The 120,765-nt window shown below is 43.2% G+C and overlaps 1 protein-coding gene and 1 long non-coding RNA gene across 11 annotated transcripts; one reads left to right on the top strand and one right to left on the bottom strand.

Annotated features, from left to right (window-relative positions):
* The first annotated feature begins 42,605 nt into the window (after window positions 1–42,605).
* Il33 (interleukin 33) lies at window positions 42,606–77,025 on the top strand. 10 transcript variants are annotated; one of them, XM_039084466.1, is made up of 10 exons: window positions 42,660–42,751; window positions 51,979–52,163; window positions 65,885–65,992; window positions 68,551–68,676; window positions 69,303–69,413; window positions 70,874–70,963; window positions 71,105–71,227; window positions 71,744–71,791; window positions 73,196–73,293; window positions 75,245–77,025. In XM_039084466.1, exons 3-10 carry the CDS (start codon window positions 65,896–65,898, stop codon window positions 75,434–75,436), a joined length of 885 nt encoding a protein of 294 aa, XP_038940394.1. In that variant the 5' UTR covers window positions 42,660–42,751; window positions 51,979–52,163; window positions 65,885–65,895; the 3' UTR covers window positions 75,437–77,025. The 10 variants fall into 10 exon arrangements, with proteins under 10 accessions (XP_038940384.1, XP_038940394.1, XP_063124701.1 ...); XM_039084456.2 differs by lacking the exon at window positions 51,979–52,163 and having other exon boundaries at window positions 42,606–42,751; XM_063268631.1 differs by lacking the exon at window positions 70,874–70,963 and having other exon boundaries at window positions 42,661–42,751.
* LOC134485220 (uncharacterized) lies at window positions 76,685–81,625 on the bottom strand. Its single transcript, XR_010063231.1, has 2 exons — window positions 77,383–81,625; window positions 76,685–77,268 (listed from the first exon to the last, which is right to left on the bottom strand). It is a non-coding gene; the product is annotated as an uncharacterized LOC134485220 (long non-coding RNA).
* Window positions 81,626–120,765: the final 39,140 nt, after the last annotated feature.

The raw sequence follows: 120,765 nt of genomic DNA on the forward strand, positions 1-120,765 counted from the left end.
CCTCAGTCCTCCTTAGAAGGGGAAACAAAATACTCACAAGAGATTAGGGTGGGAGAGACTTGGAAGGAAGATAGGAGAAGAGGATAAAAGGGGGCAGGATTAGGTGGGGAGGAGATGAGTGAGATGGACAGAGGGTCTGGAAATTGGACAGAGGTGTGTAGCAATAGGGAACTGGGGGTAGCCACCGGTAAGACCAGATGCCAGAAAAGCAAGAGGCCCCAGGAACCAATGGGGATGACATTAGCTGAAACACCCAACACAGGGGAGAGAGAACCTGTAGAGACCATATCCAGGGGTTAGGCATGGCCCCCGGTTGAGGCATTGTGTTATCCATTCTTCACAAAATTTAACCCAGATTTGCTCCTGTCTAAGGGAAATACAAAGACAAAGAGTAGAGCAGAGATGGAAGGAAAGCCACCCAGAGACAGCCCCACTTGGGCATGCATCCCACATGCAACCACCAAACCCAGACACTTGCTGATACCCAGAAGTGAATGCTTGCAGCCAAACATTGGACTGAGCATGGGGACCCCAATGGAGGAGTTAGGAGAAGGACTGAAGGGGTTGAAGGGGTTTGCAACCCCATAGAAAGAACAACAATGTCAACCAACCAGACACCCCAAGAGCTCCCAGGGACTAAACCACCAACCAAAGAATATGCATGGAGTGACCAATGGCTCTGGCCATATATATAGCAGAGGATGGGCCTTGTCAGGCATCAATGGGAAAAGAGGCCCTTGGTCCTGTGAAGGCGGGAGGCAGGAGGGAGTGGGTGGGGTGTACCCTCGTGGAGGCAGCGGGAGGAAGGTGGAATAGGGGGTTTTCAGAGGGGAAACCAGGAAAGTGGATAGCATTTGAAGTGTAAATAAACAAAATAATCAATTAAAAAAAAAGCTGTGCTAAAATAGGGGGAAGCAAGATAATCTCTGGAGAAGTGAAGAGCAAACAGGGATGACATGAGGCATCCGCCCAAGGTCTTCAGAGACGCCAGGCTCCAAGACCACACATCCTTTAAAGGGGAGATCTGGTTGCTCTGAGGTTGCTAGGATACAGACATCCCACAGAGACCAACCACTCTGTGCTCTAGTGCCTTGATCTCTGTCATTCCACGGCCCAGAAAACTACCTACCCAATCGGTCCTCCAGCAAGGTTTGTGAACTTTGCCAATGATGCTCACATCCTGTGGTTGTGGTTTCGCTCCCAGGGAGAAGAGAAAGATGAAGAAACTCTAGAAAGCACTGCTGTAGAGCTGACAGCTTCCTCTGCCACTGGTACACTCACCCCCCCACCCTCCCCTTAGTGCCTTTAGCCAGGGAGGGGGCTGTAAAGCCATGGTCTTATCCACCAAGGGTAGAGATGCAAAATTCCAATCTGACTTTAGGAAACAGTTATCCAAGAGACCTCAACCCTGAAGGCACAAGTGTGGATGCAGAAGGACTAACGGATAAAGATCCTAGGAGTGTCTAGGGCACACGGGACAGACCTATTCTAACATAGCAAAGATCAGGGCTGTAATAAACAAGGCAAGGGGAAGACGAGCTCTGTGAGCCACGCTGTGGCTGTTTGGCAAGGCTGCCTGTCCTGGCTCAGGATTTAGGTTCTGTTTTCTCAGATACACAGGCCCTTCTGTGCACTGATCTGTGTGCCGTTTCCAGCTCTTGTTACAATGCTCAATCAAACAGGCCCTGACAGGCAAGCCGAGACACTGGACCATTTTCTGTGGCTGTAACAGAATACCTAGCACTGGACAATTTACAAAGAAAATATGTTTATTTTGGCTTATGGTTTTGGATGTTGGGAAGTTCAAGGTTAGACAGGCGTGTAAGGCTAAGTCCTCATGTATCTTTATAACAAGGGGAGATGGAGGGCTGGGGGAGGGGGAAGTGGAAGGACAAGGAGAAGAGACAAAACATGAGGGGTAGCCTCTTCCTTTGTAAAACCTACCTTCTCATTAACTAAGTCAGTCCAAGAGTGAGAACTGATCCATTATTTTTGTGTACCCGGCCTCCATGACCTCCCATTAGAATCCATTGTTTAATATTGCACACTGAAGAGTAAAGCTTCAACATGAGTTTTGACGTAGACAAAACATGTTTGAACTATGACATGCCCTGACAGAATAAAGAGAATTAACAAAAAGCAGGCTGGGTCAGGTTAAAGGAAGCAGGAGGGTCAAACACAGGGAAGACAGTGGGCCCACAGAACACAGTTGTAAAAAGGAGCTGTCTAATAGTAACTGGGGATTGGTAGAAGCCAATGGCCAACCAGACGAGCCTAGCAACAGGGGGATGTTATGGTTTGAGTATAATGTGCCCCACACAGGCTTATGTTCTTGAACTTCAACTGATAGTGTTCTTATGGAATCTCTAGGAGGTGGAGCCAACCTAAAGGAAGTAGGTCACAGGGGGTTGTTTCTTGGGGATATGTCATCCCTGGCTCCTTCCCATCATGCTCCTTTTCTCCCTGATCCGGCCTCCATGTGATTTGCAATTCCCTTGCTCTTCCAGTAGCACAGGCAGAGATGTTCCCATCACCATGCCCTCTCTTCCATAGTGGGCCTTCTGACACCTTGAGCCGCCATCAACCTTTTCTCCCTGCAGTTGCTTCTGTTGGGTCTTTTGTCACAGTTATGAGAAAAGCAGCTGTTACAGAGCCCAGGAAATGAAACCCTGGCCTTCCCCTCACTGGGTGTTTCCCAAGATCTGTGTTGCTCTTCAGCTGGAGTCCATGATGAGAGAAAAGATAGGTAGAGCAGACCTTCAGTGGCTGTGTTCACTGACTCAGGCTACAGAGCTACGGCTATGCTCTTGTGTACTGGGAGATGGAAAGAGGCATTTGTTGCAATGATCTGAAGTTGCTGGTTAAGTTTAGGTCGATGAGGCTCACTACCTCCATCCCATGAACCATAGCTCAAGAACAAGGGTTCTTGCTGAGGGCATTCTCTAAAACTAGCCTCTCCAGCCACAGGGCAGTCCTGAGGAGGGAGGAGAATATAGCTAGAGGCATGCACCGAGGGAACTCTACCCAAAGGCCAGGAGTCTCTTCGTATCTCCCCATCTGTCTGAGGGTCAGAGATGTCGTCCGAGCCAGTTTGACAAGTATGGTCCCAACTGACATCTTTCCTAGAGAAAATACCTAAAGCTGGCTCAGCCTTCTTGTACCTTCTGTGCCCAATGCCTGCTCATGAGGGTGGAAAAGGAGCCAGATGGAGCTCTAATAGGAACTGAGTTGGCACATGCCCAACCATAGGCAGCCAACAGAAAATAACTAACTCACCGGCATCTTTAGAGGTTCCTAGTCTCATAATGTTATGTCAGGGCTTTTCCATTTATTTTTAAATTATCTTATTGTTTTATTATATATATACATATCTATCTATATCTATATCTATATCTATATCTATATCTATATCTATATATCTCCTTCTCTTTTTACCCTTCAGGTCCTTTGTGTATATTATATTGTATACATATTCCAGTTTAGTGTTTGCATTTCTGAGGGTGTGAACAAGTGGGACTCTTTCTTGTGCCTTCTCCTGAGCTCAATTCCTTTTGGTCCAATTCTGATGTGTTAATTTTTTATTTTCTCAGCATTTTTTACTTTAATCATCCCTGAGAAGCCTGCTTGTTTTCTAAGAAAGTGGATTCAGGTGGGAGGGGTGGTGAAGAGGAATTGGGAGGAGGAGGAGGAGGGAGAGGGGAAACCATAACCAGGATATATTTTGTGGGGAAAAAAAAATCCATTTTCAATAAAAGGGAAAATTGTGCTTTTTCTCTGGACATCCATTGTCTCATTTTGCTCAAGAGTCAAATGAGATTATGAGTAAATTAAGTACACTTTTTAAACAAAAATTATATGTACTAATGTAAACACACAATAAACCAGCACTGGGACCTGTTTAAAATTTCATCAGTTTTTTCCCATTTTTTTTTATTGGATGTTTTCTTTGTCTACACTTCAAATGTTATTCCCCTTCCCAGTTTCCTCTCTGGAACCCCTACCCCATCTCCCACCCTCCGCCTCCATGAGGCTGCTGCCCCACAAACCCACCCACTCCCTTCTGCCTCCCTGCCCCGACATTCCCCTACGATGGGACATGGAGCTGTCACAAGACCAAGAACCTCTTCTCCCATTGTAACAAGGCCATCCTCTGTTACATATGCAGCTGGAGCCCTGGGTCATTCCATGTGTACTCTTGGTTGGCCCAGGGAGTGGTAAGATTAGAAGATGTGGCTCTGTTGGAGTAGGTGTGTCACTGTGGGTGTGGGCTTTAAGACCCTCATCCTAGTTGCCTGGAAACCAGTATTCTGCTAGCAGTCATCAGATGAAAATGTAGAACTCTCAGGTCTACCTGCACCATGCCTACCTAGACACTGCCATGTTCCTGCCTTGATGATGATGGACTGAACCTCTGGACCTGTAAGTCAGCCCCAATTAACTGTTGTCCCTTATAAGAGTTGCATTGGTCATGGTGTCTGTTCACAGAGTAAAACCCTACGACAGTGATCCAACAGCTGCTTCAACACACAACCTTTTACCTGAAGGAAATTTTTTCTAGCCTTCCCTATCTTCAGATTTTGACATGTCATTATTACTATCTAACTCCGGGGGTTCCCAGTGACTTCTCTATTTGCTCATACTCCATGGAAGCATCTAAAAGTACATCACTCCCCCCTGATGTCACCGAAGTGTTGGGAAATAACCTTCAGGGGCAAGCCGGCATTGTGAAACAGAAACACTCACTCTTTGCTTCTTTTTCGATTTCTTTGGATGAGTTTAGGCTACCACAAAACCTGGACATTGAGTCACTTTGATCTATCAAGTCCCTGGACTCCAGCAGCAACAGCTGGGGCATCAACTCTTCAATTGTAACTTCTACTGGTACCCAACATGGCCTTCAATCCCACTAGTCCTTACTAGTAAATATGCCCAGTCTAGGTCACACACAGATGGGGAAGAAGACAGAAAACTCACAGAGAGCAGGAACTAACAAAGTAGATGCTACTCCAGGACAGAGCGACCTGGAGCTGAGATATGAGGAGCCTGAGAAGAATGTGAGGCCCACATATATAAAACCCCTTTATAGGGGTTGGGGATTTAGCTCAGTGGTAGAGCGCTTGCCTAGCGAGCGCAAGGCCCTGGGTTCGGTCCCCAGCTCCGAAAAAGAGAAAAAAAAAACCCTTTATACCACAAGAGACAGGAGTGCTAGGTTACTGTGACCAGCAAGAAAGACTGGGATAGTGAGAGGACAGGACGTGGCTCACTTAGGAGGGCAGGCTAACTGATGAACACACTAGCCCAGCAGGAATTAGTCCTTGAGCGTTGATTTTGTTGGTCCTGGAAGCCTGATTGGCTTTCACTATACTGCCCTATAACTTCATTCATCATATATATATATATATATATATATATATATATATATATATATATATATGACACTCATTGTAAGCCAAGTACTGTCCTACAAACCTAACATAGCGGCAGGTGACATAGACAAAATTGCCAGTTGGCAGGAAGCTGAAAATCTAGTGGGGGAAAAAGAGAGTCAGAAAGAAGAAACATAACAAACAAACAATGAAATGACATCAGAATGCATCCATAGGGGAGATTCGAGACAGAGGGAGAACTGGGGAAACAGAGGCATGAAGTAGTAGGCTGCCATTTTACAAAAGAAGGCCTCAGAGTTGATGGTTAGCAGGACATGAAGAGTTAGTTGTGGGTGTATCTGGTCGAAGACTATCCCAGGTTGAGGAGGCAGCTGGGCGGAGACCACAAGGCCAGAGGGTGTGTAGTCCGCTTGAGAAGCAGGAAGGAGTTTGTTGTGAGCAACAGGGACATTAGAGTGTTGAAGACAGTACAAAGAAGTAACTGGATCGTGGTAGCTAGAGGTTGAAGGGTCAGTGACAAAACCAGGCTTTTCCTGATTAAACAATGTGGGGCCAGGGTAGGCACTTAAGAAGCTATTTGGCATTACCCCAGGAGGAGCATGCAGGGGCTGGACTGGAATCAAGGCCGGAGTAGTAATGCCGGTAAGAGGTGATTTACTTGGACCATGGGAAGTGATGGAGTTCTGAACTTATTAGGAAGCTGATTTGGGAAAGCTACTTAATACCTTCAAACACTGTTTATATATCTGCAGGACAGAGACACTATACAGCGCAAACAAAACCAAACGGATCAAAGAACTAAAGACAGTAGTTAGCACTACGCCATTCTTAGGAGGAAGCGAGGGAAATGAATGTCCGTGGCACTGCCTTTGGCAACGCTTTCTTAAACATCAACCCAAAAACATCTAACAGAGGCAAAATGTGGACTTCATCAACATTAAACCTTTGTAAAATAAAAGATACCATCAAGATTAGGAAAAAAAAAAGGCAACAACCCGCAGAAAGGTAGAAAGTGGGGAAGTGTACATGACAGTAAAGATATGGCGGAATTAGAATCTTGGTGTATTGCCAGCAGGATTGTGGAGCGGTATACTTGCTGTGGAAAACAGCATAGCAGCTCCCCAAAGCGTTCACCATAGAAATAGCACGTAATGGGGTCGAGAGATCTCAGAGGGACATGAGCTCTGAGCGTGCACGAGACCCAGCACCACCTCACCCACCACCAACGAACAAAATGGTAAGCTAAAAAGGGGCAAAAATCCCTTACTTGGAAAAAAGAAACACCACGTGACGCAGCAGTTTTTCTCCTAGGTATATATGCAAAATAGAAATGAATACTGAAACAGAAAATCATATGCCCTCATCCACAGGCTATCCATTCATAATAACCACACGACAGAAACCACCCCAATGTTCAACAGATGAGCTGAGAGATAAAATAAGGCATGGGCTTATACACACATGCAACGCGTTTTATTCAGCTTTAGAAATGAATACGGTATCGATGCACACTGCAGTATGGAATAGCCTAGAAAGCATGGCAAGCGGAACAATCCAGACACAAACAACCAACACCATTTGGTTGCGCTTACATAGGGACTCTGTGGAGGTTTGCAAAAAGAAATACAAAAGAAATGTAGCAATTCCACTGTGACATGATATTTTGTTTCGTTTGTTGGTTTCGTTTTTTTTTTTTGTTTTGTTTTGTTTTGCCAGTTTTTAGTTTTTACATCTGGGAGGTCAGGGTTTTCCCTTCACTGAGACCTCTGGGACACTTGTTATTTCCAAGCTAGGTCCCTGTTAGACTGTCCGGAAAGGACATGTCCTAATAGAGGTCTCTGGACACTTTGCTTCTTGCTTTGTTTTTCCGGAATCCACAAGAAAGCTCCAATTTTCCTCCTTTATCTAATGGTGTGTTTGTGAATTGGGAAGTGTCCTTTGGGGAGGTAAGGGCCTGTGGCACAGTGGAAATTTGAGAGGAAATGGAGACCTCCCAAGACAAAGGACTCATTCAAACTCCTCACATGTGTGAGTAAGGGGACTCTGGACTGAGCTGGGGGCAGGGAGGCTGCAGAGGTGGGTCTTATGAGAATCTAACTTAGTACTCTTTTTTACAAATTTTTTCTTTTAAATATTTATTTATTATACATAAGTCCACTGTCACTGTCTTCAGACACACCAGAAGAGGGCATCAGATCCCATTACAGATGGTTGTGAGCCACCATGTGGGTGCCGGGATTTGAACTCAGGACCTCGGGAAGAGCAGTCAGTGCTCTTACCCGCTGAGCCATCTCTGCAGCCCCCTTAGTACTCAACAACAGGAACAGTGCTCCACAGTGCTTTTGTGGAGGTGGAGAGAGGCCCACACTTTATCAACAGATTTAAAATATGAGTTTTCCTCAAGAACCTCTTCCCAGATTCCGTTAAGTGAATCCCGTAACACAGCCAGTAGCTTCTTATGCTTCACTAGCACCATGGGGAGGGGACATAACAGGAGAGGTTGTGAATGACATGGACAGACATGATACATCTGGATGACAATATCATCATGAAGACCATTAATTTTACACAGTGAACATACGCTAATTTTTTTTTTAAAGTACCTCCTAAAACTGGCCAACAGCATCAAGAGAGGCAACAGCTGCAGCAGACTTGTTCATAAGTGTCCTCTGAAATTCTAAGTGTCCACCTCTGTAAGATGTCAGGAGATCGTATATTTTGCAGCTTAGCAAGTGGAGAGCGAGAGTCAGGGAAAGTCTTCAAAATACAAACAGTCCCCACTGGATAGCTTAATGGCTGGGGAGTGGAAGTGTCTCTTAATATAACATGCCAACAAATAAGCGAGGGAGAAATAATAGCACTGGAATGTCAACATCTTACAATGCTGAATGAATTAAGGATATAATACCAAGTCTCCAGGGCTCCGAACAACAAACACAGTGGGTCCTTCCAGGTGAGTGATGCGGAATCTGGAAAGCGGTCTTTGCTTGAACAGTCAACATGGATTCTGACTACCCTCGGGATCCAATTACTAATGCGTAGGGCAGAGGTCTATACCTGGCTCAAAAGGCCGTTAAGAAAACCAAGTGATTTCTCTACAGCAGTGGTTCTCAGCCGTCCTAATGCTGGCACCCTTTAGGACTGTTCCTCATTTTGTTATGGCCCCCAATCATAAAAGTATCTCCTTGTTTACTTTATAGCTGTAACTTTGCTACTGGTATGAATTGTAATGTGAGCATCTGCTTTGCAGGACATCTGACGTGCCAATGGGACAGTGCCTTTTGTGAGAGGGAACACAAGCAGAACCTCTGGGCAGGCTGGCCGAGTTCTACTTGAGCAGACAGAGGTTGCACGGGGGTTTCGATCAGAGGTAAAGTGGGCTCTGAGCATGGGCCCAGTCCTGGGTTTGATTTCTAACACTAAAAACACAAGATGTGTTTCATAATTAAGTGACACATTTGTTTATCTGCCACAGCCTTCTTCAGACTTTGTATTCATGTCATTTTAATGATTAAAACTGTATAAAATGATTAGTCCGAAGAGGGTTATGGCAAATTTCAGTTTGTAATCATATATATACACCCTGGGGAAGCGGGGTCAAGACTCAGGTCTAGGAAAAAAGAATGAAGGGGAGGTGCATGGGGTGGATGAGGCATTGTGTTCCAAGAGTTAGGCCAAGAGGCAAAGGGCAGTCCTAGCCTTATGCTGGGAAACAGAGCTCAGTCTCCAGGGACCAGAGATCGGAGGGATTTCGGGAAACTGTTGAACTAAAGAAAAATCAATACAGATTGCAGTCTGGCCATCCAAAGATGTGAAGGGGCTTTCGATTTAATCAGTGGTACATTCCTGCTGTGGGAACAACCTGGCTGTCCTTCAAAAAGTTAAGCATCACATCACCACATTTTCTAGCTACTTAATTCCTAAAAAATTAATAAGAGGTACTCTAAAAGATACGTGAGTATCCATTGCATACGCCCTGGGTGGGGATGACCTCAGTGCCCAGAGAGGATGAAGAGATAGTCACATGGTGGCCTGGATGTTTCCTGGACTTCTTTAGTGAGGAAAAGACGGAGACCACATGTGTACTCTGACACGGATGAGCCTTGAAAACAGCACTCTAGTGAAGGAAAAAAAACAGAATTGAAGGATTACATGCTGTATGAGTCCACTTACATGAGTTACCTAGAATAGGTAAATACACAGAGGGAGAGAAACCCCACTTCCAGGGGCCCAGAAGATGTATGTGAGGGACATGCCTAGCGGCTTAGTGGGTTGTAGGATCCTTTTAGGATGATATTTTTTTTTTTATTACATTTCGAGTGTTATTCCCTTTCCCGGTTTCCAGGCAAACATCCCCCTCCCCCCTAGGATGATATTTTAAGACTTTACAGAGGTGGTAATTGTACAATAAAAGAAATATACTTAATATTACTGAGCAACTGAAACCAGTAAAAAGTGAATTTTTTATGTCTTCTGTAATTATTGAATAGTTTATGAATTTTGGTTAAAGACTTAAAAATTCATCGTACTCTTTCACTTGTCTAAAGCCCACTAGGGACCTGCTTTATGACCTCTGCACTTAAAAGACCAACACTTAAAAGACCAACCGTCTAACCTACAAGACGCTCAGTCGAGTCTGGGGAATGCACATGGACAGTGTTCATAAACCCCGAAGTGTGAAGTAAAAGAAAGTTAAATTTGTTTCTTTTTTTCAAAGTCACTTTCAGTCTTATTTGAAGGTTTTACTTCAGCTGAGTGAAAGAAACACAATTTTAGCAAATTTAAGAGTCTCTTCTTCTTTTTTTTTTTTTTTCCAGGATTGTATCTGAATTTCTGGTACATCCACATCGCCAAAGCGGGAGAGATACATGCATTTACATGACAACGGTCAGCACCAGATACCTGCAGAGACATCCAGAAGCCCAGCTAGTCACTGGAGCAAAACCACTACAGCTCAGATACTAGCAATGTGACAGCTTATTCCTTCATGGGCTTCCCATGTCCCAGGCATTGGCTAATTGCTTTGCATATGCTAATTTAATTTATATATCACACCTTAAAAGCTGTTCTTTCTCCCAACTTTTCAGAGGGAAGAAGCCAGAAGACATGGAATTTACCAGACATGTGTAAGGTCACATAGGCTAGTGAAGACAGCAGTAACTGGCCTCCCAGAGTTGGCTCCTGGATTTACATGTTTTGCAAGTATTGTCACATTCACTTTGGAGGCCCAGCAAGCCTTGTTTCCCCTTGCACAGAGGCTGAAGAGTCTTCCAGAAGCTTCTATCTCTGGCTTCTGTTCTAGGTGTTCTCTTTGCCAGCCAGGAATTCTTCCCAGAAGTCAGGCACAAGATCACCTGCCTTTCACCTCTCTCTGTTTGCTTTTCTTCATCCTTCCTACAAAATCCTTTGTAGTCTCTTGAGGAGGGAGGGGTCCTTCTTTTTGTTAATTTTGCTATTTCCTATCAACATTTCCTCTTGTTTTCAATCATTGGATTCTTTTTCTTTTTTGAAACCAAAGCAAGAAACAGATTCCTTAGTGTATGTATGGCGCTGGGGTGGGGTGAGGAGAAGTGAGAAGACGGAATATGTCAGAGGAGATAAAGAAGGCACATGATAATGTTACAACCTGCCTCAGAATCGCTTCCAGTTACAGCTAGATTAGGCATTCTTAGGGTTTGGATCTGAAACAACTCCAAGGGTTTACGTGTTGAAGGAATTACGTCCCTGAATGCTTTGGGTCTGAGAGGTGACTGTGGCATAGGGCTCCAGTCCTCTCAGAGGACTGATCTGTTCATGCACTCATAACTGAGTAGACAGCCGAGCAGTGATGGAAACTGAACCGGGTAGAACCTTATTGGAGCAAGGAGCCACACTGAGGCCATGCCCTAGGTGTGTCCTGTCCCTCTGGCTCTCTCCTCTCTCTCTTATGGCTGCCCTCAGATGAGCAGCTCTGTTTTCTACCACAGCGTCTACCATGATGCTCTGCTTTACCACAGACCCATAATTAATGGAACGTGCACTGAAAACTCTCAACCTGTGGGCCCAAATCCATCTTTCCTCCTTCAAGTTGTTTTCCTGGGTGTTTTGTCAAAGGGATGGGAAGGTGACTGACAAAGCCACCATGCCGGCCGTATTTCGATTAGCTCCCTAAGGTATCTTGTGAGTGCTCCCAACTAACCACCATCAGTGCTTTGTTCTTTTGTCCGGGGTCTTTTACTCTCTGGTATGTTGACTGTCACCTTGTCATTAACGTTAATGCCACTTTAATCATTCTTCCTCTCTGTCACAGCACTGTGGTAGGAAAATTGTGTTTATTAAATCTAGGGGAGTCTTGGAAGCATGAAGACTTTAATTCCATCCCCCAAGTCCATGTAAAAAGACAGGCATGGCACATCAGTCACTCTAGTGATGGAGAGGGAGAGACAGGCTCTGCTGTCAGGATAGGATAGACAATCTGAGAGCTCCAGGGTAAGCGGAATCTGTTCCTTTAAGTCTGTTCTCTAAAGCCTAATGCTTGCCTACATAACAGAAGTATCTTTGTCTGCCTCCAAGTCTAGGCTTCCAATTCTATTCTGTTCATTCTTGTTCCCTTGCATTCAGTAGATCATGTGGGATCTCAACTGCTGGAGGATGTGACAATGGAACAGAGTCATTCCTCCCTGCCAAGGTTATCCATATCAGCCAATAGCCAGTCTGCCACTACAGAAGAGTGGCACCTGTGACAAGTACTGCCAGACTCCGTAGAAAGTGTTGAAGTCACTTAAGAGCATGAAGACTGTCTTCTGGGACTTTCTATATAGCTCTTGTGTGGCTCTTTTGGTAGTTCTTGAGTGTCACTATAAAAGGGGAAAGCCTGACCCATGCTTTCTGCTCCTGGCTCAAGATATATAGCCACTCTCTTGTCTTCACATCATGGAATCAACCATCATGAAACATAGCTAAAACGTGAGATGATGTAGGGCTGTGACCTTATATCTCCAAAACCATGAGCTAAGGAAACGTGTTATTCATAAGTAGCTATGTCTGGTATTTCACTGAAGTAACAAAACATGACTAATGCAGTGAATTGCTTCCTTTGTGGACGGCCAGGTTATGACAAGGATGGCAAGCTTTCTCTGTCTTGCACATTGTCTCACATGGCAATGATATGAAACAACAGGAAGGACGTCACCAGAGGCCAAACAAATGCCGGTGTCAAGACCTTGGACATCCTCATCTGCAGAACTGTGAGATGAACAAACCATTGTTGCAATCTGCCTCTAAGAGGGCAAAAAGCATATGTAATAAAATGAAAATCCAAAATTGTCCAATCTTGAATTATTCTCTCTCTCTCTCTCTCTCTCTCTCTCTCTCTCTCTCTCTCTCTCTCTCTCTCTCTTTTCCCCCTTTCCTCCCTCCCTGCCTCCTTTCCTTCCTTTCTGTCTTTCTCTTTTTTGGAGAGAGGGTCTCACTACGTAGCTCATGCTGGCCTTGAACTCATGGAGATCTGACCTCACCTGCTTCCTGTGACACTATATCTGGCTTTATAAGAATAGAAAACACAGGGGCTGGGGATTTAGCTCAGTGGTAGAGCGCTTGCCTAGGAAGCGCAAGGCCCTGGGTTCGGTCCCCAGCTCCGAAAAAAAGAACCAAAAAAAAAAAAATAGAAAACACAAACATATCCTCCTAGTGTCACTGGGTATATCAACCACATTCTAAAGCAGATTCCATTTGGCTCCAGTCACTTGTCAACCTAAAACAGACTCGATGTTCGTGTGTCTGTATATGTACTTTTCACTTTGTCTTGATATTTTTTTCTTACTGTTTTAAAATTTAGATCATTTTGGTTTTCATTCTGTTTGGGGTTTTTTTTTTGTTAATTTATTTATTTTTTTTAGAGAAAGAGAGAACACACATGAATACTTGAGTATGAAGATGGGTAGGTTGAGAGTTGGGGAGGATCTGGGAAGATTTGGGGGAGAGGAAAGAAAGTAATCTAAATATGTTGTGTGAAAAAAGATAAATCAAATCCTTAATAATATATTATCTGTCCAAATATTCTTAGTATTTTGCAAAGTCCTATGTACTTTATCTGCATAAATTCCATCTAAACTGGTACCCTGGTCACATCCCTGAGGGACTTCATTGACTGCTAAAGACACTTCCCTTAGAAGACAAATGTGAGATCCAGTGCGGGGGCCATTTTTGTGAGAGCAGTGTGCAGCGGAGCCCTTGGAACTCTTCTGAACATTGCAAAGCTCTTCCGGCCCCTTAAAGCCTCGGGACCAGCTCGCCTCTGCTCTTTCCTCTTTTTTGTAACAAAATGGTACCAGTGAGTTGGCACAGAGGCAGCACTGTGGGTGCCGGAAGCACCCTAAACTTAGCTTGAATAAAGAGAAGACAGCAGCACAGCGGTTAATGTGCCTGGTGCTCTGGTTTTCACCAACGAGTCAGGCATTCTTCAAGGGCCAGTGAGGTGACTCAGTGGCTAAAGTCACCCACTTAGCAAACCCTGAGACCCTGTATGGGAGTGGGGAGCTGACTCCCAAGTTGTCCTCTCACAGATGTCATGGCATGTGTGTGCACACCCTGAAGGGGATTGTTGTGACAAAGAAGGTATCCAGTACACACTAGACAAATTAGTGAATGAATTGGGAGGAACCATTGGGAAATATAAATCAATATTTATAGAATATACATAAAGGGTATGTAGAAGACAGAGTATGGGACTGGATTGCAGAGAACTCTGAGACGTTCAGGGGAAAGGAGCAGACACTAAGGCAATTTAAGATTGTTACTACTTTATCAGGAACTGTTAGATGCTAGGGAATCTGGAGTAATAAGGTAGGGGCTGGGCTACTCTGAGGTCAGAGGTGAATATATGTCTTATAGCTTATAACATATCTTATATGTCTATATATAATTAAATATTATATGCATATATAAAATATATACTATATTTTATAATATAAATTTATTTTACATAATGTACAATATTCTATGCATGTATATGTTATATATAAAATATATTGTATGTCATAAAATATGCACATAACATATATCATACAAATATGCATATAATATATAATATACATATACATATATGTATATTACACATAAAACATAACATAGACTATGTATAATTATAATTATATTATATAAAAATAAATATATATATAATATATAACATCTAATATAAATTATATATATAATTTGGATTATTTTATTGTACTCTTACTGAACCCAAGTCCAGCCGTTCACTGCTGAGAATCCAATATCCAAAATATTTATTATATATTATACATTACATATTACATATTATATTTCATGTTACATATTACACATTACATATTACTTATTATATCACGTCATATCATATATAATATATATTATATCCTACATTTAATAATATTTTATATTGTATATTAATTTAATAATACATATTTCCATTACATATAATTTTATAATATGAAATATATACTATATAAGATATAGTATATCATATTATATACTACTTATAAAATATATTATGTCATATAATATATTACATATGAAATATATTATGTCATATAATGTATTACATATAAAATTAGGTATATATCCTGTATATATATATATAGCTGCTTTGAAAAGGCCCAGGAATTAATTTCTCTGATAGTCCTTTTCTTTTTATGCTTTACATTGCTTTTAAAAGTCATGTGTGATTTAATGATGGCATTCGCCTATGTATTTGCTGTATTCTGGCTGTGTCTCTCAGGAGAGATCTACATCCGGTTTCTGTCGGCCTGCACTTCTTTGCTTCATCCATCTTATCTAGTTTGGTGGCTGTATATGTATGGGCCACATGTGGGGCAGGCTCTGAACTGAGAACGGGACCCCCATTGAAGGAATCAGAGAAAGGACTGAAAGAACTTGAAGGGGCTTGAGACCCCATATGAACAACAATGCCAACCAACCAGAGCTTCCAGGACTAAGCCACTACCCAAAGACTATACATGGACTGACCCAGGGCTCCAACCTCATAGGTAGCAATGAATAGCCTAATGAGGGCACCAGTGGAAGGGGAAGCCCTTGGTCCTTCCAAGACTGAACCCCCAGTGAACGTGAATGTTGGGGGGAGGGCGGTAATGGGGGGAGGATAGGGAAGGGAACACCCATATAGAAGGGGAGGGGGAGGAGTTAGGGGGATGTTGGCCTGGAAACTGGGAAAGGGAATAACAATCGAAATGTAAATAAGAAATACCCAAGTTAATAAAGATGAAAAAAAAAGTTGTGTGTGAGGGGTATGTGGACGTCAGATGACAACTTTTGCAGGGTTCGTTCTCTCCTTCCACCTTGTGGGTCCAAGATACTGAACTCAGGTCCTTGCTGGCGAATTCCTTTGCCTGCTGAACTATATTCCTTTCATTTAGACGGGGGTCTCATACATATCGGGTTGGTCCTGAACTTGCTACACAGCTAAGGGTGACCTTGAACATCTACCCCTACTTCCTAAGTTCTGGTTTTACAGGTGTATGCCAGCCTTCCAGTTCATCCAGTGCTGCGGATTGAACCAGGGCTTTGTCCACACTGGAAGAGGACTCTGCCAACTGAGTGCAGCACCAGACCCTGATTCCCTTCCCTTGACAACTCTCGGTAGAGGTGGAGTCCTCCACATACTGTGGGATCCTGAGCCCTGAAGCGGATGAGGCCACTGTAGGTGCTTTTGGCCATGTTGAAGGAAGACATCTTCAGTTCTTTAGGATTCTCTACAGAGTTCAGAAAGGCTCTCATTCAGACATGCACACACATACACACGCTGCTAATTAGCTTGGGATAACACATAAAGATGGTTTTATTGAAGTCAGGTGTAGCAGATTTGCATGACATCCTCCCTTTCACCGATCGAGTAGAAGGAGTGTTATCCTAATGAAGGTTCACACTGATCCAGAGGGAACCTTTGCCAGTTTCCATTCCTAATCTTGCGTTGTTTTCATTTTGTTCATTTTGTTCTAGGCCACTGACAACGTTATCTTTGGTCCGAACCTGTTCCTCCAAAAGCGATAGTTGTTGACCACAGCTTACTGAACTCTTAATGAACCCAAGTCCAGTCACTCATTGCTGAAAGCTGATACCCAAAGACTGAGAGGTAAGAAGAAAATCAAGGGGTTGGGGATTTAGCTCAGTGGTAGAACACTTGCCTAGCAAGCACAAGGCCCTGGGTTCGGCCCCCAGCTCTGAAAAAAAAAAAAAAAGAAGAAAATCAAGTTTTGAAATTTTTATTTTATTTTTAATTATCTTTCTGTGTCTGTGTGTAGATGTGTGCATGCAAGTGCTGGTGCCCGTGGAGGTTAGAGGGGTCAGATTCCCCTGGGTCTTAAACCACAGGTGGTTTTGAATTACCTGATGTGGATGCTGCGAATCAAACATGCATCCTCCGGAAGAGCAAATAATATTTTTAATGGCTGAGCCATCTCTCAAGCCCAGAGATTGAGCTTTATTCAACAGCCGGCAGTAATAGCAGAAACTGATCTTAGGGAACCTAAGAATAGAAAGATGAGGCTTATAGGGAGGAGGTTTATATCCGAGATTACAGCCTGAGGCACATGAATGCAGGCTTGAAGCCATCTGCCACATGGGATATTTTATTTACTTTCCTGGAACATCTTTTAAGTATTTATTTTTTTGATTGTGTGTTTATGCATGGGCGTGTGCGCATGCACATGTGTGCGTACGTGAGTGTGTGTAGCTATGAGTAGAGGTGCTGGAGGAGTCCAGAAGAGGACCTCAGATCCTCTGGGGCTGGAGTTCAGTCAGCTGTGAACTGCCCAGCATGGACGCTGAGACACAAACTCTAGTTGTCTGCAAAAGCAGCAAGCACTCTTCAGTGCTGCCTGCCTATCTCTCTAACCTTGCCTAGAATTATCTTTGTGCTAATAATTAGTTTTCATCTCCTGTTCTAGTATCTGCAACTTTTTTTAAAGCAAATACATGATTTCCCTGGAAGCCAAATATCATTGTACATTTAATTAAATGATATGATTAGTGAGGCCTTGGCCCCGTTCTAGTGTCTGAATGTGCAATATGAGGTACGCTCTATAAATCTGAAGTCACAGCTCAGTGTGTGGTATGGCTTACGTCTCTTTTGGAGACAAGGATCCAACCCTGCCATTTAGGATATAGATCAAGGCTGGACAGTGCGTAATATACTTTTTTCCGGGGAAATGTTTTTCTAACCCCCTTTTGGCAGCTTCAGATGGAAATATCATCCCTAAACCTAAAGGAGAATGAATGATGCATTGCTCAGCTCTGTCACCCCACGTTAGTAACACTTAAAATCAATGAAAAATGAAGGAAGCTTGAGGGTTCCCTCAGCAGCAGTATAAACAGTGATAATCAATGAGTAAGTGTGGATGGGCAACAGTAATAGACTGCAGACCTCTGGTTAACTGCAACAGCCATCAAAAAAATAATGTTTCGTCTGCAATTGTTCCTTCTCTGGCTAAAAGTATCACCACATGCCTCCATAGAGGTGAGGACAGTGGCTTTTCTGTTGGGCAGAAACTGTATGTATGTATGTATGTATGTATGTATGTATGTATGTATGTATGTATGTATTCTGAGGATCAGCTGTCTTGCCTTAGGTGTGGCACTTACATGCACACAACCACACTCATACGTGTAATTAGAAACAATGAAAACTAAATCTTTAAAAAAAAATCTCTGCAAACTCAAGGGAGGTATTAATGCTCTTTGATCGTAGCAGTGGCCATGTGAGTTTGAGATGCCACGACTCATGACTCACATAATAAGCCACGAGGGGAAGCCTACAAGTGTTGAACTTTAAGAAACCGGCTTGGATGATTCAGAATGATCAGTAAGATTGAGTGAGTAATTACTACGCGTCACTGAAACCCTTTATCAGATCACTTGATTCCTGGAACAATCTTGTGGGGTAGGTCGATACTGTCTGTCCACAGCCCAGATGGTTCGACCAAGGCACAGTAACTCAACTCACAAAGAACAGCCCTGCATCTCGAATTAGATCTGAATTTTGAATTCTTGGAGTCGTACTGCATTCATTTTTTAACTCCCCAGTGTTGGTAGGAATTGGCAAACTTCAATGGGGAAGCTACAGCAGAGAGCTGAGGGTTCGAACTGCCCCATGCCTAAAGATGACTCTGTCTCCTAATGTCCCTTGGTCCTTTCCATCTGACTGCTCTGTCACTGTAGGCGTTTGTGTTCGGTGCTGCCCCTCCTTCCCTAGACTTGGATGAACAGATGTTTCTGTCTATTTCACTTGGTCCCATGATCTCGCCTGTGGTGGGACAGTGCCTCATGGCAACCAGAAGGCAGAAAGCTAATGCCTGCCTGGAGTGACTTCCTTCTGTGCTCCTAGGTCACTGTATGAGGCCACCCAAAATCATGCTGGGCCTTTCCTCCTCAGACTATCCTCTCTGGATATGCCCTCAAGAACCCATCAAAGTGTGTGTTTTACTAATCATCCAGGCGTGTGTCAATCTAATAAAACTGACAGTCAAGAGCCGTGACATCAAAATACAGGTGAATGGACTGAAAGTTTAGTCTTGTGTTACTACACAAATTAATTTAATTAACGAAGCAGATTACAAAAAACAACTTACTAGGGAAATGTTTTACTTCAGTTTCAGCTCAAAGTTAGGTAGCTCTATTGGTTTGGGACTGAGGTGAGGAAGCATCATGTGATTGAGGGGGTAACCAGGAAACCAGGACAACCAGAAAGATAGAGAGACAGGAAGGAACCAGGGAAGCCATACAGTTCAGAGGGACACTCCGGGCTCCAGCTTACTCTAACCAGCCCCTAATTCCTAAGTTTTCAGCATTTCCCAAAGTAACACAAACTGGCTGGGGACTTAGGAGCCCAAACAGTGTTTCTGGTACTTTCCATGAAAAAGCTCAATTCAAAGACTCTTGAATTCTCAATCCAAAAGAACTGGAAACTCGATAAGAGGGTGGAAGTGGTTGGAGAAGAGGTGTGGAGTCACAGCTCAGAACATGAAGTTCTGCAGTGCTGTTTCACACCGGGAAACTGTAGACAAAAATTATGTTCTCTCTACCCTGAAGAGATAGAAGGAAGAATTTTTAGAAGGTTTTTTGTTGTTGTTCTTTTATTTTTTGGCTGTAAAGAAGTAAAAGGGCTGCAGAGATGGCCAGTGTTGCTCATTCTTAGGGAGGCCATGCTTCACTTACTCCTCCTTTCTGGAAACATCTCCACAGACACACCTAGACGTGTGCTTTACTAATCTCCTAGGCAGATGCCGAGTCACTCATGTTGAGAGGCAAGAAGACCTGGCACAAAGATCAACTACAACTTAAGAAAAGAATAGAAAACTCTTAGCACACGCACCATGGATTAGAGTCATGTGCCGGCTCTTGAGATCCAGCCTTCTCTGTGAGACAGTGGTTGAAGGAATGAATTCCAGTCACCGTGCTGGTCCCATGACACTTCAGACCTGAAGCGCTGACAGTGCCATTTACACTCTGTTAGAACCAGGACTCAGCACCAAGAAAGACCTGGAGGAACAGGGATTGCGGTGGAGTTTCACTACAGAATTACTGCATCCTAGGAAAAACTTTTGGGCAAACTCGATTATTGATTGAGAAAGGTTTTGCTCACATTTGCTACTTCAAGAGCAAGGTATAGGTAAGAAGTCGAGCAACCAAGGAGGTAGCTAAGGCCCTGTCTTTAATAATGTACGTATTTATATATTTTTTCTTTTTTCTTTTTTTCGGAGCTGGGGACCGAACCCAGGGCCTTGCACTCGCTAGGCAAGCACTGTACCGCTGAGCTAAATCCCCAACCCCGTATTTATATTTTTTATGTATTCATTTTTGCTAGTAAGATCTTTGAAGCAAACATTTCTGAATAAGTTTATTTCAAAATGTAGAATTTAAAAGTAAAGCAAATAAAAATATCAAAGGTACCTTTTAGGTGCACACCATGCAAGATATAACTATACGTGTGTGCATGACCATGGACGCACACAGAATTTCATATTACTTAATTCATGTCTTAGCCAGGCCTACATATCTGAATCTGCAATCACAGAACTTGAAAAGTTACCACACAAGGATCATGAATTCAAGATCAGTGTGGGCTACAAAGTGAATTTGAGTTTGAGATTAGCCTAAGCTACATAGAGAGACTGTGTATCAATTTAAAAAAAGATCAACTTCCTTTGTCATTTAACTTACATTTACACTAACTAAATTTTGAAGGATCCCTTCTGTTATGGGTGTTATGGGTATATTATAATTATTTTATCCAATTCTCTATTAATGAGATTTCAGATGTTTTTCAACTTTTTATCCATCATCAGTAATATTCTATGTATATATTGTATAAATATTTTACATCCTTATATAATTTCTTCCTTTGGATGCTTTTATTCAGGTGGAGTTGCCAGGTCAACAATGCCAAACATAGAGAACAAAAATTTGTATGTACCTTCAAAATAGTTTTAAAGGAATTTATCTTTATGTTCTGTGTATAAGTGTTCTGCCTGGATGCATGTGTGTGCTTGGTGCCTGCAGAAGCCAGAGAAGGCATGGGACCAATTGGAACTAGAGTTACAAATGGTTGTGAGCCACCTTGTGGGTGCTAGGAATTGAATCTGGGTCCTCTGAAAGGGCAGCCAATGCTTTTAGCTGCTGAACTATCTCTCCAGCCCCAATCTTGCTAAAAAAATAAACAACAACAACAAAAAAAACCACCTCCAAAAATCAACGATTTAGTTATGTATCCGTGTGTATACGTTTTGTGTGTGTGTGTGTGTGTGTGTGTGTGTGTGTTGGTGTGTTTTAGTGCCCATGGAGACCAGAACAAAGTGTTGAAACCCTTGGAGCTGGAGTTACAGTTATGAGTTGCCTGAACTGGGTTCCAGGAACCAAACTTCCGTACCACAGCAAGCACTCTGAACTGCTGAACTCTGCCCCAGTATGGACATTTCTTGAAGACATTTCATATCTGTGTGTAATGGACATTTAAATACACTACATGCTTTAAAAAACTAAAAGAACATAGTACTGAATTTCCACACGCACCCCCCTCCCCCGAGAATGTTCCGTGAAAGCATCTTTAAAATCTCCATTCAGGAGTCCATAGGATGGCAGTTACTATGAAGTCTGACAACTGGAGTCTGGGCCCCACGATCTACGCCGTTGAAGCAGAAGGTCGTCTCCTATAAGCTGACCTCTGACTTCTACATGTGAGGCAGTATACACACGTACAGAAAATAAGATTCTAAAAAATTTTAAAGTAAAATAAAGTATCTTAATCCTAAAGGATTCAATGAGTCTTACATGTATGATGTTTAAAAAAAATAAATGTCTAGGGTTAGAGAATGACTTAATGGTCAAAAATGCTTGCTGTCCTTCCAGAGGACCCTGTTTTAGCTCACTGGCAAGCATATGGCATCTTACAACAATTCGTTTGTGACTGTAGTTGGAGGGAATCTGGCATGTTCTTTTACCCTCTGTCAGAGACAGGCGTACGGGTGACACAGGTTTGGGCAAGTCAAACCTCCAACACAGAACGTAGAACACAAATCTTAAAGGTAAAATAGGGGCCGGCATTCTGGTGTTTGCTTTTAATTCCATCACTCAGGAGGCAGACGCAAGCAAATCCCCGAGAGTTCAGGGTCAGGCTGGCTTAGATACTAGGATAGCAAGGGCTACGTAGACTGTGTTTTGAAGAAAAAAAGGTAAAATAAAATTTGTGTAGATTAATGTAAAAAGGATATATATGTATCCTTAGTGTATGTAAGTAATATTTTAATGTGTTTTTAAGACCAAGTCTCTAGTAGCTGGCTAGCCTTGAACTCTACATAGCTGAGGCTAGCCTTCAACTTCTTCTGAGGCTCCTGCTTCCAACCTCCAGGGTGAGAACAGAGATTATCGGTGTGCATCAGTGTACTCAATACAATCTACCTCTTTTGTTGCTGTCTTTTAGTTTGTTTGTTTGTTTTGTTCGTTTTTCATTGTGCCCTGGCTCTCCTGGAACTCCCTCTGTATGAACCAGGCTGGCCTCGAACTTGCATGAACTGCCTGCCTCGCCTCACAGAGATCCTCATGTCTCTGCCTTCACCTCGTGCATGAGCCACAACCACCTGCCTTCTATCATTTTTTTAAAAGAAGGTTTTTTTGGTTATGGTTGTTTTGTTTTTTTGTTTTTAATTTTCCTATTTCACTTATTAAAAAGAGACCCATCACTCCTTTTGGGAGTGACAGATTTTTCTGTGATCTTTAGAGAAATGGTTTTCAAGGCTTACATATGACCTCATTATTTTTTAAATTGGAGGGTTTTTTTTATTTTTTTAAAGTTCCATTCTGGTAAGAATACAGCTGGCTAACGAGGGTGAATGCAGATGACACTGTAGAAGTTCAGAGACTCACTGCCAATTAGCTGTCCAAACTTCTAGGGTGAGGGGAAAAAAGGCAGGTATTGAAACAACAACAAACAAACGACAAACAGAAAGGAAAGAAAAGCCAAGGGATAAAACAAAGGTTTGAGTGAGAAGAAAGGCCCTTGGTTGTAGAAAAGTCTCAAGAAAGAATTTCCTTCAAGCATGAGGAGCCTCATGTATTCTTTGCCAGGAGGTCAGGATCCAGAGCCCGGGGAGGGGCTGTGAGATCACTCACTCTGCTAGGAGCTCCAGCAGCGCTAAGGGAGGGGACCGCTCCAAAGCTTCCAGAGTGGCGGTACTGCAGGTCATGACAATTTAGATAAACCACAGAAGGGTCTAAATCTAAAGCATTCTATGACCGATTAAGAGAAACGTTTGAATTCAGCCCTGAGAGGAGACACTAATTATACCCAACAGTTACGATGTGTTTGTTCTGCGTTCTAAGCCTTTTACTTGTTACCCACAAGCGTCCAGTGAAATGTCATCTTGATCATGTTTTTGCTTTATGTGCAGGGGGATGAAGGAACAGGTACCTACCTCACACAGAGTCATGCTGTATGAAGGTGGCCGAGGTGAGCTCTGAACAAGGACTAGACTGATTGAGGGCTGATTGTAACTGGGGACAAGAAAGCTACATTACTAAAAGGCAAATGCTGAGACACTGGGTTTGGTACCGTAAGAGCACGGTTTCTAAACCAAAAACATCTGTCTTTAAAATCACCCTTTGGCTGCTCACAAATCACACAGCTTGGGGGTCAGTTCATTGTCTCTGTCTCAGCCTTCTCCTTTCTGACACACTGACTTTAGATAGTGCCATTAGGACCAACCATAACAGACATGTGATTTAAGGCAGATTTCCTGAATTGTAGAAAGACTCACTCGGGGAAAATAGTTTTCTGCTCAAGCTCACCTTGCCTTCTGAGTCAACCCTTGGAACTAGCCTTAACTGGTTTAAAGAGCAAACAGAAGCAAATTCCCTTCAAATCAGTGATGCGATTAGCAGGTTGTGTGGAGGAAATGGTCCCACCGCGCCACGTCTAAAAAGGCACCTGAAGAGGGTGTGGTGATGCATACCTGAAATTTCAGCCCAAGAGAGCCTGAACCAGAGGACTAGCCTGGGGTCTCAACACAAAAACCCTGCAGCTAGAACCTCTCAACTCTGTCCCTGTTCATTTTCTCCTGATGTCAAAGGGCCTGGCACTAGGCCCAAAGAAAGCCAGGCAGGATTAACTAAAAAGTATCAGTGAGCACTTTCCCAACACAGTCAAATATGCACTCATTCAGTCGCCTTGAAATTGCCTTATCTTTAGAACTTTGGTGCCCTAGAAGCAAAGCCTGGCTTGTTCTGCTTCACTTGTGATCCTGGCACGGATAATAATGGTTGACTCAAGTGTATGCTGCAGGGCTGAACTCTCAGTAAATACTTGGCGTTTGTTGTCTCGTTGATTCATGCCAACCCGCACAGGGAGGTGGGAAAAGCCAAGGTAGGAAGTTTCAAATGACTTGCCCTCATTTACACAGACAACGAATGTCAGAGCCGGGGGGAATATAAAAATAAAAAGTCCCCACACCTTGCTGGAGGGCATGGGTTCTCATGTGGCAAGAGTCAACCAGTTACAATGCTAAAGCCGGAAGCAGCCTCATGAAGCCTGCAGTCTAGTTTCCCAAAGTGTGGGCTATATGGTCTCCCTGGGTATGAACATAAGCATTTAACACTGCATGCAATGTTTTCTAGGCATGGTAGCCACTGCCTGTAATCACAGAACTTGGGAGGGGAAGGCAAAAGGATCAGGAATTCAAGTTTGGCCTCAGCCTCATGAAGAGGTTAGGGCCAACCTGAGCCATATGGGACTCTGTCTTGAACACCTCCCCACCAAGTTATAATATGAACCATTTCTCATCAATACATGGTGGGGACATAGAACATTAAAATGTGACACTAACAATGTGCTAATATAAAAATATTGGTCTAAGTACAGCAGTGCTACAACTGGAGAACATAGGAACACCTCCCCACCCACACACACACCATTAGACTGGGTCTTAATTCTCTAAGCCTCGAGGAATATAGATCTCCAACTTCTTTTTAGAACAGCAGATTTAGGGCTGGAGAGATGGCTCAGCCGTTAAAGGCTAGGCTCACAACCAAAAATATAAGAACAGCAGATGTAGTCACGCTGTCTATGACATACCAATTTATGTCACATTCTCTGCATCTAAAGCAAAGGGTCCCCAAACTTACAATAATAAAGGTGCCTCTTTCTACCCGCAAGGAAAAGAACAGAGATGAAAAAATAAGTCAGCGTCTCTCTTTTCTGTGTGATTTCTACACTGACAGGGATTTGATTGACACCAGACGCTGGAAGGATCCTGCCAGTTGGACTCCCCTGTTGATTTCAGATTGATGTGGCTAGAAAAAAGCTTGAGTTGTGACTGTGGTAGGCTCTGTTCATGTCCCAGGCTACAGGCAATCATACTGAAGAACAAAAAATGGATGTACCGGTCAAGATAGAGGTATTGCAAGAGCAGAAATTTAAAGACATTTTTTTCATGTGAACTAGGAGAGAAAGAAATGATTTACTGCTCATGAGTAAGACAATTAGCTTGTTCCCTGTTTGAAAATAATTAACTTGTATAAACCCCAACTTTGACCATGGACACAGTCCAAGATGGTCATGAATACTCAGATTTGTGAGAAGAGAAATATTCAAGCAGATGCTTGGATTTCCCCCAAATCTCAGCTCCCACAGAAGGTCTCATGTTTCCTGGCCACAGCCTCATGTCACAGACGCTACCTCACCTTCACTTTGTCCATTCTTTCACTTGCAATAATGTGTGTCCAGGGCCTGCTGGAGCGATGGTCCAGTGGTTAGAGCACTGACTGCTCTTCCAGAGGACCCAGGTTTGATTCCCAGTGCCCACATCGTAGCTCATAGCTGTCTACAACTCTAGTCCTAAAGAAACACACATGCAGGCAAAAACACTTACACATAAAACTAAAATGGGGGAGGGGGAGGGGAAAGAGAGGAGGAGGAGGAGGAGGAGGAGGAGGAGGAGGAGGAGGAGGCATACCTAGGAGCTATAGAGATGGCTTGACAGTTAACAGCACTGGCTGTTCTTCCAGGGAACGGGAGTTCGATTTCCAGCACATACATGGCAGCCACAACTGTCTGTAACTCTCTTTTCAGAGAAATCTGACACCCTCACCTGGCCTCTGACATACACGCAGGAAAAAAAAACCTATACACATAAAATAATTAAATTTAAAAAGATGTGTGTGCACCTCACCCTTCCAGTAGCATGCTCCTGTGACTTGGGTTAGCAAAGGCAACACAAGATGCAGACATCGAGTGTTATCTGGCAACTCTCTCTGGTACCTCCACCTTCATAATATCTGTCGCTCAAACATATGACATGATTTGCAAATGTTTATAACTGAATACTAGATCCATAAAGTCTAGGTGTCTACTAAAGCCCAAATCTAGATTTTGAAAGTGCTTAGGAGGGGAAGAGGAATAGGAGGAAGAAAAGGAGGAGGGAAGAGGGGGGAAGGAGGAGGGGGAAGGAGGAGGGAGGAGGGGGAAGGAGGAGGGGGAGGAGAAGGGGGAGGAGGAAGAGGGGGAAGGAGGAAGAGGGGGAAGGAGGAGGAGGAAGAGGGGAAGGGAGGAGAAGGGGAGGAGGAGGGGGAGGAGAAAGTGGAGGAGGAGGAAGAAGAAGTGGAGGAGGAGGAGGAGGAAGAGGAGGAGGGGAGGAGGAGGGGAGGAGGAGGGGAGGAGGAGGAGACAACCCAGTTGGATGTCCTTCTGCTCCTGTGCTCCAGCCATGGTCTATATGACAGAACTACTCAGGGCCCTAGAAGCCGCTGAAGGTAGAAACTTACAGACAAGGGCTGCCTAGCACTGCCAGAAAAGTCTGTGACATGTTATAAAAAACAAAAACAAAGACAAAAGACAAAACTTAGCTATAAGCATAGGAAAATCAGAGGATACTGGGGGTGAACACGATATTATTTGTAAATCTTTCCTTCCATCCAAGTGATCTTTCCATGGGATGGGACTTCCCTATTAAAATTTAATTTGCGTTCAACCAGCTAAGTTTCTATTTTAAACGTGTAGCTTGTAGATCTTTAAAAATTTGGTCATAATCTAATCCATACCGATGATCAATATCAAAAGAGTATAAAACAACTTTATTTGAGGGCTGTAGGGAGTGTGATTTGGTTATAACCGAAAGATGGTTCTCAATAGGAAACCATTTGGTGGGGCTTAGGAAGGTGGGACTTAGTAATGGGTGTAGATGAGGGCTAACAGCCATGGGCCCATGGTCGACCGGTCACTGATGGAGCCACATGGACGACCGGTCACTGACGGAGCCCAGGAATAAATCCAGTAATAGTCAGGCTATAGGCAGTTCTGAGAATCAGGCTAATTTTCTACCTAGTTTGGTTCTGGGTCAGTCTAAATGAAACATATCAGATAATTCGAGGTTCTATCTTGGAATGCTCTCTTTGACCAACGTGATTCCATGATTTCCCAAAATGCAAAGCAGAGCAGTACTTGTATTTGTATTTCCTCTCCTAGGGTCATGGCCTCAAGGTTGATCTCCCTCCAGAGGAGCTGAGAAGAAATTAGTTATCATGGGAAGAAAATGGAGATAATAAGAAGAAACTATTTGTAACCAACTCAACTCCTTACATGTGTGTTTTAGGGCCTAGGACTGTTTAAAGTTTCCTCAGGAGTGGGGCTGGAGAGATGGCTCAGATGTTAAGAGCACTGTCTGCTCTTCTAGAGGACGACTGTTCAATTCTCAGCACCCACATGGTAGCCAACACTGACTAATTCCAGTTCTGGGGCATTTGATTCCCTCTTCTGGCCTCAGTAGGACGACACCCATAAGTGGTGCACAGATATACATGCGGGCAAAACACCCATACACATAGAAGCAAAACTAAAAGAAAAAGGAAAGGTATACCAGAAGACAACATGTGGGTGCTCATAAGTTCTTCCTTCCTAAGGTCAAGTGCACCAGACCCTTCTTTGCATCTGTGCAACTGGGACCTTAATACTATGGAAACCCTGTGTTCTGTATACCCCAAATAGCACCTTGGATATTGCAAGTGTTTGTATACAGAAATATTTTTGAGGTAGGGATAAAGAACCTGTAGAGACCATATCCAGAGGTTAGGCAAGGACCCCTACCTACCCACCTCAAAAACATTAATCCAGAATTGCTCCTGTCAAAGGGAAATGCAGGGACAAAGAGTGGAGCAGAGACTGACAGAAAGGCCATCCAGAGACTGCCCCACCTAGGGATCCATCCCATCTGTAAACACCAAACCTAGACACTGTTGCTGATGCCAAGATGTGCTTTCTGACAAGAGCCTGGTATAGCTGTCCCCTGAGAGGCTCTGACAGACCCTGACCCATACAGATGTGGATGCACACAGCCAACCACACTGGATTGAGTACAGGGACCCCAATGGGAGAGTTAAGGGAAGGACTGAAGGAGCGGAAGGGGTTTGCAACCCCATAGGAAGAAAAACAATACCAAATAACCAGACCAGACCTCCCAGAGCTCCCAGAGACTAAACCATTAACTAAAGAGTACATATGGAGCGATCCATGGCTTCAGCTGCATATGTAGCAGAGGATGGCCTTGTCTGGTATCACTGGAAGGGGATTCCCTTGGTCCAATGGAGACTTGATGCCCCAGTGTAGGGAAAAGCTAGGGTGCTGAGGTTGGAGTGGGTAGGTGGGTGGGTGGAGAAGCACCCTCATAAAATCAGGGGGTTGTGGAGGGAGAATTGGGAAGGAGGATAACATTTGAAATGTAAATAAATAAAATGACCAATAAAATAATATATGTAACATGTGTGTCTATGAATACATACATGTAATAAAGATTTGGTTCACACTGTTTTGGAAGCCAGTCCACTAAGCATATTAGACACACAGCTTCACTATGAACTGAAGGACGATCAATGAAATGTTCCTATAATATACCAAATATGTGTTCAGCCCATAAGTATTTAAGTACTTACTAGTACCAGATGCATTCTGGGAATGCCATTCTGAACATGATAGATGTTGTCTGTGCTCCCCAAAGCTTTTAATATGATGGGAGATGCAAGAAATATTTGCTAAACTGGTGGGGGGGGAGACACACCTCTAATGTCAGCACCCAGAAAGCAGTGGCAGGTGGATCTCTGAGTTCGAGGCCAGTCTGCTCGACAGAGTGAATTCCAAGACAGATAACCTGTTTCAGAGAGAGAGAGAGAGAGAAAGAGAGAGAGAGAGAGAGAGAGAGAGAGAGAGAGAGAGAGAGAGAGAGAGGGGAAGGGTCTGCTGTGGCACTAGGATGGGGAACCGATGATAAGCCCAGCCAGTGCCTGCAGAGGGACAACCTAGTTGAAATATAGTAGGTGAGTGGCACGTGTCAGGACTAAAGACAACGCTGTGGATAGGAAAGAAGCAAATAAGCTGTGTGCAGCTGAGGTGGAGAGGATGAACGGATAAAGCGCATGCTCAAGGGACAAGGAAGTGCCAGCCCAGCCAGGAAGGCCCTGGAAACCACATACATCCAGGAGCTGGGCATCTCCACAACGTGCGGTGTGACCAAATCAGTAGCATCAAGGGGAAGAGTTGTTCTAGTCTCACTAATCCCAGATGCATCTCTGCTCCTGCCTGGACCGTGGATCCCTAGAGGGCCCCTCATCCTGCCACGCTGCCTGCTGGCTTCCAGCAGGGTCCAGTCCATGGGTTGTCCACGTCTTGGCCCCCCCTTGCTCCAGTACGACATCTGTCACAGTGTGACACCTTGACCACAGGCCCTGCCAGATGCCCCGCTGTGGTTCCAGCTTTCTCTGAATAACTATTTCTTGTCCCTTCAGGCCTACGGATGAGCACAGCTTCACTTGCTTCTAGTTTCCTTAATCCTGACACACCTTTCTAACTAGATGGGTTGTCGGAGCTTTTTCATTTATAACCTTTTGAAATAAAGTCCATTTCCTTTTGGGTTCTTACTGATTAAGATCTCTTTGGAGACCAAATGCTGTAGTGCACACTTGTAATCTCAGCATTCAGGAAGCTGAGACAGGAGATTCATGAGTTCAAGGCCTACCTGGCCTACATATCAAGACCTGTATAAAAAAAAATCAATAAAAACCCTCTTTGGCTTCTTTATAGAAAACAGTTTGAGGGCTAGAAAATGGCTCATAGGATAAGACCACATATTGTTCATAAGGACCTGAGTTCAGATCTTACCAACTATGCAACAAGCCAGGCATGATTCTGCATGCACCTGTAATCCCAACAATGTTAATGGGGGTTGGGGGAACAGACCGGACAGGATCACTGGGATTTACTTGCTTCCAGCGTAGCTGAAAAAACATGAGCACAAGATTTAGAGGGAGACCCTGTCTCAAAAGAATAGGGTGGAAAAATAGAGAAGGATACCCAACATCTTCTTTGGCCTCTGCATATGTGTGCACATGAACCTCCTTCTATGTGTGCATACAACACAAGCATCCAATACACCCGTGCACACTAATAGTAAAGAGAAAGCTGGAGGATAGGAAGACTGGTGTGGTGGTTTGAATACGCTTGGCCCACGGGCAGTGGCACTATTAGGAAGTGTGGCCTTGTTGGAGTGGGTATAGCTATGTTAGAGGAAGTTCATCCTTCTGGGGTTGTGCTTTAAGGTCCTATGCTCAAGCTCCACCTAGCATAGAAGAGATTCTCCTCCTGGCTACCTGCAGAAAAGTCTCTCTTCCTGGCAGCCTTCAGAACAAGGCATAGACCTCTCTGCTTCTCCAGCTTGCATACTGCAATGTCTGCCTGGACAGTGCCATGCTTTCTGCCATGATAATAATGGACTGAAGCTCTCAAACTGTAAGCCAGCTCTAATGAAACATACTTTATAAATGTTGCCTTGGTCATGGTGTCTCTTCACAGTAGTGGAAACCCAAACTAAGACAATAGGCTTGAGGCCACCCATGAGGAGGATCTTATAACTCTGGAGGCTAGAGAGGACTATATCCTGGGTGGGATTGCTGGACAGAGGTTGTGGGATTAGAACAAGACCTGGGCAAAATCCTAGGTAATCCTTCAAACTTGACCATAGGTAATTAGGAGCTTTCCCTGGGAGGACTCATAGGGAAAAGCACGGCTTTTCTGCAGCTGACACGGCACAGAGCCAAGGTATGGCAGTCTTTCCAGTCGAGGGCTTGTATGCTGTCAGTTGCACTTTCACAAGTTTGCATCTCTCATGCAAGCACCTCCTTTGGAGGACTTTTCCTTATCACTGAGTCTTAAACCTTAAATGCACATTCTCCTTTTGGACTCAGTGCTCAGTATTTCCCGCAGCTAACCTTCCTGTATCTTACTCATCTTTGGCCCCAATTCCAGCCTTTCAGCGCTTCTGATGGTGAATGTATTCTCCCAGCATTTTTTCTCCCACAGGAGAAAGCAAGGAGCAACAGTGCTTTCCTGCGTCGACCTCTTCCTTGGAATTCAGCTAAACCATCAGAGACTCGGTTATTCCTCCCATTCTGGTGCATTTTTAAATTAGCTACTCGAACATCTATCAGTACAGTAGAGTCCCATACAGAGAGAGGAACGTGGATTCCGGAGATGCTTGGGAAAGAGAGTGGAGAGGATTTGGTTCTCCATCAAATGGAAATTTATAGGTTAGAGAATATATGGAAGAAAAGGAGAGATAAAAAAAACAAAACAAAACAAAACAACACCTAAGTTTTTATTTGGGCAATTGACACCACCATTTGCTGGAGTAAGGAGAAGGGCGGGGTGAATGGAAAAGTACTTCCATTTCGAGCATGGCATACCGCAGATGTTTGTGGGTTGTTCCATCAAAGTTTAAAAGACAGAAAGATGTGTGCGGATTGTGACAGAGATTTGAGAGTCATTGCCTGATAAAGCAGCTGTAGATGTGAACATGGAATAGCCCTAGGAAAGGATACTGCATAAAGAGAAAAGATGGTTTGAAACTGAGGCCTCCCATACCCCTTTTAAATATGACAGTTATAAGAGTAACAACTTGGGCCTTGGTCACCCCCAATAAACCAGGCTCAGCCACTGTTGTAAGAAGTTCTCTGTGACAAGGGGAAACCAGGCGACATCTGCCTCCCTTCCTAATAAAGTTGCAAACAAATGAGGTACAATTCCACACCAGTTCACTCTGAGGAAACAATGAGCTTATTAGGCTTACATACAGAGCAGTAGGTAAGAAGGTAGGAGCATAAAGTAGCCACAATATAAGGTCTGTACCCTGCATAGATGATAACACCCCCAAGTCCCCAACATCTCCAAAGATGGAGCCCCCTCCCTAGTCCTTCCCAATCTATGTACTTCTAGCTCCTTCCTGAGGACATTTACAATTAGGAAAGAATTATATATAACTGCCTGGAGAGGCATGGCCAGATACTTGGATGGAGTCCCATGACTTTCCCTGCCTCTTCTTCTATGAAAACTATGAACAGTCAACAAATCTACAAGCCTACCTGTGGCAATCTGTTGCAAGTGACACAGCTAAACTTGGGAGGATGACACTTTGGCTCAGAAATAGTCCTGCACACATCAGTGACTGTCAACTAATGTATTGTGAGGTTACCAAGAGTCAATAAAGCCAGCTGTGGTGATGTCTTCCAGGCAGGCACAATTGAATTCATGACAATGGTGGTACTTTGGCTTGGAGACCAATGCTCTATCAGAGCCACCCATCCTTAATAAGCCAATTATGCAAACAATTAACAGTGAAAAGGAGAAAGAGGGAAAATTGAAAGTCTCACCCAGAAGAGGACTCTCTGCCAAGGGCACTTCGTCCATCAGAAGCAAAGGCTGATTGTGTTTATACCAAGATAGCCCAAATCTGCTGCTGTTTTAGTCTTTTACTCCTGCTTGCTATATACTTAATAAACCCATTGATTCCAAACAACACCATCAAAAGCACGACTGTAGCAGATCATTCTCCATAGGGAACAAATAAGATGGCTAGAAATCTTCATCAGATTCAAAAGTTCAAAGTTCATCAAAAACTCTCTTCCCATTCAAATGAAACTTGAACTCCTCTTAAGGGATCCTCTCCAAAGTTCCAAGTTTTATCAACTCTCTGGTTCAACATAGAATTTTTTTTTTTTTTTTTTTTTTTTTTTTTAGCTGCCATGACAAATTACCTGAGGACAGCACCTCAGAGGAGGAGCCGTTTATTTGGGCTCACAATAGAAGAAATTTAGTCCGCTGTCACCATGTTTATGGCCCTGGTGGGTAGGGGGGGCTTCTTATATCCCCACAGCAGAGAAATAGCTGAGAATGAGACCAGGAGCAGGGCAGGGATACCTGCCATCATCCATCCCTGAGTCCCCAGAGTTCCATAGTGTCCCTAAACTGCACCACCAAGCAAACATTCAGACACATGAGTCAGTGGGGAATTTCACGTCCAAACTGTCTGGGGGCTTAGAAGGCTCAAGGGAAAGGAGGTTCCTAAATGTTATGTCTAAGATGACTCAACCAAGTTCCAGGCAACCAACTGTTGGAGGAAGATGGGCCTACACCATAAAATTATTATCCAAAAATAATAATTATTATTCTCTACCTGTGGAGCTGCATATCAGATATTTTCTTTGCAACTTATAAAAGTAGCAAAATTACAGTTATGAAGTAACCAGGACACAAGGAACTTTGACTGGTTCAGAATCTGAGGATGTAAGGGGGGTTGTAATAACCTCCTTGGAACAGGGACACTTTGCAGTCTCCACGCCAGCCACGGCTTTCCGGTGATTGGCGCCTGCTCTTTCTGAAACTGGTTTCTATAGGTTTCCAGTATTAACGTGAGTCATGCAATGTCGTTCCAATAAATATCCCTTTTCTTCTGAAGTCAGGAGAGAGCGCCAAGCCACTCATCCCTGGAACACTGAATTGCTACACAGTTTACACAAAGTGAGCATTATAAAGTCAAGTGGGTCAGTGATAAGGCGCTACTTCCGGGGAGCAGGGTGGTGTGGAAAGCTCTGCCAACTACTTTCCCAGACCCCCTTGCAGCTGCAGATGGAATTTTGTCAAAGGCCGGTGTTGGGGGAAGGACCAGGAGAATAAAAGAAGAGAGAAGCTGTGAGCGGAGCCCGGGGTGGAGAGGACGATGGACTCCCGCGTTCTTACAGCTTCAGGAAGCTGGTGGACTTTCAGCGTCCCAGAAGACAGTAGCCACACCGTCCAACGGCGGTAGCAGACACGTAAAGGTGACCAGACATCCCTGGGTTGAAACCCAGCTCCATTGTCTATTTACGCCGTTAACTTGGGCAAGAAAACTAGCCTCAGTTTCCCTCCTAGGGGTATTATATAGATGAGGTGATGTATAGCAGTATAAATAATGACCACATATGAAAAGAGCCTTGGCATTCAGCAAGCACTCCGGGCATTTTAGTTTTCTGCATTACCCTCACTTGGCACTTGCTAGAATACGGTTTGGATTTATGAACAGAGATTCCTGAGATTTTGTCTCAGTCAAATCTTATCCTAAGATGCAATAAAAATATAAACAGACGACAACAACAACTGGGTCGCGACGGAAATGAATTCTGGAAATCCTAATTCTCAGAAGAGAAATGTGGTCCAAAGCTAATCCCTCATTTTGGGAGACCCTAAGTCAAATGTGAGTGAGGAGTCCTACTCTAAAAAACCACGGCCCAGTGTGAGAGGGGCAATACGTACGGTTTTAGAAGAAAAATCTTACTGCAGATATTTTCACATCTGGGTTATATTTTAATCTATTTGTATAAAATGTCATATTTCCTATGATTTTATATGAGTCATAGCAGATGTCTGGAGAGAAAACACATCTTATCACAGCATGTCCTGCACCCTTTCAGAGCACAGACACTAGAGAGAAGCATTTGGAGTCAAAAGGAGAGATCAGCAGAAATGGCTGAAAGGCCTGGATAACGCCATTGCACAAAAGGATGCTGATTTTTAGATTATTGCATCCCATATCACCAGTTAAGGGTGATGCTTCAAAGGACTCTCACCTCTGGCCATCTAAGTTTTAATGAGAAGACACAGGACCTGTTCCTAAGTTACACGTGGATCTGTAAGGTACTTCGGAGGGGACTCTCCTTGTAAGGCACTGTCTCTTTTATTTCTGGGCTGGTGTGAGCTTGCGTCTTGCCTCTAAGAGGAGACTCAAGAAAACGTCTGGTGGGTATGAGCCAGTGCATGTAGCTAGTGAGGGGACCACCCTAGGAGAATATATCAACCTTTGATTACACCCACTTATTTTTGATGAGGCAATCAACATAAGAGTACTTGATTTCACATTTTTTCTTCAGCATATTTCATCATAACTTGAGTTACTATACCTGCAAATTACCAAGAAGGCCCCACTTTTGGCAAATGAGCACAAAACTAAGAATGCTTGCTGTCGCTCTGACCTAGCGAAGGATATAGCTTGGTCTTTTCCGTTCCGTTCCGTTCCGTTCCGTTCCGTTCCGTTCCGTTCCGTTCCGTTCCGTTCCGTTCCGTTCCGTTCCGTTCCGTTCCGTTCCGTTCCGTTCCGTTCCGTTCCGTTCCGTTCCCTTCCCTTCCCTTCCCTTCCCTTCCCTTCCCTTCCCTTCCCTTCCCTTCCCTTCCCTTCCCTTCCCTTCCCTTCCCTTCCCTTCCCTTCCCTTCCCTTCCCTTTTCCCTTCCCTTCCCTTCCCTTCCCTTTTCCCTCCCCTCCCCTCCCCTCCCTTCCCCTCCCCTCCCCTCCCCTCCCCTCCCCTCCCCTTCCCTTCCCTTCCCTTCCCTTCCCTTCCCTTTTCCCTTCCCTTCCCTTCCCTTCCCTTTTCCCTCCCCTCCCCTCCCCTCCCTACCCCTCCCCTCCCTTCCCTTCTCTTCCCTTCCCTTCCCTTTTCCCTCCCCTCCCCTCCCCTCCCCTTCCCTTCCCTTCCCTCCCCTTCCTTTCCCTTCCCTTCCCTCCCCTTCCCTTCTCTTCCCTTCCCTCCTCTTCCCTTCTCTTCCCTTCCCTTCTCTTCTCTTCTTTTCTCTATTCCCTCACCCCTTTTTACTGATAAGATCTCGATATATACCTCAAAACTACCCTTGAACTGACAATCCTGTTCCCTCTGTGATCTGAATGCTCCAGGCAGGGGCCACTGCACCTGACTCAAAAGTAAATCTCTTGCTATCCAGGCTAATATTCCTCCACTTTCTACAAAACATGTAATGGTGGGAATGAAAGGTATTAAAATACAACGTTCTACACGGATATGAGAAGCAACCTTGTTCCTTCTTGAAAATAAGTTATGATGAATGCTCTAAATTTCATCAAGCATAGCTAAAGAATTTAAAGCAAATGCTTGAGTCTTAGACATAATGGTCATGAATGAGTGTCACAAAAGTACTTATTTTGGGATAACCTGAAAATTAAGCATGACAGTTAAGAGAATGAAAGACACAGAACTGACTTTTGATGTGAGAAACCAGCCTTTGAGAGACATTGTGACTATTGTCCCAACCACTTGTCAAAACCTAACAGCTTCGTGGACATACAATTTATGTGCACATAGAGAAGATTCGTGATGGATGAAATGCTACTACAAATTCTAAGAATCTGAATGTCTTCTTGATACTACTTTAACATTACTTAAAGTGATCTATTAAAAACATCTCATCTCACTATTGCATACAATTCTGTTCTCAGGTTTCTGTTAAATACTAAATGTTACGTGTCTGTAAATTGTGTCGCACACTCTTGAACACAGTAACTAGTAGCATCAGGACTTTTTTTAGGACCACAGTAGCCTCAGATTTCAATGTTCTCCCCCAGTGCAACGCAGACATTAGAATAGGCACGAGCAGAAAATCCATAGTTTAAATGGTCGTTTTACATGGTTTGTGTTATTTTAAGGGACAATGTAAGGTTATATGTTTAGACAGTAATATAAGTAAACCGTCATTCCTGGCAAAAAAGAAAAGAAAAATCTCCATATGGCCCAGCATTCCTGCTACTGGGCACACAGCATAGGAACCGGTCATTGTAACACAAAACCTAACAAAAGGAAGGAACTTAAGTGTCCATTAATGAAAATGAATAAACAATGTGGCATACTAGGCTGGAGAGATGGCTCAGTGGGTAAAAACACTTGCTACTCTTGCAGAGGACCCAGGTTCAAGTCCCAGGGTGTATATGGTGGATTATAACCGTCTGTAACTCCAGTTCCAGAGAGTCAGATGCTGTCTTCTGACATCCACAGGTATCAGGCATACATGTGGTACATGCACACACACACACACACACACACACACACACACACACACACACAGGCTAAGTATTCATGCACATAAAATAAAATAAGTCATTAATTTTCTGTTGTTTTTTGAGACAATTTCTCTGTATAGCCCTGGCTGTTCTGGAAACAAGGCAGGCCTTGAACTCAGAGATCTGCCTGCCTCTGCCTGCCTTGTGCCATGCATGTGCACCACCACTGCCTGACTGATTTTTTTTAAAATTATCTTTATAGTTTCTTCTTCTTCCTTGTTTTAAATGGGAACTTGCTGTCAGTTTGTGGATAGCAACTTATGTCTTGGCAGCAATCTGGGCTGTTTGGGGATTTCCATAGGACCCCTTCGTCCAACGACTCAATGGAATTGGATGTAACCCACTCCAGTTACTGGAACTGGCTTAGAGTTGGGGATTTGCCAGCAAACGATATCCAGTCAGGACTGTTTCTCCCTCCCTCATCATTTGGAGACTTCGTTAGCATTGCCTTCATGTATTTTAATAAGTTTCCACTGCACTAGGTTTCCAATATCACTCTTCAGTGTTCCTCAATTCTGTCTCACCCCGTAGTATCTCCTTCAATTCTCTTCTCCCTTCCCCCTCCCCTCCTCAAATGAAGGAAACATGTAGGAAAAAGCATTTAAAGGGTGAGAACATCCCTGACTAGTATAAGGTTCTAGTTCAAGGAAAGATCTCCATGCTGTTGGGTTCCTACTGCTGTAATAAACACCATGACCAAAATCAACTTGGGGAGGAATGAGTTTATGTCACTTACAATTGAGGTCCAAAGGAAACCGGGACAGGAGCTCCAAGCAGGAACCCGGAGGCAGGAACTGAAACAGACCTTGGAAAGGTGCTGCTTACTGGGTTGCACTTCATGACTTGTTTAACTTGATTTTTGTTACTGTTTTGTTTTGCTGTTTTTTTAAAAATACATTTCAGAACCACCTGACCAGGACCCTCTGACAGCAATCGTTAATCAAGAAACTGTCTTCCAGACCTATCTACCGTTCTGTCTTCTAGGGGCGTTTTCTCAGCTGAGGTTCCAAGATGAACCTTGCTTATGTCACGGTGACAAAAACTAACCAGCAGGACACGGAGCCCATGCTCCTCAGATTAAAATGGCAGACAGGGACAGCTTTGGGCATGCCCAGGCTTTGGTTTGGTTGAGTCTTTGGCTTTTGGACTTTCTTTGTTCTGTGTAATGAATCTGCATCTAAGCATATGGGAGGTATAGATCTGCAAAAGAACAAGGGTCTTACTGCACTACCCCAAGACGAATTAAAAAGAGGAAAATCTAGGAACACACTCTACCAGTAAGAAACTTTGTACACAGATTTAAAGTACCCGTATTTTTTTTTTAAAAGACATTTTGCAGTCACTAAGAATCAGAAGACTGTCTGGGCTGGGTGGTAGAGGGTCATGCCTTTATTTCTAGCACTCAAGAGGCTGAGTTCAAGACCTGACTGGCCTACAAATTGAGTTCCAGAACACCTAGAGCTGTTACACAGAGAAACCCTGTCTCAAAAGATGAAAAAAAAATCAGAAGACTGGAATTTATGTCCTCAAAGAGACATGACCAATGAGTCAAATATCTGTAGGGAGTACTTAGGCTGTGGGCTGGATGGCTTCTGTGGGCTTCTTTATACCCTGAGTCTTTCAACTCTGCTGTGGGTTCATACAGCCTGATTTCATAGGCTGCCCTTGTGGGAAGTCTCTTCCAGACAAGGTGACAGGGTTTAGTCAGTTTTCACTGGGTGATGAATTGCAGAAGCAGACTGGTGTTTACAGTAAGTACTTAGCTCTGTCTATTGTACAAGGAGTCGGGGGAAGTGACACATCCGTTCTCTGGCTTGGCTATGCGTGTAGTATGCAAGGTTGATAAACACATCTTATCGAGGGACTCCAGCTGAAGGGTCAGCCACTCTTGGAACAGTTTCAGTGGGAGAAAAGTCAATATGCTTCTTTGTTGACCTCTCTCCTTACTAGGCCTCAACAGAAAAGTGATTATTTTCCTGTTTTAGGTGGAGGTGATTGTGAGCCATGGGAACGCCCTTGGGGTTATGAGATCGAGGAGAAATAACAATGGCTCTCTCTAGTGATTTAGTACCTATTTAAAAGTAGCAGCACACTGTGATAATAGTATTTATTGCATTATTGAAGACGAGTAAACTGGAGCTGGGGAGATGGCTCAGCACTTAAGAATATGTGTTGCTCTTGCAAAGGACCCAGGTTCAGTTCTCGGCACCCAAATGGCCGACCCCAGTCACCTGTAACTCTGTTCCAGAGGACCGGATGCCTGCACTGATCTGCACCCTGGCGCACATGCATGCACCCACGTGCACACACATGTACATAAAATAGTTTTTTTTTTTGATTAAGAAGAAAATGAGGAAATTTTGCACACTCTATAAAACGTTCTTCGCACTGTGGTGGGACTGAGGAAGGAAGTGGAGCATGATTAAAACACTGTCGGTGCCTCTGTACAAATGGGGGGGGTGGGCAAACAATCAACGTTCTGGATGCTGCTTCTCTCAGGACATTCCTCGGATGTGGGCACGGTGGCACATCTTGCTGGATTGGCAGGCTTCTTTGCATTTCTTCTGCAGAACTCTGGTGTCTGGAAGCCTCCCAAGACGAGAGGACTTAAGCAATAGTGCTTGTCTAACATACAGAGGTCGGCATACATGATAGTTTTGGTTAAGGTTTTATCTTAAGTCTGATGTGGTGGCATACCTCTTCAATCCCAGAGGGATTGTCTGTGAGTTCCAAGCTAGATGCTATCTCTATAAAAAAAAAGTTTTAGAAACTGTCTGTGGTTCTGGGAAAGGTCTGAGACACGCTAAGCCAAGCTAAACTTGTCAGATGCATGGAATCTCTTCTTTGGGCAGCGTGGTCTGAGGCCTACCTAGCAGAGGTAGGGAGATGGCCTCAAATATTTTCCCAAATCAGGGCAGAAAGCTGGGAAAAGTCAAGAAGTGACTGGTTCATTTGATCTGGACTTCTCATTGGTGAAAATAAAATATTCAAACAAAACTAAAAGCCACGTTATAAAGACTGCCTACAGAGAAAGACTCCTTTTTTTTCTGAGAGATTCATCTCAGAAAAGAGTACTAAGTCACAGCAAACCACGTTGACTCAGAGCCAGAGTGCACGTGACCTTTGAGTTGAATATAACCGACGCCCATAGAGATGAGTGGTACACTTAATGAACCATCTCATAATTTCACTTACAAAAGGAAATTCCTCATGCAAAGAGAAATTAAGTCAACTGACCCCCACATTTCATAGTTAACTTCATAAGATTAGAAGTTTAACCTTTGCTTCATCTCTGGACCTTGGTGGAAAAATAGACTCTTCAAGCCAGTGGTTCTCAACCTGTGGGTCTCCACCCCATAAGGGTCAAACAACCCTTTCACAAGGGTCACCTAGAACCACTGGAAAGCACGGATGTTTGCATTACTATTCATAACAGTAGCAAAATTACAGCTAGGAAGTAGCAACAAAGGTGATTTTATGGTTGGGGGTCACCATGACATGTGCAGCTGTATCTTAAGGGTGCCAGCTTGGGAGGTTGGGAACCACTGCTTCAAGCAACTTAACTTTAAAATATATAATGTCATCTACGTGGGTATCGTTAAGTCACATCTGTCTTTCCATATGTCCCTGCTCATATCCTTAATAAATCCAACTTTGCTTTATCATGATTCAACATGAACTTCCTTTCTACCGTGTACATCAAGATTCCCAAACACGGGTGGGGTGGGGTCCCCTAAGTGGGGACCTCCGAAGGTTCCTGCTGGCACTAACATGGAGAACTAAGAGGGACAGTGAGTCATGTTCATGACTTCCACAAGCAAACGCTGGGCTCATCAGTGGCCTCAACCCCATTCACTTGGTAGACAACACTTTCTTTTCTAGTTGTGTTCTTTGTCACAGCACGAAGTGAATGAGTGAAGAGGTTGGGAATGATATCAAGAGTTATCATGGTGACTTCCCAGACGGGTAACTAACTGTCTGATGGTCAGGGGATTTTTTTCCACCCACTAGCCCATGATTCAGTAGGCTAAAGCTTGCCTGGTGAATAATGGTTAATGAGGGGAATCCTCCCAGGAGCTATCTCTGTTCTCTTTATATAATTTCCATTGTTCATTAGTGAGCAAACCTGAGAAGATTTCAGTTTTCTTAAGGATTGTAGCAAGTGCAGTGACAGTTTAATTTTAAATTTGAGTCATGGGACACATGCAACTTACTCTTTCTACCACGTGGTGAGGGTAGTTACTGTGTGAGTGACCTCCATCTGTCTCTTAGCTTCTCCCTCCTCTGTTCTCTCAACCTAACCATATCTCCTCACAGAGCTGAAGGTAGCAGGACCTGGCGTTCCTGTTCCTCTCTTAAGATGTACCACCCTCCACCAGCCACCATATGGTCCTCCAGGTTCATCCAGTCAGGCTCTGGCTGCCTGTCACTAGGGATCTGTTCCTGGTGCTGCTTAGCTGCTAAGAGAAAGGAGCGCTGGTCCTTTTGACAGGGGAAGGAAGTTGTCTCTACTTCAACTCCACATCAACCTCTTTGAAATGAACTTTCTATGCAAGAAAGCAAACACCACTTATCTCTAGAAACATATCTTTATTTTTTTCATCAAGCGACCTTGTTTGTTCTGTATGGGAACCACAGATTTTACAGTCTTGATGGTCACTACATCGTATGAAGTAATCACCTTAGTCTAGTTATCCAACAGGATTTTTGTTTCTTCTTTCCCCATGTGGACTCTTCAAACAACGGGTATTTGCTTTCCATTATTATTAGTAGCAGTATTAGTATTATTAGTAGTATTATCATCATCATCATCAGTATTATTATCATTATCATTATTTTTAGTAGTTTAATTGCCCTGTGGTCAGAGTAGGGAGGCAGGTCAGCTACGTTGAGGTACATGGAGCTCTGAGAGATTTTATCTATAGACAAGCTGCCTATTTCTGATGTGCCATAGGGAATGATTTTATTATCAAAGAATTTGTAAGAAAAACTGGCACCTTAGTGAAGGTTGCAAAATAAGCCCTTGACAAAAGTGAAATAGAAAACCAGAAGAGTGTCGATAAAGGAATGCTGAAGGTAAAACTTGGGAGCCACTGGCTTACCATGAGCCAAACTGTGAAGGTGAGGGCCAGAGAAGGAGTCGGGACACAAGATGGGAGAGGGATGTACGTGAGCTAATTCTGGTATGAGTCTGGAAGGTGCGGGTGGACAAAATCCATCACTCAGAAGTTAAATTTTATAATTAAGGCAGACGAGGAGAATGGGTGTGCTGATCTTATAGTTTCATCCCTGGAGGCCAAGGCAGTAAGATTGTGAATTAAGAGGCCAGCCTAGGCTACATGGCAAGACCTCGTCCCTCACCACCACCCACCCCCAACACACATAGAAAATCAAGAGATAAAGGAAAGGCAGAGGGGAGGCAGAAATCAGTAGTCTTAGATGCTTATGGAACCATACCAGGAATGTTGACGAGAATGTTATTAGCTTATTGAAAAGAAGTGAGAAAAACTGGCCCCAATCCTGCCTCCCACAGTTCTCTTCCAAGACCATTTGGTTCTCTGCCAAGTTCTGGGTCATAAAAAGAGCCCAAGGCGCTCTGCACGGAGGAGAAACTGCAGCTGCAAGGAAGGGAGAAATCAGGACAGGATCAATAAGGTAAGACTGAGATCAAAACCATGGGGAATTTGTAGTAGGTTTTGCAAAGGAAAGCCTTAGGACCTACAGAGCGCCCGCTCCCTTCTTATTTCTGAGAAATAAATTACCAGGCTGGTTTGTGATCACTGCTAACAGAAGTAAAGTGGATGGAAAAATCGTTGCTACTAACTCACATTGCTAATTGCTTCCCTTTGGGTGATCTTTAAAATTATTAATAAACTGCATGATGTAGACAGTGTTAGTCTTTGAATCCCCACTGCCACGAAATTTTACAAAGCAAGAAGGTAATCCAGCTTCCTCCTTTGTGCTCAGCAGCTGTCTGCAAGTGGCTGTGAGTAAAAGGAAGGTTACAGGAAAATTGAGAACAGAGCGTTTGTGGGTAAAAATAAGGAATCAACAATCTAAATGGATAAACATTAAAACACTCACCATTTGTGACGTTATTCACTCCAGAGACTTTCTTCTGAAGACTGCTAGTCCTTTATGCTCCTGGCAATTTTTTTTTCCTTATACTTTCCTCTGCTTTACCTCTCTGTACATCCGTGGTTCTCAGCCTTCCTACTGCTGCGACCCTTATCGTGTTCTGGTGACCCCTCAACCATAAAATTATTTCACTGCTACTTCAGAACTGCAATGCTGCTACTGTTACAATATCGTGATGTAAATATCTGATATGCAGGTTATCTGACATGCGACCCTGTGAAAGGGGTCTCAACCCACCGATTGAGAACCACTGCTCTAACTGCACGTATGTCGTTCAGATATTACAGAGCACAGCATGAAATACCCTATACTGTGCTCTCGCAGGAGCCGGAGGCCGCATGTGGCTGTCTTCCCAATCTACACTTGTTTCCCACTTGCGTCTGCTTCCTCAAGTCACTTGACTGGCTACTGTGGTCCACCACTGTGTCCAGCATCCTGGAAAACTGTTTTTCACTTTTGTCTTTCACATCTTTGATGGTTCTCTTCCTATTTCCTCCTGGATGACACACAGCTCTGTGTTTCAAACGTCTCAGCATCCTCTGATCTCTCAGAGTTAGGGGCCCCTGAGCCTTGTCACACAGGAAGAGTCCCCTTAAACAGTTAAGCATACCGTGTAGCTTGTACTATTGCCCTCTTGGCTCAAGTTTCACATTGTCTCCATTCTTCTCTGAGAGGATCTGGATCTCCCGTAAAAGCGTGAGCAGTCACTTCTGATGGCCTCTGGCACCTAAATGCTATTTCATTGGATCATTCCTAACAGTATGCTTCCCATTAACAGAAAAAAATAATTCCATGGAGAGCTTAAACTATCAGGAGAGATCGTGTTGGAAGTAGATAAAAAGGTGACAGATTAGGATGGTTAACTCCGGAGTCTGCCGAGGGTCACAAGAAAAGAGCTTTGTGGGCAGGAATATCAGGGGTATTTCTGGGAATGGGAGTATCAATTGTTAAAAAGTTATACTCCATCCAGAAATTAAATCATTGGAAGGAAATGCCACAAAGAAACAGTGCAGGGAGAAAATAGATAAGTGCCTGGGAATATTTATGCTTAAGAAATCTGATAATATGCTTTTCATTTTGTGTTTTACAACATGAGTCTGACTTTGCCAAAATCAATGCATCTTTTATGTAACAGTTGGCACTTTTGCAAACACTGAACATACAAGGTTGGGGGGACAGAATTCCCCCTTTGAGCATCAATTTGCAGAAGGGACAGCTAGATACTGCACAATCAAATATGAACTACTCAAACAGTAGAAAGGAACCGTAATTCTGTGGGGCAATGTAAAATGACGATCGGGTCAAAGGCTTTGGGGTCACGGTAGGATCTCTCATTCCTCCATTTTCTTACCATTTCTCTGGTGTCAATGTCTGGGTGCAAAAGGAACATTTTTGTTTGTTTTACGGTGCTGTGACACAAACCCAAGACTTGGACACACTGGGTAAGCATGCTACCACTGAACTGTCTGTCCAGCCTGTGACAGCACTTCTAAGGGAGCAATCCCTACAGGCAGGCAGACCTCAGGATGAGAGGAGACCAAAGAATGTGGGAAGTTGGGGGAACTTTCCCCTTGCTGATGCTGCCTCCTGGAAATACTGCTTTTGCCACTGGTAGGTTATACCCCTGAGAATTTTTTTCCTTTAGGGGAAACACATGACTTAGTGCAATAGGAAAAAAAAAACCCACGGGTTTTAGTGGCAGCTTCAAATCCATTTATCTAGCTATCATTTATCAGCTATGTGAATCTGGATTTTATCCAACATTCCTGAGGCTTATTTTTGCCCCCTCTTGTGTGAAATGTGACACAAAACAAAACTATCAAATAAACAAACATCACCAAAACCCTACTCAAGAGAAGGTCTGTGACTGGTTCTACAAGTTGGAAGTGACTTTCGGAGGCTATAGGTCAGATTCCATTTCTGTCTACTGAACATTAGATAATCTTCCAGTTATTCTGTTTTTGCAACCTTGGTGACACAAATGTTACTGTCTCGATTTGGGATGCCAAGAAAGTGAGATTCAGGAAGGTTGTACCTATCATAATGAATTGTAAAGTTGATAAATTTCAGGTCAGGGATTAAAATCCTAAGTGTCATTAAGAAACAACAACAAAAGACAAAGAAGTAAAAAAGCTTCTAACCATTGTCATTAATGTCTTAAAGCCTCTCTGGGAAGAAGAATTTTTGATTCAAAATTCCCGTCACTTTCAAAGGTAAAATATTAGTGAGAAAACACTATAGTCTAAACATTCACCTCTTTGGCCAGGGCTGAGCCCACTGTTACTCTAGTGAGAGGTTCCCACCAGCTACTGCCTGTTCTCTATTTCTTTTATGATTGCTGTTGCTATGAACGAGAGGGATCCACCCACAAACTTGGCTAGGTGTTTTACAATTTATATCCAATTCCCTTCCATGTTGAACACCTCATAAATCAAATGATTTTTTAAAAATAAAATTCCTTAGAGTTCCTCTGAGAATGCAGTAAAAAAAAAATCATCAGAAGAATGTTTTGCTCGTTAATCCCACAGAGTCCTAATAGGGACTCAACATTCTGGGGAGGACTTTAATCGAACTTTCATTGCTATGTATGGCTATTCTGCTTGTCTTAACCACCGTTAGCTTGCTGGCTTGTGAATGACAGATACTTAAGAAATAATACTTAGTCATGTTTTCCTTAGCTCACTTCTTTGTGTGCATGTGTTCGTGTGCACCTGTGTGTGTGCCTGTGCATGCGTGTGGGTGTGTTCGCATGTAAGTCACAGGACAACTCTGTAGAGTCTTTTCTCTCCTTCCACCTTTATTGTGGGTTCTGAGGATTGAACTGGGCTCCTTGGATTTGCATAGTAAGTGGTTTAACTAGCTGAGCTTTCTTGACAGCTCCCTACCCCTTCCCCCATTTAAAGAAAGTTTGGGGGTTTTGAGACAAGGTCTCATACTGTAACCCAGGCTAGCTGGGAACCCTTCAGGCTAGCCTTGAACTCACAACAATCCTCCACCTGCAGGCTCTCAAATGCTGGTATTACAGGCTTGAGCTACCGCACATGGTTCTTCTCCCCCTACCCTCACCCCAACCCCCATATCTCACAGCCAAACAGGAGCTTCCTCAACCCTGAATGTGTTACTTTGGGTTTTCCCTCCCTGGGTGGTATCTTCTGTTATCCTCTGTGCATCTATTGTATACGACCCGTCCAGATTCACACCAATCATGTTCAAAAATATTTTGTAGACAGATGGGGTGGAGCCCTGGAGAGGCAGAGGCAGGCAGATCTCTGTGTGTCCTTCCCAGGTCTGTATATAAAGCAAGTTCCAGGCCAGTCACGACTCTCCACAGTGAAAGCCTGCCTGCCTTAAAACAAAAGCAAGTCCACGCTTCATCAGATCTCTACGTAACTTCTTATGTACTTGGTGAACTGAAATGCCAATGTGTGACAACAACAACAACAACAAAATACATAATCCCTGAATGGAGCTATAGATTATTTTTATTGAAGAAGGCACATTTTTTTCCTTCTCTGACCTAAGAGTATGTTTTGTGAATACAAACGTAGCTATCGTTATCTAGAAGACATTTAATATAATAAACTGGGTGCTTTAATTTTTTTGTATTCTTTTCTTATATATTACATCCCAACCACAGTTTCCCTTCCATCCCTTCCTCTCAGTCTTTCTCCCATCCGCACCTATCCTTTCCTCCGGACCCATTCCCTCTCCTCATCCCCTCAGAGAACGACAGGCTTCCCACAGACATCAATCGAACATCATATAAAAAGCCATAATAAGACTAGGCACATACCATTACATCGAGGCTGGGCAAAGGCAACCCAATAGGAAGAAAGGGGTCCCACAAGTATGCAAAAGAGTCAGGGACAGTCCCTGCACCCACTGTTACGATTTCCACAGGAATGTGGTCAAGCGACTCAGCCATAACAGGCATGCAGAGGACCTGGGTCAGAGCCCTGCAGGTTCCCTGATCTCTGCAAGTTAAACTGGGTGTTCTTAACTGCAAGGAATAAAAAGAGCTGAAGAGAGTGTCGTGCCTCCGATGTGACATCAAGCTTGTGATCTGGACATTTGGCTATTATCTCTTTCATTATATCAAGTGGAAGGCGCCTCCTTGGTCCTTGGTATCAGACCCAAGAGAGCAGACTCAGACACAGAAGTATTAAAGCTATTAGAGTTCTGATACGACAGCGGGGAATCTCTTTGGTGTGATCTTTGAGAAGAGGGGTACTTAACAGTCCTTTCCATTCAGTAGTTTCGAATCAAACCTAGTTCTCACAGTCACTAGGTCAGGAAGACTCAGCCTGCTATCAGCCCCATTTAAAGTGCGGAGGCAGGGATCCAGCGGATGGCCGCTGCCGCATATTAAGTCTGCCCCAGAATGTCTGTGCATCTTCAGACCTCTGAAGAGTACTTCTGTTAACGTGTGATGCATAATCACTAGACCGTGGAGCAATCCAAAGTGTGGATTGATGCTTGGTTCACTTAGCTCCATGGCTAGGAACTCTCATTAGCTATGCATGAAAAACCCCTATGCCTTCAACTTTCAAACGTGTCATTGTCAGTTAATATTCAGTGCACGGCGCTGTTATTAGTCTTACGGATGAGGAGACCAGCGTTCAACAGTCTTTGTAACTTAATGTTTTTACTTTAGCCCAATTTCTGGTAGCCAAAACAGAGACCACTAGGAATCCTATGCAAAAAACAATAAAAACAGGAAGTGATGGGGGATGGGTAGCTGGAGACGCCACCAGCCTTACACAATTACATCGCTGAAGCCTGGCAGCGAAATGCCAGCACTGAGCTCTGGATTTTGGCCTTTGGCTGTGCCAGCTGGCTTGGGAACGTGTCATTGTGAAACGTGGAGCTTTTAACTGCCTGCTCTTCAACGTGAGCGTTTCTGTTGCCCTCCAATGTGGACATCGAAAACACACGAGAAACCCCATGAGAGCTGCACTGGGAGCGACTGTAGTCCTTGTACAAGGGAGAGCCTTGCTGTGCCATATGGATGGATTTAAATTAACTTTCTAAGATAGGTGACACGAAATAATATCTTAATTGGAAAATATTTTGTAGTTGCTTTGTCTTCTGAATGCCACTGTGGACTTAGAGTTTTATTATTGTTTTGGCTAGGTCATTTTAGTTAGCAATTCTTTTGAGTCAAATTGCCACAAATGACAAGTTGGTCTGCTTAATTTTTAAGTGCCTGATGTTGTAGTTTTCGCTGGTCCAGACTTTGTATCCTGCCTCGTGCTTTTCCTTCAGCATTATCTTTTTAACACACAACTTTGTTATTCGTCCGAGTAGCAGAAGCTTTTTACTTCACATAGCTCGTTAGAACTCCCCTAAATAAACGTACCTCTACTTATCTGTGACGGCTCGAATGGACGTGCGTGCTGCTCCCTGCTTAGAGTGTATGACCAGCTCCGAGCATTCTCTAGCTGCCTTCTGGTGAACGCATCTGTGCCTTGGTATTGAGTCCCTACTTTCCAGGCAAACTTGTGAGACAAAGATGTCATTTGTTGAGCTTTAGTGGGAAATGCCACATTGTTTCTGATAGAGGTTGTAGCAATCCACACTTCCACCAGTGATGCATGAAAATTCCAGATCTACACCAAACTTGTCAATGCTTCTGGAATTTTCTCTCTCTCCCATCTTAGACATTCTGATACCTTGCCTGGAAACATGTTCTGCCAGTCTGATGAAATGTCATTTATTTGAGTTTTTTTTTTCTCCCCACTCCAGACTTGCATTAAACATATTTTAGGGGAAAAAAAGGTCATCCCTATAATTAGCAGGCACTCCTCCCCTACGTCCTAGTTGCAAAGCAACGTTAATATGGGAAGGAAACGTTAGTAAAACAAGCAAATTCTCACATTGCACTTGTGTTTCAGTGGGAAAAACAGTGGATCAGAAGTACTTTTGAAACATTCTGCTGCTGGCTGGGGTATCATAGGCTTTTAATCACAGCACTTGGGAGGTGGAGTCAGACAGGTGAAAGCCAACCTGGGCTACATAGTAAGATTCTGTCATAATCCTTAGCTCAAATGCTCTACCGCAGTAGCTTTTGTTTATGTTTGTTTTTAAAGGGTTAATTTCACAGGGTTGGGGGGTTGAGCACCAAGAACAATGAAGTTTTAGACTTTTGAAGGTAGTTACATTAAGAAAATTTACTTAGGCTTTTGTTAAGCTATTACTAATTAATTATAATCTACCCCACTAATTTTCTCAGTTATAACACTGTTGAAGTAGTAGACAATTTATGTAATAAATGATGTGCTTTGTTTAATTTATCACATTTCATAAACCACATCACACAGAAGTTCTGTATGTGACACCTAAGCACCTCAGGCTGACTGAGATTGTGTACAGCTAGCCAACCCTCTGCCTCACACCCCACCAAGGACAATTCTTACCTCTGGATGGGGGTCAGAGGCCTGAGAATAGCGAGCTTGGGCCCTGGGTTGGAGGGATGTTCCGTGTTCTGGGATGAACTTGCAAGGACCTGGGTTGGGTTCCCTGCACCCACATGACAACTCACAACGGACTCTAACTTCAGTCCCAGGCAATCTGATGCCCTTTCCTGGCTACTGCAGGCATACATGGATGGACATAAGTCACAGGCACTTTGCCCACGCAGTGCACACAAAACCCTCATACACATAAAATGATAAATAAATCTTCCTTAAAGGTTCAGGCAAAGCAAACTTTTGAAACTTGTTTTCAGTTAACCAGCAAGCACTCTACTCTAAACAGTAGGTGACCTCCTTTCTGTGAAACAAACACACACACATTTACATAAGAATTACAAACAGATCACTTTTATTTTGAGATAATGTTTTGTTCTGTGACCCAGATTGGCCTGGAACTCACTGTGTAACCCAGGCCAGCCTTGAACTTGTGGCAGTCCTCTTGCCTCAGCCTCCTGAGGACTAAGGTTACAGGTGTGAACTAACCTGCTTGGCTTGAAAACATAGATGTGTGTGTGTGTGTGTGTGTGTGTGTGTGTGTGTAGTGTATGTATGTATGTATGTTTGTGTGTGTATGTGTATGTGTTGTATGTGTGTATGTGTGTGAATGTGTGTATATGTATATGTATGTGTGTATGTGTGTGTATGTATGCATGTGTATGTATGCGTGTGTATGTATGTGTGTGTTTGTATGTGTATGTATATGTATGTGTGTAATGTGTGTGTGTGTTTGTATGTGTGTGTGTATGTGTATGTCTGTGTATGTTTATGTGTATATGTGTGTATGTGTGTGTGGTGTGTGTATGTGTGTGTGTTGTATGTGTGTGTTTGTATGTGTATGTGTTTACGTGTGTGCACGTGTGTGTATGTATGCGTGTGTATGTATGTGTGTGCTTTTATGTGTATGTATATGTATGTGTGTAATGTGTGTGTATGTGTATGTATGTGTGTGTGCATGTGTTTATAATTAAATGGAGTTGGCACATTTCCATGACTGTAATCTTGCTATTGTATCTATTGCTTTGAGCTTCCCTCTTTGGGTCTTAAATGTTAAAGTCTAGAACCTTCTTTCCTCATTTCTAAAAACACATGCTTCACTCTTTCAGAAGCTCCCCTTGTTAGTCCTTGATGGTTTTAAGGTTGCCTTTAAACGCAGTCCACAGGTGCATAGGGTCTACTCTAGGAGCTTCTTGGAGTATCCCGTGTGCCAAGAATGGAGTTGGGGGTACTGGCTCTGAATATAAACCTGTCGTGTGTGTGTGTGTGTGTGTGTGTGTGTGTGTGTGTGTGTGAAAACAAACTTCCTTTCAGTGTTTTGTGTATCTGAGCAACTCCTCCAGCTCAAGCGAGCCTGCTCCTTTACAGGGGTCGTAATTTAAAGAGACGGTGTGCTTTCCTTTGAGGCTGAACCCACGAATCCAGAGCACCGCAGTCTGGAAAAGCCTCGTGCTTCCCTTAAAAATAAACAGCGAACCAGGTGACGAAAGCCAGGGCTTTGCCAGCAACATTACCCTGGCTATGCTCCGGATTTGTGCACACTGCGGAAACCATCTGAAGTTTTGGGATCTAGGTACTGTTTCCAGGCTCATACTAGCCTTCGAGTTTTCATCCTCACTTAAGCAATCTATTTTGATTGAATCGCTGCCAGCTGCAGTCCCCCTCAGACCTGGCAGAATATCCCCGTGGTAAATTAGGCAAGAACCAGAAATAATTTATCATGCATGCATATAATATTTTGTCTTCACGAATGAGCAGAGCGATACATTTTGAGGTCACCATTCCTTATTCTTGCAAACTGTTTTCCTTTGTGGGTCTTTGGTATAAACATTTTAGACAGCAAGCCACACCGGCTCTAAAGGGAGCTGAAGGAAAACAGGTTGGATTTCTGGTAAGCTGACTGATTCAAAAGCCTGGCTATGGTCTGGCACCTTTTTCCCTTGAATATTCCTGAGCTTTGTATACACGGAGCTTTCTCCTACCTGTCCTCTGCTGCCTTCCACACAACGTAGTGGCTGTGACTCAGCCTTGAGCACATGCCTACAACCTGCCTCTTTCGCCCTCCTACGTTTTCCAAACTATAAGGAAACAAATAAGACTCCATCCCGTCCCATCATGCAACAGAGCAAGCAGATGAGCCGAGTCTTCCCAGAGAAAGGCTCACGGTAGTCAGTCACTCAATCCCACACACAAGACAAGAATGGCCAAAACAAACCCCTCCCTGACGGATATCCAGTAATTTTCCTCACATTTCCTTTCTTCTCTGCTGTTGTTTAGCATGTTAAAGAAACACCAGGAGAATGGGAGCATGATATCCACAATAACTGTCCTGTGAGCTGAAACCCCAGAGTCCTGCTCCCCGGCCCAGCAGACTCCAGCTCACCACGTCATATGCCTTACCAGTAAAGTAAGGTGTTTGGGGCCATCCCTGCAGTCTCAGGAGGACTTCCTAGATGCCCGAGGTACTTCATTGACTATCTGGTGTTAGCTTTAAGATCCTGGGGCTAATGTAAAACATAACCATCCACCCAGAAGCCTACTCTAAACTTTGGTTTTGTTCGAGCCCACAGCTTTTCTCTCTTTGGGAACTGACATTATAATCTCTCTCTCTCTCTCTCTCTCTCTCTCTCTCTCTCTCTCTCTCTTTACATGTTCATCAGTTTCACGAGTAATACCTCAAGATGCAGAGTGCTTCCTTCCACCTTCGCTCCTGCTTGAGACACTTTGGTGTCTTTGGATCTGAGAACTGACCTCTTTAGAAAGTTCTGAAAGGTTCTCAGCCATCATACATATCTTCAATATTGCTTCCTCAAATACACAGCACACTGTCTCCATCTACCCTCCAAATTTCCTACCCTCTCTCTCTCACGTGTCCACGTCTTCATGTCTGTGGATTGTATCTGAAGGAAGGCTTTCACACACTTCCCAGGCCATGGACTTGATCCACCCGTGTCAAATCTGATGCTTAGCTGCTATACTCGGTGTTCGTCTTAATACTTGTTTTAAAAGTTTCATATTTCATACTTTTCATTTCTTTGCTCGATAAACAGATTAAAAACTAGTTGTGTTGGGCTGGAGAGATGGCTCAGCGGTTAAGAGCACCCGATTACTCTTCCAGAGGTCCTGAGTTCAATTCCCAGCAACCACATGGTGGCTTACAACCATCTGTAAAGAGATCCGATGCCCTCTTCTGGTGTATCTGAAGGCAGCTACAGTGTACTTATATATAATAAATAAATAAATCTTTTAAAAAAAAAACTAGTTGTGTCACACACCTTTGCAGATCGTTCCAATGAATGAAGCCTTGGTGGTCGGTCTCTGCTTCTTTTCTCTGTCAGCTCCTGCCACCATCCTCAGAACTCATATTTACTTTGTCAAATTGGACTATAAACTATTCATTTGCCCCAAAGCCTCTCGTGAGGAATAGCTGGTGGTTTTCCGCCTGGCTACCATCTCTAAGATCTGTGTTTGCTGTTCTCATTGTTTTTAGGGCACTACTATGTTAAAACTGCTTTATGTGTCATTATCTGGGTCAGAATTTTGGAAGCACAGAGGCACCATGATGTCAGCACACACACTTGTCAGAGGACAAGTAACTCTCAAAGGGGCATGGTTGAGGCTGGCTTCCTAGCTGTTCCTTTTGTGTTTCTGGTTTATCTGTTTCAGTCCTTCCTGTGTTCTGTTTGCAGCTCCTTGGGAACTCAATTTCCAGTTAGAATCACCACCTTGGGCATGTCCTGGGCCTTATCCCCTAACTTTGGCACTTGGTATAACTTCTATCTTTTTTTCTGGGACATAAAAGACAGTTTTAGACGGAAACAGAGCTTGCCTACAGTGTTCTGGACACTACAGCCCAGACTAGCCTCAAATCAGAGATCCTCTGCTCCGTCTCCCAAGTACTGGGATCACTGGTGTGTACCACTACACGCAGCCTTTGATTCTTTTAAAAGGTTTTATTTTTATTTCATGTGTATTAATATTTTATTTGCACGTACATGTATATGTACCATATACATTCCTGGTGCTTCTGGGTGCCAGGAGAGTGTTGGGTACCCAGGAACTCAAGTTACTGGAAGTTGTAGGCCAACATGTGGGTGCTGGGAACTGGCCTAGGTCTTCTCCAAAGGCAGTGTGTGCTCTTAACTGCTGAGCCATCTCTCAGGCCTGACCATTCCTTTTAATATTTTAGTTTCAGCATTCTTGTCAGGAAGGTTTCCATGGTAACTAATCCACCATTATGCTGGAAATAATTTTTGTCTAACTGAATTTATAATGACCAAATGTGACTTTAAACTTAGAAACCATGCATTTATTAATACACTAACGATTTTGCCTTTTGTTTATGCACTGGTAACAAAATGTATACTTTTTTTTTTTAAAGAAAATTGTTCTTTGACTTGAAATGCTCTGAGAGTTCCCTTTTCTAACCACAGCACATTCTACAGAGATCACATCCCATGATACCCTAAGTCTTGAGTATGACCCTCACTCACAGGGCCAAATGATCCAGATCAAGGCAAACTTCTAGTTTTGTTTTCTTAGCAGAGCAAACCTTTGCCAACTAGGAAATTGTAATCTCAGAATGGCAAAGGAAGTTTGCTGGGATGTGAGGGTAGCAATAGAGATGAAATGTAACAGGATCAGGACTCTCCACCCATTCCTTAAAGTGTTTGCTTGGGCTTTTAGCCACTGTACCTTGGTGAATTACTTACATATCTGTGCTCTATTTTCTTTTCATCTGTGTAGGACAGAACATAGTATCCACCCTGGCAAGATTGCTGCGATGACCCAGTTAACTATGTAAAGTACAGTACTTGGTACTCAATACTTATTCAAGTGTGAATATATATATATATTATATAGTAATATATATCATATATGTAACTATGTAAAAACACTTAATCTAGTACATACTTGTCACATAGTGCTTATTCAAGTGTTAAATATATTTAATATATTTTTACTATATTTATTAATATATTAATATGTAATATGTTATTATAATGTATAATGTTGTCCCCGCCAGCGGGGACCCAGTTATTCAGGGTCCCGAAGGGGCGCTACCCTTGGGCCTAAATGGGGGGCAAGACAAGAAGGAGACCAAGCAAAAGTTCTGTTGTCAAGGTCTCGTTTATTGAGAGAAATGTACAGCATTTAAAGCTCTGAGGCAGGAATAGAAGCTGGAACTGAAGCTTAGGGGTTGGGGAAGTGCCCAAGGATATAAGGTGAATCACTACACTGCACGATATCCTCCTATAACAAAGAGGCAACAGTCTTCCGGGGACATGTTCTTTGAAAAGGTCGAACCCTTCTCAGGAATCTGCTCAGGGACATCCGGTGTTTTGCTCAGGCTGAAACATCCTGTCATTGCTCCCAGGGTCTTCCTGGGAGAGGCTTTAGTTCAACAATCTCATGTCTGTATGGCAGTCATTTCAAGGTTGAACCTCTGTGGCCATGCAGCCCAGAGTCACGTAGCCACCTTGAGCTATGCAGTCACAAAGCGGCCAGGCCCAAATCCAATACGGCTCCCTACATAATGTAATTTTTAAAAGATATGTTCCTGGTTGGGAATGGACATAAAGAGAAAAATGAATGAAACAAACACTTTATTCCTATTGGATATTTCATATTAATTTTGAATTTTTATTATAGTCATTTATGTATTTACTTATTAAGTTTTACTTAAAACCTAGTCTAAGGTAGGAGAAAAAACTTGTTTTGCCCTTCAGAGTTAAACTAAAAGCAAAGCTCTGTTTGTTGAGTGCACCATTCATGCCGTTACACACACCTTTTCTCTAGCACTAACAGCTTTCTGAATGCAGAAAAACAAAAGAAAACAAAGCGAACACCGCTGTGCAGGAGGTAACAGTGGCTGGAAGGGGAGCAGGATGGCATCCTAGGGGTGGGCAAGGGGCAGGCTCAGGTGTAGGTACCAAAGGGGACTCTGGGAGACAGGAAGCACCGCACCCATCCACTCGCCTCGCTTTTAAACCTGATAGAACAGTGTAAGGCCCAAGAAGTGGGGGGGTTGGGAGTTCGGGGGTCCTGAGCCTAAGCTGTCAGGATCAGGAAGCCAGTCTATCTTTTTTGAAATCACTACAGACTTAGTGCACACACATCGGGGACATCCAAAACACATAAAGTTATAGAATGGGTTTCAAGAGGAAGCCAGGAAATAAAGGGATGCCCTGAACTGAACATTTGAATGGGTAACCTACGATTGTAGAGCATGAGCCGGCCAGCTACTTTACTTCAGGAAGAATTGCCACCCAGGAACATGAAGTCTGATTCCCATTAGGCTAAGATACATAAAATTATCACTCTGCAAGCCAAAAATAGCGGAGTGGTGCCAGTTTGGTACCGCTCAACCCAGAGTTCCACCGGCTCTGCTCTGTAGACCTTAGAGATAGCCGTGGTGTCTCACACATCTTCCGTGGCTGATGCCTACTTTACCTAGTTCATGGAGATTTTGCAAGCACTGATCCAAACTACAGAATGTGTACTAATTACCTGTTATCAATAGTACCTGGAAAGTGACGCTGATACCACCACAGCCCTTACTCCCGAAGGGTTCGCAGGTCAACAAAAGGGACACGGAAACAGAGTTGGCAGTGATAAGCAATGCGAGCGACTTAGCTGTGGGGTATTAGGAAGGTAAACATCCGGCATCACTGGCAAGAACCGGTGAGCAAAGATGTGCAGCTGTGGAAGCCGGTGGGCACGGATGAAAGACAGCTGTGCCCTATGACCTAAAGCTACAGCGTGAGGAGGCGGAGGGAAAGGATAGAGGCCAAGGGGGAGCCAAGGACGCAGCAGCAGTGGGTAGCAGAGGGTCACAGGTAATAAAAGCTGGGGCCATAAAGACAGCTCGTGCTTAAAAGCACGTGGCGCGCTTCCAGAAGACCCCAGTTTGTTTTCCAGGATCTGTGTAAGGGAGCTCCCTCCTGGTCTCCTAGGGCAAACACAGGGCTCTCTCTCTCTCTCTCTCTCTCTCTCTCTCTCTCTCTCTCTCTCTCTCTCTCTCTCTCTGTGTGTGTGTGTGTAAATAAATATAATAATTTAAAAAATACTAAGTGCCTCTTTTCAGAAATTTTTCCAGGAATAACAGCATCCTCTCCTCTTCTCACCCTCTTCTCGCTTCTCCTCGCGGGTGATTGTCTGGACTCATTGATTTGTCACGTTTCTCCAGGGAGCACTTCCTTTCCCTCCCCAGGAGAGGGAAATTTCACAGCAGTGGGAGGAAGGAAAGAGAAAGTAACTCAGCTCTGCTCAAGCGGAGGAGGTAGCTTTCACTGCTGCTTTCCCTTCCTGTGTATCTTTTATTCCGACTTCCGCCAGAAAAGGAAGTGAAACCACCCAAGAGGTGCCCAAGAAGGCAGAGGGTTGGTGTAAGAGACCCACTGTGCGTCAGCGCTGTCCTGTGATGAAGTCACACTGTGTTAGAAAGCTTCCTCTTCTATCAGCTAAGACCAGGTGATGGTTTCAACGGGACATGACCTACAATCGCTAGAGAAAAAGAGACTAACCAATTGGGGCAGGCGTGTGCAGCGGGCCACACTGTATGGATGGCTTTGGGGATTGTCTTGGTTGGGTTAGTGGATGTGGAGGGATCTAGTCCACTGTGAGTGGCCGATTCCCTGGTTGGGAGAGGGGGAAGGTCCTGACCACTATAGAGATGGAGAGAAATGGAACTGAACACAAAAGGCCAGCATGTAAGCATTCGTTTTCTTCCCTTGGCTGCGATGCGATGTGAATACTGTTTAAAGTTCCTGCCTTGACTTCTCCCATAGGACTGTATAACCTGAAATTGGGAGCGTAAGAAAAAGCCATCCGTTTCCCAAGTTGTTTTTTGTTGGTGTGTTTTTATCACAGCTGTAGAAATAAAACTAGGGCAGATCATTTGGGGACACTGCTTCTTTCTGTGAACTAGCAATATGTCCTTGCGATCCCATCACAGACTCATGAATCTTCCCATGTTAGACCATAAAGGCTTGACAAAATAGTAAACTATGACTTGAGGCCCTGGAATTCAGCATCACCCCATTCTATCAACGTCTCCCATGCCTCCAGGGACAGAGCTTGTTATCAGATCTGGCTTCACTTACAATTATTAGTATAGCCTTTGCCAAGCTATCCCTCTGGCAAGAGGTGAGCTACTGTTTACTCACCCCTAAAAGGAAGACAATCATATCCAAACAGCTAATGAAAAAGCCCGTGGCTCACTTATGATGGATGGCCAAAGCAGTGCAGAAGCAGTCACCGCCACTCTCCTCACTGAAGAGTCTGTCCTAAGGGTTAGAGATGGCTCAGCAGTTAAGAGTGCATACTGTTCTTGGGCCTGGATTTAGTTGCCAGAACCCACATGTGGCAACTCACAACCACTGGTAAATCCAGTTCCAGGGATCTGAGATCCTCTTCTGGCCTGTGTAGGCACACACCCACACATGCATGGTGTGCATAAACTCACACAGACATATAAGTACATATACATTTTTTAAAGCAATAAGTATATTTTTGTAGAGTCTGATTTATTGTAAACTCCTTGCTCACCCTTCTTGACCTTCAGATGTCTCTTGTGCGGCAGCCATAGATTTTGTGTTGTTGTTTGTTTGTTTTTAAAAGGCCGGGACACAAAGCTCAGTTGGTAGAGTTTTTGCTTAGCACGAGTCCTGGGTTCAATCCCCAGCATCCCAGAAACTAGGTGTGATGGAAGCCTGTGCTTCTAGCACTTGTGAGATCAAGTCAAGAGGGTCAGAAGACCCAGACTGAGTCACTAAAGTGGTACAGTGGGTAAAGGCGCTTCCTGCTACATCTGCTAACTTAAGTTTGATGCTTGGGACCCAGGTAGTACAAGAGAGCAGCGGGCCTTGCAAGTTGTCCTATTATCCATTATTCATGGCACATGAGTAACAAATGAATGTAATTTTAAAAAGTCCTCTACTCCGTGACTTGTATCAATGTCTGGGATATGTAAATTTCTGTCTAGAAGAGGAGGAGGAGGAAAGGAAAGAATGGAGAGAGGGAAGAAAGGGATGAAAGAAGGAGGGAGAGGGAGGGAGGTAAGAAAGAGAAATGAAAAAAAAAGTCAAATCACATATTGCTTAAAACTTTTCTTTGGCTCCTTCTGTCTTTTAAGTTGAGACCAAGCTGCTTCCTTTGGCTTCTTGAGCCCAGCCAAACATGCCTCCTGCTCTCTGCCATCTCTAACCCCACCACTATGTTCCTGAGAACCTACTATGGTTCAGCCAGACTCCCCCTGTTCTTTAAGCAGATTGAGCCTGTCTTGACTTGACCCCTTAACCAGGAGTGTTCTTTGCCCAGAAGGTGTTTCTTTCTGCCCCACCCTGACCTCCCTTGCACCTTGTGGATGGACCTTTGACGTAAGTTGGGACTGCACTTCCTCAGCACCTGCTCTGCTCCAGGTTCCTGAGTCCGTGCTCAGGAAGATTGTATTTGCCAGAATATTACTCAACAGCTTCCTCCCGATGTGGAGTAAACTTCGGAAGGCAGAACTTTGACTGATTCACCACTGCAGCCCCAGCACCTAGCCTAGGAACAAACTGTTTGGCTTATTATTGGCATCATCATTAGACAGCCCTCTGTGCACAGACCCAAGCCTATCACTGCTATGACCTCAAGAGACCTCAGTGAAGTTAGGTTTCCTTGAAATGAATTCCAAACCATTTAATTACTTTCTTTAGGGTCAGAGGTTGAATTTCCTCTTTTCGATATTATCCAACTTTTCCAAGTTGAGTATACATGTCTAGTAAAAGTTTTCTAAAGGACCTTGCATTTTAATGGGATTGGTTACAGGAAATCAATCTGCTTCACCACATTTTCAAAGCAAGATTCTCACTAAGAAAAGTCAGCAGCCAAACCAACATTCTGATGACCTATCAACAGCTTTGGTCAGTGAAGGGAATTGCCTGACACGTAAGAGGGCAGGAGTGTCTAAAGGACTTGCTGGTTGACCAGAGGTAGATAATACACCCAACTGAAAAGAAAATCTTCACATGCTGTCCCATGGGCTCATGCTGATGGTACACAGTCCCTGACCTAAAATGGCAATGCAGTATTTGTTTAACGTAACTTCCTACAGCCAAAGAGGCCACCACACACATTTGTACTTTGGAAATGATTACAGCTCACACTTTTTTTTTTGTTTGAGACTCAGAACTATGGGGTTTCTCATGCTGACACTCAAGGGCTTTGCGAAGTGTGTGACTGGCCCACATTCAACCTCATACACTTTGTACTGTTCCTACAAACATGACCCCAGCTCTTTTCTCACTGTGTCTGGAGTGTTTTAATTGGCCATCAAACTGGTCTTCTTTACTCTCTTTTTCTTGGGATGGCCCTTTACAGAGTCAGAAGACTATGCTCACAAAGCACATTGAATGTTTCTCAATATTTTAAAAGCTTCCTGCTATCAGCCAGGCATGGTGGTACACACTTTGGTCTCAGCACATTGGAGCCAGAAGTAGATGAATCCCTGTGAGTTCAAGACCAACCTTGTCTACATGGAGAATTCCAGGCCAGCCAGGGGCTACATAGTGAGACCCTTGCTTCAAAAAAAATAAATAAATTTTAGAAGTTTCTCACTATTAGAGGCCTTTACTCACAGCCCTTTGCACACTGCTCCCAACATAACGCATCAAAACTTTACGTAGTCTAAACTGGACTGCAAACATAATTCGAACAAGCAGTTGAAAACAACATACATATATACATATACATACATGCATGTGTACATATATACATACATACATTTTGAGGATGGTCTCAAAATCACAAAGATATATTGTCTTCTGCTTCCAGGGAGATGGGATTAAAGGAGTGTATCACCACACCTCACCACAACTTACATTTCTGTGCTCATAGTAATCATGAATCAATCAAAAAATCCAAGTATAAAATATTAAAAAGTAAAATTTAGAAAATAGCTGTAGGCAAATCTTCTTTCAGTCATAGATGTGAATGATATCCTAAAGCAAGGCACAAAACTCACAATTCTTAAATGCAAATACCATTTCCATATGATATTTAGAAATTAGATATTTCCACACGAAATTTATCAATTAAGATTTCATTTAAAAGCCCAAGCACCAAGGCACAACGTTTCAATAAGCATTGCTGACGGAGGTGACTTTCTTAACTGTATCTCATTATTGTGATAAAATACTTGGTAGAAGCCACTCAAGAAGAAAAGGTTCATTCCAGCTCACAGGTCAGGTAGTACAGCCCATCACAGTTGAGAATGCATGGCAGCAGGAATACTGATATAGCTGTTCACACGGTAGCCTCACCCAGCAAGCAGAAAGCTGTGAAAGCCAGTGTTCGGCCCATTCTCCCCTTTGAATTCAGTCCAAGACCCACAACACACGGAATAGTGTCCTCAAAATATTCCTGTTTTTCAGAAAGATAAGTGTGTCAAAGGTGACAACAACTATGGCAGCCTCAGGCCGTGGGGGTGGGAAACGGGAGAGGGAGAAAATTCATCTAGACTGTCAGCCAACTACAAACCAACACACACCTTCGGAGGTTGCATGGAAATAGCTATTAAGTCATGAAGTGCATGCACCTCTTGATCCAGTGGCAAATTCCACTACTGTAAAACTGGTGTTACCAATGAACTTTGACATTTTCTAAGAATCGTGCACATGCGCCACCCTCCTTCGGCTGGACTACTGACGTGAACAGAGGAAAAAAAAAAAAAAAAAACACTAGAAAGAGCCAAGTGTTAAGCAAGAAGGGACTGATAAAAATAAATTTATAGGATGGAAAGCAGAAAACACTCGGGATACAGTGTTAATTTTAGAGAATGGAAACGGGGGCTCATGAAACATTTGTAGTATCATTCTACTTTCTACTTAGAAATAGATACATGTGTGAGATTTCAGCATGGAAGGAAGAAAAAAAGTGATAGCATAGATACTTCCTAGACATTTACCTACTTTCTAAGGGCACTCATCTATCCTTTCAGAAAAATCAGAAAAATATTTGCCTGCAAAAAACAAAACAAAACAAAACAAAACCAAAAAAAAAAAAAACCAAACAAAAAAAACCCAAAAAACAACAAAACGACTCTTCTACAGAAGAGATGGTCTGTTCTGTTTTCTTAGATATTCTATATTCCAGAAAAGGCATCACTGGGCGTCCGTTTTAAAGATTACATCTATAAGACAGTAATTAAGTATAACTCTGAAAGGACTGCTCTGTTGGGAATGTGTCTGGAGGAGAAGGCTACACACACCCACACATTCCATTCAGATTGCTTCATTTGCATAACTTCATTCATTCATCAGCTACTGTAACCAGTGCTGCTTAATAGGAGCTACTACAGTATAAATAGAACTGCAGCCTGACTGCATTAGCACAAGGGCTCACTGCAGGAAAGTACATCCTTTAAGACCAGCTATCTCCCATCACTATTAAGGTGAGTGCCGTGCCGATCTGCAAGAATGTTTGCTCTCTGTTATTGAGGGGAAACAAACACAGCATCTATAGGCTCTCAAATAATTCAGATAGCAAGAGAGGAAAAGACTTGTTACTGGATAAAAGGGTTGGTTTTTCAGAATGGGATTTGAAAAGAGTTCTGGATTATACTTTGAGTTTTGCAATTCTAATACATTCTAGGTCGATGAGTTTGTCCTTAAACTCGCATTCCTTAGTTTCTTATCTTGTAGAACCATGCAAGCTAATGGTCCTTTAGGGCAGAGTTCTTCTACATGTGTTTGCGCAAGCTTGCCCATGGGAGGAAGGAAGGGAAGAGAAGATTATGAGATCAAATAATTACTGAAAATAGAGAAAAACAAAGGCAGGCACGGCTCCTCAGTGAGGACCGACTGGTATCAATACTATGCTATGTACGAACTCCAAGTCTCCAAGAAGGTAGACTATTGACTTCAACACACGGATTTAAATAATTTAATTTAAATAGTTAAAGGCAATTTTGATGACTGGTGCAGGCAGGTTATTATTTAAACTGTTTCCTGCCCAACTCAAAATCTGACCTTTATATGGGTACCTAATTCCAATATCCCCCACAGAATGGTTAAAAATTAATTACTCTGTAAAAGTTACAACCCTGCTTTGAAGGAAATAATTTATTCTGAGCCAGTGATGGTCATGGCTTTGTAGCATGGATTCAAGTCATCTTAAAGGATACATTCCCGAGCAAAAGCCAATCATACGCCAGTACGTTCAACGTTAACAGTCAACAAAGGGAAGCACAGAGAAAGGAGGAAATCTCTTTTGTCGGTTTTGTATGCCTCTAGCGTCTTAGCTTTGGGCTAAGCATGAACAGCACTTTCTGAGAGCATCAAATCAGATACCATTATTAAAAGAAGTGGCCGTTTACACAAAATGTCCGAGGCAGCCGGAGATGATTTTGGCTCTTGATCATAGACCTTTTCATAATGGCAATATTTTACTCCGTGATGGAGAAGAGTATGTAGGATATTTAACCCAGACGCAGGTCCTTCAGGGAACTCTGCCTTATGTCAACATCTTCAGAAATTTATTATTACTCTTTCAAAGAAGCTGGCCTTTTGCTTTGAGTATAACACGGGCTGAATGTTTAAAGCGAACTACCAAGTTCTGATCTACCCCTGGCCCCTTCCTCGCAGCTGTTAACGGATGCAGTTGTTGGTCGTATTGGCGTGTGTTCATTGCCTGCAAAGCTTCATGCAGTGACTTTCCCTTGGGAATGCATTGTTTAGGTTGACTTGAATCCATGTTATTAAACCCATTATCAGTCATTATTGCTGGCTCAGAATAAATGGTTTCCTTTAAAGCAGAGTTGTAACTTGTATAGAGTAGTTAATTTTTAATCCTTTTGAACAAAGGAGAGAGATGGGATGGTAAGGGAGGGAAAGAGGAGCGATAACAGTTTGAGTTTCTTCCTCCCCCTCCTCCTCCTCCTCTTCCTCTTCCTCCTCTTCATCCTCCTCCCCCTTCCTCCTCCTCTTCCTCCTCCTCCTCCTCTTCCTCCTCCTCCTCTTCTTCTTTTGGTACAGTATAAGAGATAAGTTTCTACTTCCGTTTCTTATACATGTGGATATCCAGCTTCCCCAGTTTAAAAATACTTTAAGACTATATTTTTCCAATGTGTTTTTGATGCCACTATCAAGAATTAGATGGTTCTATTGGCCCGAGTCACGATGTCATTATATTTTAATTTTTAGAAAATTTAAAAAGAGGGGAAAAAAACGACAATGTCTTAGGGTTGAAACGATGAGGAAGATAATGAGAACTAAAACTCAAATATAAAAGAAGTAGGTAAAATTAGAAGAGGGATAAAAAACCAAAAAATTCGAAATAATAAGTAATAGTTTAAATGAAAGGCAAATAAAAAGAGCGACCGAAGCGCCTTTCCAGGTCTGTGAGCCGAGGGCAGTAGCTTAGAGCTTGCTCCCAGTAAGCATGCTGGGGTAGTGAGGACACACATCTTCAGCGTCAGGGCTGTGCTTACTCTAGAATCTGAAAGTATATGCTTTCGTCTTTTGCAATTACGGTGCCGTGGCATTTCACAACAATTTCTACATTCCTTAGGCTAGGCAGGTTCTCATTCACTCCAGAGAAGCCTCAGTCTGCCGTCCGCGTCCGCGAGTGAGGCAAAGTCCAGCTAGTTCACCTCCGAGCGAAGGGAGCAAACGCCGCGCCTAGTTACGTCCAGATAGAGGAGCAATCAATCAGTGTGCCTTGGTTTATAAGTAACCAGCAGCTGCACGCTTGGAGCTGAATAGTAGGGCTCGCCACCAGAGGGCGGGACCACTGATCACTGTGTCTTCCTTGGCCCAGGCTCCCAGTAATTGAAACTTCTCATTGGATTGTTCATACCCTCCCCTTCCAGGACTGTCTCTTGGCCAGTAGCATGGCAGCGTTCCCAGGCATCCTGATTTGTCACCTGTCTGTATTTTCCGATCTCCAGAGTGGCTCAGTGTCAAACAATAGCCCCCCTTTAAGACAGCCTCTGGTCGCGGCACTCTTACCATTCTTACGCTACCGGAGAGGGATAGCGTGGCTTCTTTACTTCTAGGCAGCAGTGAAGAGGAGCTCGCCCTCAGACCAAATTCCTGCCCTGGATTTAAGGCTTGTGAGAACTGTGCTGTTAACCATGGGTTTCTTTCAGCAGCGAGCAGCGCAATTCTATTCTTCTTATGGCCACCTAAACTCAGGATGACCATGCGATTGTTGCTCCCCTCCCTCCTAACCCTTCCCAGCCCCTCTCCCCTTCCTCCACCAATGCCTGGAGCTCGGGCTGGAGCTCGGGACTGCTTACTACTTCAAGTTATCTTTTTCTTTGTGAATTTTAGTTAACCTGTTGTTTTGGGGTTTGTTTGTTTGTTTGTTTGGGGTGTGTGTGTATGTGTGTGTGTGTGGTCGTTGTTTTGTTTTTTTCTTCCCCCTTTCTTCCCAGTGTCTGCTTGGGCTATAGTTTCTCCTTTGTTCCCCTGATCTTTGAACTTGTGAGTGAGCAGAGGAAACCGACAATCTTCCCCCATTTTTCTTGAGAAACTCTGCTTATTCTTGTTACCATTACTCTTTTTGACATTCAGTTGGTGCCAGATCTGACCCGAGGAAACTCTCCGTGATGGCTCCGTGTGCTTTTAACACAAACTCATTTAGCTTTTAATAGCTGAATGTTTTCTGGCATAACATGTTTTATGGTCATTATTACTGTCCTGACCCCGTATCTGGAGTCATGGTTCCTTTTAGTGGAGAAAATATTTAGAAAATAAAGTGTGTACACACACTGTTTGGCATTTGTTTAATAAAGACTCAAATTTAACATCACAGGGCATTTGCCTTGGCTTCTGAGTTAAGTATTTATATTTCTTTCCCCCTACTTTGAAAAATCATACAAGATCAGTATGGCTACTTTTTTTTTTTTTTTTTGGTATTTTTTGCTATGTACTACAACAAAGTGGTACTGAGATTTCACTACAAACATGCCATTAACAATAAGACTACTCAGCCTGAGATTTCCCTATGCTTTGATTTTATTTTATTTTTTGATTCTATGGCTAGATTCTAGCCTAAGTGTACAGTCAGAATACTATGCTCAAATTTATTCTTTGTTTCCCCATGTGGCTATCAGTTTCATGGTGAGATAGCTAAGGTTGCTTCTGATGTTGTCAGGTACGTATAGTTGGACTAATGTTATATCTTAACCCCACAGAAACCTGAAAAATGAGACCTAGAATGAAGTATTCGAACTCCAAGATTTCCCCGGCAAAGTGCGACAGCACATCAGGCAGAGCCCTGGTCCCGCCTTGCAAAATCACAAGTAAGAGCTTAAGTGTCCCCGCTTTAATCACTATTAAATCTATTATCAACTATTGATTATTTCAACACGAAGCCTGGCTGCCTTATCAAAAACTCCCAAGAATATTGGAGCTGAAAAGAAAAAGACGACTTGTTGTCTGTCTTTTTAAACAGTCTTTACATCACCACTATGACTATTTGCTACAACACAGGACAGGGACCACTTAGATCATTAGGGACCATGGATGAGTGTGAGCTTAGTGAACAGTCTTCCTTTGTGTCAACCCCTTCGCAGCCCTCACAGCTCCTGCCATCAGATCCACAAAACCTCATCGCTAATTAACTGGCAAACCTCTAAACAGACCCACTTCCAGTCTGCATATCTGTCAAGGACCTTTGGAGTGTCAATTCAATGGTTATCTGTAAAGGAAAAAAAAAATCTCAAGTGAAAATACCCAGGTTACAAATAAAGAAGAAGGAGCCATATAAAATTATTTAATTATAAATGCAAAGTTTGGAATGCTATGAAAGAGAAATGAGGTTAAATAGTAGGTCCTCACCTGCAGCATATACCTCTGAGGAGACGGGGCTGTGGGATCTTAGACTCTTAAAATAAACAATAAAGAGAGGAAATAGGGTGATGAATGGCCTGAAAAGAAAGCAATGTCCCCTTTTGCCCTTTCCGAGGTGCTGGACCACCACCCACATAGTTCTTTGGCAGTCAGAATTAAAAAAAATTCTTTTTGACAGTGGTTTCTGAATGGCCAGGAAGTCACAGTTAAATTGTTCCTTTCATTTGTACTTAAGTCAAAATGCTCTGTGCAGAAATAACGATTCAGTGCAAGTGACTTGGCTTTCCCATTTCCTCATATTAAAGAATGAACTGCCTTCGTATCCAAACAAAACAAAACAAAAACCGAGGCCCATTACCAACACTGCCTTACGGAGTAGGCAGGCCAGAGTGTCTGACACTGGTGCCAGAGCTTGCTTCAGAGACTGAGATCTTGCAATTCACATGTTCTAGTCTTCGTCTCCATCTGACCCTGGACAGCAATTTATGATGTCCGAGACACGATGGAATTATCTGCATGAGACTTAAATTTTTCTTGGGCTAAGTAAAATGAGAATTACTGAATAACTGGTTAACCTTTTGAGTTCAGTTGGCTGAATTTGTGTTTGGCTAGTTCCTCAGATTGCAGTGCAGACTTCTTCCCCCACCAAAGAAGACTCTAGGTAGCTGAGTCTGGTCTGGAAATTCACAACCCTCCTGCTTTCGCCTCTTGAGTACTGAGACTAGAGGTATGACCACATCTGGCCAGTGGTACTTTTCTTTGGTGGAGGTAGAGTCTAATTTGACAGGTAGAGTGGCTTTGATATTAAAAATATTGCATCACTTAACTTCCCATCTCTATGACCAAATACCCTGCAGAAGCAGAGTAAAGGCAAACAATTCATTTTGCTTCATGGATTAGAAGGTACAGGCCACGGTGATGTGGCAGGGATGGTGGCTGGACTACTTCAGTCTATGGTAGCCATAGCTTCCAGGGGCTTCTCATATGGCACCACCGGTGAGTGGGAGACTGAAGAGACCAGGCTATCATCTGAGGCTGGCCCCAAAGCTTTCACAAGTTACCAAACAGTGTCACAAGGTCGGGACCAAGTGCTCGAGCACAAGACTCTGTGGGAACACTTAACTGTAACACACTTCTTAGCACAACTCATGAACCATGTAACTTTGGGCAGTGTCATGACTCTCAAAAGCCTCACATTATTATTATAAAACTAAGATTATCATGAATGGCTAAGGTAAAAGACACATAAAAGTACTTAGCAGAGTGTTTGGCCTACTGCTGCTATGTGGATAATGGCAATTATTTTGGTATCAATAACCTGTATGGTTGACAGCCATGAGAAGTTTATTCTAGATGAGTAGAAATCGCCTATGGATGTTAATGTGCCCCTCGGTTAGGCAAAGGCTTGTCCATACTGAATGTAAGCTATGGTTCCTCAAACGGAGTTATGAAAACAAACAAACAAACAAACAAAAAACCCCAAAATTTCTGAAGACCTAAAGTGTTTCAACAAAACATCTGGCAGCAAAATACAACTCCAGCCTATTGCCTATTAAATCCCAGGGTCTGCAATGGTTAGTTTTAAATGTCAACTTGATTGAATTAAGAACCACTTAAGGCAGCAGTGAGGCATGCCTTTAGGTATGTGTCTATGACAGCATTCTCTGGAAAGGAGTAGCTTAGACCCACCCTGAAAATGGGCAGCTGTGACATCCCATGGGCTGGGTCCAGAACTAATTAAGAAGGATACAGATAAAGATACACCTTCCCTCCATAAAGGACTTGAGATACAAGCAAAACTAATCCTTTTCTCCTTTAAGCTGCTTCTTATCAGAGACTTGGTCCCAGAAAGGAGAAAAGACCATTTCATTTTGCATATCTTATCATTGTGCTATAAAATTAATAGTTAATTTTTAATTAAGTAGGGCTATTCCAGTCTCTGTTGGAGGTGCTATATATATTATGGGATATGAACTGCATAAATCAACATTTTCCCCCCTATTGTTAGGATCCCAACAGAAGACCAAAGATATCTGCCATGTCTACTGCATGAGGCTCCGTTCTGGCCTCACCATAAGAAAGGAGACCTGTTATTTTGGAAAAGAACCCGCCAAAAGATATTCACTAAAATCAGGTAAGTACATTTCTGGACAGATTGATGGGCATCCATTTGCTTTTACTATATATATATATGTGTGTGTGTGTGTGTGTGTGTGTGTGTGTGTGTGTGTGTGTGTGTGAGAGAGAGAGAGAGAGAGAGAGAGAGAGAGAGAGAGAGATAAAGTGTTGGCCATTTTAGAAAGGGTTTTCCTATTTTATAATTTCTAAATAAACATTCTAAAAGTCTATTCTAGAATCCATTTCAGAAATGGATACACTGGTGAGTAGAAGCAGAAGGACCCGAGATTATGAGTAAACATGTAATCCTATGGGATGATGTTTTCTAATATAGAGGAAGCAAACTAAATGGTTCACAGTGGCTGCTTTTGAGGCAGTAACTGTGGTGAGTAGTTTTGTTTGTTTGTTTGTTTTTGGTTGTTTGTTTGTTTCTCCCTTTGGTGTGCTCTGTTGGATTGTGAGTGGACTTCACTTTAAAAAGTGAAGACCTTGTCATTAAGGAGGAACGTATCCCCTCAGACCATTGGGGGACCACAACCTTGGGATCACTTACCACTGTCACCATAGCGGCCATCAAAAAGGATGGCATCTTTGCAGAATGAAGATTGATGGCTCACCCCAAGCCCCTCTACTGTCTTGCAGGTAGCAAGCATGAAGGGAGGCTCTCTACCTGTTTACCAGATTCTAGGAAGAGATCCCTGCTTGGCAGTATCCAAGCGTTTGCTGCATCAGTTGACACACTGAGTATCCAAGGTAGGACTGGTCAGAGGGGAGATAGGACATGGGGCCTTGGCAAACCCTACTCCACGGAGCAGACTCAAGAGTGTGTCTTCACACGTATCCGAAACGTTTGTTTCCTGCTTGTGTGCCAGTTCAGTGGTGTCCAAACTGGGTGTGGTGAAGCTGTGCCTATTCTACCTATGGCTAGCATTCCACTGGTATTTTGAAATACTTGCTATAGGTTGGCAATTGTGTCTACATCAGTCCTGATAAAAGTATTATCCTTTGAGAGAGAGAGAAAAAAATGCACCACTCTCCACATTTCAAAATGTTCACCATGAAGGAAAATAAAAGAACTATTTTTTTAAAAAAAAATACAATTTTAACTTGATGTGGCTTGAAGAATAGTTTTAAGTTTTTACCATTTTTGCTGAGTTCTGAATAAAATGGTGATTATCGAGAAGTGAAGAGAAACCAGGCAGTGTAGTTCAGTGGTAGAACATTTGCCGCAAGCTCTACACAGTCTTTATTAATGTGGGAAAAATTCAGAGCGAGGGCTGGGCATAGTGGCATGTGACGTCAGTCCCAGCGTTCGGGAGGTAGGGGAATTCCTTGGGTTTAGGGCTGTCTGGTCTACACAGTGAGCTCCAGAACAGTCAGAGTTGTATAGTGAGAAAATGTCTCAAAAACAACCAGACAAAAGGCCAAATTAAATAATTAATTAACAAGTTAACAACCACACCATTAAGGAAACCTGATTAAGAATCACATATTGCCATTTTAATAATATATTATTTTATATGTGATATTATATAAAACAACTTAGAATGTATTTTATGTATTGTATATATTTTAGTATGTGTATTTAGTGTATGTTTAAAATAAATATATTAACCTCCTGGTCAATATTCAAGTTTCTCACAAACTGGATTTAAATTACTTTGGTTTAGATGTCCACCTGTAAATTCTTTTTATTTAGTATATTATTTCTTTGCAAAGTTCAATGACATGCAGAACATACAGCAAAACTTAATGTAGGATCCTCATAAGGGTCCAACTCTGCTTCAGTTTACCCACATATGCTTTAAAAATGTTATCAGGTGCTCTGTGTGTGTCTCGATTATCTAGGCAGAAGCAGAACTAGCTTACATCTGCACTCTTGTAGACCAGAGGCTGTCAACCATCCTAAATGCTGTAACCCTTTGATATAGTTCCTCATGCTGTTGTGACCCCAACCGTAAACTTACTATTGTTGCTATGTCACAGCTGTAATTGTGCTATTGTTATGAATCCTAATGCAAATATCTATTATGTAGGATACCTGATATGCAATCCCGGTGAAAAGATCTTGCAACCCACAAAGGGTCTGGACCCACAGGTTGAAAAACACTGTCCTAGACTGTTGGGAATCTCTAAGTGGTCATGCTTTATAAAGGGGCACACATTCACCCATGTCTTCCAAAACATGACCATTCTTCCCCACTGTCCCCTAGATTGTAAGAAGGTAAAGAAGGGAACTGTCTTCCTCGTTCCTACCCCCACTGTGCAGGAAGCTAACACCTTTAATCCCACCCTGGGATCAGGTATGGTAATTAGCTTTTGCCTATGTTACAATGACAAAGTACACGTCACAGTAAAAATCAAAGCTCTTCAGAGGAAATGATTCTTATAAAGAGCCAAGGGAATGGTTCACAGAATCGTTTCTCTTTTGTTCTTAATGGCAGGAACTTCACTGCTAACAGAATCTTGTGCCCTGAGCACATACAACGACCAATCTGTTAGTTTTGTTTTGGAGAATGGATGTTACGTGATCAATGTTGAAGATTGTGGGAAAAACCAAGAAAAAGGTAGAGTGCTTTCTCACATCTAAACTTAGTAATAATGTCTGGCAGGGTTTTTTAAAAATTACCAATTTATCAATAATGGATTAACTGAGATCCTCGGCAGCAGTGAGTTTCACCGTCTGCGGTAATTCTAGTCCTTCCTATGTCATGAAGGACTCTGTAGTCACATTCTTCAGGGAATAATACATTGAGAAATACCTGTTGAGACATACAGAAAGAGGAACCACATGTATTTATTAATGCTGAGCAATACGATCTTGGCCACCTTTTCAGTGTTGCCAAAGCATAGTCTTTTGTGAAAGAATATCCCTCTGTCATAAACAATATCACCTGTATATTGGAGAATTCATCGGAGCACAATATATTCCGAGATCTGTCTAAGAACCACCAAAGTTCTGCTTTTTTTGGCAGATGACAAAAAAGAGGATGTTTGTTTTCCCTACCCAGGGGACCCGGGTGGAACTGAAACCTTTTGATACATTTATCCTTCACCAAGTGTTACCCAATGTTGCCTTTCAGATAAGGTGCTACTCCGTTACTACGAGTCTTCCTTTCCTGCACAATCAGGTAATGTGGAGGCCAGGGGTGGGGGGACGGGGGAGGGGTTGGGGATGGAGGGATGGGGGGTAGAGGGGTGGTGGTGGTGTTTGGATTCTCATGCAGAACAAAGATAAATCTGAGGAAGTCCATGATTATCACGAAAAAGAGGTTCAAAAGGTTATCCTTAACCCCACACTCCTTGTAAAATCTTAGCTTCTTAGAGAATTATTCCACCTCATCTGCTCCTGGATTAGTAGGGTAAAGGCTTAGCTGCACTTATAATGGTGTAGCCCGTCTCAGCCATGGCTTGAACGATTTCGCTCAAAGGTTGTCCAGAAGCAGTTCCTTCTACACCATCATTCCGTTCATGTGGAATGGCTCACCACTGTGCCCAATCAGCAAGAGAGAGGAAGGAGGGCGAATGCATATTTTTCCCCCATTCAGGGCACAACTAGAAGTTGTGTATCACATGTCTGCTTATCTTCAGTTGGTCAGAACTTGGTCTGAAAGCAACGCTGAGCCCTGAGAAGGCAGGAGGGGAAATGCTCTACTGTCGGCTATTAGCGGACAGCTCGTAGTGGCTTCTCATGAACGAAGGGAAGCTGACGACCAAAGCAGTATCCATTGGCATCAGTTCAATTACAAAAGGTCAGAACAACAACAACAACAGGCAGTAAAAAACTTACACCTCTCCTCAGAAAGATTTAGAAAGACTCTTGGGCTGGGCTTGGTGGTGCACACCTTTAATCCCAGCATTCAGGAGGTAGAGGCAAGCAGATCTCTGAGGTCAAAGCCTTATCTACAGAGTGAGTTTCAGGACAGATAGGATTACACAGAGAAATCCTATCTTGAGGGGAGACATAAATAAAAGCAAGAAAGAAAAAGAAAGGACGGAAGGACAGAAGGACTATCTACTTGATATTTGGGTGCAAATACTTTTAAACGGATAAATGAATTATTTTTGTTTGCAAATTGGATTCTTTGGGTTAAGTTAAATTAAGATGAGTTACAAGGCTTAGGTTTTTTTGATTTATAATTTCTTTTTTTTAACTTATAATCAATAGGCAAATTTTATTAATCATGTACCACAGAATTTTTTTTTGGAGCAACAGATTTTGTAAAAGATTTTATTTTATTTTATAAATGTTTTTCTTGCATGTATGTGCTTGAGACTCATACAGTGCTCAGGAAAGCTAGCAGGCAGCACTGAATGTCCTGTAACTGAAGTCACAGGTAGCTGTGAGCCACTCGATGGGCTCTGGGAACTGAATGCAGGTCCCCTTGCAAAGGCATCAAGTTCTCGTACAGGAGGAAGCATCTCTCTTATCCCACAACAGGAGTTTTGAAGGATCTATTGTCTCTGTCTAATAGAGAGGTCAAATGCGGCCAAGTGGAAGCTGTAACACCTCACCTTACAATTTTCATTTTAAGGAGACGGTGTGGATGGGAAGAAGCTGATGGTGAACATGAGTCCTATCAAAGACACAGACATCTGGCTGAATGCCAATGACAAGGACTACTCTGTGGAGGTAACCTAAATATGGCTACGTGACAGCCACATTTGATTCTTCCTGTCTATGCGCACTTAGAGGTGAGGGCGGTTTTGAAGGCAGAAGTACATACAGTGTAAATAAAATACAGTCTGTCACTTCTAACGACTTGCTTGGGAGTAGGGAAGGGCGAGAAGTGTGAGGTGTGTGCACGGCAATACAGAATCACTGGAGAATTTGTTAGCTTCCCCTACAGTCAAATCAGATCTAACGTCTGAACAGTCTTTCAGGAGCTCGATCCCTTCAGTCTGTGAGGCCCAGACTGACCGCATAGCCTTTCCACTCAGCTGTGCTCTTCCGGAATATTCTTTAGAATTATTTATTTACTGTATATGATTATACTGCCGCTGTCCTCAGTCACATCAGGAGAGGGCATGGGATCCCATCACATGTGGTTGCTGGGACTTGAACTCAGGACATCTGGAAGAGCAGTTAGTGCTCTTAAACGCTGAGCCATCTCTCCAGCCCCAGAATGTTTTTGTATATAAAATAATTCCTGGCTCCAAGTCTGTCAAGGGGAGGGCAGCGAACGTGCCCATACATCAGCAGATTGGGGCAGCATTACTTTCTATACCTGACCCATTCTTACTCAGCAAACAGCACATCAGCCATAGCAGGAAATCCAGATCATGTAAAGAACAAACAGGCCAGAGCAAGAAGTAAGGACATGGGAGGACATAGTAAAGATGATTTCTATAAATATACAGAATTTTGAAGTGATCCAGTCGCGTGAGGCATCAACATGAACAGAGGACAGTGGTCAACATTCTTCTCAGGCGAATACTCTAAGTATATATGAGGCTTTAAAGTGGGTTGCCACGGTATATCATACTCTTGTTTAGTATTTCACAAGCTCTGTTTCTTTAGTCCTCACGGCAAGTTTATATTGAATAATTGCCTAGGTCAGCTATTGTGCAACAGACTATCTCAGAACTCATTGGATTAAAATAATAATCACATATCAGTCCTCAGCAATTGAGGCAACCTGAGTTGGCTCCCCAGTATCCATTGTCAGGTGACTCACAACCACCTATGACTCCTGCTCCAAGACAGTCAGAGGCCTTTGGCTTCTACAGGCATCTACACTTATGTGCACTTATGTGCACATAATATACATACATATAATTTAAAATAAATATATATATAATTTACACATACATATAATTTAAAATAAATTCTTAAAAATAACATAAATAAAAATGACCTGCCTTTGTTTATTTATTTATAAGAGTTATTTATTTTATTTCATGTATGTGAGTACACTGTCGCTGTCTTCAGACACACCAGAAGAGGGCATCAGATCTCATTACAGATGGTTGTGAGCCACCGTGTGGTTTCTGTGCTCAGGACCTCCGGAAGAGCAGTCAGTGCTCTTAACCGCTGAGCCATCTCTCCAACCCCTGTCTGTATTTAAATTAACTTAACTTAATTGAACAACTTAATTCAACAATTAACTTAATTAAAATTTGTCCGTGTTTAAATTGGAAATGAACCAATCTATAGGGAGTGCCGAACCAATCCCCAGAGAGTGAAAAGTCAAGGCTTACTAGATGCATTGCTAGACGTGTTCTCTAGCTTAAAGGCAGTACATGGCCAATGAGGGGGAACACATCCAGGGGTTTTGTGGTCGTTTGTTGCACAGTAGCTGACCAAGGCAATTATTCCAGATAAACTTGCTGTGAGGATTAAAGAGCCAGAGCTTGTGAGGTATTAAGCAAGCAGACCTGGTCAGTCTATGCCAAGCTTCTCTGAATCTGCCACACAGCCTCTGTGTTCCCTCCACTGCTCATTTCTCCCTCCTCAACTCAACACAAACTTGCCAGAAAGATCAATCTATAAATGATCAGTCCCCCACGGGTCCTGACCCAGGAAGGCGACGTTAGCTCTGGACTCCCTCCTTACACCTTGGCTTCTTCTCTTCTCTCCTCAGCTCCAAAAGGGTGATGTCTCTCCGCCAGATCAGGCCTTCTTTGTTCTTCACAAAAAGTCCTCTGACTTCGTTTCATTCGAATGCAAGAATCTTCCTGGCACTTACATAGGAGTAAAAGACAACCAACTGGCTCTGGTAGAAGAGAATGATGAGAGCTGTAACAATATCATGTTTAAGCTCTCTAAGATGTAACGTAATAAAAGGTCTGTGCCTTCTGGGTTAAATGGTTCAATGCTTCCAACTGAAGAAAGGCCAACAGAGAGAAAGAAAGCCGTTCTTGGTTTAAGATGATGTGAAATGTTATATAGAAGATTTTCTCTTATTTCCTTTTGTAGAGCTGCATGTTCAACAAAGACGTGATTCTATGACTTAGGGCAATTGGTAAAGAAACAGATTCAGTCCTGCCCTTTCCTTTTCTCTGCTTTGAGTCCTGCATGAAATCACACTCACAGACCTGTTCAGAAGAGCACGCACCACAGCTCACGTTTTGCTTTCAAAAATCTTCATCAAAAGAAAACAACAAAACAAAACTAAAAAAATAAAAACCCTACACAATTTTCCCTGGTTCTAAGCCAAAGATTGTAATACTAGAGCAGTTGGGGGGGAGGACCAGCTAGAGGGAGGACCAGCTAGGGGGAGGACCAGCTAAGGGGAGGACCAACTGCCCCAGAGACTGTTCAGAATAAAATGCCAAATGCATCGCTATATGCCCCAGGCACCCCTCAGATCAGCCCTTTCTGTCAAGAACCCTAGCACTCCAGATGTCTACATGTCTAGACAGACAAGTCTGTGTTTGTGAAGTGGAGTGATATTACCTGCGCTTGTTTCCTTCTTAAAATTCCATTTTTTTTTCAACACAGCAACTTAACTTTAAGCAAGCCAGCTTACATTAGGAAACGAAACACATTTTAGTTCGCACCTGTGACTGAAATCATTGACGATATTTAACAAACTTCAAGTCTTCTGTAAGAACTAACCAGGGACATACACTAGGGTATCTCAATAGCATGGGATCCCATGGTGCAGTCAGAAGTCCTCTTACTAGAAAGACACTAAATTGACCTCAACTTTTCAATAGCTGGTTATTGCCTATGTTTGTGGCATGCTGTGTCCTTCTCGCTGACTTCCGAAGAGCTGAGGCTTTCGATGCACCCATCTACTTGGATGAAATGTCTCTGCTGCCTGTCTGCTTGCTTTCCTTCCACACAAGTTCTGTTCTGCCCCTTCTTTGGTTCTTTTGACCAACATATCCGTAACAGGTCTCCTTCTCACTAAGCATTGTTTCTGTTTTCTCTGATGTCTATACGCCATCCGCTGTATTTAGTCTGCAATGCAGAATTTTACATAGACTTACTGGTTACAAGCTTGTTCCTTAAACTTTGTGTATGTTTAAGTGTTACTAAAGTAGTACTAAAGAAAGGTTTGTATTCAACCACGTAGTAATATTTCAAGCTACTAAAGGAATAGTTTTACCTATTTAGACAACAGCAATTTCTACTACATTTTTTATAAGCTTAAAACTCACTATGTATACAATAGCCGGTGGGGTGTAGAACAAAAGAGGCCAGGAACCACCGTATACAATTAGAGCGGGTATAATTGTTTCATTAATTTGTCACAGTTTTACTGTAAAGGAAAGTAGAGGCAGAATCTTTATACTCCCCCCGAAAACCACAATGCTGACTCTATGAATCTGCACGCCATCCTTAAAATAGTAATTAAGTAGCCAAATGTGTTCTTGACGTTGTTCACAACTTTGAATAAACTAAGTTTCAAAGCCATGTGTGACCACAAAAGGCTCCAGTGTTCTGAGTTCCTAAAAGAAAATGAGTTTATGCCAGTTCATCACTGTTGACAAGTAAGGCGAGTGGCTGACTCACAACGTAGGGTGTTAAACTAGACTTTCGAGAACTTAGAAGGGATTGTGTCTGTTGTGCCTTAACCCTCCCAGCTTCTCCTCTTCTCTCTCAAATAGAAGACTCTCGCACCAAACCAAACATACACCCCCATGTTAAAAAGTTAACCTGAGGGGCTGGGGATTTAGCTCAGTGGTAGAGCGCTTGCCTAGGAAGCGCAAGGCCCTGGGTTCGGTCCCCAGCTCCGAAAAAAAAAGAACCAAAAAAAAAAAAAAAGTTAACCTGAAATCCCAAGTCCTTATTTCTTTTCCCCTTTGTTCTCTTTTAAAACATAGTTGCAGAGCTGAGAAAACTTGTGAGCAAGATGAGGACCAGAGTTCAGATCCCCAGCTCCCATACAGAAGCCAAGAATGGCTGCAAACCCCAGTGCTAGGGAGGCCGATTCTGGGATGCAGAAGGCTTACCAGCCTAGCGAAGCTGGTGATCTCTGGGTTCTAAGACTCTGTCTCACACAGAGGAAGAGTCCTGATGCTGCTCTCTGATCTCCACACACGTGCTCATATGCCCACCTCACAGACACATATATTTCCCACATTAATAAAATGAGTATTATTTTATTTAAATATTCTGGCATTTGGTCTTACTTACACATGTATAATGAGCTTTGATGGCTCCCAATAAATGTGACTGGAAATAATCTGATCATTCAATTATATCAGAAATGATAATTTTATATAATATCTAAAAATTTTAGTCATGTAATTTTGTTTATGTTCTTTAGGTCTTGGTGTATTGGGGGGATTTTTTAAAATTCTTATTTAAAAATGTTATACAATGTATTTGATAGTATTCTTTTCCCTCTCCCAATTCCTTTCAGGTTTTCCCCAGCTCCCTACACATGTACTTTCTAGTCTTTTTCCCCTCTCTCTAAAGAAAAAAAAAACCATAAAAATCAAAACAGACAAACTAAAAAAGAGAAGATAGATAAGACAAAAATCATCAAAACAAAACAAAACAAAACAAAAAAAACCCACACAAAACCATGGTGTCTGTTTTGTGTTGCTCAACTACTCCTGGGTTGAAGCTGTGCAGGTCTCCTTGGTGCTGGCACAGTGGGCTCATTTGTTTATCAGTACTGTTGTGTCTGGAAGTCAGTTTCCTTGGAGTCGTCCACTGTTACAATAAATAATAAAATTTAATAATGAGACACCAACTCATGCTATTACCAGCACTGCAGGGCCATATGGCATCTGAGGGGTATTTTCATCTCAATCAGCAAAAAAGTCTCAACCCGACTTGACCCGCTTTGTTTCCAATTTTCATCCCATGCTGTCGCTGGCTACTCTCTGGCCCTGGCAGCCGCTGCCCTCTCCACCTCCATCTCCACCAGCAGCCGCTGTCTACCTCGAGGCTCTCTGACGCGAACTCTGTTCACAGTCCCAAGCATCTGCCCTCTGTGGTTATAGTCACAACTCCCAGTACCCCGTTAAAATCAAAACTCAATAAGCTCATAATTTATCGATCAGATTTATATCAGTAAATTCTCACTCTACAAAATGTCCACACAATAAACTCAGAGCCAATTAGCATTGATAAATACTGCCCACTTAGGGCCGAGTGCTTCAAACTCTCCCCCCTGCCCCCCGCACCTTGTCCTGTTGTGAATCTCTTTGTTAATTCCCATCTACTATAAGAAGAGCCTTCTCTAATGAGGGTTAAGCGACACTCTGCTCTATGCGGACAGCCATATGTCCCGAATAATCATTTTCTTGGTCTGTTCCTGTAACAGAAAAATGGTTTTCCCCTAGGCCCATGACCTCTCTAGTCCAAGGTTCTTGGCCACTTCAGTGTCAGGTACGGGCTCCATCTCCTGAATCCAGTTTTGTAAAAGTGGTTGGTTATTCCGGTAACATCTCTGCCACTTTTGCACAGGTGTGTCACGCAGGCAGGGAGATCACTGGGCGAAACTTGATAATTACTTTTCTCCTCCAGTAGACTGCAAAGTCCCTTTCAGAACTATCAGCACTTGTCAGTAGGGGCGAAACTTTCAGTTGGGCACCAGCTATTGTCTTATGTTCAGTGACATAGAGAAGCTGTATCTTCCGTGGTCTGGCCTTTACCATCAGGTTGTGGAGAGTAACCAATTGCCTTAAGCAGCAGTTTGTGATGTTGGGGGGAGGGGGGCAGCATATGGGACCCCTTTGACCAACAGCTCACCAAGATTTAACCCAAGCCATTCTTGGCACAGGAGGTTTTAAGAGGTAGCAGAAGATGTCTTGTTGGGGCATTGTCCCCTACATTCTATGGTGACTCCATTTAAATTCCTTTCATATGCACATATATTTTAGAAAGCTTCTGTGGTATTAGGTGTGTATCTGGATTTTTAAAAGTTCGTTAATGTGAGTTTTCTGTCTCCATATTCTCTCCTTTCTCTGCCCTCTCATCCTCTTTTCCATGTGCTCTTCCCCTGTTATCTCTTTATAACACGACACTCTTCCCCCCCCCCCGAAGGTCCTCCCTTCCCCACTGGTCCCTTCAAGCTACCTAACCTCTGTTGTTATTTATCTTGAAACTTACGTATGAAAGACTCTATCTCCAAAAGTAGGTTGGGTGACTCTTAAAGTGCAATGGCTGAGGTTAACCTCTGACCTCCTTGAGCAATGCACACCTATGTACACCACATGCACAAATACGTGCACACACCTACACAGAAAAAAAAACTCATAAAAGGCTCACTGTTGGGCTGGAGAGATGGCTCAGTGGTTAAGAGCACTGACTGCTCTTCCAAAGGTCCTGAGTTCAAATCCCAGCAACCACATGGTGGCTCACGACCATCTGTAATGAGATCTGAAGCCCTCTACTGGTGTGTCTGAGGATAGATAAAGTGTACTCATATATGATAAATAAATAAATTTAAAAAAAAAAAAGGCTCACTGTTGCCAGCGGTGGTGACGCACACCCTTTGATCCTTGCACTTGTGAGGCAAAGGCAAGCAGATCTCCCAATTCAAGCCAGCCTGATCTACAGGCTGAGTTCCAAGACAGGGCTACACAGAGAAACCCTATGTTGAGAGGAAAAAAAAAAAACAAAAAGCAAATCTCATTATTTTTTATGCTTACTAAAAATTAATGAATAAAAAAATCTGTGTTAAAACAAAAATATACTGTTATTTGTAAAACCTTCTAAGGCATTTAGCCTTAATCTTAGATTGTTGTTGCTAAACTACGGTGGTTTTTTTTTTCAACTGTTTACCATGTAAATGTGAAGATAATAATCCGAGGCTAGTATTTACTTTACTTCCACCATTCATAAAACTATCTAGCAGGCACTCCCTTTTCCTCTATGTGGTACTTGGAGGAAACTAACTTGGCAAGCTTTAAATATTTGTCAAGATACACTGGGCCCAACCCTTAACACAAAGTTAAAAACTTAGCTTGCCTGTGACTGCAGAACTGCTACCTTGCCACCCAAGTCAGTGCCTTGACTTCTGGAGAAATTAGGCAAGAAATTCTTGCCAAACCACAACTAGTGGAGGTCAACTTTAAAGATCTTATTTGCCACTGATCCTTTAAAAACAGTAAATCAAAAATGTATCATGTCTTTAAGAATTACCAGAAAAGCCATGAACCCTGGTCACCTTGCCGCCTCTCTCCTTTCTAACCTTGACTGTGTACTTCTCTTATCTGTCTCCGTGGCACCAGCACCCTCTTTTATACCACGTGGTTTTTCTCTGTGGCACTGAGGCGACCACATTTGCCATTTTCTCCTGAGTACTCAGCAGAAGGGAAAACTTCAGCAGACAGTCCACACTCACCTGCTTAAGTAATAGTAATAGATAAACAAAGTAAGTCTAGCCTCAGTGTACTTAGCAGCAATTCTTGGAAACAATATTTTCTGTACATAAGAATATAGTTTAAGTGTCTATTGCAAAACCATAGCCCAGTTCCAGTTTAGAATGCTTTCCTGAAGGTCAGCCTGATCTGAGGGTACACAGCCAAATTTCTAATTCCCTGAGGTATTAAATTGTGCCCTCTTACTATTGTTATCACGACCATCATTACCATCATCACTTCTATTATTAATTATCTTTTCCAAGAACACAAGGACAGCATTAACAGCTTGGTTATGTTCTGAGGTGAAAATGGTCCAGCTCTGGAATAAAGTGTCTCAGAGCCCTGGTTGACATTTGGGTCACTATTGCACATGGAGGTCAGAGGTCACTGTGAGATGTCGGGTCGCTTACTGAGCCTGGGGCTCATTGGTTGGGTAGGTTGACTGGCCAATGAACTCCATGGTTCACTTGTCTCTCCACCCTGAACCTCAGGGTAACAGTTAGACTATCAGGTTGGCTTTTTATGTAGCCATTGAGGACCCAAACCCAGGTCCTTATGCTTGTGACAGCATGACTGACAGGTGATTTAATGACAGGTGACCTCCCCGGCCCCAGCTCCTGTTTTCTCTCTTTATCTTTAAGGAGCCTCTAAGCTCACACAATCTGACTAGGACCCACTGCCCTGCAATTAGACCTGGAAGATTCCTTTGAGTCTTTCATCGAGCTTCTCCTTGAAGAAGAATTCACTTGAGATAACTTTTAAGGCACCCCTCTCAGGCAGACAACAGAAACATCTACATATGTCAGGCAAGGGGTGACACCCAAGGCCCCTTGCATACTCCATCTCTGACCTCCAGTCCATCTTCCCTCTGGAGAGAATCTGAGTGTTTTCATATTCTTTTTTCAGATTTAATTTTTTTTTATACATAGGTGTTCTGCCAGTATGTGTATCAATACCGTGTTCACACCTAGTGCCTGTGAAGGCCAGAAAACTGGGCTGGATTTCCTGAAACCGGAGTTACAGATGGTTGTGAGCCACTATGTGGGTGTCAGAAACAAATCCAGGGCCTCTGTAAGAGCAGCAAGTGCTCTTAGTGGTTGGGCCATCGCTCCAGCCCTTCTGGGTGTTTCTTAACCACTGTCCTGATCTTTCCTCTGCGATATCAAGGCCCCATAGGCTATAAATATAGGACTTGAATATAAATATTTGTCCATGTTTTCCATAGAGGAAAGAAAATGTTCCATAACGAATTCGAGTAGCTCCCAGTTTTCAACATCTGACACTTTAATATTCAAGCTTCCTTTCTTTGTGGTTTCCTATCAGTGTTGAGGGTTTTTACCTTATAGGAAGACTGTGTACCAGCTGCAGAAAGAAGGTCTAAATGAGACCAGGGTTCTAGGTCCAGGTTCTGTGTAAACCACAGGATTTCTCTCTGACCCACAAGCACAAACAGCATCTCAAACTGTTTCCACCCACAACACTTTTATTGTGGCTGCTAATACCGTCTTCTCTCACCAGCCCCTTCCTTAATTCTCCAGATACCAAGTGTGCATTCTGCAATTCAATTCTGCCACAAAGCTCAGTTGTACAGAACTACCCTACCTCAGATTCTAGATACCACCCTGAGTTGGCACTGCTACTCTGCCTCAACTCTCTCCACCTCGAGTACTGAAGATGGAACCCAGGGTCTTGTATACACCAAGGAAGTGGTCCACCAACAGCTGTGCTATCTTAAGCCCCATCCTCAGCCCTTCTGACTAACTTCAGGAGTTCCTGAAACACCCTGAGATAATTTGCTATAGTGACCTACAGAACTCAAGAAAACCCTTCTGCCTCCTATTGTCATTTTATTATAAAGGACACTACCCAGAAGCAGGAAGAAGGAAGAGAGAATGAGGGCAAGGTATAAACAGGGCTATGGGTGTAACATTCCTTCTCGGCTCTGCCCCCACAGTTACCTGGCAACAGCCAGGTATGCCTGACTCACTACAAAAGGGGTTGCTTGCCCCCTCCTCGCTTTCTTACTCTCTTGTCCTCTCTGTCCTTCTCCCTCCATTCCCCTGACCCTCTCTCTTCATGTGTTCCTAGCTGGCCTCTACTCTCTCCCTCTTCTCTTCTCTCTGTCTCTGACTCTGTGTCTCCATCTCTCTCTGTCTCTCTGTCTCTACTCCATTTTCAACTCCCCTTCCTACCTTCCCATGCCCTAAACAAACTCTATTCTACACTATACCTGTCTTATGCCTTGTACCTCATGGGGAAGGGATGCCTTAGCAGGGGCCCACAGTGACACCCCCTTCCATCTCACCATACCATGGCTCTATGAGACATATTCCAGTTCTTTCTTTTTTTTATAAAACACTACTGGTTCTTTCTTTCTTTTTTATAAAACACATTAGGGCTGAGACCTGCTCTCTGGGAATATTGATTTTCATGTGTTTGCCCAACAGGATGCTCTTTGAAGTTCCTCTTTCAGAGGTTTGCAGGCCAATGCCATTGAAGAGATATGACAGAGTCAATATTTGCTGGTGATTGACCCTACTTCAGTCGTATGGCCTCTCCTGGAGACAAGGCACATGGTGAGGTGGGAGTCTGACTTTTTGGCTAATCTAATGCTCTCTATGGGCTCTTTGAGTCACCAACTATTTTGTTAACACATAAGAGATACCCTCATCAAGAGTTTAAGGAGTTATGCAAAATAATCATAGTAGAAGCCCAGATATTTTATTTTTATGCTATAGCACCTTACCTCCTATTTCACAGTAACTCTTGGTCTCAGGGTATAGATAAATTTCAGATTATTTCATCATAATATTTATAAACAATAAATAATAGCCTATTACTGCTAGGTCAGTGGCATCCACACTTGCCTAAGAGGTGAACAGCAGTTTGTCATGTGGGTCCCACCCAGGAGCAGATCATTAACTACTCTCAACCTCACCTCCCTTGCCTGGTGTGTAAATGAAAGAGAGCTCATTTTAGCCTACACAGACCTTCTGTAAATCCCGGATAAGACCGTGTTTGTAAAGATACTTGGCTAACTGGGTGAAGCACTTTATAAAAATAATGTACAAGCTGGGTGTAGCATTGCACACATTCAATAAATCTCAGCACCCAGGATACAGAGACAGGCCGATCTCTGTAAGTTTGAGACTAGTCTAGTCTAGATAACAAGTGTAGAGAGCCAGAGCCATAGAGTGAGGTGTGTGTGTGTCTGTGTCTGTGTGTATGTATGCATCTGTGTGTGTGCATCTGTGTGTGTGTGATGTGTGTATGCATGTGTGCAGGCATGTGTGTGGAATAGGTATATATAAGTATATAACATGGGAAGGACAGAGGTTCATCTTGTTTGCAGTATTTGTTCAAGTTTGGTCAGGATTACATTAGGAAGAATCTCTTTCATTATGCTTGTTGACAACCTTTAAACTCACTTGTTTCTTCTTCCCATTTATCTCACTTCTGTTTTTAAAGTAAGACTTGCTGAGAGGTTTGAAATGCCCCTTGGCTGTAAACGCCCTTCTGAAAAGCCAGTGGGATTTGGAGGGCTGAGAAGCAGATTCTTGAATTATGAAAGTATTTAAAAGCATGATTTCATTTCAGAATACATGAACAGAGATGGGAGATTCAGTTGGCCTTTATCCACAGTTCTGGGGAACTGTGTTCCAAATTCTTAGAAATTCCTAAGTGCTATACCAGGTTAACAAGTGATCCGACAGGCAGTAGGGCTTGTTCATGCTGCTCCTAGATCTAGCCACTGCCTGCACAGCCCAGACCCCAAGCCAGGAAAACCCACCAGCAGCATCTTGTACCGAAAGGACTTTCCTCTCAATTGAAAATCCAGCATCAGATAGGTATAGATGGCAGAACAGAAAATACTGTATGACAAATAAACAAAAGGATGTTTAATGTAGCTGTAGTTTAATGAAGGAGCCATCCAATAACTGCTCCTGAGAGATGATTTCACAAAGAATGGCCTAGTGTTCATGTATAGAGCCATATTGGGAACTAAAACATAAAACAAAGAGAAGAAATCCTAAGAAAATGAATTAGAATAAAAGAAAAAGGAGCTTCCCCCAAATGGCAAGGTGACATGGAAATCTGAGATTGTCACTTTCTTGTTCAGGGTCAAGTCGTGAAGCTCATTCCTGTCCCAGATGGAGTCACATGGTAATGCTCTGTATTCGATGCGTCTTCTGTAACCAGTGGTGGTTTGGGGCTTCCCATGCTGATCAAGGAGATGAGAAACAGTGGGCTTGCCCTGAATTGAAGTGTACAAATGACTCGTTACGGGAGGATGTTAGAACTCAGGGTAAAGAGGGCCCACCTGGCTGAACTCTGAAAGTCACCAACAACCAGAGCCCCCCCCCCCCAATCTCATGAAATTGGATACAATTGGCAAGAAAAGAAAAGAAAGGAGATGGGAGGGGAGGGAGGAGAGGGAGGAGAGGGGTAGGAAGGGGAGGGAAAGGGGACAGGAAGGGGAAGAGCAGCGGAAAAAAAAAGAAGAAAAAGTTTGCAGAAAAGCATAAGTCACAAACACAAAACTCATAAAAGCAAACCCTTCTTGACTCCTCCATTCTGCCATCTCTGTACTGAGACATCAGGAAGCACCAGTAACAGTAAAATCTCAGAAAATACAGAAGAAAGGGGAAAGAACCCCTTGGAAAGAAAGAAACCTTCATGAAGAACTTTCTAGCACTAAGGAAAAATTTTCTCTCCTTCCCTACATAACTCCCCCTCCTTTTCTTTTTCCTTCTTAGTACTCAGGTGTTGTAGTAAAAACAAAAAATGGATTGGCGGCTACGGGTACCCGCGAGTTCTCACTCCACGCGGAGGATCCGTGGGAGCCGCGTGCTCTGGCTGATTCTCTGACAGCCGCTTTCACACACTATCCCCTTGGCGGGTTGTTACCCCACGTGACACACACATTGCTTCTGGCGTAGCACCACGCCACGCTAGCCCCAGGCATTCTATAGCCTAGCATGGCTTCCAGAATTGAGACAGGTTGTCTCTCTGTCCGAATGGAACTTGCTCACATCCCCTGTAGCCCAGTAAAATCAAAGCTCTAGAAACTTGTAGGTTAACAATTAGATTTATATGTTAAATTCTCAATCTACAATACATCCACAGAACAAGGTCACTGCCAACTAATAAAGATAGAAACCGCCCATCTAGACAAGATAAAATTGACCTAGACCACCTGGATCGGAATCATCCTCCTCCTCTGCTTCCATTTTCCTTTTCGCTCCTCCTCTTCCTCCTCTCTCCTTCCTAGACTTTTCCCCGCCTACCCTTCCTTCTCATCCAACGATAGGCTTTGCCTTATCCTAGCCCCACCTCGCTTCATAATGACATCACCCTATACCTGGCGCTCAATGCAAGGCCTTGAGTGTGCTAGGGAAGTGGTCTACTGCTAAAGCACACCGCATTGCTCCTTGGTTTTCTAAAACCAAGATAGTTCTGGGAGGACTAAAAAATGGACCAATTCTTATTATGACTGTAAGAGAGGAAGCCATCAACAGAGCACAGAGAAGAGAGAACCTGAAAGAAGAGAGGGGAGTAGGAGCTTTATTATGATGTAAAGAGGCCAAAGCAGTGGTCACAGGACTGCTAGGCAAAGGGAAAGGAGTCCCAGTGGAGAGCAGAATAGAAGAAATGACCCGAAGCCATGGCACAGGCACATACAGTGGAGGAAGAACTTACAGGACCTCACAGGAGAGAGACTCATTAGGTGATACGTGGAACAAAGCAAGAGAAAGCAAGACCAGGTGAGTCACCTGGAAATAAAGTTATCTTCATTACTGAATATCTTTAGCAAGGACTGCACGACATACCATCGACTTTCCAATATGAAACACTATTCTAAAAAGGGATGACTCTAGGGAAGTTTCTGCTTGTAGGAGATGGCAGTCTTGGTTCTTACCTGGTCATCATCCAAAGACTAAAACCTGGGAGAGCTCAACCCTGAGTAGGATTTACACATCACACCTTCCACCCAAGCTCAAGGATCTTCAAGGAAGAAGGGTGGAAAGATTGCAACAACCAGAGGTAATGGATGACTTCCAGGAAAGTATTTTCTGGGCATAGCAGGGCAGTTGTACATAAAAACACACAATGCTGAGAGCATACATACAACTTAACTCAGAAGCCACACAAAATACCACCATGGGAGGGGTTGAGATGGGCATGAAATCCCACCATTAAGAGAGGGACTACTGGCATTTGATTCTTGCTAGGATAATGAGAGACAATTTTCTTAAATGGTGTGGTCCATAATTAAGTGGACCACATCCTAGGGCAGGCCCCACTCCCAAGAGTGTAGTTATGTAATACAAACCGGTCTTGGGAGTTTCAAAGAAAAAGAAAGCAAAAAACAAAAATAAGAAAACTTGAAATTGGGTGAATAGAGATGTAAGAATGGGTCTAGGAAGAATTGGGGGATGGGCGCATTAGGTCAAAATACATTGTTAGAGATTCTCAAACAATTAAAAAAAAAACATGACTCTTTAAAAGGAACAAAGTGACTTGGAGAGGATTTTTAGATTTCTGGCTTGAGCAACTGGATGACCAAAAACATAGTTCTCAGAATGGGAAAGAACAAACTCATTGATGGAAGAGCTCCAGTTTGGATGAACTGTATTAGGAAGGCCTAGCATACCCACCCCTGGTGTCAGACAAGTTCCTCTGTATAGGATGCTGGAGATCAGAGGTGTCATTCACAGAGACACTGTGGATGGGCTGCTACCTAACCCATTTCTAGTGGTCGACTCACCTCGTCACTGTCCCTTCCAGACAATCATGAACTTGTGGTTTACACATGGAACAAGAACTTGGCAGTGTAATGGCTCCTTAAGAGACACTTTTAAAGCAACTGTTGATAAATGAAACAAGTCACTCAACTCAGAGCCCAGAAGCCCCTCCTAAGGTCATCATGCACCTTCCAGGGAAGAGGCTAAAAGTGACATGGGCGTTAAAATATTCTTGGAACTCTGAAAGGCAGCCCTACTATTTTGCCTAGTCTACAAGAGCCAAGGCATAACATTTTAAGCATTTCTCAAGACTATGCAGCATTAGAATTTGGCTAGTTAGCAACACTAGTACCAGGGACCAGATGTGTCTGACCCCTCTAACTTTTTCACTATTTGCTTTGGGAATATTGCTTTGCATAATAAGATAGTCTAAGAAGCTAACGATGTTTTCTTGCCCTAAAGTGTGAACCAAGTCTCTTCTTTCCCAAGAGGTCCTTCTTTTCTTCCTCCTTCCATCCTTTCTGTCCACAGAGGTGAAGAGAGATAGGATTCAATTTTTTTTCTTTTTTTTTTTTTTGGTTCTTTTTTTTTTTTTTTCGGAGCTGGGGACCGAACCCAGGGCCTTGCGCTTCCTAGGTAAGCGCTCTACCACTGAGCTAAATCCCCAGCCCCAGGATTCAATTTTTAACCTGAGGTTGCTTTTCTTGAGAACACATTTGGTATTCTCATAACTGGGCTTCGTTGGGTAAACAGTCTCCTTGGCATGGTTGCCTTCACCGAGAGAGCCATTCTCATCCACTGATTGGGAGGGAACAAGTCTTCAGACAGCTGCTGTTTTCATCAGTGCCTCAAATATGAGGAAAGGGTAGCTCTCAGGCATTAGCTCATTACTATTGCAAAAGGAACTGACCACACCCTCCCCGTGGCTCCTCTGGTTCATTTTATTAGGGTGTAAGCAGGTTTGAAAATGAAGACAACGTCAGTGTCCAAGTCAAAGACTACTGAACATGTTTCAAATTGATCATGAAGTTGTTTTTAAAGTGTTTTCTTGTATACCCCACTCTAGACTTTCTGAAGTCAGAGTTTCCATTCAGCAAATGATCTCTCTTTTACAGTCATTCTCCCTACTGTATGTTTTTTGTTTATTTTGTTTTTTGTTTGTCTGTAGACCAAAACACTCACTATGTTATCTTCTCTATGTAGACCAGGTTGGCCTGGAACTCACAGCCTTTGTCTGCCTCCCAAGCTCAGGGATTACAGCCACCACACCTGGCTTAGAAATTATCTTGAGGGGTTGGGGATTTAGCTCAGTGGTAGAGCGCTTCCCTACCAAACACAAGGCCTTGGGTTTGGTCCTCAGCTCCAAGAAAAAAAAAAAAGAAATTATCTTGAAAGTGGAGGCAGAAAGAAGGGACATGATGAAGCATATTTCTTGGGTTTAAGAAATCATTTATTCTACATTTTCTGGTTGGACAGTGTAGAACACATTGTTCAGTTCAGGGACTATATACATTGTCAGACCATCCTTCCTCTTTTGCTCATCAACAGTGAGACTTGCATCTGTCATTAGGTCTCCAATCAAGTCTCCATTTCTTTCTATTATACACTGTATATATGTATTATATACTGAAATCCCATTCCACATATCACTGCTCCAAACATTCCCGTGTTTTTCTCACGTTCCCCACCATAGATGTGCAAGGGCTTCTCTGTGAGTATGTTATGGATTAGAGGAAAATGTTCTCCATGGCCCCATGTATCTGAATACTTGGTCCCCATCTGGTTCTGTTTTGGGAGATTGTGGAACCTTTTGGATGTCAGACTCAGATGCCGGTGTACGAGCTGAACACTCTGCTTCCTGGCTTCTACCATGCAACTAGCTACCTCTGCTTCAACTGTGCAGCCCTGTGCCATGTGGACAAGTGTACAGTGAGCCAAAACAAAGTCTTCCTCCCTTACTTTGTTCCTGTCAGGTACTGAGTCACAGGAGCCAAGAGAATGGGACTCTAGAATCCTCAGGGGGAAGAGTGTTTAGGATACATTGTTTTCTAAAGTGGTTACACCAACTTACACTCCCATGCATAATGTACACACTCTTTTTTACTTCACCTCTTACCCATCCTTTATTGTTAAAGGACAAACCTTTTGGGAGCCTCATTGGTTGGGTGTCATTCTGTCCTTGTTTTAATGAAGTGCATTTTTTTGATTATGAATGAGGTAATTTAACGAGTTCCTCAGCTGATTAGCTTTCCTGTGTTGTGAAATTCTTAACCACATTTTTATCTTTCTATTGAACTTTCTGAAGAGGGGGTGTGAGCTCCTGAGCAGATCTTGGATACTGACCTTTCACCAAGTGTAAGGATTGTGGAAGTTGCCTCTGAGTTTATACTTTATATTTTCTTTTCTTTTTGGGTGGTGTGGTGGTGGCTTTTCTTTTTAGATAGTCTCGAAGTTACTATGTGGACCAAGTTGGCAACAAGTGGTAAGCTCCCTGGTTCTGTTTCATATGGGTTGCTCTACCTGAATGTATTTTTTTAAAAAAATGATCAGCTTGCTTTTATTGTTTTTTTTTTTTTTTTCTGGAGCTGAGGACCGAACCCAGGGCCTTGCGCTTGCTAGGCAAGCGCTCTACCACTGAGCTAAATCCCCAACCCTTCTGAATGTATTTTTTTAATTTCTCTATTTTTATTCATGTGTATGTCTGTGTGTGCATCACACATGTGCAGGTACTCACAGAAGCCAAAAGCCTGGAGCTGGAATGACAGGAGGTTATGAGGAAGCGAACTAAGGTCCTCTGCTTACAGCTGATCCACCTCTCCAGCTCCATGCTCTGTCATCCTTTATGCTGAGGTTTAGTGAGTGTGTGTGTGTGTGTGTGTGTGTGTGTGTGTGTGTGTATCTCCAAATTTGCTGTCGTGATTTTTTTTCTTTCTAAGAAATCTTCCCACAACGATTACATTAAATTTAAAATTAAAGGAATGTTAATGGACAGGCAATGGTGTGGCATGCTTTTAATCCCAGCACTTTGGAGGCAGAGGCAGGCAGATCTCTGAGTTCAAGGCCAGCCTGGTCCACAGGGTGAGTTTGAGGAGAGTCAAGCTACACAAAGAAACAATGTCTGGAAAAAAACAAAAACAAAACAGAAGGAGAGGAGGAGGAGGAGGAAGAGGAGGAGGAGGGGGAGGGGAGGGGGAGGGAGGGGGAGGAGGAGGAGGAGGAGGAGGAGGAGGAGGGGGAGGAGGAGGAGGGGGAGGAGGAGGAGGAGGAAGAGGAAGAGGAGGAGGAGGAGGAAGAAAAGTTAATGGAACTTAAAGAGAAAAGGAAGTGTTTTCCCACTCCATGCTAGTAAGACACATTTCCGTCTTGTTTCTAACCAGTTTACCGCTTTTTAAAGATGTCTTTATTTTTGTTTTACATCCATGGGCATTTTGCCTTCCTATATGCATGTATACACACCATGTCCATGCAGTGTCTCTGGAAGCCAGAAGAGGCTGTCAAATCCCCAGGAACTAGTCACAGATGACTGTTAACTGCTCTGTAGGTGCTGGGAATTGAACCCTGATCCTCTGCAAGAACTCTGGGAGCTCTTTAACCTCCGGTTCATTTTAGCCCTCAGCTTACCATTTTACAAATTTGCCTTTCACATGGAAATTTGGCTGCACCCAGAATTTGTTTTTATGACACGAATGAGGCTGATCAGTTTTCCCAACAGCATTCAAACAGCCCCTCCTCCTGTGCTCAGTCGCCATACACAAGCATGGCTTTCTTTTTTGTCTCGATATTGTCCTCCATCAGTACATATTTGGATAGGCAGCAGTATAAACACTATAAATCTTCATATCCAATAGAGTGGGTCCCAAGCTTTGCACCTTTTTTTCAGTGCGTGCCTTCTCTATTCCTAATGTTTTGCATTTCCACATGAAATTTTAAATGGATCTCTCTGTTGAAATACACAATGAACATTCTCATCAGAACTGCAGGGAATCTGAAGGGGGATTGGTGGGAAGTGAAATTTGTACAGGATTGCCTTTAACCCACGAACACAGTGTGGTCCTTTATTAATTTGGGTTTCATTTCCTGTCTCTCAGTAGTTCTAGAACTTCCAGGACATTCGTTGTGTTAGGTTTCTTGCAACTTAGTATTTCCCGGTGCCATCAAATTTTATTACATTGTATTTTCTTTTGGTATCTTAGAGAAGCACAGTGAGTTATGTTAATACTGTGTCCAATAGCCTTGATAAACTTAAAACTTTGTTGTTAACTCTAATAATGTACTCGGTGACTAGTTGCTCAGTCTTTACATGTTTTTGCTTCTTCTGCTTGCCCTACCCTAGTGGCCGAGAGCAACAGTGACTCCCTCCCTTCATTCGCCATACTAGAGCAAAGCCGTCCTTGTGTCAACGCCGATAGTTAAAGCCGCTGAGAAATAAATAAGGTGCTGGAGATGAAAAGAGGTCTAACCAGTGGGGCCATGACTGGACCTTGGTTTTAATCTGTATCCATGTATCAAAAATAGGGGATAAATTTTGATTTAAAATTCACTCAGGCCCATGATAAACATAAAAGCTTTTAAATTCTACAATAACTTGAGAAAGTTCTGGGATTTACTTCCAAGGACAGGGATCTAATCCTTCTGGGGACCACCTGCCAGCTCCCTGCTGCTCACAGGTTAAGTCCCCAAAACTCAGCAGCCTGCATTGCCATATTAGGGGTTAACTGTTCTAACCCCAAGTGCTTTCAATCCTGAGGTCCTCACTGTTTCCCAATCTTGTCATAATATTTTTCCTGATCCTGTGACACTAAGTGTTCCTCTTTTCTTCTGTTTGTAAGATTTCAAAACAGTTCATTAATTCAGCCGAAAAATTTATTAAGTTCTTATGATGTGTCACAAGTTGTGGCCAGCATTAGGGACACAGCAGAGCAGAGAGTAGCTGAGTACCTCCTTTCTCAAGGCCTCAGAGAAGGGCAACTAGGATGGGGGAAGATAGTAATGCTCTCGAGTTATCTTTCCATTTGCACAAAATTTCTTTTTTTGTATGCTAAGCTGATCATTTCAACTATCTCTATTAACTATCCCCTTATTGTATTTATCAAGGTTCTCCAACGAAAAAGAGCTTCTGGAGTTAACTTTCCTGGAGAAGGAGAGAGGAAGGGGCGAGTAGAAGGGAGGAAGAGAACAAAAAAGTGAGAGAGAGAAATAGAGAAAGAGAGAGATCACTAACTAGTGGTACAGCTAAGAAAAAATATCATGCAAAGCCGAAACTTTCTTTTTTTTTTATTCTTTAAATAAAAATCTAATTGAGAATAATTTTCAGCCAATCTATTCTGACCAGGCTTTGAGTTTGGTTTGTGTTAAGCATCTAGGGCCTAACCTGAAATGCGATTGATAGACCCAGTAAGATTCCATTGGAGAAAACGAATTTTTCCTTTGCAAGTGAGCATCAGTTGCAGGCAGCTTCTTGGTTAGGGATGGGAGCCCATGTCCACCTCCCCACTGTCAGTGCTGGGACCCCATGTCCACCTCCCCACTGTCAGTGCTGGGACCCCATGTTCACCTCCCCACTGACAGTGCTGGGACCCCATGTCCACCTCCCCACTGTCAGTGCTGGGACCCCTTGTGACTTGAACCTGTGCAGCCCCTGTGTGTGCTGCCACAGTGCTCATCAGCCCCGTAGCTCCAGGAGGATGGTGTTTCTTTGTCCTCCATCCTCTTTGGCTCTTAAAATCTTTTCACCTTCTCTGCAGAGTTCCCTGAGCCTGAGGTGAGGATTTGATGAAAACATCCCATTTTTGGACTGAATACTCCAAAATCTCTCACTGTCTGTATATCATCAACCAGTTGTGGGTCTCTGTGTTAGTTCCCACTGGCCACAAGAAGCTTCTCTGATAATGGCTGAGTGAGACATTGGTCTATGGGTATAATAGAATATCACTGGGAGTCATCCCGTTGGCTGTGTTCCTTTAGCAGAACAGTAGTATTTGGTTTTCCCCTAGGACCATGGCTTATTCAGCCTCAAGTTCTTGGCCATTTAAGCAGTGTCATGGATGGAATGGGCCTCAAACCTACTCAGAGAGTAGTTGGTAACTCCCACTGTGCCACCAGCCGGCAGGTCATCACTGTGTAATCTCAGGGTTGAAAGCTAGATTGATGGGTACCTCTCTCCTCTAACTGTGTACAGAGTACAGTACTGTGAACAAGCCAGTAGAGGCAACACCCCTAGCTAAGCCCCAGCATGACTTCTCTGCTCTCTCTGTTCAGTGAGTTATGTAAGTGTTGTCTTCAGCAAGAGCATCACCATCAGTAGTCAACAACCTTGGCAATCGCCAGAGGGGTCTGGGGTTTCCCGGGCACCCTTTTATCACACGAGTCAACTAGATATAACTTATTCCCAGAACTGGAGAGCTTCACTTGTGCATAAGATGTTTAGTGGAACATTGTCTCAGCCACTGTTTGTCGACTCCATTCAAGCTTTTTTTTATACGTGTTTATATTGTAGGAAGTTTCTACAGTAGTAGGCTACCATATGGCCTTCAGGTAACCCTCAGTCTTACTTGTCCCTCCCATATTCCCACCTTTACCCTCTCCCGTCTTAGTTACTGTTGCTGTGAAGAGACACCATAACCAAGGCAACTCTCATTTTTAAAAAGCGTTTACCTGGAGACTTGCTTACAATTTCTGAGGGCTAGCTAGTCCAAGATCATCATGGCAGAAAACAGACAGGCATGGCTGATCTGCAGGCAACAGGATGAGAAATAGAGACTGGGCTTGGCATGGGTTTTTGAAATGTCAAAGCCCACTCCCCAGAAACACACCTCTCCCAACGAGTCTGCACCTTCTTCAACAAGGCCACACCTCCTCCAACAAGGCCACACCTCCTCCAATAAGGCCACACCTCCTCCAATAAGGCCACACCTCCTCCAACAAGGCCACACCTCCTCCAACAAGGCCACACCTCCTCTAACAAGGCCACACCTCCTCCAACAAGGCCACACCTCTTAATCCTTCCCAAATAGTTCCACTAACTGTAAAACCAAGCATTCAAACCTATGGGGGTCATTCTCATCTAAACTACCAAACCTTCTTTTCATTAACTTTCCCATTAAATCCTCCCACTGCAGCCCCTACCCTGTCTCTTCATAACAATATATTGGGTTTTTTTTCCTTCCTTGAAGGATCCTCCTCTCTCTCACCCCACCAGTTCCTTAGTCAATATCTAACTTCTGCGGTAATATAAATCCTAGCATGCATATCAAAGGTTTAAGAGCCTACATGTACATATAGGAGAAAACCTGCAGTATTTGGCTTTTTAGGCCTGGGTTCACTTCACTCAGGATGATTTTTTTTTTCCTAACTCCATCTGGTCACCTACACATTTCATAATTTCTTTTTTTAAACATCTGAGTAATATTCCATTTTGTAAATGTCCCACATGTTCATTATCCACCAGTTACCCAACACCAACATGTCATCAGTTGGTGGACATCTAGGCTGTTTCCAATTTCTGGCTATTATAATAAACTAGCAAAAAAAATGTGGATGGACAAGTGTCGCTGAAGTGGGATGTAGAGTCCCTTGGGTATATGCCCAAGTAGATCTAAACACATGATCCAGTTTCCCAAGGACCACCACACTGATTCCACAGGAGCTGTACAAGTCTGTGCTCCCAGCACCAGTGGATGAGTGTTCCCCTTCCTCACATTGTCTCCAGCATGAGCCGTCATTCGTGTTAGCGATCTTAGCCATTCTGACAGGTGTGATGGAATCTCAGAGTCGTTTTCATTTGCATTTCCCTGATTAAGGATTTGAATATTTCTTTAAGCGTCTCTCTCTCTCTCTCTCTCTCTCTCTCTCTCTCTCTCTCTCTCTCTCTCTCTCTCTCTCTCTCTGTTTCATCTTTTGAGACCTCTCTGATTAATTCTGTATCCCGTTTCAAAAGTTGGGTTATTTTACAAAGCAGATTATTTCTTTTGAAAATGATAAAGTCACTACATAATAGTTTCTCCAGGGTGAGAATAATTCTCAGCTTTCCTACAAAGCAATACCAGTTCGGAAAGTTACAGGACAGAGGTGCAGATGCCGATGGCAAATGTGAACTCATCTCAGTTGAACTCAAGAGGGACTCAGTGTCAGAAGAGTTTACACTGCCACCTAGTGGAGTGTTCGGGGAAAAGACATACGTGCCCTTCAATATATTTTGACTAAGCAAACAATCTAGGTATTACAAATAGATCCCTCTGTTCTGGGGGAAAACTGGCTGGGATCTATGAAACAATTTGCTGAACAGTGGGCCACAGTGGATATACCATTGAATTAGAAGTCTAGTGTTTAAGTGCTAACTTTGAGGTCCACTTTGTCTAGCTACATTTTTTAAATTTAATCTTTTTCTTTTTTTATACTCTAGATTTGATTCCCCTCCCAGTCCATCCTCCAACTGTTCCACATCCCATACCTCCTTCCTGCCTCTCTGTCTCCACGAGCATATTCCCACCTCCTTACCCCCTCCCTACTCTCTGGGGCCTCCAGTCTCTTGAGGGTTAGGTGCATCTTCTCTGACTGAACCCAAACCCGGGAGTCCTCTGCTGAATATGTGTTGGGGGCCTCATCTCAGCTGGTGTGTGCTGCCTGCTTGGTGATCCAGTGTCTGAGAGATCCCAGGGGTCCAGGTTAATTGAGACTGCTGGTCCTCCTACAGGGTCACCCTCCTCCTCAGCTTCCTCCAGCTTTTCCCTAATTCAACCAGAGGGGCCAGCAGCTTCTGTTCATTGGTTGGGTGCACATATCTGCATCTGACTCTTTCAGCTGCTTGTTGGGCCTTTCAGAGGGCAGTCATGACAGGTCCCTTTTAGTGAGCTCTCCACAGCCTCAGTAATGGTGTCAGGCCTTGGGCCTTCCCTTGAACTGGATCCCCCTTTGGGCCTGTCACTGGACCTTCTTTTCCTCAGGCTCTTTTCCATTTCCATCCCTGCAGTTCTTTCAGACAGGAACAATTATGGGTCAGAGCTTTGGCTGTGGGATAGCAACCCCACCCCCCCACTTGATGCCCTGTCTTTCTGCCGGAGGTGGGTTCAATAAGTTCTCTCTCCCCACTGTAGAGCCTTTCATCTAGGGTCCCCCTGTGAGTCCCTCACCTCCCAGGTCTATGGTAATTCTGGTGGGTTCCTCCAACCTCCTTCCTCCCAAGGTTGCTGTTTCCAATTTTTCTGCTGGCCCTCAGGGCTTCAGTCCTTTTCCCCCACCCAATACCAGATCTTGTTCTCCTCCCCTCCCCCATGTCCTGTCCCATTTCCCTCCCAGATCCCTCCCTCCCCTCTTGTGATTGCTTTCTTCTCCCTCCCAAGTGAGACTGAGGTGTCCTCACTTGGACCTTCAGCTTTTAAACTTTTTGAGTTCTGTGGACTGTATCTTGGGTAATCTGTGCTTTTTTTCTTTAGCTAATATCCACTTATTACTGAGAACATACCATGCATGTCCTTTCAGGTCTGAGTTACCTCACTCAGGATGACATTTTCTAGTTCCATCCATTTGCCTGCAAAACTCATGATGTCCTCATTCTTTATACTTGAGTAGTATTTTATTGTGTAAATGAACCACATTTTATGTATCCGTTCTTCTGTCGTGGGACATCTGGGTTGTTTCCAGCTTCTGGCTATCACAAGCAAGGCTGCTATGAACATTGTGGATCATGTGTCCCTATGGCATGGTGAGGCATCTTTTGGGAATATGCCCAAGAGTGGTATAGCTGGGTCTTCAGGTAGATCTATTTCCCATTTTCTGAAGAACCTCCCTAGTGATTTCCAGCAAACACTTTGCCATATAGTGGGCCACAGTGGATATACCATTGAATTAGAAGTCTAACGTATACTACACTTGATCTTAGTCAAAAGGCCGAGAAGCAAGAGGTCTAGTGTGTAAGTGCTAACTGTGAGGTCTACTCTTCCTGGCCACATGATTTTTAGATGAGTGCTGTTCCCACTCTAAGCTTGTGAACATTTGTGAAGTGAAGCAGCCTCACTACATTAGTGTGTCTGAAGCAAAAGGTTTAGTGCACTAACCCTAGTACCATGGATTGTTTCCAGACTTTGAAATATTTAATTATAACAACAACAAAATTGAGTATTGCAAGTTCTGATGAAACCTTTGTTTTGCTAAAATGTACGTATGAGTGTGCGCATGTGTGCGAGTGCGTTGCGTGTTCATGTGTATGTGCCCGCATGAGCACGCAGTGTGTGTGTGTGAGAGTGTATGTGCATACACGCATGCACGTGTGCACGTGTGTGCTTCCTGGGACACCATGTAAATGTGCTCATTTCCGTGGGAGCTGTAGAAATGAGGGAGTAAACAAACACTCCCAGGCTACAGTTCTACAATCCCAGGATTCTCTGAATTTTGGGTAATGCCAATTTGTGTTTTCCAGATTTACAGAGAGATGGCTGGCAGGCCATGCACTAATGGATGGGTGCTATCTTTTATTTTTCTCTTACTAAAATTCAAAAGGCTTCAGGTGAACAGATGGTAACATTTGCCCATTTTCTTTTACTTGTCCAGAGGTAATTGCCCATCTGAAAATTCAATATTTCTCGAAACAGTATCAGGGGGAGGTGCTGATACTAAAGTCTGGTTCTCTAATTGGCTCTTGATTTGATCAATAAAGGAGACCGAGATCAATTGCTAGGCAGAAAGGACATGTGGAGCTTCCGGGTACCGGGAGGAAAAAGAGATGCCCGGAAAGAGAAGGCGCTTTTCAGGCAGGCTTTGGAAGAAGCACGGAACAAGCACGTAAGCTCTCAGGGAAGCTAGAACCAGCGGCACCCGAGATGGAGGCTTGCTGATACAGGCTAGCTGATAAGTTTAGTGCAGGGGATTCTGTGCACAGCGATTGTGCTGTCTGACCAGTTCTAAAGTAATAAAGCTGTCTGAGTGTTTTTCATCCACGGAGCAAAGGGATAAAGAAACAGGGTCAGTGATGGTGGCTTAGGGAAGCTAAGCCCGAGGGGAACATGAGGACGCTGGGAGGGGCCAGAGCAGGGTCCCAGGCAAAGGATATAAATTATCTTCATTATACGAACATTGCTCCCAAGCTAATTACATGTACGTTAAAGTTTAGGAGACATCACTCGTCAACTGCTTTACAAATGTTAGCCATGAAATAATTGGCCAGCGGCTAGAGGTAGGATTTCTATGGCTCTTAGGGTACACAAAGACTTCTAGGAGGTCCCCAATTTCTAAGTTGAAAGCTTGGTTTGCGATGTCTTGGGAGGCAGAGCCTTAAGGGGATCAGTTTTATGGTTTTCATGGAGGTGGTGTTGTCTCAGTAGGAAATGTCTGCCACGTGCTCATTGAGTGTTTGAGGCTGAGTCCCCAGCTCCGGTACGCTATTGTCGGAAGTGTTAGCAAACCTGGGAGGTAGGGTATAGTAAGAGGAAGTGAGTTCCTGGTGCTATACCCTCGAACTACATAGCTTGACCTTGCTCCCTCCCTGGCCCTTTCCTTTCTGTAAGGTGGCAGCCTCCTGTACCACGTTCCCATTTCCCTTGCCTCAGGTTCCCCCAGGTTTGCTCACTGTGTTGAAGTCTGACTTTCCTGACGCCACGAAAAGACACCAGAGGACTATGGTCATAGGAGGACAAACCAGGAGAGACGTCTTCAGCATGAAGAGGAAGCACAGAATAGATGTGAATTTGCATAGCATTTTCTCAAGAAGGAATAAAAACACATAAGAAACATAAGAAATACCTTTTGAAAAATACCTTTTAAAAGTGTTTGTTCTTTTGTGCAATTGGGGTAATGCAAATTTAAAAGACTTTGGGGGGTTTCATCTGACCCCAGTCAGAAGACCATGACAAGATATGCTGACAAGGAGGCTGAGAGGGGATCCTCACTCTCACTCATTCTTGGTTTGGCTGCAAACTGGTGTGGTGGTATGTGGCAGTCAGTGTGGAGAATTCACAAAAAGCTTAAGAGTAGACCTTCCATTGTGTCCCAACAATACCACTCCTTGGCATAAGCCTTAAGGAGTCAGTCTCCTAATACAAACAAAAATGCAAGATCTTAATTGTCTGTTGTAGGGGACTAGGGTAGATACATGTATGAAGGTTTGCATATGTGTGGGATGTCCATACATGTATGTATGCTTGTGGGAGCCCACAGATGAACTTCGGATATCATTCCTGAAGAGCCTTATACCTTGTTTTTGTTTGTTTTTGTTTTTGAGACAGGATCTTTCACTGGGGCCTGGACAGTTATGGTAGGCTGAGTGGCCAGGGACCCCAGGAATGGCATGCCTCCTCAATGAAATTACAGGGATTTCATTCATGCCTGGGTGCTGAGACAACTCGAGTCCTCACGCTTGCACACTTACCAAGTGAACTATCATCTCCCCAGGCCCACACTGTTTGTTGTCTCCAAATTATTTTAATTTTCCATGTATTCATTCACTAGGGATGGGCACAAGTGGAGGTCAGAGGCCAGCTTCCAGGAACCAACTGGCTCCTTCCCCATATGGTTTCCAAGGATCACACTCAGGTCATTGAACTTGGCAACAAGACCCACTTACGCACATTTCCAACCTGCAAAATTACTTTTTAAAAAAAAATTATTTTAGTCTAACTATCCAGGCCCCAATGAAAGACTCCATCCCTAAAGAAACAAAAAAAAAGGATTAAAAACAAGGCTCTTCAAGAACAATATCCAAGGTTGACTCCTGGCGCACACACACACAACACACACACATACACGCACACACACACACACACAAACCTTCATACAAGTATCCAACCCATTCCCTTACAAAAGACAATTATAATCTTGTGTGTGTGTTTTGTCATGTTTCTCTCCATGTGGCTTTCCTCAAATATCTGATTGTCTTTGCTTGCCTGCCCTATGTTAAATCAAGACTCTAGGGCAATAACCAAAACTCTGAGCTGTGAGCTTCACCAGTAGACATGAAGAGGCCCTTTTCAGCTGGGAAGCTCCAGGGTCATATATGATGCTGCGTGACAAGAGCAACTTGTCTTGTAATTTTAACTAGAAACCAGACATACTGATCAAAACAGGAAGACATAATTCTCCTCTATTAAACTGGCAAAAATTGGTGATAATGGCTACAGTTAACGAAGATACAGACAGACAAGACGGTTGGCATGCAGCATGTGCTAGCTTCCTGAAGGTTGTATTAGCCATGCTTGTAGAAATTAGAATAGGCATGAAAATATTTAGTTTAATGCTTAATAATAAGTAAAAGATATATGGAAAACAAACTAGCTACATGACAAATGCCACATTGAGCATGCATGTGATTCTAAAGTGATTGAACATGCATGTAGTCCCACAGTGACTGAATGTGTATGCAGTCCCTCAGTGATTGAACATGCATGTAGTTCCACAGTGACTGAACATGCATGCAGTCATGCAGTGATTGAGCATGCATGTAGTCATGCAGTAACTGAACATGCATGTAATCCCGCACCACAGTGAAGGTGCTGAGCTGGACATTTGGTTTGCCTTCCCGATTCAACCTTCTCTTCTTCCTCCACTCCTCATGACCTACTCCATCACAGACACATCAAACAGGTCTCCTGGCCCTCTGGCTTCACTTGGGTGAGGCAGATAAAAAGCACTAGCAAAAGACAGATGGTTTCTTCAATGTGTCACTCCTTTGGGGACTTGCAGCCCAGGCACCTTGCTGGACTGTAGCTTGGAAGTTTTATTCAGCTACTGAACAGCACCTCCTTCAAGGAGAGGCTCTCCCATGCTTTCCCATGCTCAGTCAGATCTAGGGACAATAATGGCTTCCGAGTTGCTAGCCCCGCTGCCACCACATTCTTTAAAGCCTACACTCTCTTCAATCATTAATTTCAAGGAAATCATCTATTTCCAACGATTCTATCTCCTGATCATGCTGCCACCAGAATCAGGTTTCTCCGATATCTTGTAAAACATTGTGTGGGTTTCCCATAAATAGTGCATACCCTGGTGAGGAAGATTTAAATTATTTCTTAGTGAGGAGATTGACCTCTGCCCAAAACCCTGTGTGTGATCTCTCAGGCCTGACCACAGGCAATTACAGAACACATGGGGAAAAAAATCTGCCCTCCCACACCAGACTTGGGGCGCAGACAAGGTACTGAAATCTCAGACAGGAGTCACGGGAAGGTCAAGTCGGACTGGCTAGCATCTACCTTTTGCATCTACCTTCTTTACTCAGGCTCCTCTTTGGAGAGGCAGGGCAGCTCTGCTCACAGAGGCCTGTCCCAGGTACCTGCACACGCGTGTCTGGTGATCCCTGTCTCCACTCTAACGCAGCACCCAGCTTTTCCTGCCTGCATCTTCTTTCCTGCCCCAAGATCCTAAAAACCGCCAGAACTTCTAGTTCCGGCTGGACCAGCTTAACCACAACCCGGCACTGTTTGGTGGTGAAATGGGACCCTGGGAAGTCTGAGCTTTCTCTTGGTCCGTATCTTGCTTATGCCACAGGAGGAATTTTAGGACTGCTACTTTTACTGGGCAGCTTACCTCTCTTCATTGACATTTAGCTTTTAAATACTCTGTTACAGGCGTTAGTAGGTACACACTTGTGTACAGAACAGCTTCGAATTACTGAAACACTCATGTTCGGGAAAGTTTTACCTCAGTCGGTTACAAAGATGCCCGGAGAAGGCAGAAGACTCTGGGGCAGGTGCAGACTACACTACTAAAGAGTGGGTTATTTAATAATCCACTTTACCTCACTGTGCCAGAAGAATTTGCCACAGTCTCTAGATTTTTTCATAGTTGGTGTATGTATGTGTGTATGGTGTGCACACATGTGTGTCTAGGTGTGAACCCATGATTATGCATGCAGAAACCAGAGGAAGGCAGTTCTAGCTCTCACCACCCTCTTCCTTAGAGATGGCTCTCTCCCTGAATCTGGAGCTAGGCTGATAGCAGTAAGCCTGAACCATCACTGTCCCTGACAGGATCACAACTATGTCTGGATTTCAAACTCAGTTCCTCACACTTCAACAGCAAACGATCTTACTAGCTCAGCCATCGTCATCACCATCAGCATCATCACCATCATCAGATTTTATCTGTTTACCTAGGGGAGGGGAGGGTGGCATGCGCCACAATGTGCATGTGTGGGTCAGAGGACAACTTGAAGGAGTCTGTTCTCTCCTTCCTTCAGGTGGGGCTCAGGGATCAAACTCAGGTCTTCAGACTGGAAAGCAACTGTTTTTACCTGCTGAGCCATTGGGCTACCTACCTTGATTTTTTTTTAAATGATGTTTGTTTCTAGTGGTGTTCACAGAAGGTAGAAACATTCCTTCTTTGGCAATGTTATACTTGTAACTTTCAGGCCAAGGGAAATATTTTAAAGATAGTTCTTGAGGTTTGAAAGTCTATTAACCAGCGTTTCTCTATTAACACACTGAAGTTCTGTCCTTACCTGGCGAGAGAGGTACTTTGATCATCACGGTGGTCCTCCCACTCTGATGTTCATCCCATTGTACTCCAAGTCTGATACGTCTGCAATTTCCCCCAACTTGGGCATTGTGACTACCTCATTTGTGGTATCAAGGACGGTATTCACACCTTCCTTCCTCTGTGTATTTTGTTGTCCACATTAGAAATTTTTGTATGTGGTACTTTGTTGCTTTTCAAAATAAGATGTTGAGCATTGCAGCACATGTCTGTCATCCCAACCCCCAGGGAAAGGGAAGATTGCCAGCCATCTCAAAAATATCAGAGGAAAAAAACATTTGATTTGACTTCTTCAAATAGATGGAACTTGAAAATATCATCCTGAATGAGGTAGCCCAATCACAAAAGAACACACATGGTATGTACTCACTGATAAGCAGATATTAGCCCAAAAGCTCAAATTACCCAAGATACAATCCACAGACCTCGTGAAGCTCAAGAAAAAGGAAGACCAAAGTGTGCATGCTTCAGACCTTCTTAGAAGGAGGAACAAAAATACTCACAGGAGGAAATACAGAGACAAAGTGTGGAGCAGAGACCGAAAGGCCATCTAGAGACTGCCCCACATGGGGATGCAACCCACATGCAGCCACCAAACCCAGATAATATTGCAGATGCCAAGAAGTGTTTGCTGACAGGAGCCTGATATGTATGCCTGCTGAGAGGCTCTGCTAGAGCCTTACAAATACAGAGGTGGATGTTCGCAGCCAACCATTGAACTGAGAACAGAATCCCCAATGAAGGAGTTAGAGACAGGACTGAAGGAGCTGAAGGGGTTTGCAACCCCATAGGAAGAACAACAATATCAACCAACCAGACTCCCCAGAGCTCTCAAGGACTAAACCACCATCCCAAAAGTACACAGGGATGGACCTATGGCCCCATCTGCATATATAGCAGTGGATGGCCTTGTCAAGCATCAATGCGAGGAGAGGCCCTTGGTCCTGTCAAGCAAGGCTCGGTGCCCCAGTATAGGGGAATGTCAGGGAGGGGAAGTGGGAAGGAGTGGATAGGTGGGTGAGGGAGCACCCTTATAGAAGCAGGGGTGGGGTTGGGGGGAGTGGGATAGAGGGTTTCTGGAGGGGAAACCAGGAAATGGGATAACATTTAAAATGTAAATTGAAATGCAATTAAGATAAAAGAAGAAAGAAATGCATGTATGCACTGAGCAAGGCTTTGGGCACTTATGATTTAATATTTCTAAGGAAAACAAAAGCAACAAAACCCATGTGTGGACCCCATGTTACATGTGGGGGTAGTGCATAGGGAAAAGAGTCCTAAACATGGAGATGCTGGTCAGGGCTCATGAACGCTTTGATAAGCGCTGCCTGACTTCTCTCTGCAGAGGTAAGAGCAGCCTGTCACCCTCTGTCATGTGAGCTCTGTCACTGATGAGGCAGAACAGCATTTTGGTTTGCCGATCAGATGAAAAATGGCCTCCCAGTGTAGCTGTACTCTGTCTGTATTCTTGCAAGCATTGAATCATATGATTAAAAAAAGCAAGCTCTTTAAATACTAATACAAAGCATTCTCCCAGAAACCTCAGGCAAAGGAAGCGGAGGGCAAAATTAGCTCAGTGTGCTGACATTTGTGCGTAAGGAAGGGAAAACATCTTGTCCCCATATCTATTTATATCTGCACAGAATAGCCTCAGAGTAACACACTGGAAGGGAAGGCCCCGATCTCTGAGGAGCCTGGAGCTGGGAGGGAGACAAGGTTTCTGTCATGCCGGTCTGTGTCTTGTGAATGCTTTATGTATGTCCCTACAATCAGCATTTAAAAAAGGAATAATCTTGAAAATAAAAGCACTTAAAATATTCGTAAATCATTACAGAAGAATGGATATTGGATGACATGAGGAATGTTGGTATGAACTACTGGGAGAAAATAACAGCTTATTTTTCAAAAAGCATCCCTATAATCCCAAGCTAGCAATCACACAGTCCTAGAGAAGCACACTGTGAGGGTATACTGAGAGCTTTAATGGTTATCTCTGGGTAGCAGAATTCCGTTGTGAGCTCTCCTCACTTTCCCAACGTTCTGCTTTAAAAATATTACTTCTGAAGCCAAAAGGGAGTGCCAGATTGGAGAAGCTATCCCAAGTCACCGGAGAGGTGTCTCAGCGGGAAGGTGCTTGCTTGGGATGCCCAAGGTTCTGGGTTCAATCCTCAACACTGAACGACAGTACAGAAGAGACATGTCCTTGTGTTTCCAAACACACAGGAGAGCCCCCAGAAGAGCAGCATAGATAATCTCCACAGCAATCGTTTCAAGTAAAAGCAGCAGGGATGGTGAGAACGCTCAGCGGGTGATGTCACTTTGCCAATATGCTTGACAACCTGCGGATCCCACGTGGCTAAGGAGAGACTCACATCTTAGAAGTTGTATGCACACACACACACACACATATACATATACACACACATACACATATGCACACACACACATATACACACACATACACCCACACATACACACACATATACATGCACACACACACATACACCCACACATACACACACACATATACATGCACACACACACATACACACACATACACACACATACACACATATACATACACAGACACATACACACACATATACAAACACACACGCACACATATACACACACACACACACCCTGAAAAGAAAGACACATACATACATATAAATAATGTAATAAAAAATTTCAAAAGAAGCCACAGAGGAGTGTCTATTGCCAATTCCGCACACACTCTGGAAATGGAAAAGCTGTGTGTTGCTGTGAAGCCAGAGAAGCTGCTAGTTTGGTGTGCACAGGGGCAGGCTATGATTGGAAAGAGGCATTGGACAGTGTTCTGACTGCTAGAGATTCTTGTGCCTTGGTCTTGGAATGATGGCATGTATGTGTACACATCTCCAAGCTCCTCGTTGTCTAGGCAGGCAGGCACTTTACATGCATCTTTCTTTTCATAGTACTTCTTGAAGGAGTTTTGCCCACACGCATGCACAGAAAGGTACTGTGAGAGTCGTACAAGTATCCCGAGTATCCCACTGAGATCAGGCAACGGCGAGGAGACGGCTCTGGGCTCAGATAGGCCTGGGTTTGGATTCCAATCCTGTCCCTTATTAGCGCTGTGAATGTGAGGAAGCTGTTTAACCTCCCTGGCTCTGCTTGCTTATCTGTGAAAATGGGAGCAGCAACAGTCCTCCCTCACAGGAATATGGTGAAGAATGGTGTGCGCTATGCTTTCAAGTATCTGTGGGTTGCAGTAAGTGTTCAGTTAAAGTTCCTTCTGCCAAAGGAAAGCACAGAGATTCTCTTCGGGGATTCAGCACATGAAATGCTCACCTGTGGGCACCCACTTGCACACACATGTGCACATGTAGAGTACCTGGGAGTCTTCACAAATGCCTCCATTGTAGTCACTGGCCTGGCTCACCAAGAGACAGACAAAAAGGACTTTAAAAGCCAGAATTACAAAGTATATTAACATATGCATGTTTTTCTCAAGCATAGTGAGTCATGCCTGTGATCCTGGGGTCTGGGAGTCTGAGGCAGGAGGATCATCTTGAGTCTGTAGTCAGCTTGGGATATATAGTGAGTTCAAGGGCTACCTTGGTTAGACAGCGAGACTTCCATCTTTTTTAATATTCAAAAGTCATGCACATTTGGATTTTCACGAATATTTTTACGAAGTTTCTAGTGGTGTTTTCAGAAACCCAAACAGCTGAGGAATGTTCTTACATTGGGAACCAGCGTTTCACACTTAGAATCACAGATGGAAAAACCCAGAAAGCACATTGGAAAACACCGGTTTACAGATGCAATCGTCTCCCCTCTGTGGGGTGACCACACCAACCAGTACAATCAGTGAACAATCTTAAACTCTGTTTGCAACACTAGTCAGTCCTAGGGATTCTTATGCTTAGGCCAAAGGGAAAAAAGTAGTAATAATTTGATCATAGATTATTAGTCAGAGACGATCTCCTGTCCTAGGCAACCAAAGCATGTCACCAGATCAATGGCTGAAAAATGGCTAAAAGAGTCAGCATTCTAAAGTGAGTCTGTAAGTGACAATGTGTGAACTGTCCAGAGTGTCAGTGAAAATCCACAAGGCAGCCTCTGCAGAAGCACCCAGTGGTACATAGTACAGACTTCCAAAGATTGTGTGTGTGTGTGTGTGTGTGTGTGTGTGTGTGTGTGTGTGGTATATTTGTGAATGTACACACATTTATGGAGGGAGCCATGCCTGTGAGCATATGGAAGTGAGAAGAGAACATCAGCTCTCTCAGAGTTGGAGTTCTGGGTGTTTGCAGAATGCCTGGCTTATGACATGAGTACTGGGATCCAAACCCCAGTCCTCATGATTGCCCAAAAAACATTCATAGCTACTGAGGTGCTTTTCTAGTCCTGATAACACAATTTGTAAGGAAAACTGTTTGAGGGAAAATTCAAAGTTCTCAGAAAGAGCAAGACAAAGACCTTTCACATTGTTTACAATTTAAATTTTTCATCACTAAATAAAAACAGCTTACTTCTCTGGAGTAAAGAGAGCTGGTCGCTGTACATAATAGAATCTTGTCAGTCTCATGCCAGTCGGGAACATTAATGACTTAGGGTTTCTATTGCTGTGACAAAAAACCATGACCCAAATGAAAGTTCCGGGGGAGAGGGTTTTTATTTGATTTTTGCTTCCATATTGCCGTTCATTGTTGAAGGAAGTCAGGGCAGAAACTCAATCAGAGCAGGAACCAGGAGGTAGGAGCTGATGCAGAAGCCATGGAGGGGTGCTGCTCACTTGTTCACTCACCACGGCTTGCTCAGCCTGTTTTCTTAGAGAACCATTCACAGTGGGCTGGGCCCTCTCCCATCAATCATTAACTAAGAAAATGCCATACCGGCTTGCCTACAGTGGGATCTTATGGAGGCATTTTCTCAATTGAGGTTCTCTCCTTCGGGGTAACTCTGGATTGTGTGTCAAGTTGACACAAGACTAGCCAACACAATTAACAAGGGGATGCGCGCGCACACACACACACACATACACACACACACACAGGGAGCACTATTGTTTTTTTTTTTGCTCATAAATCCATATTTATCACCCTGCACAAAATTTTAAATGGACCAAGGATAGATCAATGTAGACCAGGTACCATAAATCTGCCACAGGATGTAAAAATTGTAATTCTTATGTCGAAGTTAACATGGCATGTCAAAAGGCAAATCATCAAAAGGCAAGCCATCTGTCTAGTGTCTCATTACTATAGAAATTTTCTATAGATAAACCCAGTCAATATTTTTTTCTTTTTTTTAAAATTTATTTAATACTTAATAATAATTCTTTGGTTTCCGGGCAAACATCCTCCTCCCCCCTCCCCTTCCTTATGGGTGTTCCCCTCACAACCCTCCCCCCATTGCCGCCCTCCTCCCAACAGTCTAGTTCACTGGGGGTTCAGTCTTAGCAGGACCCAGGGCTTCCCCTTCCACTGGTGCTCTTACTAGGATATTTATTGCTACCTATGAGGTCAGAGTCCAGGGTCAGTCCATGTATAGTCTTTAGGTAGTGGCTTAGTCCCTGGAAGCTCTGGTTGCTTGGCATTGTTGTACCTATGGGGTCTCGAGCCCCTTCAAGCTCTTCCAGTTCTTTCTCTGATTCCTTCAACGGGGGTCCTATTCTCAGTTCAGTGGTTTGCTGCTGGCATTCGCCTCTGTATTTGCTGTATTCTGGCTGTGTCTCTCAGGAGCGATCTACATCCAGCTCCTGTCTGTCTGCACTTCTTTGCTTCATCCATCTTGTCTAATTGGGTGGCTGTATATGTATGGGCCACATGTGGGGCAGGCTCTGACTGGGGGTTCCTTCAGTCTCTGTTTTAATCTTTGCCTCTCTATTCCCTGCCAAGGGTATTCTTGTTCCCCTTTTAGAGAAGGAGTGAAGCATTCACATTTTGATCATCCGTCTTGAGTTTCATTTGTTCTAGGCATCTAGGGTAATTCAAGCATTTGAGCTAATAGCCACTTATCAGTGAGTGCATACCATGTATGTCTTTCTGTGATTGGGTTAGCTCACTCAGGATGATATTTTCCAGTTCCAACCATTTGCCTACGAATTTCATAAAGTCATTATTTTTGATAGCTGAGTAATATTCCATTGTGTAGATGTACCACATTTTCTGTATCCATTCCTCTGTTGAAGGGCATCTGGGTTCTTTCCAGCTTCTGGCTATTATAAATAAGGCTGCGATGAACATAGTGGAGCACGTGTCTTTTTTATATGTTGGGGCATCTTTTGGGTATATGCCCAAGAGAGGTATAGCTGGATCCTCAGGCAGTTTAATGTCCAATTTTCTGAGGATTCTCCAGACTGATTTCCAGAATGGTTGTACCAGTTTGCAATCCCACCAACAATGGAGGAGTGTTCCTCTTTCTCTGCATCCTCACCAGCATTTGCTGTCACCTGAGTTTTTGATCTTAGCCATTCTCACTGGTGTGAGGTGAAATCTCAGGGTTGTTTTGATTTGCATTTCCCTTATGACTAAAGATGTTGAACATTTCTTTAGGTGTTTCTCAGCCATTCGGCATTCCTCAGCTGTGAATTCTTTGTTTAGCTCTGAACCCCATGTTTTAATAGTGTTATTTGTCTCCCTTCAGTCTAACTTCTTGAGTTCTTTGTATATTTTGGATATAAGGCCTCTATCTGTTGTAAGATTGGTAAAGATCTTTTCCCAATCTGTTGGTTGCCGATTTGTCCTAACCACAGTGTCCTTTGCCTTACAGAAGCTTTGCAGTTTTATGAGATCCCATTTGTCGATTCTTGATCTTAGAGCATAAGCCATTGGTGTTTTGTTCAGGAAATTTTTTCCAGTGCCCATGTGTTCGAGATGCTTCCCCACTTTTTCTTCTATTAGTTTGAGTGTATCAGGTTTGATGTGGAGGTCCTTGATCCACTTGGACTTAAGCTTTGTACAGGGTGATAAGCATGGATCAATCTGCATTCTTCTACATGTTGACCTCCAGTTGAACCAGCACCATTTGCTGAAAATGTTATCTTTTTTCCATTGGATGGTTTTGGCTCCTTTGTCAAAAATCAAGTGACCATAGGTGTGTGGGTTCATTTCTGGGTCTTCAATTCTATTCCATTGGTCTATCTGTCTGTCTCTGTACCAATACCATGCAGTTTTTATCACTATTGCTCTGTAATACTGCTTGAGTTCAGGGATAGTGATTCCCCCTGAAGTCCTTTTATTGTTGAGGATAGTTTTAGCTATCCTGGGTTTTTTGTTATTCCAGATGAATTTGCAAATTGTTCTGTCTAACTCTTTGAAGAATTGGATTGGTATTTTGATGGGGATTGCATTGAATCTGTAGATCGCTTTTGGTAAAATGGCCATTTTTACTATATTAATCCTGCCAATCCATGAGCATGAGAGATCTTTCCATCTTCTGAGGTCTTCTTCAATTTCTTTCTTCAGTGTCTTGAAGTTCTTATTGTACAGATCTTTTACTTGCTTGGTTAAAGTCACACCGAGGTACTTTATATTATTTGGGTCTATTATGAAGGGTGTCGTTTCCCTAATTTCTTTCTCAGCTTGTTTCTCTTTTGTGTAGAGGAAGGCTACTGACTGATTTGAGTTAATTTCATACCCAGCCACTTTGCTGAAGTTGTTTATCAGCTTTAGTAGTTCTCTGGTGGAACTTTTGGGATCACTTAAATAAACTATCATATCATCTGCAAATAGTGATATTTTGACTTCTTCTTTTCCGATCTGTATCCCCTTGACCTCCTTTTGTTGTCTGATTGCTCTGGCTAGAACTTCAAGAACTATATTGAATAAGTAGGGAGAGAGTGGGCAGCCTTGTCTAGTCCCTGATTTTAGTGGGATTGCTTCGAGTTTCTCTCCATTTAGTTTAATGTTAGCAACTGGTTTGCTGTATATGGCTTTTACTATGTTTAGGTATAGGCATTGAATTCCTATTCTTTCCAGGACTTTTATCATGAAGGGGTGTTGAATTTTGTCAAATGCTTTCTCAGCATCTAATGAAATGATCATGTGGTTTTGTTCTTTCAGTTTGTTTATATAATGGATCACGTTGATGGTTTTCCGTATATTAAACCATCCCTGCATGCCTGGGATGAAGCCTACTTGATCATGGTGGATGATTGTTTTGATGTGCTCTTAGATTCGGTTTGCCAGAATTTTATTGAGTATTTTTGCGTCGATATTCATAAGGGAAATTGGTCTGAAGTTCTCTTTCTTTGTTGGGTCTTTGTGTGGTTTAGGTATAAGAGTAATTGTGGCTTCATAGAAGGAATTCGGGAGTGATCCATCTGTTTCAATTTTGTGGAATAGTTTGGATAATATTGGTATGAGGTCTTCTATGAAGGTTTGATAGAATTCTGCACTAAACCCGTCTGGACCTGGGCTCTTTTTGGTTGGGAGACTTTTAATGACTGCTTCTATTTCCTTAGGAGTTATGGGGTTGTTTAACTGGTTTATCTGTTCCTGATTTAACTTCGGTACCTGGTATTTGTCTAGGAAATTGTCCATTTCCTGTAGATATTCAAGTTTTGTTGAATATAGGCTTTTATAGTAAGATCTGATGATTTTTTGAATTTCCTCTGAATCTGTAGTTATGTCTCCCTTTTCATTTCTGATTTTTTTAATTTGGACACACTCTCTGGGTCCTCTCATTAGTCTGGCTAAGGGTTTATCTATCTTGTTGATTTTCTCAAAGAACCAACTTTTGGTTCTGTTGATTCTTTCTATGGTCCTTTTTGTTTCTACTTGGTTGATTTCAGCTCTGAGTTTGATTATTTCCTGCCTTCTACTCCTCCTGGGTGTATTTGCTTCTTTTTGCTCTAGAGCTTTTAGGTGTGCTGTCAAGCTGTTGACATATGCTCTTTCCTGTTTCTTTCTGCAGGCACACAGCGCTATGAGTTTTCCTCTTTTTTTTTTTTTTTTTTTTTTTTGGTTCTTTTTTTCGGAGCTGGGGACCGAACCCAGGGCCTTGTGCTTCCTAGGCAAGCGCTCTACCACTGAGCTAAATCCCCAACCCCATGAGTTTTCCTCTTAGCACAGCTTTCATTGTGTCCCATAAGTTTGGGTATGTTGTACCTTCATTTTCATTAAATTCTAAAAAGTTTTTAATTTCTTTCTTTATTTATTCCTTGACTAGGTTATCATTGAATAGAGCATTGTTCAATTTCCACGTATATGTGGGCATTCTTCCCTTATTGTTATTGAAGACCAGTTTTAGGCCGTGGTGGTCCGATAGCACGCATGGCATTATTTCTCTCTTTCTGTACCTGTTGAGGCCCGTTTTTTGACCAACTATATGGTCAATTTTGGAGAAAGTACCATGAGGAGCTGAGAAGAAGGTATATCCTTTTGCTTTAGGATAGAATGTTCTATAAATATCCGTTAAGTCCATTTGGCTCATGACTTCTCTTAGTCTGTCTACGTCTCTGTTTAATTTCTGTTTCCATGATCTGTCCATTGATGAGAGTGGGGTGTTGAAATCTCCCACTATTATTGTGTGAGGTGCAATGTGTGTTTTGAGCTTTAGTAAGGTTTCTTTTACGTATGTAGGTGCCCTTGTATTTGGGGCATAGATATTTAGGATTGAGAGTTCATCTTGGTGGATTTTTCCTTTGATGAATATGAAGTGTCCTTCCTTATCTTTTTTGATGACTTTTAATTGAAAAATGATTTTATTTGATATTAGAATGGCTACTCCAGCTTGCTTCTTCTGACCATTTGCTTGGAAAGTTGTTTTCCAGCCTTTCACTCTGAGGTAGTGTCTGTCTTTGTCTCTGAGGTGTGTTTCCTGTAGGCAGCAGAATGCAGGGTCCTCGTTGCGTATCCAGTTTGTTAATCTATGTCTTTTTATTGGGGAGTTGAGGCCATTGATGTTGAGAGATATTAAGGAATAGTGATTATTGCTTCCCGTTATATTCATATTTGGATGTGAGGTTATGTTTGTGTGCTTTTCTTCTCTTTGTTTTGTTGCCAAGATGATTAGTTTCTTGCTTCTTCTAGGGTATAGCTTGCCTCCTTATGTTGGGCTTTACCCTTTATTATCCTTTGTAGTGCTGGATTTGTAGAAAGATATTGTGTAAATTTGGTTTTGTCATGGAATATCTTGGTTTCTCCATCTATGTTAATTGAGAGTTTTGCAGGATACAGTAACCTGGGCTGGCATTTGTGTTCTCTTAGGGTCTGTATGACATCTGTCCAGGATCTTTTGGCCTTCATAGTTTCTGGAGAAAAGTCTGATGTGATTCTGATAGGTCTGCCTTTATATGTTACTTGACCTTTTTCCCTTACTGCTTTTAATATTCTTTCTTTATTTTGTGCGTTTGGTGTTTTGACTATTATGTGATGGGAGGTGTTTCTTTTCTGGTCCAATCTATTTGGAGTTCTGTAGGCTTCTTGTATGCCTATGGGTATCTCTTTTTTTAGGTTAGGGAAGTTTTCTTCTATGATTTTGTTGAAGATATTTACTGGTCCTTTGAGCTGGGAGTCTTCACTCTCTTCTATACCTATTATCCTTAGGTTTGATCTTCTCATTGACTCCTGGATTTCCTGTATGTTTTGGAACAGTAGCTTTTTCTGCTTTACATTATCTTTGACAGTTGAGTCAATGATTTCTATGGAATCTTCTGCTCCCGAGATTCTCTCTTCCATCTCTTGTATTCTGTTGGTGAAGCTTGTATCTACAGCTCCTTGTCTCTTCTTTTGATTTTCTATATCCAGGGTTGTTTCCACGTGTTCTTTCTTGATTGCTTCTATTTCCATTTTTAATTCCTTCAACTGTTTGATTGTGTTTTCCTGGAATTCTCTCAGGGATTTTTGTATCTCCTCTCTATGGGTTTCTACTTGTTTATTTATGTTTTCCTGGAATTCTTTCAGGCATTTTTGCGATTCTTCTCTGTAGGCTTCTACTTGTTCTCTAAGGGAGTTCTTCATGTCTTTCTTGAAGTCCTCCAGCATCATGATCAAATATGATTTTGAAACTAGATCTTGCTTTTCTGGTGTGTTTGGATATTCCATGTTTATTTTGGTGGGAGAATTGGGCTCCGATGATGCCATGTAGTCTTGGTTTCTGTTGCTTGGGTTCCTGCGCTTGCCTCTCGCCATCAGATTATCTCTAGTGTTACTTTGTTCTGCTATTTCTGACAGTGGCTAAACTGTCCTATAAGCCTGTGTGTCAGGAGTGCTGTAGACCTGTTTTCCTGTTTTCTTTCAGCCAGTTATGGGGACAGAGTGTTCTGCTTTCGGGCGTGTAGTTTTTCCTCTCTACAGGTCTTCAGCTGTTCCTGTGGGCCTGTGTCTTGAGTTCACCAGGCAAGTCACTTGCAGCAGAAAAGTTGGTCTTACCTGTGGTCCCGAGGCTCAAGTTTGCTCGTGGGGTGCTCTCTGCGGCGGCAGCAACCAGGAAGATATGTGCCACCCTTTCCGGGAGCTTCCGTGCACTAGGGTTCCAGATGGCGTTTGGTGTTTTCCTCTGGCGTCCGAGATGTGTGTGCAGAGTGCAGTCTCTTCTGGTTTCCCAGGCATGTCTGCCACGGAGCACTATTCTAAGTGCCTTTTCTACATTGAACAACATAATGAATTACTTACTTACTGACTCCTCTTTATAGATCTGAACCAAAGAACAGAGAGAAGGAGTAACTTCCTGAAGTTGTACAGATGATAAATGGCCGGGCCCCTGTTTGAATCTGGCCTGCGGGTTCCTGTAAGCTCTCACCACCAGGCTTGTCACCCAAGACAACAACCGAAGTAACCCCGGTGCAAACAGTGCTAACATACCTCTCTGATCATCTCCAAAACCCAGCACCCCTGTCTTCACATGGGGGCATTACATAGCTTCGAATTGACAGACGTCCTACAAAAATACCTGATGTGAATTCCTCAACACTCCATGGACAGCAAAGGTGAGAGAAGCATGAGAAGCGGGCACACAGTAGAAGAGGACACACTAAGAGTGAATCCGTTGACGTGTGGAGGATCGGAGGGCCCAAGCGGTGAGTCTGGAGCTCGGTGAACCACAGTATCTGAACTGTTTTTTAGCTCTGACAAATGCCCCTGGGAGATAAGGCATCAACGAAGTGAGAGGCTAAAAGGATTCTCTGCACTCTGAGCTCTCCTGTAAGCTTTAAACTTGAGCATGGCTCTTGCAGGAGAATCTATCTATACCCACTACTTAACTAAACCGACATAATCCCTCAGTGCACTCTTACTATTAGGCAACATTTAAAAAAATAAAACCTAACTTGGTTTTGCTGTCCATCTCCACCTCTCCTTAATCCTTCTTAGAGAGATGTCCTGCAGTTGAACAGCCGGCATAGGACAAGCGCACAGGAAGCCAAGTACGAGATTTCCTTTCTAAGGCAATCAAACTAACGACTACACAAAGGTTGGATTTACCTTGTTGTAGGTTGACGTCAGGCAGGTGAAGGCGGGTACAGGGTAGAATGAGGCTTGTCATTGGACAAGAAGGAAGGATGGGCGGGAGAGAAGTTTTAGAGATGCTGAGGAGGCTGGAGCGAGGAGAGGGAGCCCGGAGAACATGGTAGTGGACGTTAAGATTCCTCTCTGCACGTATTACCGGTTGTTATGAATATTCTTAAGGGACGGATGTGTGCAGCATTTTGTGTTGTCTAGATAGGCAAATTATATCTTCTCAATTAGATCAGAGGATATTGTGTGATGTGTTCTTTCATGTGGCGACATAATTGAGTTCAAGAGAGTGTATGGTGGCCGGATGCGCTGGGCCCTCCGTGGAATTGGGATGTGTATGCCCAGCACGTCGGAAACCAGCCAAGAGAGCCGTGAGTGAGGGCAAGGCAGTCTGACAGGGTGCTGTGTTGGAACGGCTCAAGGACAGAGGGTCAGAAAATAGATGGGGCAGCGTGGAACTGCTAAAATAAATTAGCACAAGTTCCAATGGCCCGCTGGAGCCAGAACTAAGAGAGCGTGACCCACCCGGGTACGCATGGGAACCGTTCCGCCATTTCTTATTTTTACTGCAACACCTTGTTATTTGAAGAAAGTTTCCTGGGAGCTCCTTGTCCTGAAAGGAAGTAAAAATAACAAGTGATTTGTCTATCTCTTTTAAAAGAAAAAACTTTTTTGAGATTAGCATATAATTTTATCAGTTTCCTCTTCTCTTCCCTCTCCCACCCCTCCCAAGTATTCCCCAAGCCTTGTTCATCACCTCTTTTTCCTTCATTGTTGTTGTGTGGGCATATTCTTTTTTTTTCTCCATCTTTATTAAATTGGGTATTTCCTATTTACATTTCAATTGTTATTCCCTTTCCCGGTTTCCAGGCCAACATCACCTAGCTCCTCCTCCTCCCCTTCTATATGGGTGTTCCCCTCCCCATCCTCCCCCCATTACCGCCCTCCCACCAGTAATCAAGGTCACTGGGGGTTCAGTCTTGGCAGGACCCAGGGCTTCCCCTTCCACTGGTGCTCCTACTAGGCTATTCATTGCTACCTATGAGAATGGAGCCCAGGGTCAGTCCATGTATAGTCTTTGGGTAATGGCTTAGTGTGTGGGCATATTCTTAAGTATAAAAATACATCCTGTTCAGTCTGTGTAATGTTTCTGGTACGTATGTCTTCGGAACTGACTTTTTGGTCTTATATAACCAGTAATTGTATAGGGTTGAAGTCTCTTGAGTTTTTCCCACTTCTACTGTAGCGTCCTCCTTGTCTGACACATGTATAAGGCAGCCATTTTGGTGAGACACGGATCTAGCTTCTTCTAACATTTCTAGGAGATACAACCTCACAGCAAACTTCTTCTTCCTCTGGTTCTTAAAATATCTCCACCCCCTTTTCCAAAATGATCCCAGAGCCTTGGGAGCAGGAGACGTGTGTAGATGTATCAGTTGGGACTGGGCTGTACGACTCTATGTCTTGATTGACTTCGGTTTTCTGCAATGGTTTCCATTTGTTGAAAAGAGAAGGATAAATATTTAGAATGTAGTCAGGGATTACGTTGGCTTAGTAAAGTGGTGGTTGTAGGTTCTCCTCCAAGATCCACGACTTCACCAGTGCTGGGTAGCTGGCTAGGTTCCTAGTACAAGGCTCGCTTTTCCTTTTGTTGAGAGGGCCTTAAGGCCAAATAAAGATGTGTCTACTTTTTCACTGACGAGAATGCAATTGGTGTCCTTACTCTGCTTACCCTAACCAACAGAGTTTGCAAAGATAGATATAGACAAGGCTCCATGGCACTTCCACTGTTCCTGCCCATTACATTTATAACCACACAAAGCAGAGCTGCCACGTTTTTTTCCAGGCACTGAGGACAGCTGTAGGGGTTTAATCTCCTGAGATAGCTGACTCTTTTGAAAGCCAACTGAATATGGTTTGAGATGCCAGCAGCAGGAACTCAGCTTGGTCAAGGAACACCCCAAACTAGAAAAAGCCTTCGCTATCCAGGAGACCTGAGTAGTGGGGAAAAGGTGGGAGAGCCATAGACTTTCCAGGCAGGCAAAAGCTTTAAGGCAGGAGAGTGAATGAACTTACAGTTTTGTAGACATGCAGTCAGCCGTAGGCCAGAAGTACAGAATGAGTCCTGGGAAGGAAGGGATGTCTTAAATGAGCATCAGGACAAAGTTCAGGAGAGGGAGTCTAATTGTGAATAAGTCACTTATGCACTAAAAACTTTAAGTGTATGCATGAGGATGTACTGTAGATGGACCCACCTCAGGGTGACACATTGCAGATGAGATGCTGACCTTTGAGGCACTCAATGTCTCAGTAAGCCTGTATCAATGATAAAGACACACATATATTGAGATTGAAGCACATCATACAATACCAAACATCAAGGGAAGGGAATACCGTGCAATAACACTATCAACATGGATGGATCTTAACAACAGTGGGCAAGTCAGGGAAGAATACATCAGTATGATTCAAACTGTCAGGTTCAAAAGCAGACACAAATAAATAACACATTTTCTATTGGTACATGGGTAATAAAATCTGATAAGGACAAAAAGAAATGGGTGATCTAAAATTTTGGTGGCAGTTAACTGAAGAGAAAGAAAGACAAGAAAAGAACTGTGACATCGGGGCTGGAGAGATGGCTCAGCAGTTAAGAGCACTGACTGCTTCTCCAGAGGTCCTGAGTTCAATTCCCAGCAACCACATGGTGGCTCACAACCATCTGTAATGGGATCTGATGCCCTCTTCTGGTGTGTCTGAAGACTGCGACAGTGGACAGAGTACTCAAATACATGAAATAAATAAATCTTTAAAAAAAACTATTAAATCATTGAAATACACCGTTTCCTTAGCAAACGGCAGCTAATTGCTTGGCGATGACTATCAAAGGAGTGTGTACATGGGGTATGTATGATACATTTCAGAAAGTTTACAAAGATGTACTTTTTTGAAAACGAGGGTTTGGTTTTTTTTTCCTTTTTAAAAGAAATCTAGTTTAGGGGATTAATATTCTGAGACTGACAACTCTGTCACCTCGGACACTTGTCCTAGAGGCAATGCCCCATCATGACCTATAAAACTGGCAAGACTCAGCCTCACAGAAGTTAACAGCTTTGTGTATGTTTGCAAGGCTGGACTTCAAAACCAAAGCCAGGGCTTAACCCACATAATGTTCATTTCCAATTTTTATCTCTCCAAGTCCCCCCCCCCAATTGTGTGTGTGTGTGTGTGTGTGTCTGTGTGTGTGTGTCTGTGTGTGTCTGTGTGTGTGTGTGTGTGTGTGTGTGTCTGTGTGTGTGTGTCTGTGTGTCTGTGTGTGTGTGTTACCTGATTAACCTTGTCAACTTGGCATTCTCTAGAATTATCTGGGAAGAGAATCTAAACGGATGCTTTGTCGAGATCAGATTGACTTGTAGATATGTCTGTGAGGGATTGTGTTGACTGTTAGTTGATATAGGAGGACTCAGCCCACTGTAGGCAACCCCATGCCCTAGGCGGGTGGTCCTGGATTGTATGTAAATGCTAGCCCAGCAGAAACCTGCCTGTTAGCTGGCCAGCAGCACCTTCCATGCTTCCTGATCTGCTTCCTTTGTTCTAAAGTAAGTTTCTTCCTCAGTGGTAATGTTGTGTGAAGTCATTTAAGTTCTTTGAGTGCCTTCAAGTTCTGCCTTAACTTCCTTTAATAATGCACTGGGCCTGGAGTTGTAGGCCAAATAAGCCCTTTCTCCCACAAAGTAACTTTTAGTCATGGCGTTTGTCACTGAAACAAATGAAACTAGAAAAGTAGATAACTTTTATGTGTGCAACTGAGTATAATGTATTATGTATATGTGTGATGCATGGTATATGTATATAATATGTATGTGGTATGTGTGTGTTTGTGTGCACATTAATGTGAGTATAGGTGTGTGCATGCCAAGACACATGTGGCAGTCACAAGGCCACCTTGGAAGTCAGTCTTTGCCTTCCTCCTTGTTTGAATCAGGGTACCTTCGTTTTGCTCACTATTGAATGTGCCCAGTTAGGTTTCGCTGTAGGATCACTGAGCTCAGCTTTTTCATGGGTTCTGGGGATTCGAATCAGGTCTTCAAATTTGTTCAGCAAGTACTTTATCTGTTGAGCCATCTCCCTGGATGCCTAATGTTTCTGCACTTCCCTCTCAAGAACATTGACGTTGAAGTAATGTGAAAATATTAACGATTCCTGGGACACTGTTGGTAAACACTACCTGTCTCCGTTTGCTGTTTTTTTCTTTTTAAAGTTGGATTTCATGGTGGCTTCTCCATACAGAAATACCGATGTATTCTGTTCTTCTTCCATTAGTTTTATTATCAGAGCAGATATAAACAAAAAGTCAGTTCCTAATCTGTTTTTTCTTTCTTAGAATAGGAAGAAAAATAAAAGTCTCATCTACATTGTAGTAGGACCCAAACAAAGGTGTTGATGTCCCCGTGACTGCAGATGGCTGCATCACTACCATGTTTCGCCATTTTAAAAATACAGATTTTGTGACATTTTAGTGTTCCTAAAATTAGAATTTCATCTTTTAAAAAAATCAACGTACAACTTAAAATTGTTGGGTTTTCCTTCTAGAAACTGCTTTTTAAAACGAAGCTGTGTCTTGTAACTGATTGTGCCCCAGGATTGAGGAAATAAAATAATTATTATGCTGCTGTCATCGCACGCACGACTGTTCTAAGACAGGAATGGCTTAAGCTGCCAGGCACTGCACTCCAGGATGCAGTGCATTTTTGTCTTTGTCTTTTGGTATTCCGGCAAACCTGCCACAATGATCACAACCGTAAAAGGTTTGGAAATTCCATTAATAACCTTTATATCTTCGTGCCCCTACAGCCTTGGATGCATGGAAGTTAGATTGCTTTGGCCCCAATTTGCTGGCTCTAACCCCTCCATGCAGAGCCTCGGGACTTTAGCATACGGGCATGATATAAATGCTGTTCACGCGTGCCCGCACACAACCCCCACTCCAGTCTCCTAGTTACTTCTGGGAGTCCTCCTCACTCAGAATTAACCCTTCCATGTCCATTAACCCTTTCAGTTCTCTTCTCTAGGCAGATAAACACCCTGTACCCAGCCACTTAAAGACACCTCCTCCTGCCACTCCAGACCCTCCCCTGACAGAACCCGGGCCTCCCGGTATTCATAGCCTCTAGACAA

Source organism: Rattus norvegicus, chromosome 1, assembly GCF_036323735.1.
Source record: "Rattus norvegicus strain BN/NHsdMcwi chromosome 1, GRCr8, whole genome shotgun sequence".
Taxonomy (NCBI): domain Eukaryota; kingdom Metazoa; phylum Chordata; class Mammalia; order Rodentia; family Muridae; genus Rattus; species Rattus norvegicus.

Coding starts and splice junctions, on each gene's coding strand:
- Il33 (XM_039084456.2), top strand. CDS start 65,896: ATGAGACCTAGAATGAAGTATTCGAACTCCAAGATTTCCCCGGCAAAG. Junction 71,228..71,743: donor TGGGAAAAACCAAGAAAAAG/GTAGAGTGCTTT, acceptor GTTGCCTTTCAG/ATAAGGTGCTACTCCGTTAC. Junction 71,792..73,195: donor TTCCTTTCCTGCACAATCAG/GTAATGTGGAGG, acceptor TTTCATTTTAAG/GAGACGGTGTGGATGGGAAG.